The following is a 120,529-nucleotide window of genomic DNA, read 5'->3' on the forward strand; positions in this document are numbered from 1 at the left end:
CCAAAGTGCTGGGATTACAGGCCTGAGCCACCGTTCCCGGCCAGGGACCTGTGATTTCTACAACCGGCTGAAAGCTGCATCCAGTCTGCCCTGTGAGCCAGGTGAGCGGGCAGCCGTGGGTGAAGTAGAGAGAGCCAGAGCTCCCTTCCCACCGTGGATCCAGGCAGGATCTGAACTCCAGGCAGGGGAAGTGATGCTTTTGAGAGTAAAGAAAGGCCCCACAGCCCTGTTTGCGGTCATCCCCCTGGACTCGCAGGTCTAAGGACAGGGACAGCGGCCTCCAGGTCACCTCCATTCCTAAAATCCGTCCCCTTCCTCTTTCCCCATCATAGGGAAACTGAGGCACTTTGGGAGAACATCAGATCCTCAAAACACATCCAAGTCCAGAAATTGGGGCTTCCCTTTAGGAAGATGAGCAGCGACCTTCCAGAAGATGGAAGTGGTTACTGGGCAGTGACTTTCCAAAAGATGCCCCTTTGGTGTGTAACAATTATCTGCCCCCGAATGGTTAAGCCCACCAGGTGCCTTGAATTTACTAAGACCAGCACTTAGAGTGTAATGTGGAAACTAGAAAGGCCTCGTCCCTCGATCTTCCTCTCTGGTGGAAATTTTGGTCTTTGGAGAAAAGACAAAAACAAAAACAAAAAAACAGAAATGGGAGCCAGGAGGAGGCTCAGAAAAACCAAACTACAGCCAGGCACAGGGGCTCATGCCTGTTATCCCAGCACTTTGGGAGGCTGGGGCAGGCGGATTGCTTGAGGTCAGGAGTTCCAGACCAGCCTGACCAACATGGAGAAACCCCATCTCTACTAAAAATACAAAATTAGCCAGGTGTGGTGGCACATGCCTGTAATCCCAGCTACTCGGGAGGCTGAGGCAGGAGAATCGCTTGAACTGGGAGGTGGAGGTTGCGGTGAGCTGAGATCGTGCCATTGCACTCCAGCCTGGGCAACAGGAGCGAAACTCTGTCTCAAAAAATAAAAAGAAAGAGAGAGACTAACCTACTTCAAAATGGAACTGGCGGCTGGCTCTATATGGGTTTCAGGTCCTAGGGGACCACAGACCCAGGTCCAAGTTGCATCCTCAAGCTTCTGAATAAGACTGGGGCAACGACGTCCTCATCTATACAGTTCCAGAACAGTCTCCCAGACCTCACTTTACATGTCAGCTGACTTAAACCAATTAGAAGATTAAGGCATCATGTAATGTGCTAATTCTGATGTGCGCTGATGGCCTGGGAGGGACGGGGGTGGGGACAGGCAAAGGCGAAACCTTCTCACGAGCAGATGACAATTGCCAGCTCTAGCATTTGAGAGCAGATGCGTCCCTGGCCATTCCCGCAGGACCTCCCTCCAAGGACAAAACTTTGGTTTCCTCCCCACTGAGGACCAGGGGCTTGGAATGGGAGTTGTCACTTGGCAATCAGCAGGCAGGGTTTAATTCATACAGTCCTGGGAGGGAGACATTTCCTTGCTTTTACTGTTTTTCTGATAAAAATGTCCCCAATATAATGGCTGTCCAGAAGTGGATTTGTTCTTAGTCACTCTACTGCCTTACCTGGGAAGTAATTATGTTTGTCCCTTGAATTATTATGAAATCAGGAGGCGGCCGGGTGTGGTGGCTCATGCCTGTAATCTCAACACTTTCGGAGGCTGAGGTGGGCAAATCACGAGGTCAGGAGATTGAGACCATCCTGGCTAACATGGTGAAACCCCATCTCTACTAAAAATACAAAAAATTAGCTGGGCGTGGTGGCAGGCGCCTGTAGTTCCAGATACTCTGGAGGCTGAGGCAGGAGAATCGTTTGAATCCAGAAGGCAGAGGTTGCAGTGAGCCGAGATCGCACCATTGCGCTCCAGCCTGGGCGACAGAGCCAGACTCCATCTCAAAAAAAAAAAAAAATCAGGAGGTTTTTGTTTTTTTGAGACAGAGTTTCACTCTGTCACGCAGGCTGGAGTGCAGTGGTGTGATCTTGGCTCACTGCAGCCTCCGCCTCCCAGGTTCAAGCAATTCTCTCCTACCTCAGCCTCCCGAGTAGCTGGGATTACAGGTGTGCACTACCACAGTCGGCTAATTTTTGTATTTTCACTAGAGACGAGGTTTCACCATGTTGACCAGGCTGGTCTTGAGCTCCCGACCTCAAGTGATCTGCCCTCCTTGGCCTCCCAAAGTGCTGGGATTACAGGCGTGAGCCACCACGCCCGGCCAAGGAATCAGTTGTTTCAGAAACAAGAGCTTATTAGATACACTGAAGAGACCTACTTGAACTATATTTTGCTTTTTCAATCCAGACTACCGGGCTAACGAAGATTTTACTGGACAAGTTTAACTTCCCCTTCACCCTCTGAAGAATCACACTATCTGCCTTTTAGAAATGCACTGCCTGAGGCTGGGTTTGGTGGCTCACGCCTGTCATCCCAGCACTTTGGGAGGCCGACGCAGGTGGATCACTTGAGGTTGGGAGTTCGAGACCAGCTTGGCCGACATGGGGAAACCCCGTCTCTACTAAAAATACAGGCGTGGTGGCAGGTGGCCGTAATCACAGTTACTGGGGAGGCTGAGACAGGAGAATCTCGAACTCAGGAGGCGGAGGTTACAGTGAGACAAGATTGCGCCACTGCACTCCAGCCTGGACAACAGAGTGAGACTCCGTCTTCAAAAAAAAAAAAAAAAACAGAACAGAAATACACTGCCTGTTCATTAATTAATGCAGGCAGCTAAGGCATCTTCTTTTTTAAGAGACAGGGTCTCACTGTCACCCAGTCTGGAGTGCAGTGGTGTAATCACTGCAGTGGCTCAAGTGATCCTCCCACCTCAGCCTCCCTAGTAGCTGGGACTACAGTTGTACACCACAGCACCTGGCTTAAATCCTTTATGTGTGTGTGTGTGTGTGTGTGTGTGTGTGTAAAAATATGTGTATATACCTAAGGCCAGGAGTTTGAGACCAGCCTGGCCAACATGGTGAAACCCCGTCTCTACTAAAAATACAAAAATTAGTCAGGTGTGTTGGTGGGTGCCTGCAATCCCAGCTACTCGGGAGGCTGAGGCAGAATTGCTTGAACCTGGGAAGTGGAGGATGCAGTGAGCTGAGACTGCACCACTGCGCTCTAGCCTGGGCAACAGAGCAAGACTGTCTCAGGAAAAAAAAAAAAAGAAAGGAAAAAATGTGTTATGTACACACAGAATTGTTGTAATGGATTGAATCATGAATATCCTTGGCAAGTCTGTGACCTCACAAATGAGTGTGAAACCAGTAACTGAACGGAGATTCATGGCAGAGCTGGGCTTTTGCCAACGGCAGCCTTGCCATGGCCCTGATTCCCCAGGATGGGCGCTGGGAGGTGTGGCTGAGGGTGGTGCGGCAGGACACATTTTAAGAACATGTTAAAAGAACTGTGAGATGCTATCAGAGAAGCAGTCTCCTCCCAGGTTAGCAGGCAGGTGAATCGTGAGATCAGTTTCCCTTTCTGGCACACGCGGATAGGGCACGGCAGAGGCAGGGACCACGCTGAGAAAAGAAGAGCCTCAGAGTCAGTGTGTGGGCTCAGGCAGGAGGGACTGCTGCATGAGCTCTCGATGGCAGGGGCTTTTGGCACCCAATGTCGTATGTGAGCGGCTCTCCATCCACAGCTGGCATGGCCCAGATGGAAGGGTGGGGGCCCTGGCCCGCTCAGAGGAGATGGGCAGCAGTGGTCTGAGAAACACCGCAAGTGGCGCTGTCCCCGGGAGGCCCGGCGGGCTCTGCCCAGCGCCAGCCTCGGCCTCGGTCTGCGTCCCACCTACACCGAGCCACCCCCAGGCTTCCCCAGACAGAACCATGAAAACAGCCGAGAGAGCAATGACTTAGTGTGTGAAAGGCATGGATGGATTTTATTGATTACCCTATATCTACAATTTGAGGTAAAATAGAAGCAACACATAAAAGGGCCTATTTCTGCTACCATGTCATATAATTCTCCATTGTGAATATTGTGATAAAGCTACTGAAAACTATGCCGTCACAGAGCCTAGCTTCTTGTAGAGCTGGTATTTTACAACTCGCATTGCTTGTGAAATCTCAACACATGTAAGACTCTCCTAGGAAGGCGCAGAACGTCAGAGGTTGCATCCTTAGCCCCCTGACCCCTCCTCACTCCCCGCGCTGGCACCTCAGGGTTACAAGAAGAACTAGGAAATAATGCCGGCCACGGCGACCCCTGGAGAGGGGGCCGGCTAGAACAGCGTTCCTAAGAATCCGCGCCACAGCAGGTCCCGCGATGTTGGGGCCTTAGTGTCATCGAGCTAGCCCCAATCCTCAACCCGATCTTCAACTTCTGGTACACCATGCATTTTATTTGGACGAAAAGTAAAAGTGGAAGAGGTTCTCTCTGTATTTACTCTATAATTCACACGCTGAGATACTGACCTCTGACTGTTAGGTGATCCAGATGGTTTTGCTTTTAATTATGATAAAAAAACATAGGAACCATGAGAGATAGCTTAGGAAAAGGTTTAGTCAAATATACAGATAGGAACTGTTCACTCAGTCATTAAGGAGAGCCGTGAACAAAGGATCATTTAAATGATTTTTTTTTTTTTCAAATAGAAAAACTAAAGAACTGAACTATCACAGGAATTTTTCTTCACTGCAGAAGCTGAGACGTTCCAGTAGGAGAAGTAGGAGATATCTTCACTTGATTGGAAAATAAACACCGTAACTCAAGGCTCTGCTAAGTACATAAAAAATCTGGTGAGATTCATTCCTGTCATTTTCCCTGTCATTTCCCAGCATTGCTGTAAAATCCTGATAGTACATTCCCAAGTACACCAGCCATTCCAGACCCACAGTCACTCTGCTCTTTAATTCACAGAACTGCTGAAAAAGTAGACATTTCTATCTAAAAGTAGAAAAAAAGGTTTGTATAGAAGGTATTTCTGTTATACAAGTATATTACACAGCTTGGGGTAGTAACAGGTCCGAAAAGCTCTTCTCAACCACTGATACTTTAAGCTAAAATAGGAGAGAAAACAAACAAGCAAGCAAAGAGGTTAATCTAATTACAGGAATTTAACAGTCACGAATATCACAACTTAATCTGCAAATTCGGGTAACAATGACTTGGATTCAGAAGCACTCATAAAGCGGGATGAAACCTTAAGTCCATGAGCTGACAGGGTAAGGCAAATTCCAGTACAAGTCTCTGGATTAAAAAAAAAAATCCATTGTCAAAGTTTCCTGACTTCGGGTCTCAAGCTACTGCTCCTATTATAACTTGGCCAAATTTAAGAAATCTGGAATAATAGGATCAGACTTGTTAACTCAACTCTGCAAGATGAACAAAAGATCTGCAGCTCTGTGAGACTCTGCAAAATACTATTACTATGGAAAAAAAAAAAGTCAGTCTAATGATTCTGACTCATAGTGAATTCCAATGAGGAGGACAACGTTGACTCTATTTAGAAACAGAACATTCTTTTTAAGGCAAAAGTGCTTTTACATCTTTGACTGAGAGACATATATTGATCCAAGGAGAATCTCCCTGTAGAATCTTCTAGCTTAAATATCCGGGAAGGCTCCCACCTGGCTCCCACATTCCCTGAAGGCAGGGCCACCATCTTATGTGAAAGTGGGGAGATCACATTAGCTACGCGTATGCAGGGGGTTCAGATGGACACCACACAGCATCCCTGACACAGAAGCTGATTTACCCTAGGAGGGAAGAGGTCTACCACGTGGGGTCTGGTTCTTGCTTGATCTGAGAGCTTCCATCAGTCTCTTTTATTTCTATCAACAGAAACAAAACGGTACCGATTAATTATTTTGCAGACCTGCTCAGTGATAAATCCATTCGTACCAAACTATTTACTAAGATATGGTTTAATAAGAAGGACAAGACACCAAACATCAAAAGAGCTTCAGAGAGACATCTCTTTAGCAATACATTCAAAATTTTGTTACTTATGTTTTCAAAGTAACATACATCTTCTGGCTTACATGCATTTAAAGGACACACGTTAGGTTATCTAGGTTATGTAGCAGAGTCATTCACGGAGAATTTACCAAGTCATCTGGGGGAAATGGAGCAAAAGCAGCTATGCGTCATCACTCAACAGCATAACCTGCAAATCCAATTCACCCAGAAGAAAGAGAGCAAAACCACCACCCAGTTCTAGTGAAATAGTTTAAATCACAATCCTTTGTCCTGATAAAAAAGTCTTGGCTGGGCAAGGTGGCTCGCGCCTGTAATCAGAGCACTTTGGAGGCCAAGGCTGGCGGATCACTTGAGGTCAGAAGTCTGAGACTAGCCTGGCCAACATGGTGAAACCCCGTTTCTACTAAAAATACAAAAATTAGCCAAGCATGGTGGTGCAGGCCTGTAATCCCAGCTACTCGGGAGGCTGAGGCAGGAGAACTGCTTGAGCCCGGGAGGCGGAGGTTGCAGAGATCGCGCAACCTCACTCCACCCTGGGTGACAGAGCAAGTCTCTGTCTTTAAAAAAAAAAAAAGAAGAAGAAGAAAGAAGAAGTCTTAAGGACTTGCAGGACCACCCCACCCTTTTACCTTCTGTGGCTGGAACTTCCAACTGGCTTGGTTCAGCTGATTCTAAAGAGAAACACAGAGACTGATTTCCACATTGTTCCAACAGCTGCTTTATACTATGTAAAGAACCCAGGAGGAGGAAGAGGAGAAAAGCCCTCTAGACTCTATACAAACACAGGTGCATGATGAAACAATGCTCACGGTCTTGAGATGGAGCACACGATTATCCAAGTATACTTTCAAATTTCTGTTTTTCAAATGTGGTCCTAAGTTCACATATACAACTGAAGTTTGAAAGAGCAGAGTCTTAACATAGCTCTACCATGAAAACAAGCTCCTTAGTTATGCTTTCTCCCTTATCCTTCTGTTTACTCCCTTTAATAAAAGCTTTTCATTACTTTTTTTGTTTTTCTTCGTATGTTTGTTTTTTTGAGACAGAATCTCCTTTCTGTTGCCCAGGCTGGAGTGCAGTGGCATGATCTTGGCTCACTGCGTCCGGCCAATACAAAAACACGCCACCACGTCCGGCTAGTTTTTGTATTCTTAGTAGAGACGGGGTTTCACCATGTTGGCCAGGCTGGTCTCGAACTCCTGATCTCAAGTGATCTACCCTTCTCAGCCTTCCAAAGTGCTGGGATAACAGGCGTGAGCCACCGCGCCCAGTCTCATTACTTTCAATGACTCACATAGCACCAGGCCATTCCACTTGTTTTTTAAGGAATTTTTTAAAAGCACAATCTGTACATTTCTACTGAAGAACATTTTGCTCACTGACTTATGGCAGACATTAGAAACGGATGGCAGAGTCAGGTTAAAGTGACGGCCCTCTTGCTCTGCCATTTCATCCTACCCATTAATCCTGGGGTTCCTGATGTTAAGCCTGAGCTGGGATAGGGGGTGCAAATGGTCTGCAGCCCCCAGTTCTCAATCAGGACCCACAGCTTGAATTTATGTTTTGATCAGCTGTCAAACCCAGGAGTGAAAACCACAGAGAAGCATGTGTGTGCTGTGTAACTGAGTCCCCTCAGGGCAGGTGACTGAGAGCCGAAGCCACACGCAGGCACGCCATGTGTGCCACTGTGCAGGCAGGAGTAGCTCCGGGCCCTCCCCTGCCTCGCTCACCTTGTATCACGGGGCCTTCTGACTCACTCTGATCAACCAGCTCTGAAAATGAAGCAGATTGGTTTAAATAATGTAAGGATGTGTTGTTCCCTTGGAAAAGCATTTTAACATACATTTGCTGTTTCCCTCAAGATGAGAAGGAAACAAACCTCAGAGTTCTGATATGTCCCTCAGAATCACTAATTCATAGTAATTACCATAAAACTCTATTCCACACTACCGCACAAGAACAGGAACAAAAGAGAACATTTTATTTATTTATTTATTTATTTATTGAGACAGAGTTTTGCTCTTGTTGCCCAGGCTGGAGTGCAATGGCACGATCTCAGCTCACTGCAACCTCCGCCTCTAGGATTCAAGCAACTCTCCTGCCTCAGCCTCCTGAGTAGCTGGGATTACAGGCACGCGCCACCACACCCAGCTGATTTTTGTATTTTTAGTAGAGACAGGCTTTCACCATGTTGGACGGGCTGGTCTCCAACTCCCAACCTCAACTGATCCGCCTGCCTCAGCCTCCCAAACTGCTGGGATTACAGGCGTGAGCCACCGCGCCTGGCCTCACTTTTATACATTTTTAATAATAAAGTTAAGAAAACAAAACACACTTGCAAAATTAAGTTTGGCTCAAAATACTATTGAAAATGACATCAACGTTAAGGAATTGAAAGGACATTTGTTCACTCGCTCAGCAATATTTGAGAGCCCCATGTGTGCCAGGCACTGTGCTGAAATACTAACAGAAGCAGGCACATTGTGACTTACTTTGTCACGAAATCCAAGCACAGTAATTATAACAGTCATAAAAGCAGTAATAAATATAGATTGTATTCGCTGAGCACATACTGTAGGCTAAACACATACTAGAGGCTAGACGCTGTTCTAGGTTAGGGGGATGCAAACTCTTTTCTTGCAGAGCCAATTAGTAAATATTTTAGGTTTTGCAGGCACACACTTGCTGCTGCCATCTCTCAATTCTGCCATAAACAAATGGACACGATGGTGGTTTCAATAAAACTTTATGCATACACGTCGGCAGGAGCTTGCTGACACCTGTTCCAGATGCTTTCCATCTACTGGAACGACTCCCCCAAAATCGGTGCTATTATTACCATTTTATGATTAAGTGCATCGAGGATAGGAAGTTAAGAAGCTTGAATAATTTTACAACTAGGAAGTGCCTGGTGTTTTTACTGAGGGCTAAAACAAGTATTTGCCATGGTTACTGACATAGGTGAAGTAACGTGATATACGTTAAGCATGTATACACACTCACACGCACACACGTCAGACCCCAGGAAAAAACAAAAACAAAACACTTCACAAAATACTCACGGTTATTAATCACAAGTCCTGGAAATGGTCTAAAGAGAGAAACAAATTGTAAAGTATAACAATTTATTTTCACTCTGTAAGAATTTACAGGTATAATTGTTTATTCAACTCATATCTAGCCCACGTCATTTACGTACTACAATGAGAAGTATTATCCATGACCTTATAAGCTTATGGAAGAGATAGATATGTATCAATAATAAGAACACTGTTAGAAAGTGTTAAGCTACTAGTAAATGGAGGAAAAACAAAAAATAGAAACGTAGAGCAGGGAACAGAGTGATTCTAAGTTTAACATACGGAAGAACGGAAGGGGCTTTTTGCCTAACTCCTGGGAGTGATATGGAGAATGACCGTGGGTGAAGTGGAACCAAAATATGAGATTTTGAGGGAAAGAAGATTGGAAGAAGACGAGTGTATGAGAAGCCTCAAGAGGATTTATTATGAGATTTCTGAGTGCCAGTCCCAAGAGACCTGAACTGGAGACAGTGGCAATCTGATGATGAAATGATTGGGTAGGTTGAGTCGTAGCTGTTTCTGGGGGGCTGGAAGACAAAGGGGAAGATAACCTGGGGTTGGTGCTCAGGTGGGCATCTCTTACGGTGACAAGGACATGGGAAGGAATGTGGCACTCACAATGGTGTCAGAGGTGAGTACAATCATCATGCCTGCTCTATGGGAAGGAGCTGACACTCTCAGTGGGAACAACGATCAATCTCATTTACAGACAAAGAACAGAGTGACCTGGCTAACAAATGGCTGATGCGAGGTTGAATCCGTCTGACCCGAAGCCTGTGACAAGGCGCCCTAAGACAGAGGTTGACAAAGTTTTTTTCTGGTGATGGAGTCTCACTCTGTCGTCCAGGCTGGAGTGCAGTGGCATGATCTTGGCTCATTGCAACCTCCACCTCCTGGGTTCAAGCGACTATTCTGCCTCAGCCTCCCGAGTAGCTGGTATTACAGGCACCCGCCATCATGCCCAGCTAACTGTTGTATTTTTGTAGAGATGGGATTTCACCATGTTGGCCAGGCTGGTCTGGAACTCCTGACCTCAGGTGATCTGCCTGCCTTGGCCTCCCAAAATGCTGGGATTACAGGCGTTAGCCACTGTGCCTAGCTAAGGTTTTTCTACAAAGTGCTAGAGAGTAAATATTTTAGACTTTGGAGGCCATGCCATCTCAGTCCCAGCTACTTACTCACTGTGACAGGAAAGCAGCCATGGATAATACGGGTGTAGCTGTGTTTCAGGAAGACTCTAAAAATAGGAGGCAGGCTGAATTTGGCAAACAGTCCTAGTTTGCCAACCCTTTGCCAAAGAATTAAAAGAGTCAGCTTAGTTCGTAGAAGCACATCTGACATTCTAATGATGACACAAGTTATTTTGATTTGTTGATTGCACAGCATAGGAAGCCGGATTCGATGACTACCTGTGGCTGCATTTTAGAAGAGTCAGCCTCATGAGCTCCAGATTCGCTCCTGTGACTAAGCAGGAAACTCTCACTTACCTAATGACCGTGAATTTGATAAACTCGGCAGAGTCTAAGATCCTTCTCATGGAGCTGATTTCCAGGTAGCTGGGGGCTTTGAAGGACACCCCCGGGGGCATGCCATCAACCACCACACAGCCAGGGTTAATTGTGATTTTCCTGTAGGGAACTTTCACAGGAAAACCCATACCAATAGCTTCACCTACAGGGACAGTGAGACAAACAGCACAACAGCACAGATTAACCCACTGCCTTAAACAGCCTGTCAAAAGCACAAGATTAACATTTATTTTAAAGACTCTCTGCTGTTAACTAAGGTCTTTGTACACTTCAAACAAATTTAAATATGAACCTTAAATTTTTTTTTTTTTTGAGACAGAGTCTTGCTCTGTCACCCAGGTTGGAGTGTGGTGGCTTGATCTCAGCTCACTGCAATCTCTGCCTCCCAGGTTCAAGCAATTCTCGTGCCACAGCCTCCTGAGTAGCTGGGATTACAGGTGTGCACCACCATACCCGGCTAATTTTTTGAATTTTTTAGTAGAGACAGGGTTTCACTATGTTGGCCAGGCTGGTCTCGAACTCCTGGCCTCAACTGATCCACCTGCCTCGGGCTCCCAAAATGCTGGGATTACAAGTGTGAGCCACACTGCCAGATGGTGAACCTTAAATTCATTAACTTTCATACTGACAATCAATAGTGTAACACTAATGGTATCTTATTAAATAAATTTAGCACAAACAACTCACTTTTAAATTTTAATTCCTTTTATATAGGATTACAACCATCTAACCATCATCTGCTGAAAAGATCTTATTAAAACAAATCTCTTTGCTTATAGCAACTGTACTTTGCAAATGCAAAACTTACCAAATTTCCGACTAAAGAGGTCATTCACTTGTTCTCTTAGCTGTCTAGCTTTTTCAACTTTCGAGAGTCTTTCATTATCATCATCTGAAACAGTTCAGAGAAAACCCAAAACTTAAATACTGCTTTTTTTTTTTTATGGTAAAGAGATGGTATCTCACGATGTTGCCCAGACTGGCCTTGAACTCTTGGGCTCAAGCGATCCTCCTGCCTAAGCCTCCCAAGTAGCCGAGACTACAGGTACAAGCCGCTGCTCAATGATGCACTTTTAATCCCAATTTTTAGGACCTCTGTGTAATGTTTTCAAGCATTTTCCATTTTTTAATGATTTAAGTATTTGAGCACTTTGAGCTAATTAAATTTGAAATTGTTCAAAATAATGCCTAACTAAAAATGCTACAAATTTATTCTTGTTACAAAGACCTTTACCTGCTGTTTTATATAGATTTTTTTTTTTTCCCAGATGGAGTATGGCTCTGTCACCAAGGCTGGAGTGCAGTGGCCCCATCTCGGCTCACTGCGACCTCCACCTCCCGGGTTCAAGCAGTTCTCCTGCCTCAGCCTCCCAAGTAGCTGGGATTACAGCCACGCACAACCAGGCCTGGCTAATTTTTCTTGTATGTTTAGTAGAGTCAGGGTTTCACCATGTTGGCTAGGCTGGTTTTGAATTCCTGACCTCAAGCGATCCTCCTGTCTCAGCCTCCCAAAGTGCTGGGATTACAAGCGTGAGCCACCGTGCCCGGTCTCATATAGACTTTTTTTAAGGAACAGACTAGACATTTGGGTGGTTAACAGGATTTAGCTCATGCCAAGTGCCAAAACTTGCCGTTGCTGTTTGGAGAGCAACTGTATTTGGAAGGCAACTGCTGTAGGAGTCTGGGAGGAGCACCAGGCAATGTGTAATGTATCCGAGTCCCCGGATGAGCTGAGCAAACCTCTCTAGTTGGGAAAGTCCAAGAGGCCCTGAAGAGACCCCCCAAAACTCTGATGGAAGCAGAGAAATCATACCTGGAATTGTCACCTGAATGATGTTAAGGTCTTCAACACCTGATGCAGTAGTATTAACATTGGGTGATGAATTTATTTTTCCTGAAAATATACATTTAAAATCAGAATTTGTAGAAAACACGGTCAACATCTCTAATAATCACGCTGTCTAAGACTGTTTTATCTCAGTCCTGTTCAAGGTTCTTTCTTTCCATGGTAGATCATTTCAAGAAGACATGATGCCCCCTGAAGGGCTGCCTTTCACTGTTTTTCTCTTCCTGGGGGTGCTTAGGAGATCATCACAAACTCACAGAGCCACCCAATTATTAAAGAACTAAAAATTGTGAAATAGCCCGAACTACAACTTTGAATGGGTTTTCTTTTTTCTTTTTGAGATGAGTCTTGCTCTGTTGTCCAGGCTGGAGTGCAGTGGTGTGATCTCAGCTCACTGCAATTTCCGCCTCCCGGGTTCAAGTGATTCTGCTGTCTCAGCCTCCTGAGTAGCTGGGATTATAGGCGCCTGCCACCACGCCTGGCTAATTTTTTATATTTTTAATAGAGACAGGGTTTTGCCGTGTTGGCCAGGCTGGTCTCAAACTCCTGACCTCAGGTGATCCACCCACCTCAGCCTCCCAAAGTGCTGGGATTGCAGGCGTGAACCACCATGCCCGGCCTCAATGGCTATTCTTTAAACAATGTTTGTAAACCACAGCTGCACAATGCATGCCTAAGAGCATGTGTTCTATAGCAATGAAAATACAGAAAATACACTCACTGGGAGGGCTCTTAGAGGAGGTGCTCTCCTTAATCGCCGTCTCAAACATTTCGGGCCTATAGACAAAAGAGAAAAAAAATGTGCTGATCAAACAGTAAAACTCTAACATTAAAATTTAAACAACTCAAAGATTTACAAACCAGTAACTCTGTAAAGTCTAAATTCAATTCTTAGTCATGAAGAACAGAATTCATATGCTTATCTAAAGAACCACAGCCAAAAAGACAAACCACAATTGTAAATTTAACATCCATTGCTGCCTCTCATTGGCTGCCCTTCCCCTACGCTGGTTTTATTGGCATCTTCTTTCCAAGGTTAGAATGTATCCTGAAAAGAATCAGTGCCAGACTTGAGGATGGAAAGAGAAAACGCCCCACAAACGCAGCATGGAAACACAAGATGGGCTGTGAAAACAGGAGCACTTGAGGCTCTCACTCCGGAAGCAGAAGCAGAGGGCTTAGAGGCTGCCAAACCTCTGCAGACCTGGCCAAAAGCATAAAAGGTGGCCATTGGCCGGGCACGGTGGCTCACGCCTGTAATCCCAGCACTTTGGGAGGCCGAAGGCAGGCGGATCATGAGGTCAGGGGTTTGAGACTAGCCTGACCAACATGGTGAAACCCCTTCTCTACTAAAAATACAAAAATTAGCTGGGCATGGTGGCACATGCCTGTAATCCCAGCTACTTTGGAGGCTGAGGCAGGAGAATCACTTGAACCCAGGAGGCGGAATTTGCAATAAGCCGAGATCACACACCACTGCACTCCAGTCTTGGGTACAGAGCGAGATTCTGTCTCAAAAAAAAAAAAAAAAAAAAGTGGCCAGCTTTGCTTGAGAGCATCCCTGGGTGACTCAAAATTAAGCCTGACACCAAGTAAATGAAACCTAAAATTCATTTCAATTGATTTCAAATAATTCATGTGCATTAGCATGTACTATAAAATTCCAATTATTCTTATTTCTTTTTTTAATTTTTTTTGAGACAGAGTCTTACTCTGTCATCCAGGCTGGAGTGCAATGGCACGATCTCCTCCGCCTCCTGGGTTCAAGTGATTCTCCAGTCTCAGCCTCCCTGAGTAGCTGAGATTATAGGTGCCAGCTACCACCCCTGGCTAATTTTTTTTTTTTTTTTTTTGTATTTTAAGTAGAGATGGGGCTTCACCATGTTGGCCAGGCTGGTCTCGAACTCCTGACCTCAAGTGATCTGCCTGCCTTAGCCTCCCACAGTGCTGGGATTTATGGCCGCACCCGGCCCATTCCTATCTATTTCAATTATGTTAGCCTAATCCACAGATGTTCAAGCAAACAGGAGAAATTAAAAATATTCTATTAAGTTGGAGAAATAGAAGGACTTAAAAAACTAAACAGCTGCTCAGATTCCAGCAGCATCAAATAGTAACAACATAGCTGTGTAGATTTAGCAACCAAAAGTCGTTATCTCTCCAGTATGGTGGAGTCCTCCTTCCCTTCTACTAGCAGCATAAGGAAAATTTCTTCTGTTTTTTTGTTTGTTTGTTTGTTTGTTTGTTTTTGAGATGGAGTTTTGCTCTTGCTGCCCAGGCTGGAGTGCAGTGGCACGATCTTGGCTCATTGCAACCTCTGCCTGCTGGGTTCAAGTGATTCTCCTGCCTCAGTCTCCCAAGTAGCTGGGATTACAGGCACGTGCCACCACGCCCAGCTAATTTTTGTACTTTTAGTAGAGATGGGTTTCATCATGTTGGCCAGGTTGGTCTTGAACTTCTGACCTCAGGTAATCCACCTGCTTTGGCCTCCCAAAGTGCTGGGATTATAGGTGTGAGCCATCGCACCTGGCCAGAAGTTTTAAACATATACAAGAGTGCAGCTTAAAAAGGAGTTTTTCTGACTCCAGAGCTAATTCAGCCCTGCCACAAACACAAACCCACATACCCATCTTCCAGTGTCAAACACAATCAACTCATGCTAATTCCACTTCATCCAATTTCCTTACTTTTTAATGATGAACTTAATTTTGGCTTTGTTTCTGAGTATCTTCTCCAGCCTCGGAATGCCAAAAGTCGATGGTCTTCTGAATGGCACACCCTCAGGTAAGCCTTCCACATAAAAGTCTTCCGGGAAAGACTCAAATAACGCGAACGGCACCTTCACAGCTTGTTTAAGGCCAAGAGCTTCCCCTGCAAAACAGCCGCGTATACGAAACAGAACATGGGCGAAATGACGCCATTCAATCCCGAAAAACCCACACGTTGCCAATGACAGGGATACTCCAACGCTCAGTATCCGACTCTGCTCCCTCCTACTCCCATGAAGGCACCCTGCGTGGCAGTAAGAAGGTTTCAAAATAGACTTACCACATTTCTCATTGAAGAGATTTTCAACTTTCTGTTTTAGGTCCGTGATTTTGGCATTCCAGGCCTCTGCATATAAAACATGAGAGTTAAATTGCAATACTTATCACAGTACTTATCAATACACATTCACAGGCAGGAGTGTTTCATCTTATTTGTGCATCTTGTTTTTTTTTTTTGTTGAGACAGAGTTTCGCTCTTGTTACCCAGGCTGGAGTGCAATGGTGCGATCTCTGCTCACTGCAACCTCCACCTCCTGAGTTCAAGCAGTTCTCCTGCCTCAGCCTCCTGAGTAGCTGGGATTACAGGCATGCGCCACCATGCCTGGCTAATTTTGTATTTTTGGTAGACACGGGGTTTCTCCATGTTGGTCAGGCTGGTCTCGAACTCCCAACCTCAGGTGATCCGCCCACCTCGGCCTCCCAAAGTGCTGGGATTACAGGCGTGAGCCACTGCGCCTGGCCTTATTTGTGCATCTTTAAGAAGAAATAAAAAATGCATAATCTTTTACCACGATATGACTTGACAACTACTCCCATCCTGATACATAAGCAAACTGTTTTAGTACATTGCTTTTATGTTGACTACAAATAAGTGAACAAATGCTAAAATAAAGAAAAAACAAATGAAAACCCCCAAAATGCCCCCACAAATTATAGTGTCTACTACATGCGAGGTATGGTTCTAAGTACTTTAAATGACAGTATTTATAATCCTCATCATAACCTCATGAGAAAGAAAGTAATGTTATTACCATTTTGCACAAAGGGAAACTGAGGCAGGGTGTATTCGCCTGCCCAAGTGGCATCGGATTTGAACTCAGATCTGAACTCAGGCAGCCTGGCTCTACGGGCTATTCCTTTAACCTTTGATATATACTGACTCACCAATAAGAACAATTCACCTGGTAAAATGAAACATAATGAACGTATTCTATTTAAAACTATGAAAGAAAGAAAAATAAAACGCTTACTTACCAAAGGAAAACTCTCTCCCTCGTGGCTTGAAGGGAACGTTAGAACCATTAGTCTGGGTCGGGGTTCGAACAGCTGAGGTTTGAGGATTGTTGTTATTAGGGCCTAAAAGACGGAAAAAATAATGATAATCAACACACATTTAATGACGTAAGTGTCTCTAGGTTACAATCTTCAAGTCCAGCCTGTACCAGAAAACAAAGCTAGGTTCAAATTGAAATGGGTATTCTTGTCATTCCGGCGAGTTCCACAGAAACCATTTTTCTATTTCTACAGAAACCCATTTTTCTTCTCTTCTTCTTCTTCTTCTTCTTTTTTTTTTCTTTGAGACAAAGTTTCGCTCTTGTTGCCCAGGCTGGAGTGCAATGGCGCAATCTCGGCTCACCGCAACCTCTGCCTCCTGGTTTCAAGCAATTGCCTTGCCTCAGCCTCCCGAGTAGCTGGGATTACAGGCATGCGCCACCAGGCCCAGATAATTTTGTATTTTCAGTAGAGATGGGGTTTCTCCATGTTGGTCAGGCTGGTCTCGATCTCCCAACCTCAGGTGATCCGCCTGCCTCGGCCTCCCAAAGTGCTGGGATTACAGGCGTGAGCCTCCACGCCTGGCCCTAATTTTGTATTCTTAAAGCAGGCCTCCCAGGCCCTGTGAACTTGGCTCTGCCCTTTAGGAAAGGCTGGCATCTTGTATATAAGAGAGATCTTCCTCTGATCTCTTCCGGAAGGAGGAAAGTCAAGGGTTCAATATATTTTTAATTCTTGGCATTTTTGAACAGAAATAATTAATCAGGTGTAAGTTGTCTATGGATGCCTGTTGGCTATCTTATGAGAAAGCAGGCTCTCTGAAAGTGTGCCACATGACTAAATGGGGACTTCCGCGCCACTCAACACCAGTACGGCAAACTCTTATTTAAAAACTTGACACCTGGGATATAGAGAATGATCCTAATGCAGTGATTTCCTTCTGCATTTATGAAGAGATGGAAGAAATATCCATACTTGACAGTTGGTTGGAGATTGTCTTTAGTATTGTATGCAGTATTTTAACACTGTGAGCCTGAAAAGACAAGAACCAGCTGGGCGTGGTGGCTCACTTGAGGTCAGGGGTTCGAGACCAGCCTGGCCAACATGGTAAAACCCCGTCTCTACTAAAGATATAAAAATTAGCTGGAGTTGGTGGTGGACGCCTGTAATCCCAGCTACCTGGGAGGCTGAGGCAGGAGAATCACTTGAACCCAGGAGGCGGAGGCTGCAGTGAGCCGAGATTGTGCCACTGCACTCCACCCTGGGCAAGAGAGCGAGACTCTGTCTCGAAAAAGAAAAAGAAAATACTTTTATTCAAGGCACTGCTGTTTAAACCACCCTAAACTTTCTTTCCTTAGAAGAATAGAAAAAAATGAAGAGGAAAAAAAAGATAAAACATTCCACATGACTCTGCACCCTTATTTGTTATGATAAAGGAAAAGCATTTTAGGGCTTTCCTTGGGGGCAGTTTATGATGTGATCCATGTTATCTGTTTTCTATTAAGGATTTAAAAATTTTCAATTAGAAGCATTCAGAAATTTAGCTTTATCACAGGCAGCTGTTCACAGTTAAAGCTAGTTTGGTTAACGTCATCTGTATAAACCTGTATAAACACATAGCTAGTGAACTGACATAATTAGTAAACTAGAGAATGAACAGAAACATACTGAGGACTGGCCCTTACCTTCCACAGTGACCTCAATTTCAGGAACCTTTGAATTACTCCCAGGACTTCGTGGTCTTTTGGGGGACTGCAAAGCTGTAAAATAAGCAGAGTTCCTTTTGTACATTGTAGGGAAAAAAAAATACAGAAGGAGATGCTTTATAAGAGCAGAGTATTAAAATTCATACAGTTTGGTTCTTTTCAAAGAAACCTGCAGAATTAAACTTGTAGTGTAATCCTCCACAGGGGCTCAACAAAGCTGTGAAAACATGAATGACCTGGGATTGCAAATGTGACATTTCCAATGAAATATTTTTTTTTAAAAAAAGAAAAATAGTTCCATTAAATAAAATACCTTAGAAAGCAAAGTAAACAACTCCAAGCCCCACAAAGATATTGGCCGATTCCGTATGATTTAAGGAATGCGGATAAAGAGTGTCTTAATGCGCTCAAATAGGATACGGAGTACACGTCGTCTCTTACCTTTAGTGTTTATTTTACTAGCCATCCCAGGAGGCAAGTAGGAAATAACTAGTTCAGGTCTAGAAAGAAAACCAAGAAGTGTTACAGTAGCCAGTACAGTGGTGGCCTCACAGCTAGTAAAACGGTCGTGATGTGATCAGGGTTTTTTTTCTAAAGACGTTCACAGAATCATCCTGTAACACAATAATTCCTAGTGTTGTGGACAAAAGACCCTGACTTTTCCTTCCCATGACTGGTAAGCCATTTTAGGAAGAGTAAATAAGTGACTATTTTCATTAAAAAAGAAAAAAAAGAAAAAAAAAAACACTAGTGTACTTTCTTTAGCCACTAAAATTCTGCAGAAATGTAGATAAGAAAATCAATCATTAGGCCGTGCACGGTGGCTCATGCCTGTAATCCCAGCATTCTGGGAGGCTGAGGCGGGTGGATCACCTGAGGTCAGGAATTCCAGACCAGCCTAGCCAACACGGTGAAGCTCCATCTATTCTAAAAATACAAAAATTACCCAGGCGTGGCAGTGCAAGTCTGTAAGCCCAGCTACTCGGGAGGCTGAGGCACGAGAATTGCTGGAACCCAGGAGGCGGAGGTTGCAGTGAGCTGAGATTGCGCCACCGCACTCAAGCCTGGGCGACAGAGCAAGAGTCCGTCTCAAAAAAAAAGAAAGAAACTCAATCATCAATATTTAGTCGCTCTCAAGATTGACCAGGAATAACAGAGCAGATAAAAACCAGCAAATTAAACTTCCATTCAAGTACTCAGGCATACTGCGAGTCACCACGGGGCCTCACGGTGACTCCGCGGAGGCGATTGTCACTATTTTCCTTGCACGGATGAAGATGATTGAGTATGGGCAGGGGCAATGGACAGTACCCGGACTGCAGCTCACAGCCAGGCTTTGCCATCAAGGACTTACAGCCACGCCTGTCACCTCTAGCTTAAAAAAATCTTAACAGAAATGTCATTTTATTGTTTTGATTCCAGAAACGACTACAGTGGCAAAGAGAACTTACTTTTTAACAACGAACTTGATTTTATTACTCCCGCGGACGATCCTTTCAAGTCGTGGAATTCCAAACCAGGTAGGGCTTCGGAAGGGAATCCCCTCTGGCAAGCCTTCCACGTACAAGAACTCCGGGTTTGATTCAAACACAGGATATGGTACTTTTACCGCCTCGGTGAGTCCAAGAGCTTGAGCTGAAAGTGCAAGAGAACGTAAGTTGCGGAGGATAACATCTGACACAGACATTTCTTTCTTTGTGTCTACATTCTCGAGTACAGTATGGACAAGCTCCCTACGGTCAAGCAATATCCACTTCATATTGAAGGCATTTTGCTTAGGATATGGGGCAAATCTGAAGAACGAGCCTAAAAAATAAGTGCTTTTAGGAGGAACATTTTAACACTTTCAATCAAAAGGAGAGTTATGTTATTAGTGAAAATGACCTCTGTGCTCTGGGCAGAAATGACCGAAGGCCATTCCACACAGCAGTGGACCCTGCTGGCCTTTGTGTTATCATCAAGAAGCAGGGTGTCTGTTCACAAACAGGCGGTGTCTACGATACAGCTAAGCAGCACTCAGTTCGAGTGGTCAGAGGCAGGGTAGTCAGGACTCCTGATCTGAGACAGGAAATGTCAACCCCAGGTATTGAGATAATGGACAGAAGTGCCCCGGGAATTTTGCTAGCACTGCCCACTCCTTACTTCCTTCTCCATGACAGACACACCCAATCAACTGAAACACTCTTTCTTGCTGAGCCTCCTCAGAATCGTTCTCAAGACAGCACTCCAGGAAACCGCTGTCAACAAATCTAAGCTGAAACAAATGATGAAACCTATTTGCCACATGGGTGTTAGCCAGACGAGAAGTACAAACAGTGGAACTGAAACTTATCCCAACACCTCCCTTCCTCTCCCATTCTGACACGTGAGAAAGTGGAATCCAAGAGAAATGAAGTCATCTGCTTGGTTTCAGTAGCAAGTGTAGTGGTAGAAAGAAACAGAAACCCAGTTTCTGGGACCTTCCTTCTTTAGGTCCTGAACTTTTTTTCCTTCTTTTTTTTTTTTTTTTGAGACAGAGTCTCACTCTGTCGCCCAGGCGGGAGTGCAGTGGTGCGATTTCGGCTCACTGCAAGCTCCGCCTCCGGGGTTCAAGCCATTCCCCTGCCTCAGCCTCCCAAGTAGCTGGGACTACAGGCGCCCGCCACCACGCCCGGCTAATTTTCCTGTATTTTTAGTAGAGACGGGGTTTCATCGTGTTAGCCAGGATGGTCTCGATCTCCTGACCTCCTGATCCGCCCGCCTTGGCCTCCCAAAGTGCTGGGATTACAGGCGTGAGCCACCGCGCCCGGCTGGTCCCGAACTTCTATACTTCATTCAGACATGGCCCTTCGTTGATATGTTATTAAAGACATAAATACTGGCTTTTACTTACCAAATTTCAAATTAAAAATCTCTTCCACTTGCTTCCGTAGCTTGGTAATTCTGACATTCCAATCTTCTTTGACTGGAAAACAAAAAGAAACCCAATAACCATGTTATTTATCAGTGCTGTTGCAAATCAGAATGGATTTTGCTAGAAAGTACTCTTGTTTGCAGTGATTCTTTTTTGTTTGTTTTGTTTTATTTTTTTGAGACAGAGTCTTGCTCTGTCGCCCAGGCTGGAGCGCAGTGGCGCGATCTCGGCTCACTGCAAGCTTCGCCTCCCAGGTTCACGCCATTCTCCTGCCTCAGCCTCCCGAGTAGCTGGGACTACAGGCGCCCGCCACCACGCCCAGCTAATTTCTTTTTGTATTTTTAGTAGAGGTGGGGTTTCACGGTGTTAGCCAGGAAGGTCTTGATCTCCTGACCTCGTGCTCTGCCCGCCTCGGCCTCCCAAAGTGCTGGGATTACAGGCGTGAGCCACCATGCCCGGCCTGCAGTGATTCTCTTAATTCAGTTTCATTAAAAGCAAACATTTGGGGTATTTTTTTAAAATTAATTAATTTATTTATTTTTTATTATACTTTAAGTTCTAGGGTACATGTGCACAATGTGCAGGTTTGTTACATATGTATACATGTGCCAAGTTGGTGTGAAAATTTGGGGTCTTAAGGAAAATAATAATTTCCAGTACTTGCCAAATATCAGAAAAACTGCAGAAAGACAGAATTTATTTATTTATTTAGAGAAAGAGTCTTGCTATGACGCCCAGGCTGGAGTGCGGTGGCCTGATCTCAGCTCACAGCAACCTCTGCCTCCTGGGTTCAAGCGATTCTCCTGCCTCAGCCTCCAGAGTAGCTGGGATTACAGGTGGCCACCACCACGCCCGGCTAATTTTTATATTTTTAGTAGAGACAGGGTTTCACCATGTTGGCCAAGCTGGTCTTGAATGCCTGACCTCAAGTGATCTGCCCACCTCGGCCTCCCAAAGTGCTGGGATTACAGGCGTGAGCCACCGTGCCCAGCCTAGAAAGACAGAATTTAAATTTAAGTTTACATTGTAAATAAAGTGAAATTTGTCCACATGAAAGAGTGCTCAAAATCAGTGCTTCTCACACATTCCTCCTTGGAGAAGTCCCTCAGGGAACTCGGTCAGAGCAGGGAGGCCAGCTGCATGAGGTTCAAGGGCTCCCACACCAGTTTCAACAAGAGGGACTTTGCTTTTATTTGCTTTCTCTACAGGCAATCCTCGTTTTATCTAACAGATATGTGCCTAAAAATCTACATAAAGCAACACTTCACTAATCAAAGTGACTTTTCGCATCAGAAATCAATGATAAAGGGACGGAATTCATGTGGGGGGTTGGAGTGGACGCAGGCGTGAGTGGGTCCAGCAGATGGAAACACAGCTGCCAAGTCTGCCCTGTCCTTAGCTTCTGCAGGAGGTATGGGGAACTCTGCCTTCTACAATGTGATGCTGGAGAGAGAGCAGACTGTCTGTCATCTTCGACCAATTCCATGGCATTCAGGACACTGTGACAGGGGAAGGAACGCACTTTCTCATCCCATGGGAAAAGAAACCAATTATTTTTGACTGCTGCTCTTGACCACATTACGCACCAATCATCACTGTGAGCAAAGATTGTCACCATCACACTGGGCTTCCTCTTCCCGCCTTGTTGCTGGCCAGGTCCTTGCATCTTCCAATTACTGGAGAAGCCAATGAAGAATGTGCTGCCATCCATCACTGCGGAGCTCCTCAAGCTGGGGGCGGCTCAGGCTGACGCTGGAGAACTGATCACGCAGGGAGAGCTGGGCTCCAGACAGGTGAGCAATTAACTTCGGAGCAAGCAGCAACCTTTGGGTTCCTCCTGGATGCTGTGACCTTGGATCTGACCTTCGGGAAGGAATTTGCAGAAGCAGTGGAACCAAAGAGGTGGCTCAGCAGGAAGAAGAGAGGGCCAGATCCGTGGTGGCAAGGGCTGAGCAGCAGAAGACGGCGGCCATCATCTCTGCCGAGGGCAACTCCAAGGCCACGGAGTTCATCGCCAGCTCAGTGGCCACCGCAGGTGACGGCCTGATCAAGCCCACAAGCTGGAACCATGGAGGACACTGCGTACCGGCCCTCCAGCTCTCAGAACTCACCCACCTGCCCGCGGGGCCATCTGTGCTCCTCCAGCTGCCCCAGTGCAGGCCGCCCTGCCCTGCACCTCCTCCAGCCAACTGGGCCACAGCACCAATGACTTTTACTACCGCCTTCCTTCTGTCCCCACTCCAGAAATCACTGTGCAATTTCACAAATGGCTTAAAGCAATGGACATAAAAGGAAAAATCACTTCAGAAAAAAAAGAAAGCAATGGTAAAAGACCTAGAGATGTTATTCAGCTTCACTCACAGTGACAGTGGGGTGTGTTTTCCTATCCCTAAGACAACCATTGCCTTTTAAACATCAAAATTTAAAAAACAAACAAAAAAGCTATTATAAAGACATGTAGAATATCACTGATGTGGACAGAGTGTTCAGGTGTGGATGAGGTGCAGATGAGGATGGAGGTCAACTTGGAGACAATGCAGGATGACTGAAGTGTTTCTGGATGAGCAAAGGAGGGAAAGAGAGAAAGAAGAAAGGGGTCGGGGGGTGGAGGGTTCGCCTCGGTGTGGAGGTCATCTCTGATTGCTGACAAACGCAGTGGAAAATGTTGGAGAAGATCTGACAATATCGCTAAAGGTTGGTGGTTTCAGAAAATCTTATAACATTTCCTTTACTTTAAAAGAAAACTTAGCATCTCAAGCGTTGAATGTGAGTTGTTTTTTCCCTGTGGATTTCAGAGTAGGCCATTCAGCCACAGAAAATAACTCTGGATGAACCACATTTGAATACTACCAATAAAGACCTCGGACTCTCCTCCTCTAAGGTCGAGCGCCTCTATTAACTGCTCAGCCTCCTCTTCTGCCCCGCCCCCACCCCCTCCTCCCCCACCTTGCTCCTCCCATGCAGGACTTCACAGCCTCCTCACAGAGCCAGGTGCCACCTCCCACTGCATCACATGCCTGGCTCCGCTGCCTTCTCGCGTGTGACATCTCCCTTTCACCAAGCTGAGGACACTGTGCACCCATGGTGTGTTTAAGCAGACAATTCTGATGGCCACAAAATTCTTTTCTCTTGTGGTCTGTGACTCGAGTTGTCCTGTCCAAAGACTAACGCATGTTCCACGGGCAGGCCAAGTAAGGTGTTGTTGGAATGAGGAACCACCAAGCACCTTTAATTCCTTCCAAGATCTTTTATGAATGGGACAAAGTCAAGGGCTGTTAGTGACGACAAGAGTGGAGATTCTCCTTCTGGTGAATCTGCTGCACTCTGGTGACGATGGCAGGTCCAGCACTGCTTCAGCACCCAATCCTTGCAGTGACTTCTATGGCACTTGCACATTCTTTATAGAGGCTTCGCATTCTCAGTTTTTGCAGTCACTCACTGTCACAACTGCCCCTAACAAAAGTGGTGACTGCACTCCTCACAACCTTGAATTTGAGCTTTGTCTTGAGAAATGAAGGTTTCTACAGGTTTCATCATGTTCAGACTAATCCAAACTGAAGATCTACCTCCAGGAAGATTTTTCTTTCTCCATTACTTCCCTGAGCAAAAAATGTGTCACTTCCAATCTTCAATTCTTCACCAGTACTTTGATTGCTTGACCAAATCAAAAGCATGCTGAGGTTAACCTATGAGTTAAGCATTGACTTTTATCTTCTCCACTGCAGGACTCCTGGACCAAGATAATTTTGTTACCCTGCTACAGAATTTCTCAGCCACTTTCCATGCCATAATCCACACAAAATCTATTTGGCACACTGACTGACCTTCACTAATGTCCACAAGGTACTGTGAGAGCTGAAGGAGAAGTATTTTAGGGCACACCCAGGAACCCAACTTGAAACATTTGTTCACCTTAGTAGTCGTGAGCATGATTAACTGCACCAATCTGTATACACCTAATACACATACAAATTTCATACTTGATTCCTAACACTTATTTCCTAACAACAGAAAACTTCACACTACAGGGTATGGGCATTTACACACTACAGGGTATGGGCATTTATTGGTTCTTGTCAACAGAAGTTCCTAAGGTGGCTGATGATCTACAGAGTGTGGTCACTTCCTCTGACATTACACAATGGCAAACAAAAAGAAAGAGGTCAGGTGCAGTGGCTCATGCCTATAATCCCAACACTTTGGGAGGCCAGGGCAGGTGGATCACCTGAGGTCAGGAGTTCAAGACCAGCCAGACTGACATGGTGAAACCCCATCTCTACTAAAAATACAAAAATTAGCCCAGGTGTGGTGGCATGCAGCTGTAGTCCCATCTACTCGGGAGGCTGAGGCGGGAGAACTGCTTGAACCCGGGAGGCGGAGGCCCCAGTGAGCCAAGATTGCGCCACTGCACTCCAGCCTGGATGACAGAGTGAGGCTCCGTCTCAAAAAAAAAAAAAAAAAGATAGGAAAGAAATAAAGGCACACTTAGAGCTCTAATAAAGAAAATAACATCATTCATTGAACAGAGACTTCTTAGATCTTCCCTATTAGGCTGTGATATTTGTGTGCAGGTCAGAGTTACAGTCTTTGCCATTTTAGGAACACGATACATATGAATAAACATTAAGGTCTAAATGCATATAGCAGGTACTATCCCCGAGCAGTTGAAATGTTTGAAATGTGGCTACTTGGAACTGAAATATGCTGTGAGTATGAAAGACGCGCCAACTGTCAAATAAAGAACATGGGATAAAGACCGTGAAATACTTCCCTGTGTATTTCTTTATAATGATTACAGGCTGAACTAGAACGTGGACGATTACACATGTGGCTTGCATTTGTGGGGCACACTGCCTTTCTCGTGGATAGCAGTGGTCTACGGTCAAAGCTTGAGTTATCTGTGCACTGCAGGTGTTCACATTGATAAATCAAGGAGTGCCTGGATTGAGCTTCTGCAAATGATTTTTTGGGGAGGCAGGGGAAGGGGGACTTCCATAATTTTAAAAGATTAACTTTTAAAAGCTTAAAAAGTATTGATCTGTGCTTTTTTTTTTTTTTTTTTTCTGAGAGAGTCTTGCTCTGTTGCCCAGGCTGGAGTACAATGGCGTGATCTCGGCTCACTGCAAGCTCCGCCTCCTGGGTTCATGCCATTCTCCTGCCTCAGCCTCCCGAGTAGCTGGGACTACAGGTGCCCACCACCAGGCCCGGCTAATTTTTTTGTATTTTAGTAGACATGGGGTTTCACCATGTTAGCCAGGATGGTCTTGATCTCCTGACCTTGTGATCTGCCCGCCTCAGCCTCCTAAAGTGCTGGGATTACAGGTGTGAGCCACCGAGCCTGGCTGATCTGTGTTTTTAAAAAAGGATTTCACAACTAGTTTACCTGGTGTATTCGTTCTTGGCTGAGTAACTTCAGTGGTACTGTGAGTCAGAAGTTCTGGTCTGTAGAAACAGAGTTGATATTAGTAATAAAGCATTTAGAAGCAACTCACAGGCCTTTCTCACACAGCTGTGCATTGCCAATTAGTTATAAATATGGTTCATCCTGCCTTCATTTTATAGTGAAAAAAAAATCATTTTGGTGACGAGTTTATTTTGAATATGGCAATTTTCAGATATTCGGGTGAGACCTTCAAAGTCATCCTATATTTAAGATAAACAGGCGAAAGTCACTTTTCCCCCAAACCAGCTCAATTCTGTTTCTGAATCTTAGATGAACTGTCCCACAGCACAGCCAGAAGCAGCTCGCTGTAGCATCTTAAACGTTTCCTATCCCTTATAACTCAGTCCCAACAAACACACAGAGGCATGACCCCAATCAGTAAGCAAGGTTTACCCTTCCACATCCCGTCAATGAGTGGAGAGAGGCCTTCTGTTCCTAACCCTGCACCCAAACTAACCATTGTGTTATCCTTCAAAATCAAGCCAGAATTACCTTTCTAAAGGGCGGATCCACATTATTTTCAGAGGCATCTGCCTCGAGACCACTTCGTGACTGCCTCTGCGTTTGTAGGATCTCAGGCCTTCCTCCACTTGCCCACCCAAGTCGATCCATGCAACCCCACCACGCCCACGTAGCAGTCCTCACTCCACACACGGTGGGTGAGTTCTGTGGATACGCAGGCATATTTGCCACCTCCTCCCCCTACTCATATGATTTCCTTCACTTGAAACACCTTCCATCTCTTCTGGATGCACAAGTGACCAAGCTGGGTGTGCCATCCTTGCCTTCTCCCTTAAAAACGCTCAATAACACTTCACTGCATTTTTCTATTTTTTTTTTTCTTAATTATTTTGAGATGGAGTCTCACTCTGTTGCCCAGGCTGGAGTGCAGTGGCACGATCTCGGCTCACTGCAACCTCCGCCTCTAGGGTTCAAGTGATTCTCCAACCTCAGCCTCCCGAGTAGCTGGGACTACTGGCTCGCACCACCGCTTCCAGCTAATTTTTGTATTTTTACTAGAGATGGGGCTTCATCATGTTGGCCAGGCTAGTCTTGAACTCCTGACCTCAAGTGATCCACCTGCCTTGGCCTCCCAAAGTGCTGCGATTACAGGCGTGAGCTGCCGCGCCCGGCCTTCAGTGCATTTTTCTTTGTATGAAGGCCCCAAGGACAGTGTTCTTGTTAGACCCAATTTTGCACATCTGATGCTTATACTAATATTTGTTCACTAAGTGAATCTAAATATTAATGCCTTCATTGTCAATAGAAATAAGTCATAAGGTAAACAAAAGGCCCTTCTTCATCAAATTAACCTCTTCTCAGGGAAGACACTGAAACTATTTCTACAGATTATCATCTTACCTTTTAATAACAAATTTAATTCGATTGCCCACTTGAATGATTTTTTCCAGCCTTGGGATTCCATACCATGAGGGACTTCGGAAAGGAATGTTTTCTGGCAGTCCTTCCACGTACAGATCATTCGGGTGTGCCTCAAATTTTTGGTACGGTACAGCCTTGGCTTCAGTGCTCCCCAAGGCTTCCGCTGGACAAAAATCAAAGCAATTCGGGAGACTACATTTGTATTGAAATCAGATTTTAGTACAATCCAAAGAAAGGCACAGGTCAATTTTGTTTTACTTGAAAAAAACTCTTTCTAGAAACATATTTATTAACTATTGAATAGACTTAATACAGCAAAGACAAGTAGAGATGACCGATCATCAACAGCCAGATTTGGGCAGATTTAAGTGTCCTGGTCCTAAGACAATCTTAATAGCTCTGAGATCTTTAAAAGATTAAAGTTTGTTTTTCAATATCCTTAGGAAGAAAAGAGAGAAAGAAAATCATCATGGACAATAGAGGACGCAACCTAAATACTATCTGGAAGCAGCCTTTTGCTACTAACTGTTCAGGACCATAATTACCCTCCTCCATCGGCTATGGCAAACTGGTAACACATTTCCGACTACACTTTCATCTGCGTGGCAACCAGATCAATGTTCTTTACCCCTTCAACCTCATGAGCATGCCATTTTAAAGGAAATAACTTTCCACAGATAATTCATAGAATGGGGGCCAGGCGCGGTGGCTCACGCCTGTAATCCCAGCACTTTAGGAGGCTGAGGCGGGTGGATCACCTGAGTTCAGGAGTTTGAGACCAGCCTGGCCAACATGGCGAAACCCCATCTCTACTAAAAATACAAAAGTTAGCCAGGCGTGGTGGCGGGCACCTGTAATCCCAGCTACTTGGGAACCTGAGGCAGGAGAATTGCTTGAACCTGGGAGGAGGAGGTTGCAGTGAGCTGAGATCATACCACTGCACTCCAGCCTGGGCAACAGAGCAAGACTCCTTCTCAAGAAAAAAAAAAAACCCAAAAAAAAAACAGGGAAAACTAAAGCTGAGTCCTATTCACTGTATTTACTTTCCTAAAATAAAACAACATTTAAAAAAAATGTTACTCAGTAATACATTTTAGTTGAAGGGGTAATTAAAAAAAACAGACTTACCAAATTTTTTGCAGAAAAGCTGATCCACCATCTTTCTTAATTTAGTGATTCTGGCATACCATTCTTCCTTTACTGTCAAAATAACAGTAATACAAGTGTTCTCAATTTAATGGGTTTAATAACTTGATTATTAAATATTATTACTATAAAATAAGAGGTATAACCTTTCCTTTTCCTATGGCCAAAATTATTTCTAAGATTCGTGGCCAGGCGCAATGGCTCACACCTGTAATCCCAACACTTTGGGAAGCCGAGGCAGGCGGGTCACTTGAGGTCAGGAGTTTGAGACCAGCCTGGCCAACATGGTGAAACCCCATCTCTACTAAAAATACAAAAATTAGCCAGGCGTGATGGAGCACGCCTGTAGTCCCAGCTACTCATGAGGCTGAGGCAGGAGAATCGCTTGAACCCAGGAGGCAGAAGTTGCAGTGAGCTGAGATTGCGCCATTGCACTCCAGCCTGGGCAACAGAATGAGATTCCGTCTCAAAAAAAAAAAAAAAAAAGACAATAATAAAATTATTCCTAAGATTCTAGAATGTATTTATTTCTAAAACAATGCTGACACTGTACAAAAAGAGGAAGAACGAAACATTCATTAGAGCTAGGAAAAAGCAAAACTCAGTGTATTCAGGAACAGCTAGCAGGTAACACTTGCTACAGGAAGATTAGGGCTACGATCTTGCTGCAGTCCTTCTATCTTAGTAAATATCAACAGGGTGATTCCATTCTGTTTTATCCTCACTCCACTCCACTCCAGAGCAAAAGCAAGCAAGCAAATCAATTATATTTCTATTTATTTTAAAACACATCTAACAGGCTGGGCGCGGTGGCTCATGCCTGTAATCCTAGCACTCTGGGAGGCCGAGGTGGGCAGATCACCTGAGGTCAGCAGTTTGAGATCAGCCTGGCCAACATAGTGAAACCCTGTCTCTACGAAAAATACAAAAATTAGCTGGGCATGGTGGCAGGCACCTGTAATCCCAGCTACTTGGGAGGCTGAGGCAGGAGAATTGCTTGAACCCAGGAGGCGGGAGGTTGCAGTGAGTGGAGATCGCACCACTGCACTCCAGCCTGGGCAACAGAGCAAGACTCCCTCTCAAAAAACAAAACAAAACAAAATACATCTAACAATTAAGAGATGATATAAATGGCTCCATGCTCTAAAAGGAAACCTTCTTATGTCCTGCATATCATGGACATTCAATGAATGCTTGTTCCATTGACTCGTGTAGACGTCAATAATAAACTGTTCAATGCATTATGCCAGATAAATCTTGCATCAAAAGTAGAACAAATATTGTTCTTTTACTTCTGTCTACCCATAAATGCAATATTTACAAGTATTTACAATGGGTTAATAAAAAGAAGATGCGTTTATTCTAGAAATTATTAGAATTTTGACAACATGAATTCTCCTGTAATGGCACATAATTAATAGTTAGAGACATATTATTTCATGTGGAAGGTAACATAAAGAAGAAATCAACGTTAAGCGTGAAATAATTATTGCACATAATCTTCTGATCTGCCTCGAGATTGAAGACCTACCTCCTGAAGCTGGCTTATCAAGCTGTAAATCTTCACGTGTTGAATTCAGAAGCTCATGTCTGAAAGGTGAGAATAAATACTCAATAATCACTAGGTAATATTCAGCAAACTGATAACGACTAGTACATATTTAACATTTAGTCAGTAAGGCTGGTTTTGAAAAGAAAAGATAATCTGGATGCTTGAGCACAACTAAATCTTTTTTTTTTTTTTTTCCTGAGACGGAGTTTTGCTCTTGTTCCCAGGCTGGAGTGCAATGGCGCAGTCTCGACTCACTGCAACCTCCACCTCCCGGGTTCAAGCAATCCTCCTGCCTCAGCCTCCCAAGTAGCTGGGATTCCAGGCGCCCACCACCACACCTGGTCAATTTTTGTATTTTTAGTAGAGACAGTGTTTCACCATTGTTGGCCTGGCTGGTCTCGAACTCCTGACCTCAGGTGATCCAGCTGCCTTGGCCTCCCAAAGTGCTGGGATTACAGGTGTGAGCCACTACACCCAGCCCACAACTAAATCTTAATTTGAGGTTTCTACAGAGTAAAAAGCAAACTAATAATTGCAAGTTGTCTCATAAGGTGCTTCATGGAGCATGTATCCTCACAAGTAAAGAGGTAACTTTGCAACCCACAGGTCTTTGAAGCATATTACAAAAATCTTAAATGGGATCCTTTAATGTCATATTGCATTCAAGACTATCTTCCTCTGCACATCTATAAAAACCATCATATATTCCCACGCATGCTTTAAAAATCTCAGGCCTATGAGGGCGAGGTTGGTGGATCATCTGAGGTCAGGAGTTCAAGACCAGCCTGGCCAACATGGTGAATCACCGTCTCTATTAAAAATACAAAAATTAGCCAGGCATGGTGGCGCACGCCTGTAATCTCAGCTACTCGGGAGTCTGAGGCATGAGAATCGCTTGAACCTGGAAGGCAGAGGGTGCAGTGAGCTGAGATTGCGACACTGCACTCAAGCCTGGGTTCCAGTGTGAGACTCCATCTCGAAAAAATATATATATATATATCAGGCCTAAAAACAAGGCGTGGATTCTATGTTCTTTAGCAAAAGTAGCAGAAAATTGTGAAAGAAAATGTGAGTTGCATGCCAATCCAGTGCGGGCACTGTTCATGCTTTGAATGCCAACACTGCATGACTGATGCAATGCTGGACCCAGATAAATTAAAAAGTACAAGATAAAAATACATAAAATAACTCAAACTTCATCACATAGAACCCTAGTGGTGAATGAATATTGGTCAACAATAAAAAAGACGTATTACTCAGAAAAGAGACAAGAGTTCAACAGGAATCCAAGAGTCTTACTTCTTAATCACAAAACGAATCCTTTCCTTTGCAAGTAATATCCTCTCCAGGCGAGGAATTCCGTAAGTAGATGGCCTTCTAAAAGGAATTCCTTCAGGAAGTCCTTCTACATAAAGATCTTCAACATGAGACTGGAAAAGAGGGTATGGGATCGTCACCGGACCTTTGGCTTTTATGGCTTGAGCTATAAGGACAAAAAGAGAAAGAGATATCATTTAAACACAATTTGTAGAAAAGAATAATAAATCATTGAATCTGTAGTGCTCTTTAACTTTTTTTTATTTTTTTGAGATGGAGTCTTGCTGTGTCTCCCAGGCTGCAGTGCAGTGGCGTGATCTCGGTTCACTGCAAGCTCCGCCTCCCAGGCTCATGCCATTCTCCTGCCTCAGCCTCCCGAGTAGCTGGGACTACAGGTGCCCGCCACCACGCCCAGCTAATTTTTTGTATTTTTAGTAGAGACGGGGGTTTCACTGTGTTATATATATATGTATATGTGTATATGTATATATACATATATATGTATATGTGTGTATATATATACACACAGGAAGCATTTATTACATGTATGCCAGGTATTACGTGAAGCACTTTACTATCTTATCAATCTCCAGGATAGATCTTCAGTTCTCATGACCACAAAAGAGGATACTAAGACTCAGACAGGAGAAGAGACGTGGCAAGGCACTGTGTCCCCAGAGCCTATGATCTTAACCACTAGGTTACAGTGCTTCCAGGTAGCACATGCTATGAAGTTTTTGCTTCAGAATGAACCAATAGAAAACATGAGGCCGGGCGCAGCGGCTCACGCCTGTAATCCCAGCACTCTGGGAGGCCGAGGTGGGTGGATCACCTGAGGTTAGGAGTTCAAGACCAGCCTGGCCAACATGGTGAAACCTTGTCTCTACTAAAAATACAAAAATTAGCTGGGCATGGTGGCGGGCACCTGTAATCTTAACTACTCAAGAGGCTCAGACAGGAGAATTGCTTGAACCTGGGAGGCAGAGGTTGCAGTGAGCCGAGATCGTGCCACTCCAGACTAGGCAACAAGAGCGAAACTCTATCTCAAAAAAAAAAAAAAAAAAAAAAAACATGGGCAAAAAAGGTGTAAGCTATTAAAAACTGGGAGAAACACTAAGAGAACCTTAAGTAAACCACTAAAAATATGGAAAAGTTACTGAATTCATTAGCAAATTTACTCTAATTGTAGATTTTCATTGAGGGGTAGGTTATATTACTCATGATGAAGAAAAAATGCTCATTTTAAGTTTGTTAACACAAATACCATCAATATGGTTTATTGCATTTAAATTTTCACTTATAGCAATTCAGTTAAAACTGCATATCATACAATTTTACCGCTTGCTAGTTAATGGCAAAGTAAATAGTCATCCAAATAAAAATGATAACAGATGATAATAAATATGATAAAAATAAAATGATTTTTATTTTAAATCATTTTAAATATTTTATAAAAAATAAAAATGATAATAAATTGCTAATTTCTTTGATCATTATATAAAGGTGGCTATAGGACAGAATAGTAAAACGACAAAGAAGGAATTGAAATCTAGCATCAACTCAGTTATACATCAAGATAAAAGCAGTGGCCGGGAAGGGTGGCTCACGCCTGTAATGCCAGCACTTTGGGAGGCCAAGGCGGGAGGATCACTTGAGGTCAGGAGTTCGAGACAAGCCTGGCCAACATGGTGAAACCCTGTCTCTACTAAAAATACAAAAATTAGCGGGGCATGGTGGCGGGCACCTGTAGTCCCAGCTGCTTGGGAGACTGAGCCAGGAGAATTGCTTGAACCCGGGAGGCAGAGGTTGCAATGAGCCGAGATCGTACCACTGCAATGCAGAGACTCCGTCTCAAAAAAAAAAAAAAAAAAAAAAAAAGATAAAAGTAGAGACAATAGGGGGATCTCAGCGAATACTGGATTTAACAAAGTAGATTAACAGAAACTATCAGTTAAAAAAATAATTTTTAATGAAACCCCCAAGATTCAGAGCTTTGTAATAAATATGTAAATAAATTCCCAAATATCCATGCTGGAAGTTTAAAAGAAATGTTAGCTGATAACTACAGAAATACAACTTTTCCTTAGCTTTACTGTAATCTAGAAACAAAGACTGTTTCTAATATTTAGACAGACACTACTAAGGACCTTACAATGAGAGACGTGTAAGAAAGTGTGGCACGGTTCACTGGCAGCCCTGGGCTGGGCTTGTCCACATCACCCCCATGATGAACAGTAACGCCATTGTGTAAATGCTCATGAACAAAGTATTACAGGAATTTTCCTATTTAGACATACCATATTTCCTTTCAAACAATTCTTCGACTTGTTTACGTAGATCAGTGATGCGAGCATTCCATTTCTCTGAAAATTGAGCAAAAGTTAATTCTCATTAAGAAGTCCCTACCATCGGGGCAGCACTAGGGTCTTGGGATGACTGAACATACAATGACATATTTTCTACATTTTTACATCCCAACTGTCCATATCATTTTACTGCTTTCCAAGAACTTTCCCCTTTTTGGTGGTTCTTAGAATTAGTAGGTTGGTGCAAAAGTAACTGTGGCTTTTGTCATTACTTTTAATAGTCTCATGGGAGACTACACGAGAAGTTTTAACATTTAGCACCTCTTTTTAGCCTTTTAATTTCTGAAAAGCAGGAGGGCAGAAAAGATCAATCAAATGAAACACGACAAAAGGGAGGCCACGATAAAGGTCTCCAGGGGTCTTTTAGCAAACTTCTTAAAACATGTCTTAGTTGTGTGGAAATAAGACTTTACGGATATATAGTTGCAACTTAAAATGCTAAAGAACAGGCCAAGTGCAGTGGCTCATGCCTGTAATCCCAGCACTTTGGGAGGCTGAGGCATGCGGATCACCTGAGGTCAGGAGTTCGATTCCAGCCTGGCCAACATGGTGAAATCCCATCTCTACTAAAAATACAACAATTAGCTGGGCATGGTGGTGGGCGCCTGTAATCCCAGCTACTCAGGAGGCTGAGGCAGAAGAATCACTTGAACCCGGGAGGCGGAAGTTGCTGTGAGCTGAGATCGTGCCTCTGCACTCCAACCTGGGTGACAGAGCAAGACTCTGTCTCAAAAAAATAATAATAATAATTAAAAATAAAGAACAAAAACATTTAAAAAGTACAAAAATTCAATTCATATCCAATCATTGTGACTATGACACAGTAGAATATTAAAGTACTATTTTCAAGATGTATACAAGCTTAATATTCCATTTATTCAAAATATGAATCATCAACATAATTTGCCGCTAATATCTCATTCAGTCCCTTGCTAGGATACATCATCCATTGAGAGCTCACAGATTAGCAGCTGCAGTAACACAGAGCAAAAAAAAAAAAAGAAAACCAAGAGGTGAAATAGTTCTGAAATAAAGGTTTTAAAGCTAAGAGAAATAACTAAATTACTAAGTCTTTAGCACTAATCTTGAGCTGACTAATTAACATCAGACAAGACAATGTCCTATGCTTTGGTAAATCCAAACTATGTTTAAACAATGTCTGTAATGTAATTTTCAAAATGCTCCTGGCTTTCCAAAGATGAGATTATGATGCAGTAATAGACGCTAAAGCATTTTCCCCCTGCAGAGCATGTTGCAACATTTATCAGTCACACTGAGAATCCAGAAGATGAAGGAAAAGGTCACGTCGTTCGCTGAGAACTTACCGAAGTTGAACTCCCTCACTTTCCGCTTCCCAGCATTGGCGGGTTCCGGGACTGGTGGCTGCGGTAGCTCATTGGCCTTTGGTCTCTTAGACGGTGGAGAATAATCATCATCTTGAAAAAGAAAATGGTCATTACTGGAAGAACCGTCTTACAGTTACAGTCACCTCCTGGTCAATTCCCAACATTCAAAAGGTGAGCAGGGCTTTAAAGCTATTTTGAGTATCAATAGTTATTTCTGTATTGTGAGCTTTAGCAGGCTTTTTCCTTGTTACATTTGAAATTTTATTTGTTTGGGATGTGTTCAAGTGAATACTGCTTTTTCCTCTGTCTTTCTTCATTATTTTTTAGTTTGCTTCATTTGAATTGTCATTATAAATTTCCCCTTCTCAAATAACTTTCAAATTGCCAAGAACTATATTGTTTTAAGACTTTCAAGAAAAAACTTTTAATAAAGACAGCCACCTAAAGTTATAAAAGGGGATAAAGTACAGCTTAGATGGAAAAGATATTTAAGCTTATACAAAATTTAAGCATGCATAAGCAAGGGAAATTGGGTAAATAGTTTTTTTTTGTTTTTTTGTTTTTGTTTTTGAGACAGAGAATTGCTCTGTTGCCCAGGCTGGAGTTCAGTGATGCAATCTTGGCTCACTGCAACCTCCACCTCCTGGGCTCAAGCGATTCTCATGCCTCAGCCTCCGAAGTAGCTGGGATTACAGGCACCCGCCACCGCGCCCGGCTAATTTTTGTATTTTTTTGGTAGAGATGGGGTTTCGCCATGTTGGCCAGGCTGGTCTCAAACTCCTGGCCTCAAGTGATCCACCCACCTCGGCCACCCAGAGTGCTGGGATTACAGGTGTGAGCCACCGCGCCTGGGCTGTTCAAATACTTTTAACAAGTGCAAAATGTATGGGCTTAAAGAAATAGGGCTGCATTATGATGAAACAGATACTGTTGATTCAGTCAGCACAGAGGCTGTGTATAAAGGAGCAGTCAGCTATTCAAGCACAGCACACAGCACACACGCTGTTGTGAGAGTTCCGTGCTCATTTCCTTGTGGATACACCAGGAACTCACTCTGCTGTGACCCTTCAGTACACCTCATGTTAGGATTAGAGACATCTGGGTCATATCAGCTGCCACTGTCATCTTCTAGTCCCTCAAAGTGTCAGGTAACATGCTATTAATATTGCTGCTCAAACATCATCTATAAAATACTGAAAACATCATTTTAAGAAATTCTTATTTAAAAACAAATGTGGTATGGTGAAGAAAATAATTATTGTGTTAAAGACAGTATCATAGGAAAAAAAGATCACTCAAGTACAAGACACTATCTTTTTAGATGGGTATAATTGTTATTCTTATTTTACAGCTAAAGAAACAGGCTCAGAGGATGTTATCTGATTGGATTATGTTGTATCTCTGGAGAGCACAGCTGAGATCAGACTGTGTGTGTGTAACTCCACTAGACTACGAGGGTGCTTCTCATAAAGGTAAGAAATGCAAATTTGGCCTAATATACGATGTTGCCCGGGACAGCACTGGGTCGCTTCTATAGACACTTCTGTGTTAATCAAGGGAAATCTTAAGGGAAGGTGAAAATGCTTCTAGAAGGCGACTGGACACCAGCACCCTTGCTTGCTGCCTTTGGGCTCTTCCTCTAAGGCCAACAGTGACCTGAAATTATTGACTGGCTGGCCGTGCTAATCAACTGGAGAAAATGGTTCTGAGGTCACCAACATCAGACAAATTCATTTTAGGACCTATATATGTGCTTAGAAAGACAGAAGTGCTTTTGTAAAGGATACTATTTCAGAAAAACATAATCACAGTAACAACTAATGATGCTATAAAATGCTGATGTGTTGAATGCTACTTTAGAAAAACATGTTCAAATCTAGGAAAAAATTTGTGATAGAAAACTATCTATCTATCTATCGGCAGGGTCTCATTCTATCTATCTATCTATTTATCTATCTATCAGCAGGGTCTCATTCTATCTATCTATCTATCTATTGGCAGGGTCTCATTCTATCTATCTATCTATCTATTGGCAGGGTCTCATTCTATCTATCTATCTATCTATCTATCTATCTATCTATCTATCTATCGGCAGGGTCTCATTCTATCGCCCTGGCTGGAGGGCAGTGGCATGATTATAGCTCACTGCAACCTCGAGCTCCTGGCCTCAAATGATTCTCCTGCTTCAGCCTCCCAAATAGCTGGGACCAACACACCTGGCTATTTTTCTTTTAATTTTTTGTAGGGACAGGGTCTCATTATGTTGCCCAGGCTGGTCTGAAACTCCTGGCCTCAAGTGATCCTTCTGCCTCAGCCTCCCAAAGTGCGGAGATTATAGGCATGAGCCACGGGACCAGGACAGAAAACAATTTTAAAATGACAACCTCCCTGTGAAATAAAACTTGACTGGCACCTGGGTTTGTATGACTGTAACGATTAAAAATGGTCAAGACACCCTATAAATAGATTAAGGTTCCAACCTAAGTAGAAACAATCTGGAAAACAGAAGTGTGTAAGTTTGGACCTCAATTCTGAAAATATACTTTTTAAAAAACCCGATTTTCCAACTCCCAAACAGATTTTAGAAACCTTAAGAGTATTTTTATTCTGGCTTCCAAAGGTTAAAACAAAATACACTCATTTCACCTATGAATACTGTCAAAGCAATATAAATGCTTAATATTACTATATAGTTTTTTACAAACATTAAGCAGTAACTTCTAAAATAAAAGTATTTCCCCTATAGGTTAAGGTCTCCTAAGTATCCTTATAGATCATCATTTAAACTGACTATTCATTGAGTGACATAAACTGAAAGCTGCTAGAGTAGAATGACATGAGAAAGGAAACACAGCTGTAGATGGAATGGAAGGGACACCTGTGGAGCTCCATGCCATGGATCTCAGTACAAATCCAAACTTCACAGCTGAGGCCCAGGGGAAGGGAAGACAGGTTTTCCTTACTGAAAAGACTTCACTTTTTCAGTCACGCAAACATTTTAGACCACAAAAGATTTAATAGCATAAATATATTTTATGAAGGTAACCCAATCGATCATAAACCAAAAAAAAAAAGAAAGAGAAAAAGGCAAATCTACTAGAGTGCTTTTTTAATACAACAAAGACTGTAAAATATTGAAAATATCAGGGATATCACATTTTCCTCTTCACTGACAAATAATAAAGTTCAATCTGTTAAATGTGAACATATACAGAGATGAATGTAGTTACTTTATTTTTTGAGACAGGGTCTCCCTCCTTCACCCAGGCTGGAGCACCACTCACTGCAGCCTCGACTTCCCAGGCTCAGGTGATCCTCCCACCTCAGCCTCCCAAATAGCTGGGACTACAGGCCTGCACCACCACCCCCAGCTAATTTTTTTTTTTTTTTTTTTTTTTACTTTTGTAGAGATGGGGGGTCCCCCTATGTTGCCCAGGTTGGTCTTGAATTCCTGGTCTCAAGTGATCCTCCTGCCTTGGCCTCCTAAAGTGCTGGGATTATAGGTGTGAGCCACCTCACCCAGCTGGATGTAGTTATTGATAAAATATCACACCATATATTCTATTTTAAAAACCCTGTTTCATAAACTTATTAATTAATCTTTGGGTGTTTTAAGTCATATGGAACATGGCATTCAGGCATCAGAACAGCTATAAACTTCACCACATCCTCAATTTTTTCTGCAATGAACTCTTTGTTGCAATTAATTGGTTTTGAGAAAGTAAGAAAAAAATGGGTTTCTCGACCTAAAATCCTTTCCACAAAGGATCAAAATTACTTTTTACTCTGAAGCATAAAACATCAACTAAAGCTCTAGGGCCTGCCCTCACATACTGGGCATTGCTCTTCCAATTATCTGCCGTTTCCAAAGTATAAACAACCATTTTTGTTTAACAAGACACACGTTTCAGCATGCTTCAAATTCAAGCCCAAACTCTGTTTCCATAATCAAAATGTAAAGCTTTTAAAATACATTTTAAGATATTTTATTTTATTTTTTGAGATGGAGTCTTGCTCTGTCACCCAGGCTGGAAGTGCAGTGGCATGATCTTGGCTCACTGCAACCTCCACTTCCTGGGTTCAAGCAATTCTCCTGCCTCAGCTTCCGAAGTAGCTGGGATTACAGGCGCCCACCACCACGCCCAGCTAATTTTTATATTTTTAGTAGAGATGGAATTTCACCATGTTGGTCAGGCTGGTCTCAAACTCCTGACCTCAGGTGACCCACCCACCTCGGTCTTCCAAAGTGCTGGGATTACACCACCACACCTGGCCCATTTTAAGATATTTTAATATGCAAAAGGTGCTATTCATGAATTTACAATAGTTATGCTACCCACACTAACAAAAGCACTCCGCCAATACCTTCAAGTTGGCAACACCGTCCCTAACTCAAAATTTGTGTTTAGAAAACACCAACTTCCTTTTTGCAACATATTAACGAATACACCTAAAGATAATACAGGCTTCAGAGCTAAAGCTGTTTATCACTGCATTCTGGCCAGTGAATCAATAAATAGACTATGTTACAATATGTTCTGATACTCTTAGCTTCAACATAATCAGACTGGGAATGTGTTATCATACAATCTGACATCTATTCAAAGTTAAAAAAACAATCAACACCAGGTAATATATCTATTTCAAAACTGGAGCCATTAATTACCCTATATATTTCAAATAAATGGATTCATTCTTTCACCCATGGATACCACTTATAGCTCCTCTAAAACTCTTTACATAAACAATTGGGTATTTATTAAATGACTATTTGGCAGCAATAAAAAAAATTTAAAACAAAGTGTTCAAGTGCTAACCTAAGCAATTATGTCCATTTTAAAAGTGCTGCAGAGACATTTAAGAAAATACAAGAATTAAACAATAAACAGCAAAGCCTGGTGGCTTTGTCTTCAAAATCTCCCCAGAATCAACAACTTCTTATCTCCCCTGCCACCAAACTGCTCTAAAGCACTCTTCTCTGTGCCCTAGGTAGTTCCAAGAGGCTCCCAAGCTAGTTTTCTGTCAAAAAACTATTGACTGCTCTAGGTCTTCTCTTTTTTTTTTCCCCCTTTTCTCAACATAGTCACCACGTTTCCTAGAAGTGAAGGACAAAAAGTGTCACTCTTATTTTCAAAACACTCCCGAGGATTTGCCACTAAATTATTCCCTACTAAATTCTTAGCACCGTGGCCAGGCGAGGTGGTTCATGCCTGTAATCCTAGCACTTTGGGAGGCCGAGGCAGGTGGATCACCTGAGGTAAGGAGTTCAAGACCAGCCTGGCCAACATGGTGAAACCCCTGTCTGTACTAAAAGTAAAATATTAGCTGGACATGGTGGCGTGTGCCTGTAGTTCCAGCTACTCCAGAGGCTGAGGCAGGAGAATCACTTGAACCCAGGAGGCGGAGGCTGCGGAGAACCGAGATCAGGTCACTGTACTCCAGCCTGGGCAACAGAGCAAGACTCCGTCTTAAAAAAAAAAAAAAAAAAAAAAAAAAAGAAGAGGCCGGGAGCGGTGGCTTATGCCTGTAATCCCAGCTCTTTGGGAGGGTGAGGTGGGCGGATCACGAGGTCAGGAGTTCAAGATCACCCTGGCCAAGATGGTGAAACCCCGTCTCTACTAAAAATACAAAAAAAATTAGCCAGGCATGGTGGCGGGCGCCTATAATCCCAGCTATTCGGAGGAAGGCTGAGGCAGAGAATTGCTTAAACCTGGGAGGCAGGGGATGCAGTGAGCCGAGATTGCGCCACTGCACTCCAGCCTGGGCGACAGAGCGAAACTCCGTCTCAAAAAAAAAAAAAAACCTCTTAGCACCTGGTACATACAATGTGCTCAGTATTTGTGGAGGGATTAAATGAACATATGAATAGTATAGTCCCTAATTATATGCTGCAGTCAAGTATCTGGCACTATCTTAAACATAAATTCCACAAGAAAGGGATGGTAGGTAGTCCAACTGCCCATCATAAACCCTACTAAAATATTGAAACTCTAAAAACGTATTATTCAAATCTTAGTACATAATTCCTCTGAGACTCCTTTTTTTACATATATAATTGTGTATTCATTAAGTCTCTGATTGGCAGCTATAAAAATAAAAAACACAGAAGTTTTCCAACGCTAACCTCCTCAATTACAGAGATCCTAAAAAACCTACAGTACCAGCTGCAGTAAGTGTGCCACGTGTGGTCATGTGAGTCAATTATATTTGAAATTATTTACATATACCTTTCAAAATATGAGAAATAAAAAAAGCCAAAGAGTTTGACTTAGGAAGACGTAAAATTCATCACAAAATGAATTTACTTAAAATCAATTTAAGGGAAAAAAATCAGGTTAAGTAATGAACAGAGAGTTAGGCCACAGCAGAAGGAACACAGGTAACAGGTAAGTGACTCAGGTTTGGGAAGCTAGGCCCTAAGAGAGAACTGCGCAAGAAAGAAACCTCCTTTACACGGTTCTTAGCACTCCCATGACAGCTAGACCTGAAACAAGTCTGATAAGGTTTTCCCTGCACACATTAGAGATAACATACCTGACAGCAATTCACCTTAACCCAGAAATGTAGTCACGGTGTTTACGAAAACTGAGGCATGCGGTCCTATTAGTCCAAGGCCGATTTCCCAAACCTAAGTCACGTATGTTTTAAATGTTTACCACCGACTCCAAGTACAAATAAAACGCCACAAATGGAAGTGCACAGCTCAGAGCGCACCAGCAGTGGGGTAAGTAATGACCCTGTATCCACAAACACGTCCGCGTCGGTGTCAAATTAGCCACTTCAGAACTCCACATAATTGCAAATGAAGATATCGAGGTTAAAACACTGTGAAAAATCGGGCAGACTTATTTGATAACAAAGTTCTGTTTTTTTTTTCTACCAATGATTTGGGAAATGTGAAAAGATATAAAAGGAGAAAATTAAGTCGTCTCCAAGCAAGCAGGAATATCTCAGTTTATTTTTGTCCATCTTCCTACCAAGCACGAGTATTTTCCAAAACAAAACTAAGATTATTCTCTAGATACACTTTTGCTTTTCAAGTTGCCTTGTTCTCAAGGCAGGATTTTTTTTTTTTCCACTGAACATTTTATATTAGAGATCTTTTTTCAGATTATTGGAAAACATTACCAGGATTTCAATGGCTATATATTTTTCTGTTATGAAGATATACCAAAATTTTATTTCCTAACTACGGATATCTAAATAGCTCCTACCATTTGGAAGTAATCTTTCCAGAAAGAATATACGATACACATTATTAACCAGAGGTGTGCATGTAAGTTCTCACTTGACCTTCCTTGTTAATATTGAGACAGTTTTTTATCTTCTTTAAAAAATTAGGAATTTAATTGTTGATGTAATTTCTATATAATATACGTATTTTTTATATATAATACATAAAATGTGTGTGTGTATATGCACACATGACATGGAAAATGCTACCTTTTAAAAGGATTACTTTACTCAGACCTAGTATTTCACTGGTCTTCTGAAAAGAAAGAGGTCTACTAGCAAAATTCTACTACTTAATCACAAATGTGAACATTAAATCAGGCTTATGGCACAATGTCTTAGTTTAAAAGAAATGAATGGCCAGGTGCGGTGGCTCATGCCTGTAATCCCAGCACTTTGGGAAGCCGAGGTGGGCAGATCACCTGAGGTCAGGAGTTCGAGACCAGCCTGACCAAGATGGGAGAAACCCCGTCTCTATTAAAAATACAAAATTAGCCGAGCATGGCGGCGCATGCCTGTAATCCCAGCTACTCAGGAGGCTGAGGCAGGAGAATCGCTTGAACCTGCGAGGCGGAGGTTGCGGTGAGCCGAGATAGCGCCAATGCACTCCAGCCTAGGCAACAAGAGTGAAACTCCATCTCAAAAACAAATAAATAAATAAATAAACAAATAAATAAAAAGAAAAGAGATTTATTACTCCATCCAAAACAGTTAAAGTTCAAAAGGCTGACATAAGCTTCAGGTTCATGAGCCATTTATTTCTGGATTTTCGTAACCTCTCTTTAAAAGTCTTATACTATAAAAGCAAGTATTTACATTCTAAACCATTTTAATACAGCCTCTACAGGAGAATGGCGTGAACCAGGAAGGCAGAGCTTGCAGTGAGCCGAGATCGCACCACTGCACTCCAGCCTGGACGACAGAGCCAGACTCTGTCTCAAAAAAAAAAAAAAAAAATACAGCTTCTATCTGCTTTAAGATTTGACAAATCAAAATGGTTATTAGTCCTACCCTAAAAGCTTTATTTTTATAATTTTAATAACCTCCTATTAATATCTCCATAGAAAGGGCACAGCTGAGTAGTTGTAATATTTGTATGTTCTTAAATTTTTTTCCTGTTAATGAGGTTTCTCACTAAAAACGAATTAAATTTCAACCATTTAATGCTAGACTGTAAACAATGCAAAATGTTTTAGATTAGAAAAATTATATTTATGAAAAAAGAAATCTGTATATTAAGTTAACACATGAAGTATGAAAAGATTTATTGTATTAAGTGGAAGCTACTAATTGACTTATATTTTAGAAGCAATGAAGACAGACACGTTGAGTAGTTTGGAGTAGTCAAACACTAGAAATAACCAAGTGACATCAGTAGGCGACAGGTTATTAAGAGAAAAAGAGAGACAGACAGCAAACCAAGAAAGGTTACGCAGCAGCTAGAAAAAAAAACTAATAAAGTACCAAGATGTGCAGTTATGGGAGGGGGAGGCCTATGGAATATGTAATATTTTTAAATGTGCATTGTAATGTATGCTGAAAGCATCTGTGTGTTTTTGCATCAAGATATGTACTGCAATTATTTCTCTAAGTAGACACAATAAGCTGGCATATATCCCTCGGTATTGGGACTTGGGAGCAGAGTGAGGGTGAAGAAAACTTTCCACTGTACAATTTATTGTACCATTTTCACATTTTACCACAAGAAAGAAGTACTTTCAGGGGAAGAAACTTACACAAGTATTGTGACACATTAATTTTAATTTTAATTTTTTTTTTGAGATGGAGTTTCACTCTGTCGCCCAGGCTGTAGTGCAATGGCGTGAACTCAGCACACAACCTCTGCCTCCAGGGTTCAAGCGATTCTCCTGCCTCAGCCTCCCAAGTGGCTGGGATTACAGGCATGCACCACCACACCCAGCTAATTCTGTATTTTTAGTAGAGATGGGCATTTCACCATGTTGGTCAGGCTGGTCTTGAGCTCCCGACCTCAGGTGATCTGCCTACCTTGGCCTCCCAAAGCGCTGGGATTACAGGTGTGAGCCACCGTGCCCAGCTGTGAGACATTAATTTAAAAGGAAAAACGCAATGCTCATTTATTAACTATTAATAGGAAGTGATAGTTAATAATTCTATTAGCTGAATTTTCAAATAATTCAGGATAAACTGGCTCAGCTGAGTTCAAGCTTATCTTTGGAGAAAAAAAAACCAGGTTTGAAGCAATCTTAGCTATAGAGAGTATTGTAGAATATATTTGTAGCTATTGCTTCAAAACAGTTTTGAAAGATAAATTGTATGTCAGCCTCTAAGTAGTATTTGCGGGTGGTTGCAGGGGGCAGGGACTTGCTTTAAAAATTACTCACTAAACTATCAACACTTTCTCCTCCACTTTACTTAATTAGAAATTAGGGATTCCAGCTCCAAATAAGTCTTCTTCTATCACAACCCAATAGATTATAGAATCTGTTTTTGTGTGTATCAAGTCTGGTCATAATTTTCTTTTTCTCTTTTCAACTCCCACTGATAGCAAGGATAGCTTGGGCCACCCGTGGGCCAATGCTAATTCTCACGGCCTCATTCTGTCATCTAAAACTCCCAAAGCACTGGGGAGTGGGCTGCTTTGGCCACACAGACACATGTATTCGTCCCACAAGTCTCCTTTAAAAATGAATGAAATGCATATTTAGCAATGTGAATGTGACAAATATTTTTATGACCAGAAGTAAACTTTGGAATCAAGGCTTTTAGATAACTAACCTTCAATAGTCACCTCAACTTCAGGGTCCTCACTTGTTTCTGAAGGGACATGTTGAGTAGAATCTTGAAAAAAATAAAATTCTAAAATGACATTCATTATTAAGCATGTTTCCATATGTTCCAACATTTTACTGATTTGATACTCCAAAAGCAGCCTACTATAAAAATCCACTGGCATTTTCATTCATTTCATATTAATGAAATTAAAATTTGACCCTTGTCATTATAAATAGGGATAAAAGAAAACAAAAATTAGAAAAACTCTGGAAAAATTTAGATGATAACATGTTACCTGCAGAAATTGACTCAAAAAAATCCCATAGTCTTGGAGGAATGAGGATATGACAAAGTCACAATGAATTTCCTGCCACAGCTAGAAGATGCTCGGATAGAAACAAATGCTTTCTACTTTGGTTAGAATTTCTTCTCTCCTTTCAGAAATGTGAGGAGTGGTTTCTACTGTTCAATAAAACCACAACCCAGGATTTACAATGGAGACTTTCCTATCAAGAGACTGAGTGTCACAAGTGCACACAAGACTATATCCTCTGGCTTTGTATGCAACATATTTCAAAAATTACAAAGTTCATTCATATTTGTTCCTACACAAGACAAATGTACATCAGAATGTTAGTGCTAGAAGCTTAGAGAGTATTTTCATTAGTTCTCTTTCATTGTGCAAAGGTTGAGAGATTAATTGATTTGCCAAAGATTATGTTTACTTGTTAGTAAAGGAATAAAGGCCAGAACCCAGATTCGATTCAACTTTGTTAACACTGGAATATAACAGTAAAAATGTCCTAAAAACGCAGTCTTCAAGGTGCAGTACCTGCCGGCGGGGCTGCAAGGCGGTGAGCCATCGGTACTGCCCAATGAGCCCTCGTACTGCACATGATCTATTACCTAGGTCTTGTTGTTCTAAATCCCGCCTATTCAAAGCTGAAAACTCTGTCACACAGAAGATACCCACCTCCACACAGTAAAGCATACAACATTCACCCACACAATCTTCTATAAAAAGGGCTGACAGGGAAATGTAACCAACGGTTTACAATGAGCATATCAGTATTTTTGAGAGAAATGTATTCCAGGGAGAAACCCTAATTCTATAATTGAATTTGGAGAAACCAGCCTATACTGGGGAACTTTTCAGATTGCCTTTCCCTCAAAGAAGGTAAAAGATCAAACAAAAGTTTTTTTTTTAATTAAAATAAAAATGTAAATACAATGGAATATAAGCAGTTACACAACAGACTCCTCTTTTCATTCTAGAAAAATAAGGGATAACATGACCAATTTATGAGAGAAATAATTCTAAAACAAGATTCAGTTACCTTACCAGTCATTTTCCTTGGGAGAAATCTACAAAAATTTGTGTGGAACTGTTTAAACACCTTGGAAATAAGAAGCCACCCTACATGATAAGTTGAACTCAGGATTCTAAACAAAAAGAACTGTACCTCAGTCAGGCGTTCAATTCTAAAACCAAAGCTGTAGAGCTGGTAAACTGACAAAGTCATTTATGGAGTAGTTGTGAGTACAAAATAAAGGGAGAAACTCTCTCCTGTATAAATTTTATGTAGACTAAATTCCTACCCTACTAAGAGACTAGAAGTATTAAAAAATACATTTGAAAATAAAATATGAATGGAGCTAGTAATTTTAATTCTGAAACACTGAAGCTATTCTTCCTTAAAAGATTTTTAATATGGCACAAGAAAACCAGGACAAAAAAAAAGTAGCATTTTGCATCATGTAAGAGCTTTACTTACCACTTAGTTTCATTCCCATAGGCTTTATTAATCAGTATGGTCAAAGAAGCATATTACATCTTAGAATTAAAAAAATAATAATAACCTGTTGGCTAGGAAGGCATACCAAGGGAATCACCTTTTATTTCCAAATGAGGTGTTTTAAGGATAATAGAATCTATAAAATAGAATAAACATACAACAAATAGTGGAAAATATGCAATCTCTTTTTCTCCTAACCTTCTGCTGGTACTTCCATTTCTGTGCCTTCATTGCCCTCTGAAGAATGGTGGCTTCCTAAAAAGAAAATAAACAACATATAATAAACCAATAAAAACTGACATTGAAAGATGAAAGAGAATCTAGGTAACAATGCAAACAATCTAAGACATAATAAACATATGCAAAATGATTGTCTAACTCTTTAGCAGTTAAGTCGAACAATGTTTTCTAATTCAGAAAAGAATACAACGCTTCTATTTGGAAGCTAAAAAAATTATTTGAAAACACAAATACAGAGTAGACCTAAGTAGGTTTGGGGATTTAATATTAGTTACTATAACTACATGATAAAATTACTAGATATTGGAATCTGAGGAAGCAGAATTATGCTTCAAGTACCATGCTCATCTGTCAAAGACACACATACACAAACAGATCAGAGTAAATGCTTGCTGTGATCAGACACTTAATTAACTCCCTATAAATAAGTTCAGGGTTTGCTGTGGAATGTTTCATGCTTTCCATTTTCACTATGGTAAAAGCCATGGAAACTCAATCCCCTTAATTTCATCAAAGTTGTACTTAAAGGAAACTCGTAAGTTAAAATTTAAGACACTACCTTTAGTCTCAAAAGCATTTTAAGTCAGGTAATATAATCTGCCTGCTTCTAAAAACTGGAACATAAAGCAATGATCAGTTAGGCAGTCACAAGGTGAACAGGCTCATCCTACTAGAGCAGAAGTTTTACTCACAAAAAGGAAAGGAAGAATCTAAGACATCAGAGAGCCACTTAGGATTAAGAACGCAAGCTGCCCCCTAATTTGTATCCTCTGTCCTTAAAGATCTGAGCTACTAACATGGAAAAGATTGAAAAACACTGCCTTTAAGTACCAAAAAAAACATATTACCTATCAGTAAGAATACATCGCTTGAGGGGAAAGGAAGCAGATGTTCATCTCTTTTGTCTTATCTATTGAGAACTAAATTCAGAAGCTATACTAAAAGTAAGATATGTTATAAATGTATTTTATCTTGATTTTTAAAAAGCAATGCTTACAGTCTGAAAAACTGTCATTTGGTAGCTAATATCCTTGAATTAAAAGTCCCATACTGAGGGCACATCTTTTTGGTTCTCAGTATCTAGCTTTAGCATGTCACAATTATCTGGGGATTCTTTTCCACTTACTTTATATTGTGAAAACTCACCTGAACTCAAACTCTAGGTAAATCTACAAACCTATACCTATGAGTCACTCTTTAATTCATTTTTAAAATATGCTTTCTCTACACACTTCCTTTCTCTTTTTTTAATCTTAATATTTGAATTTATGGAGCATTAAGTTATTTGACTGTAAAAGTCAAAGAAAAAAGAGATGTGAGGTCAAAGGAATGAGAGTGAAATGATGAGGCCAGTAGGTAAAAAGTAAAATTTCAGCAAAGAATAACAGTTAAGATGATTGTTCGTGTAAGCAATAATTCTGTATGTCTTTTAAGATCTGAAATAAACAATTACATTTACATTATATGCTAAGCCTAAAGAAAATACATCTTATGCACTCAAAGCCAGAATAGATGGAATTAAATGCCATTACTAATAGCCTATGAGTATCAAGTTTGGGAACACTGCAAAAAATTGCCAAAAAGGCAATCAATTCGAAACTTACAGATTAACAAGTGCTATTTCAGAATTCTTCTAAATACTAAGTATCAACCTGACCTTATCAATATTTGCATCACTAACCAATAAAACAGTAACCTGGCTTCTGACTGTTCTGAGATAAGGTATAAATGTGTACTTTACCTTCAATAGGAAAGTGTGTCATGTACCCATTTCGAGATTCATTACTAGATTCACAAAAGGGAAAATTGATTTTGAAAAATTGTTGCTTGTGAAGTTCATTTATATGTTAAAAAAAGGCCAATACATTTTTTTCCTTTTCCATTTAGAAAAGTAATATTGTACTTATAAATATTAAAACACAGTCTGTGCAATATAAGGAAACATTAAACACGAGCAGTATGTGGGAGAATGGAAGTGAAAAGATTATACCTTGCAAAGGCTTCGATAGGGGCTGTTTTTCATCAACATCATCAGTTTCAGAAGGGCCTGCTTTGGGATACAAAGATAATACTTCAAAAGTAATCCCCCACCCCCAAAAAATGTGGGGTGACTTTAGTCAACAAATTTGGGTGAGATACATGGAATGGCCTTTTTATAAATAAAAAGAAAAAAAATTAAAAAAAAGACTGACAAGATGAGCAATGTCAATTTATGGTCTTGGTGAATGGAAAAATGTAATCAGGTGAATTCATATGTAAACAGTCAAAAGAAATTTTGAAGATGACTGGACATATAGATTGAATGGGAATGGTATGTCTAAAATGGAAGATGTGGGTTTTTTAAAACAGTACAATGTTCATAACAGTAAACTGTAACTTTTACTTCATACAGATTACAAATGCAGGTTTATCTCACAGGTTTATTTGTTTCTTCTTTGGCAAATATTTGCTTACTCTTTTGTCATACTGAAGAAAAATGCAGAACCAAATGTTATATACCTTCCTTAGAATCTCTAAAATAACGTAAACCATCTCCTTGAATCTCTACTGAAATAGAAATGTGACAAACTAACAGCTATTAATTCATTCTCCCTTTCTTCCAGCACAGCGGGCACTTTTTCTAATAAGGTTCTTTCCAAAACACAGAAAGTACTCTGAGTTAAATTCAACTTCACAAACTGCTATATTTTGACAACACATTTACATGTTATCATCAAACTTTTTAATGATTAAAATAATAATAGTTTTAAAATAGAAAACAAAACATTGTGTTTTCAATGGCTATTTAATATAAAACACATTTTGGCATTAATATGACCACAGTTCAGTTAACTATCTCTGAAGAGAATTGGGAAAACATCCGAAGTTGTTTGAAAGGCTTCATTCTCTAAAGCCTAAGAAATTTCACAAAGATGCACCACACTACACATTACAGGCAAAGGACACATCAGAGAAAAAAATCAATTGCATGAGAAATAAAGAAATAGTTTCTATTTGGAATCTCAAAGAAGAGCAAGTCTTGGAATGTAGACTCCTAAATTCAAATGCTAGATCCACTGCTTCCTAGTCTTCTGACTCTGAGTAAAATATACAGAGCTCAAGAAAAGGAAGATGTGCTATTTACAGGATTTAAAAATGCAACCTTAGTGAAGGCTACTAATTGACCTCTAAGTACTGCTTTAGTTGCTTTTCACAAGTTTAACTATGTGGCATTCTCAATATTCTGGTCTAAATATTTTTAATGAGGCCCTCATTAAGTCAATTACAAGCATGTTTCCTAGGATTCCCACTGTGTATGTTTTCTATTAATAATTTAATTTCAGTATGTTCAGAGAATTTATTAAGACTGTGAACAAGTATACAGTCAATTGTTATAAATGATTCATGCTTTGTAAATAAACTTATTTCTTGGGTACACAGTTTTCTATAGTTAGCTTACATATATTAACTGTAGTGAAAATATTCTACTTAGCATATAAATGTTAAAAGAGTATTCATCAGCTAGACGTATATCATTGGTTAAAATCTCCCACATGACTGTACATATCTATAGAGACTTATAATTTGTAAATAATTTTTACTTTTACTGTTTGAGGATACATTGTTAGGCACATACAAACTAATGGTTGTTTTATCAACTTAGTGACCAATTCCTTACAATATGACATAGTCTTATTCTACCCTGCTACTACAGTTTTTGGCTTCCAATATTGCTAAACTATATTTTTTTTAGTTGGTATTTACTCAGCATACCTTCATGTATCACTATACTTTCAAATTATTTTAATGTCCCATATTTGAATTTTATTCACCCTAAAAATGGTACTTGATTTTATTCACCCTAAAACATACTTAACCTCCACCTCTCAAATGCTTGAGGTGCCTACCACTCATTGAGAAAACCAACACATTCCCAACACTCACATTTGAATGCCACTATTTTACAGGAGCACTGAGGTGCACAGAGAAATATATCCAAGCCTATTTTGGAATACAAAAGTTTTAGAAGAAAACATCAATGTCTTTATGTAGAAGAACGAAAAAACGAACTGTATTATAATCACACAGTGTAACTACCACGATGACATGATTAAATCTACTTGTGACAAAACAGATAAATACCAGCTGAGGCAGAGAATTGCTTGAACCCGGCAAGCGGAGGTTGCAATGAGCCGAGATCGCACCACTGCACTCCAGCTTGGGCGACAGAGCAAAAATCCATCCCCACCCCCACGCCAAAAAAAAAAAAGATAAATCTTGAAAACTTAAATTGAGTGACAGACTATACTCAACAACACATACAGTGTACCACTGTGTAAGCTTCACTCAGGAAGTGGCATATATAAAACAATAAATATGACATGACACACACACACACACACACACTCCCGGGAGAATATTTACGTAGTAAAGCACATCACGATCAGGAAGGACAATTCTCAGTTTTCAAGATCATGGTTAACTTAAGAATAGAGAGAAAAGTGGGGATTTGGGGGAGCCCAAAGAAGGGCTTCAATGAAATAGTTACACGTTGTTTCTTGGAGGGAGGAGAGAAGAGACGAATACTATGGTTCACTAAACCTAAGCATAGACTGATACTATGCTTTTAGGTTTTAAATATTTCATTTTAAAAAAGCGTGTTAGCCCCTGTAATCCCAGTACTTTGGGAGGCCAAGGCGGGTGGATCACCTGAGGTCAGGAGCTCGAGACCAGCCTGGCCAACATGGTGAAACCCCGTGTCTACTAAAAAATACAAAAATTAGCCAGGTGTGTTGGCACACACCTGCAATCCCAGCTATTCGGGAGGCTGAGGCAGAAGAATCACCTCAACCTGGGAGGTGGAGGTTGCAGTGAGCCAAGATCGCGCCACTGCACTCCAGCCTGGGCAACAGAGTGAGACTCTGTCTCAAAAAAAAAAAAAAAAAAGAGAGAAATGAAGGCCTATGTCCACACAAAAGCCTCTACACAATGTTCATAGTACCTCTATTTGTAATGGCCCCAAACTGGAAGAACCCAAATGGCTATCAACAGACAAAGAGATGAATAAATTTTGACTCAGGCATACAATAGAATACAAATCAACAATCAAATGGAATCTACTACTGATACATGCAACGCTGTGGATCAATTTCAAAACAATCATTTGAAATGAAAGAAGCCACACTGCTCCCCGGCCCATGAAAATAGTCCACATTTTATTATTTCATTCATAAGACTTTATAGAAAATGCAAACTAACCTAAAACAGAAAACAGATCCGTGTTGCCTGAATACTGGGCAGGGCAATGAATAACAAGGGGACACAGGCAACTTTTGGGGTTATAGATATTTCATTATCTTGGATGCAATGAAGATGGTGTATTAGATATGTACATGGCAAAGCTAGCCAGATTTTTTACTTTAAGTGTTTAATATACTATAATTATGCAGTGAGAAAAAATTAAGCTGACAATATCTGCATTTGCCTAATAGGTTTTATTTTGCAACACTAGAACCTGGGATTGAATTCTAAATTGTGCCACAACTTTTGCTCATCCTTTTAAGAACACAAATGGCTATTTTACATATCCCCTCTGGATTGTCTGAGTTGATATTTTAGCCCCATTTTTAAATGTTTTATCCCTGGGACTGAATTACAAATATATATGTCAATCAAGAACTGATCAATAAAATATTATTTAAGAAATTAAAGCAATTGATGAGCAAATTTTAATTTTAACCACGAATAATTTTTAGAAAGAAAAATTGCATTAATTCAAATTACCTTGAATGTTATACTGATAATAATCAGGATCTTCTGATTCTTCCTTTACTGTCACAGCTGCCATTTCCAGGGAAATGCCTAGAAAAGCAAATGCAATGATATGATTGCATGTGAGAACTTTCAGCTAGATTGTGTAGGGAAATCCTCTCTGCCCTCCCTATAAATACAGCAATGCATATTTATTTTAAGTAAAGACTTTACGTCTTTGAAAAGACAAAAGTTTGCTAGGTAGCAGAAGGTAAAAAATCACCTATAATCCCAGCCAATGCAAAGTTTTAACCATTTATTAATATTCTGCAATTATGTGCTGCTCTTTTCTCCAGCAAATTCTTATCTTTAGAATCAAAGAAAATTTTACCACACTCCCTTTTCACTTAATATTAAAAATACTTTTATAAACCATTGAAACACACTTATAAACATCAGTTTTAATAACTCAGTATTCCAAAGGAGAGATAGCATAATGGTCAACAATTTCAATAATGAGATACATTGGTTTTTTTCCGCCTAATACATCCCTTTTATTACAGGGATTTGTGTAAGGGTACAAAGCACACCTTTCTGCATAAAGCTTTGCCCACAATTAGGACAGATGATTTGAAGCAGACCTTTGTGGCTAGATACAAAAGAGTACATGTTGTGTAATTCCACTCATATGAAGGTCAAAATAGGCAAAAGCAATCGATGTTATTAAAAAGTTGACTTTGGGAAGGGCCAAAATTGTGCCACTGCACTCCAGCCTGGGTGACACGGCGAGACTCCCTCTCAAAAAAAAAGAAAAAGAAATGAACAATGCATGGGTGCACATACACATTTCAGGCTGAGATATTCAACCACAGTCATACCAACCCTAACACAAACGAAATCGTGAGCTCTGACTTGGGCAACTTTGTAAAGAATATTTTCAACTCTAGAGAAAGAGCTCAAAGAGAGTTAAATTGATATACAAAGGGTATGCAAACCTGAAGCAACAAGCAAAAAAAGGAGTTACTCCATTGCCTTCAATCACCAAGGGGAAAGTGTTTTGCTGCTACACAGTGGTGGCAGAGAACACTGCATCTGAGACCTTTGCAACTCTCTGGGCTAGCTTAGCACTTTCATGTCCATCAGTAAAAGTTAATAGAAAATTACAGCTAACAGCCAGGTGCGGTGGCTCGTGCCTGTAATCCCAGCACTTTGGGAGGTCCAGGCGGGCGAATCACCTGAGGTCAGGAGTTCGAGACCAGCCTGGCCAACATGGTGAAACCTCGTCTCTACTAAAAATACAAAAATTAGCCGGGAGTGGTGGCACGCACCTGTAATCCCAGCTACCCGAGAGGCTGAGGCACAAAGATCACCTGAACCCAAGAGGTGGAAGTTGCAGTGAGCGGAGATGGTACCACTACACTCCAGCCTGGGCGACACAGCAAGACTACGTCTCAAAAAAAAAAAAAAAAAAGAAAGAAAGAAAATCACAGCATTACAGCTAACAAAAAAGGCTTATCCACTGGGGATTCAGACCCTTCAGGAATAAAAATTTGGGTCACTCCAATTGGCTAAAGAACCTTACACATACTGGCTGGGTGCAGAGGCTAATGCCTATAATCCCAGCACTTTGGGAGGCTGAGGCGGATGATTACCTGAGGTCAGGAGTTCAAGACCAGCCTGGTCAACATGGTTAAACCCCGTCTCTACTAAAATAAATAAATGAATAATACAAAAATGGGCTGGGTGGCACACGTCTGTAATCCCAGCTGCTCGGGAGGCTGAGGTGGGAGAATCGCTTGAATCTGAGACACGGAGGTTGTGGTGAGCCGAGATCGCACGACTGCACTCCAGTCTGGACGAGAGAGTGAGACCTTGTCTCAAAAAATATAAATAAATAAACATAAAAAGGTAAATCCAAAAAAAAGTCTGGTAAGCTGCAGAAACGTAGACTGTGGCGACTATGCCTATTCTCTTCCTTGTCTGTTACAAATGTGTTTGTGTGAAGATTATATGCTTGCATATACTAACTATTCTCTTCTGTGTGGTAGTATTTCACAATAGTTTGGCTGGAAGTTTCCTTTCCATTTGTCCATTAGACTAGAGATTACTCAAATAGGTTTGCACTGCATTTAAAGAGCAGGTAACATAGCTCGCGACTGGATTTTCAGTCAGTCTCCCAGCGATGGGTGTGACTGCTGGAACACTGTGTCTCCCCATTTTGAGGAGAGGGTAAAAATGGATTTCTTTGTAGGAAGTAAAGTTGCATCTCTTTAGATGGAACAGTTGTCTCGTTGTTGTACAGAAGGTCAAATGTGCAGGGAAGGGTGTGTATATATGCTGAGCAGCCAAAGAGAACAGCCTGGGCCACCCACAAAACTGATGTCTCTCAGTTGCAAACCCATCCTCTGGGTTTCTGCTGAAGTTTGAGCTCTGCATAGCAGCTGGCTCCATGTGAGTCTCTGCCACAAGGATACACTACAGAGAGAAAGGCTAGAGGAGGAGAAGAGATCTGGGCCTTCCTTTTGGCTTCTTGTCTGCATTCTCATCCCAAAAAGGTCACTCCTTGGTACCCTCGTTCAGCCTGGCCAAAGCAGGCCCTCCCATCACAACAGCTGTGCCCGGTTGGCAATGTCTCCAACACTACCAGAAGCAGCCTCACCATGCCCCTCAGCCACCAGCATCAGCCAAACACTACCCCACCTCAGAAGTCAGATGGAAAGCTGATGGGGTGGCAGCCACTGCCTAGAATTGTTCCTTAAAAAAAACCTTAGTATTCTCCTTAAGGTTACAAAGTTAACAACTTTATAACCAGTTAACAATCTTTTTTTGTTTGTTTTGTTTTGAGATGGAGTTTCACTCTTGTTGCCCAGGCTGGAGTGCAATGGCACGATCTTGACTCAATGCAACCTCTACTACCTCCTGAGTTCAAACGATTCTCCTCCCTCAGCCTCTTGAGTAGCTGGGATTACAGGCGCCCACCACCATGCCCAGCTAATTTTTTTTGTATTTTTAGTAGAGACTGGGTTTCACCATGTTGGCCAGGCTGGTCTCCAACTCCTGACCTCAGGTGATCCACTCGCCTCAGCCTCCCAAAGTGCTGGGATTACAGGTGTGAGCAACCGCACCCGGCCAACAATCTTTACATTAAATTTTCTCTGTTCCAATAACTGATATGGTTTCTGTCTCCTGGCTGCACCCTGGCTATAAATGTAAATCTTATTTGCAGGATAAATTAAGAATACAAAGATGCAAAGTGTAAAAGAGAAAAAAAAAAACCTATAATGATGCTGATGTGTACATAAAGACAGTTGAAAGAATTCGATTAAACACATGGGGTTTCTGAATTCAGCATGTTTCTTTTTAGAAGCAAACTAAATATTCAGGAGATGAATATATGAATTAAGGGGAAACATTTGCAAAATGATGATTTTTTTTGGCACAATCTACTGAAAACCACACAAAAATTTGAGATTTCCTATGGAGTGAAAATAAAGAAAAAAGAAAAACCTTCTGTAAAACCAGCAAACAGTGTAAAAGACTCAAATACCTTTTCCAAAAAAGGATAATTCAACACTTTCTTGCAGCTCTCCCAAAATACACTTACATACATAAAAGCTCTCATTCACATGCACGCACACACACGTTAACGCGGCCCTACCCTCCTCCCCAACAACTCATTCGAGATGCCCTTAGATGGGGTGAAGCGGGGCAGGTGGCTGCCCAGGAAGCATGGCAGAATGAGAAGGCTGACGAAGGGCCGGGGAAGGGGCTGGGGAAGCTGCCGAGGGCCTGGGCAGACAGAGGGAGATGAGGGGGCAGGCAGGGCGGTGACAGCCCACTAAGGAGTGTCCCGTGTGAATAAGGGGCACAGGGCCGAGCAGCGGGAGGCTTGACAGTGGCACTAGGACACAGGATAACACTGGGAAATGATGAAATAAATACATATGCTGAGAACATCTGGGTGCCACGGTTCTAGGACAGAACAGAATTATAAACGGGGGCCGGGCGCGGTGGCTTATGCCTGTAATCCTAGGACTTTGGAAGGCTGAGGCAGGAGGATCACTTGAGGTCAGGAGTTCAAGACCAGCCAGGCCAACCTGGCGAAACCCCGTCGCTACTAAAAATACAAAAATTAGTCGTGTATGATGGCGTATGCCTGTAATCCCAGCTACTTGGGAGGCTGAGGTGGGAGAATCGCTTGAACCCAGAGGCAGAGGTTGCAGTGAGCCGAGGTCGTGCCACTGCACTTCAGTCTGGGTGATAAAGCAAGACTCCATCTCAAAAAATAAATAAATAAATAAGGAATTAAATAGCAATTTTATTTGAGAATTGAAAATGGTCTCCTTGGAGAGTGGAAAACAGGAGTGCAGCGAGGGAAGGAGGAGATGAAGGGGGCATTCTATTGATTTTTGTAAAAAGCACTATAGAACAGCTGACCTCTTACATTATATGTCTGTACAACGGGAAAAAAAATACATTTTATCTACAAACATATGTAACTGGCAAAGAACTCTGCCTACCATTTACTGAGCAAATTACCTTTCTGGGTCTTAATGTGATAACATTAACAAATAGTGTCACAGTTGGAATACATTAGTAGTGACTGCCTCTTTCTTATCAAAACAAAACAATAATTGAGTCAAACTATAAACTTCTACACTAAGGAAAAGTCTTCCTTAATTTCACCATTGATTCTAAAAGTGCTAGTACATACCAGAATCTTCTGTGGGTTCAGTTTTCACTTTGATGGGGCCACAACTGCAAGGAGAAGAAAGCCCTGATCAAGCCACGTGCTGGTGACAGCCATTCCCACAGCATTCAAAGTCTCTGGGTCTCAAAGTGTTAAGATCCCTCCCAAGGGATCTTAAAAGACTCAAAGGTGGGTGCAAACCTGACTCAGCTTAAAACTGACATATTTATTTATTGCATAAATAAGAGTTATTGGGCCAGGCACAGTGGCTCACGCCTGTAATCCCAACACATTGGGAGGCCGAGGAGGGCAGATCACGAGGTCAGGAGTTCAAGACCAGCCTGGCCAATATGGTGAAACCTCATCTCTACTAAAAATACAAAAATTAGCCAGGCGTGGTGGTGCTCACCTGAATCACTTGAACCCGGGAGGCGGAGGTTGCAGTGAGCTGAGATCATGCCACTGAACTCCAGCCTGAGCCACAGAGGGAGACTCTGTCTCCACAAAAAAAAAAGAGTTATCAACTGAACTTAGTACTTTAATTTCTATCTATCTTTTGGGGAAAAAAGTACAATAAAATACTACAGAGTAGCATATTAAGACTTATCGGGCCAGGCGTGGTGGCTCATGCCTGTAATCCCAGTACTTTGGGAGGCCGAGGCAGGTGGATCACCCGAGGTCAGGAGTTCGAGACCAGCCTGGCCAACACGGTGAAACCCCGTCTCTACTAAAAATACAAAAAAATTAGCTGGGCATGGTGGCACATGCTTGTAGTCCCTGCTATTTGGGAGGCTGAGGCAGGAGAATCGCTTGAACCCGGCGGGGGGTCAGAGGTTGCAGTGAGCCGAGATCGCGCCACTTCACTCTAGCATGGGCAAAAAGAGCAAAACTCCATCTCAAAAATAAAAAAAAAAAAAAGAGTTACCAACTGAACTTAGTACTTTAATTTCTATCTATCTTTTGGGGAAAACAGTATAATAAAATACTACAGAATAGCATATTAACTTCCAAATACCACTCTAAAGCCAATTCACAGTGTGACCAATGCCCCTGGCTTTTCCCAGGAACTCTACTATTCAGAAATACCAAGTCAAAGAGGGCATGTTCACAAGATCCCCAAATGATATCCTTGCCTATTAAACTTTAAGATGTGTGACATGAGGCCTTTTTAATATTCTGATATCTCAATTATCTAACAACTAAAACTTTTTGAGGTGTGGGAGTTAAACAGCAGTAATGAAATTAGGTTTTACCTTCCACCTGGAGATAGTATTGACCTGTCAGCATCTGTTACCATCACACGACCACCTACATACAAAAAAAAAATTGGAGTTAGTTTTTCAACATTTCAAATATAATATGTCTAAAGGCTTTAAATATAGAATTAGTGGGGTAGAACTAGGCTTTGCAGCTCTGGATCACACCAGAATAAACACTGCTTTTCATCCCTTCACCCAACCACACCCTCCTTGAATGAAAAAGCTCTTATTTTCATCAGTGAGAGAAATGCAGAAACATACCATTTGTCTAGTAAGATGGAATATGGAGAATATGACTCTGCTGACGCATAAATGATGAAACAGATTTTTTTTTTTTTTTTTTTTAGAAACAGGGTTTTACTCTGTTGCCCAGGCTGGTGTGCAATGGCATGATCATAGCTCACTGCAGCCTCCAACTCTCGAGGATCAAGCAATCCTCCTACCTCAGCCTCCTGAGTAGCTGGGACTACAGAAGCATGCATTACCACTCCCAGCTAATTGTTTTCTATTTTTTGTAGAAATTTGATCTTGCTATGTTGCCCAGGCTTATCTCGAACTCCTGGCCTCAAGGGAGACTCCCACTCTGGTCTCCCAAAGTGCTGAGATGAGGCTGGGCGTGGAGGCTCACACCTGTAATCCCAGCACTTTGGGAGGCTGAGATGGGTAGATTGCTTGAGGTCAGGGGTTTGAGACCAGCCTGGCCAACATGGTGAAACCCCGTCTCTGCTAAAAAATACATAAAAATTAGCCAGGTGTGGTGGCGGGCGCCTGTAATCCCAGTTACTCAGAAGGCTGAGGCAGGAGATTTGCTTGAGCCTGGGAGGCAGAGGTTGTAGTGAGCCGAGATCATGCCACTGCACTCCAGCCTGGGCGACAGAGCAAGACTCCATCTCAAAATAAATAAATAAATAAATAAATAAATAAATAAATAAATATAATAATTAAGTTTAAAAAAAACTTTTAAGTCTGAAATTTAACATAAACATGATAAATAAATATTTCTCCATCTTAAAAGAGATTTACACAAAAATCCTACCACTAACATCATACTTCATGGTCAAAGACAGAATGCTTTCCTACTAATATCACAAGGTGATGTCTGCTATCACCAATGCTGTGTGACATTTATATTCTAGCCAGAGCAACAAGAAGAAGAAATAAGAGGCACTTAGATTGCAAAGAAAGTGGTAAATTGTCTTGATTCTCACACAACATGATCTCCTACATAGAAAGCCCAGAAATAAACAAAGAGTCAAATGACTTTCAACAAAGATGAAAAGGATATCTTGAGGGAAAGGACGGTCTTTTCTGCAAATTGTCCTGGAATCATTGGATATCCATGTGCAAAAAGATGAATTTATACCTTTACCTTGTATAATATACAAAAATGACCTCAAAATGAACCATAGATCTAAATGTGAGAGTTAAAGCTATAAGACTTGTGGAAGAAAACACAGAAGTCATATCTTCATGCCTTTGGGTTTACGCAATGGTTTCTTGAATATGAAGTCAAAAGCTTAAGTGAGGGCCAGGCGCAGTGGCTCACGCCTATAATCCCAGCACTTTGGGAGGCTGAGGCAGGTGGATCACCTGAGGTCTGGAGTTTGAGACCAGCCTGACCAATATGGTGAAACCCCGTCTCCACTAAAAATACTAAAGTTATCCGGGCATGGTGGCGGGCACCTGTAGTCCCAGCTACTCGGGAGGCTGAGACAGGAGAATTGCTTGAACCCGGGAGGCAGAGGTTGCAGTGAGCTGAGATCATGCCATTGCACTCCAGCCTGGGTGACACAGCGAGACTCTGTCTCAAAAAAAAAAGCACAAGTTAACAAAAGAATAAACTGATTTTTATCAAAATTTAAAACGTTTGTGCCTCAAAGGATACTACCAAGTAACGGAAAAAGACAAGTTATACAATAAGGATAATGTAGATTTATTAGAATTGGAGAAAATATTCCCAAATCCTGTACTCCAGCCTGGATAACAGAGTGACACCGTTGCAAAAAGAAAAAAAAAAATTTTTTTTTTAACAAATCATCAATTAGAGACTTATATCAAGACTATATAAAAACAAGACTCAATAATAAAAAGACAAACAAACCCAATTTTTAAATGGGAAAAGGACCTAAATAGATATTTCTCCAAAAAATATGTATGGATGACCAATAAGCACAATGGAAGATAACACAAGCCTGTAATCCCAGCACTTTGGGAGGCTGACACAGGCGGATCACTTAAGCTCAGGAGTTCCAGACCAGCCTGGCCAACACGGCAAGAGCTTGTCTCTACCAAAAAAGGTTCAGAAATGAGCTGGGTATGGTGGCACACGCCTGTAGTCCTAGCTACTGAGAAGCTGAGGCAGCAGGATTGCTTGAGCCTGGGAGGTTGAGGCTGCACTAAGCTGAGATGGTGCCACTACACTCCAGCCTGGGCGACAGAGTGAGACCCTGTCTCAAAAAAAAAAAAAAAGAAAGAAAGAAAGAAAAGTAAAAACACATCAACAATCACTAGAGAAATTTTTAAAAATAAAAAAAAAATTAGATACCACTTCACATCTATTACAATGGCTAAAATCAAGAAGTAAGTTGGCAGCAATGTGGGGGTAACCCTCCTATCCTACTGTGAGAATATAACATGGTATAGCCACCTTGGAAAACAGCTTGTCAGTTTCTTCAAATTTCAGTGTAGCAGGGCGCGATGGCTCACGCCTGTAATCTCAGCACTTTGAGAGGCCTCCCTTGATCATGAGGTCAAGAGATTGAGACCATCCTGGCCAACATGGTGAAACCTCGTCTCTACTAAAAATACAAAAATTAGCCGGGTGTGGTGGAGCATGCCTGTAATCCCAGCTACTCAGGAGGCTGAGGCAGGTGAATCTCTTGAATCCACGAGGCAGAGGTTGCAGTGAGCCGAGATCATGCCACTGCACTCCAACTTGGTGACAGAAAGAGACTCCGTCTCAATTAAAAAAAAAAAAAAAATTCAGTGTAAATTTACCCTATTCCTAGTAATTGCACTCCTATGTAAATATCCAAGAGATATCAAGGAATATGTCCAGACAAAACGTTGCTCAAGTATGTTCACTGTAACATTATTCCCAATACCCAAAGGTGGAAACAACCAAAATATCTATAAACTGATGACTGGATCAACAGACAGTATGTTCATGTCACAGAATAGTTAGTGCTCAGCAATAAAAAGAAGCTACGGATACACCTACCAAGCTCGATGAGCCTCGAGTGAGTGATGCCCAGTGAAAAAAGCTCATTTCAATAGGATACATACTACATATTCCATTTCTACAACATTCATGAAATAACAGAGACAGGGACGATGAAAGCATCCCAAAATTAGACTGTGATGATGGGTGAAAACCCCTTAAAACATTTTAAGATTGTAAATCTACTATTAGTGAATTATATACTTAAGACAGGTGAATTTGGCTGGGCACAGTGGCTCACGCCTGTAATCCCAGCACTTTGGGAGGCCGGGGCGGGTGGATCATTTGAGGTCAGGAGTTCGAGATCATCCTAACATGGTGAAACCCCATCTCTACTAAAAATACAAAAAATTAGCCGGGCGTAGTGGCATGTGCCTGTAATCCCAGCTACTCGGGAGGCTGAGGCAGAATCACTTGAACCTGGCAAGCAGAGGCTGCAGTGAGCCAAGATCGCGCCACTGCACTCCAGCCTTGGCAACAGAGAAAGACTCCGTCTCAAAAAATAATAATAAAAAAAAAAAGGCAGGTGAATTTTATGGTGTATCAATTATACCTCAATAAAGCTGCTAAAAAATTAATCTTTTCACCACAATGAGAATAAAACAAAGGTTAACAGAAAACACAATGTGTATGTTTATGTATATATAATTTTTTCCTTTCATAGTTACATGTTTAAAAGTATTCCAATGATACTGGTTATTTGCTTCCGAAAGTCTCAAATAAACCTGGCTCTAAAGGGTACTACTCTTTATCCTGTTTTCCCTTCAAATGAAATGGCTAGACTTCCCTAAAGGAAGCTGAAATCCGCATCATTCTTCAAGGGCCCATGGAAATGCTCTCTTCCTCATGAACTCTTTCCTGAACTATAAAGGAATCCAACCTCCAATAACATCCACAGCACTTTCTCAGAGCCATTCTTGCCATAGGGATGCAATGTTCTTGCCATGTTCATTTCACAGACTTTTCTCTCTTCCGTGAGACTCACAGCTCTCAAAAGTGGTAATGCTGATACACAGCTGCGTATCCCCTCCCCACCCAATGCTGTGCCCAACAACGTCTTGCCGAGTCGATGACATTAGGTCAATTAAATCCTACTCATAATTCTGGTAAGTGAGGGCAGATGTATGATCTTCTATAGAAAACAAGCAGCGGAGCTGAAAACAAAAAAACAAGTCTCCACTTTTTTAGCTCAATGAACCTTTCGTGGATTATATAAACATCTAAACAGCCCATCCGAAAATGTCTGACATCATATTCTCAAAGACAATAAAACAGAAACCATTAAAGTGTATGAAAATCTAGCAAAACGGAGGCCAGCCAGCTATCAAGGAAGCGAAGCACTTACTTACCTACATGCTTCTTTGGCTCTAAAAAAGGTCTGCATTAAAACAAAACAAAACAAAACTTCGTATGAATATGCAAAATTATTGTAGAGCATACATTTAAATGACTTCTGTGTTAAATATGAATTTTAAAAATACATTAACGTAAGCTAAATATTCAAATTTATACGAATCAACTGTTGATGGGTACAAAGGGAGAAAGCACTTCACCTCTTAATGATGAATGAAATCCCTGCTTTGTTCTCCAAAATCCATTTCAGGGTTGCAAGATCATAGTTCTCGGGGTGTTTAAAGGCAACACCTTCCGGAAGCCCCTGCACTACCACAGCCGACTGGTCTCGCAGCATCTTCTCATATGGTACAGGTACCACTGTGGATTTGCCTAAAGCTTTCCCTGGGGGAGATGAAAAGCGGATGAACATCATTCAATGAATGGTAAGATTACAAAATGAAATCATCGCTAGCTTATTGTGGCTTAATAAGGGCATCCACGATTTTTTATAATATATGATTTCAAAATTAATTAATACTACAGCATTCTATCTCCCCATGTCAGCAGAAGGTCTAAACCTGAAACTGATCCAAAGGGCCAAAATGAAAAGTAGATAAAATATTTTACTTTAAAAAACACACAGAGAGAGCAATGGTTGGTTTCTTGCACTATTGTCTTTCTTGAAGATGGTCCCATCCTGGCATATTCTCAGGTACAATTTGGCCTCAGAATACAGAAGCCCAGCACATCCAACTATTACCATAAAATACCAGGAATGTTTCAGCTAATATTCTCATTGAAAACTTATCAGGTAAATACAAACTTCCCATTTACAAATGAGTATATACTGTCAACCTATTGGGCAGCGAGCCTCACACATACTGAAAATCCCATTCCAGAGAACTGATTTTCACCTATGACCCTGCAGTAAAACCTCAATCTCCTCCTTTGACTGTTTTCTTGTAAGAGCTTTGTTTTATGATGTGACAAGAGTAAGAAAAGGTGGCTTTGCATGGAATTAGAGAGATGAGCATGCTTATTAGAAAGAAACAGCTAGGCCAGGCATGGTGGCTCACACCTGTAATCCCAGCACTTTGGGAGGCCAAGGTGGGTGGATCACCTGAGATCAGGAGTTCGAGACCAGCCTGGCGAATGTGGTGAAACCCCATCTCTACTAAAATTTAACACAAAAATTAGCTGGGCATGGTGGCGGACACCTGTAATCCTAGTTACTCAGGGGGCTGAGGCAGGAGAATCACTTGAAACTGGGAGGCGGAGATTGCAGTGAGCTGAGATCGTGCCACTGCACTCCAGCCTGGGCGACAGAGCGAGACTCCATCTCAAACAAAAAAAAACAGAAAGAAAGAAACAGCTCTACTGGCCACACTTCTTCCTGGGTTCCTTCAAAATGGAAGTGGAAGAAAGTAAGGTTATTGCTAATCCATTCAGTCACTGAAAATGTGTGTTATATGATTTTCGAATCAATTACATAAGCTCCCCTTTAGAAAACTCAATTATATAATGTATCTTTTAGAAAAATTAAGTCTATTGTTTTTACCATAGCAAAAGCAGAAATAGTCCTCAACTGTTTTTCTGAGTGTTTCAATTTCTACAGCATCTACACTCATCCGATTTGCCTGGGTTGTAGATTTCATTTTATGCATCTCTGCAGCTTTTTCTTCTTCTTCAACACCTGTAAAAAAAAAAATAAATAAAATAAAATAAAAAAATAATAAAAAGGTCCATATCCATTACCTTAATATTTGGTTTTTAGTAAAAATCGTTTTCCTGTATCCTAACAGGGAAAACTATTTTTATCATGTATTCTAACAGGAAAAAACTATTTCTTAACCGTTAACATTTATTAATCATTGTAACCAATGATTTGTTATTTTGTAACAAAATAGCAAGTCACTTGTGATTTGTTATAAAAGCAAAAAACAGGCCAAGCCCAAGGGCTCACGCCTGTAATTCCACCACCTTGTGAGGCTGAAGCAGGAGGACTGCTTGAGCCCAGGAGTTCAAGACCAGCTTTGGCAACATAACAAGGACACATCTCTGCAAAAAAATGAAAATAGCCAGGTATAGTGTTGTATGTCTGCAGTCCTAGCTGTCTGGGGGCTGAAGTGAGGGCTGCTTGAGTCTAGAAGTTTAAGGCTGCAGTGAGCTATGATGGGGCCGAGAACATACCACAGCACTCCAGCCTGGGTGATGGATAGAGACTGTGTCTCTTAAATTAAAAAAAAAAAAAAAAGGCCAGGTGCGGTGGCTCACACCTGTAATCCCAGCACTTTGGGAGGCTGAGGCTGGCAGATGACAAGGTCAAGAGATTGAGAGCATCCTGGTCAACATGATGAAATCACCGTCTCTACTAAAAATACAAAAATTAGGCCGGGCGCGGTGGCTCACGCCTGTAATCCCTGCACTTTGGGAGGCCGAGGCGGGTGGATCACGAGATCAGGAGATCGAGACCATCCTGGCTAACACAGTGAAACTCCGTCTCTACTAAAAATACAAAAAATTCTCCGGGCGTGGTGGCGGGCGCCTGTGGTCCCAGCTACTCGGGAGGCTGGGGCAAGAGAATGGCGTGAGCCCGGGAGGTGGAGCTTGCAGAGAGCGGAAATTGCGCCACTGCACTCCAGCCTGGGCGACAGAGTGAGACTCCGTCTCAAAAAAACAAACAAACAAAAAAATACAAAAATTAGCTGGGCATGGTGGCACACACCTGTAGTCTCAGCTACTTGGGAGGCTGAGGCAGGAGAATCGCTTGAACCCGGGAGGTGGAGGGTGCAGTGAGCCAAGATTGCACCACTGCACTCCAGCCTGGTGACAGAGCAAGATTCCGTCTCAAAAAAATAAAAAATAAAAGGCAGGGAGATGGAGATTTAAAAGGGAACTTTTCAAATAAAAATCTAAAATACTTAAATGAGATGAATGAAAGTAATATGAAATGGTGACCATCTCTGAAATAAGTGTAGCCATAGCTAAAAATACTACATACTAGTACCCTTGTACTACTTTAAAAAAGAAAATTTGTATTGGTTACAAATTTAAATATGAGAAGATTATCAACACAAAAAAATTCTAGGCTTGCAAAGTCTAGCACGATAACAAATAGATACATGTGGCACTTGCAACTTGGCTGGTCCAAATTCAGATGTTTCATGAGTGTACAATACACACTGGATTTTGAAGACTTGGTACAAAAAAAGTATGACAAATATCCCATTAATAATTTTTTTTTCTCTAGAGACGGAGTCTTGCTCTGTCACCAGGCTGGAGTGCAGTGGCACGATCTTGGCTCACTGCAATCTCCACCTCCCAGGTTCAAACGATTCTTCTGCCTCAGCCTCCCGAGTAGCTGGGATTACAGGTGCGCGCCACCACTCCCAGCTAATTTTTGTATTTTTCGTAGAGACAGGGTTTCACCATGTTGGCCAGATGGTCTCGATCTCCTGAACTCGTGATCCGCCTGCCTCTGCCTCCCAAAGTGCTGGGATTACAGGCATGAGCCACCACACCCGGACCATTAATAATTTTTAAATTGATTACATGTTGAAATATTTTAGATATAAAAAGTTAAAGTATTACCAGTAAAATGAATTTCACTTTTTTCTTTATTTTTCTTTAATGTTCTAACTAGAAAGTTTTAAATTATGTGAGAGACTCACATGATACTTTTTTCTGCTGAACAACGCTTTTCTAAATCCCAGAAAAGCGCTCAGAATTCTCCTGAAGAATTTCTATGATTGCCTCATAAACCTATTGATTACCTTCCAGAAGACCATTATTGCTCCTTATCTGCAAAGTACTTTACACAAACAAGTAAGAGGTACTTGAGAATTAGGCCGGGTGCAGTGGCTCATGCCTGTAATCCCAGCACTTTGGGAGGCCAAGGAGGGCAGATCGCCTGAGGTCAGGAGTTTAAGATCAGTCTGGCCAACATGGTGAAACCCCACCTCTACTAAAAAATACCAAAAATTAGCCAGGCATGGTGGCGGGCGCCTGTAGTCCCAGCTACTTGGGAGGCGGAGGCAGGAGAATGGCGTGAACCCGGGAGGCGAAGCTTGCAGTAAGCTGAGATCGTGCCACTGCACTCTAGCCTGGGCGACAGAGCGAGACTCCGTCTCGAAAAAAAAAAAAAAATTAGCCGGGTGTAGTGACACATGCCTGTAATCCCAGCTACTAGAAAGGCTGAGGCAGGAGACTTGCTTGAACCTGGGAGGCAGAAGTTGCAGTGAGCCAAGATCGCACCACTGCACTCCATGGGCGATAGTGAGACTCTGTCTCAAAAAAAAAGAGAAGAAGGAGAATTAGATACAAAAACCATTCTCCATGGATCAAATTATTAACAATGAGGCCAGTCACGGTGGCTCACACCGGTAATCCTAGCACTTTGGGAGGCCAAGGTGGGTGGATCACTTGAGGTAAGGAGTTCGAGACCAGCCAGGCCAACATGGCAAAACCCCATCTCTACTAAAAATACAAAAATTAGCCAGGTGTGCCTGTAATCCCAGCTACTCGGGAGGCTGAGACAGAAGAATCGCTTGAACCTGGGAGGCTGAGGTTGCAGTGAGCCAAGATCACGCCACTGCACTCCAGCCTGGGTGACAGGGCGAGACTCCTTAAAAAAAAAAAAAAAATATTAGCAATAAAAACAAAGTATGAATACTGATGGACAGTGACTACAGCTTGCAGCTGAGGACAACGCCCTTAATGCTTAGTTCTAACCAGTGGAGAACCACATAAGCCAGGCAGGACAGGGAAGGGGAGAATAAGTACAGCTGCAGGCAGGCTTATGGTGTTGGTGGGGCAGACAGCAGCTGATACACACACAATCAAAACAGCATTATTAGTATAAAGAAACAAAGAAACATAATCAATGCTTGAACATTTCTCAACATTATAATAATGACAACATTTTAAAGATAAGTTACTAACATAAAGCTTAGAAGATTACAGCATGGGGGTAAGGGACAGGGGGAGGAATACAGTGGCAGGGGATAGTTTTTAAAACAAACTAAAAATACAATTGGGAATTAAAATTCGTGAATTAACAAAACTTTTTGTTCACTAATAAGTTGCTGAATGTGTCACCAATTTAATCTAAACTGACATCAGAAGTTTAACTTTAGACCTTAGTGGCATACAAGCATCTGCAGGTTCACTTCCAAACCACCACAATAATACACGTATAAAGTAAAGTCACACAGATGTTTTGGTTTCCCAATGCATATAAAAGTTACATTGACTCTTGCTTTCATGAAAGGTCTCTCTGTAGTGTGAGGCTATTTGGTAGCATTTCACCCACAGTAGAACTTGTTTCAAAATTGGAGTCAATCCTCCAAAACCCTGCCATTGCTTTATGAACTAAGTTTATGTCATACTCTAAATCCTTTGTTATCATTTCAACAGGGTTCATGGAGGTTGCAGTGAGCTGAGATCGCGCCATTGCACTCCAGCATGGGCAACAAGAGCAAAACTCTGTCTCAAAAAAAACTAAATAAAAAATAAAAATAAATGGCAAGCATCTCCTTATACACCTCCATCAGGACTCTGTGAGTGACTGTGAGCAGTCATATTTTGAAAGCAATCTTTTTTTCTGAGCAGTAGGTCTCAAAGGTGGGCTTAAAATATTCGGTGAACAACGCTATCAAGAGATGTGCTGTCATCCAGGCTTTACTGTTCTATCAATAGAGCACAGGCAGAGCAGATTTAGTGTAACTCTTCAGGACCCCAGGATTTTCAGAATGGTAAATGAACATGGCTTCAAAGTAACCAGCGGCGTTAACCCCTCACAAGGAATTCAGCTTGTCCTTTGAAGCTTTGAAGCCAGGAATGAACTTCTCTCTAGCTAGCAAAGTCCTAGAGAGTATCTTCCAATATAAGGCTGTTTTGTCTACGTTGAAAATTGGGTTTTGTGAGTGTAGCCATCTTCATGAATTACCTCAGCTAGATCTTCTAAAGAACTTGCTGCAGTTTCTACATCAAACACTTGCTGCTTTACCTTGCACTTTTATGTTATAGAGACTCTGTCTTTCCTTTTTTTTTTTTCTTTTGAGACAGATCTCAAGAGTCCAGGCTGGAGTGCAATGGCGAGATCTCAGCTCACTGCAACCTCCGCCTCCTGGGCTCAAGCGATTCTCGTACCTCAGCCTCCAGAGCAGCTGGGACTACAGGTGCACGCCACCAGGCCTGGCTAATTTTTTGTATTTTAGAAGAGATGGGGTTTCACCAGGGTGCCTAGGGTGGTCTTGAACTCCTGAGCTCAGGCGATCTGCCCGCCTCAGCCTCCCAAAGTGCTGGGATTACAGGCGTGAGCCCCCGCCCCAGCTGACTGTGTCTTTCCTTAAACCTCATGAGCCAACCTCTGCTAGCTTCCAATTTTTCTTCTGCAGCTTCCTCACCCATCTCAGCCTTCACAGAATTGAAGAGAGTTAGGGCCTCACTCTGGATTACGCTGTGGCTTAAGGGAATGCTGTGGCTGGTTTGATCTTCTATCCACACCATTCAAACTTTCTTCCTATCAGCAATAAGCTGTTTTGCTTTATCATTTGCGTGTTCACTGGAGCAGCAGTTTTCATTTCCTTCGAGAACTTTTCCTACGCATTCTCCACCTGGCTACCTGTTCAGCCTAGCTTTCAGCCTACCTCAGCTGCTGACATGCCTTCCTCACTAAGCTTCATCATTTCTGCTTTTGATGTAAAGTGAGCAGCCTGCAACTCTTCCTTTCACTTAAACACTCAGAGGCCACTATAGGTCTATTAATTGGCCTAATTTCCTTTTTTTTTTCGTTGAGACGGAGTCTTGCTCTTTCGCCAGGCTGGAGTGCAGTGGCGTGATCTTGGCTCACTGCAACCTCCACCTCCCAGGTTCAAGCGATTCTCCTGCCTCCCAAATAGCTGGGACTACAAGCGTGCGCCACCACACCCAGCTAATTTTTTGTATTTTTAGTAGAGATGGGGTTTCACCATGTTGGCCAGGATGGTCTCGATCTCTTGACCTCGTGGTCCACACATCTCGGCCTCCCAAAGTGCTAGAATGACAGGCGTGAGCCACCGTGCCTGGCCGGCCTGATTTCAATATTGTGTCTCAGGGACCAGGGAGGCCTGAGGAAAGGGAATGATGGGGGACCAGGCGATTGGTGAAGCAGTCAGAACACATATTTACCTATTAGGTTTGCCATATTATATGTGTGCGTTCAAGGACTCCCAGTACAATTACAATAGTAACATCAAAGATCACTGATCTCAATACCTTGAACCAAGGAGGCAGAGGATGCAGTGAGCCGAGATCGCACCACTGCACTCCAGCCAGGGTGACGGAGCAAACCTCCATCTCAAAAAAAAAAAAAAAAAATTCCACTACAGCGGATACAATAATCATGAAAAAGTCTCAAATAATGCTATGCCAAGAGTTACCAAAATGCGACACAGAGAACCAAGTAAGCACATGCTGCAGGAAAAATGGCACCAATAGACTTGACACAAGGTTGCCACAAATCTTCAATGTGTGAAAACTGCAGTGTCTGCAAGGCACACAAAAAAAAATGAGGTATGCCTGGTCGGGCACAGTGGCTCACGCCTGTAATCCCAGCACTTTGGGAGGCCGAGGCGGGCAGATAACCTGAGGTCAGGAGTATGAGACCAGCCTGACCAACATGGAGAAACCCTGTCTCTACTAAAAATACAAAACTAGCTGGGTGTGGTGGTGCATGCCTGTTAATCCCAGCTACTCGGGAGGCTGAGGCAGGAGAATCACTTGAACCCTAGAGGCAGAGGTTGCGGTGAGCCGAGATCGCACCATTGCACTCCAGCCTGGGCAACAAGAGAAAACTCCGTCTCAAAAAAACAAAAATGACAACAACAAAAAATGAGGTATGCCCATATATAATATGTGCCTATAGATACCCTAGCTTTTTTTGTTCCCTTTCCATGTTTTTAAGAAAATGCTGTATCAATCAGTTAACATAAAACCTACAGTGTTAGGTTAAACACAGATATGAAAATGGTCATACTGTGAAAGGCTGTGGGTATTAAAACCCTATAGTAAATTTCAACACTGTTCCAATGTCAAATAAGCTCACCACTGCTCTAAATGCAGATTACAAAACTCACTGAAGACTGTGATAAGGTGATTCGTATCTGTGAGGGAGTGGAGGAGAACTGTTTAATTTTGCAATATGCTTAAACAAACTTGCACAGTGAATCACTGGTTTTCAACACACCAACTTTTTATCTAGAAAAGAACTCCTGGCCGGATGTGGTGGCTCACGCCTGTAATCCCAGCACTTTGGGAGGCCGAGGTGGGCTCCTCGGGTCAGCCTGGCCAACATGGAGAAACCCTGTCTGTACTAAAAATACAAAAAATTATCTGGGTATGGTGGTGTGCACCTGTAATCCCAGCTACTCCAGAGGCTGAGGTAGAAGAATTGCTTGAATACAGGAGGTGGAAGTTGCAGTGAGCGGAGATCGTGCCACTGCACTCCCTGGTGACGGAGCGAGACCCCATCTCTTAAAAAAAAAAAAAGCCGAGAGTGGTGGCTCATGCCTGAAATCCTAGCACTTTGGGAGGCCAAGGCAAGCAGATCACCTGAGGTCAGGAGTTCGAGACCAACTTGGCCAACATGGCAAAACCCTGTCTTTACTAAAATTACAAAAATTAGCCAGGCATGGTGGTGGGCACCTGTAATCCCAGCTACTCGGGAGGATGAGGTAGAAGAATTGCTTGAACATGGGAGGTGGAGGTTGCAATGAGCCAAGATCGTGCCATTGCACTCCAGCCCAGGGGGCCAAGAGTGAAACTCTGTCTCAAAACAAAAAAACAAAAAGAAAAAGAAAATAACTCCCTATCTGAGTAAAAGTTTTAACCTATTCAAAATTTCTCTACCTTCATTACCTTCTCTCTAATGTATCTCATTAACCCAGAGTAAAGCCAAGCAAGGAACACCGTACAACAAACACTACCATTTTTCTTAACTCTTCAGTATCTATCCTGACATATTTCAGTGATTCCTTTTGAGCATTTTGAAATGTCTCCATAAACATTTCAGAAAATCCTTTTTAGTTTAAATCTCATTCTGTTTTAGAAGAAAATATAACTTGGCCAGGCGCAGTGGCCCACGCCTATAATCCCTCTGCACTTTGGGAGGCCAAGGTGGGCAGATCACCTGAGGTCGGGAGTTTGAGACCAGCCTGACCAACATGGAGAAACCCCGTCTCTACTAAAAATACAAAATTAGCCAGGCGTGCTGGCGCGTGCCTGTAATCCCAGCTACTTGGGAGGCTGAGGCAGGAGAATCACTTGAACTCACGCGGCGGGGGTTGTGGTGAGCCAAGAGTGCGCCACTGCACTCCAGCCTAGGCAACATGAGCAAAACTCCATCTCAAAAAAAAAAAAAAGAAAGAAAGAAAGAAAATATAACTTGTCTTACCTATAAATATTTAGGCTTAAAATTAATGAAATGCAAAAGATAAAAATACAATGCTTACAATATTTTACAAAATCTTTTTGAAAATCCTTTCTGGTATTGACAAAAGCACGTCCTCTTTCAGTTCCGACGACAAACACGTCTGTTTCGTACACTGCAATGCAGGCCACTTCGGCTTTGGACTTGGCCAGTTCTTTACACTACAATACAAACAGCAAACATCATGTTACAGGCAGACGTTTAAGAGCATCATTTCTGCTCGATGAATTAAAAAAACTAACAACATTTTTTAAAGGTACTTCTCTTTCGAGATAGTTTTTGGCCTGATTTTAAACAAAAGACAACACAGAATTTATAAGGAAAAAAAAAACACAATTCCCTTGTAATCTCTTATAGGTCAGATTCTCCAAGTAGTAGACTCAGAGTTTACACAGGCTTGCTGGGGGGCACTGTCAATTACAGCACTTGGGAGGCGGGAGGCAGGCAGGGCTGGACAGACGAAGCACTGAACACTGATGTAGCTGCACCCAGAGCTGGGAGCTGGCATGGCCCTCCCCTGGGAAAGGGTGGACTCTTGTGCAAGGTGGCTCGAACAGCCATGGCACCAGGGGCAATTAGTGCCATCAGTACAAAAGGAGGGTGCGGGTCTGAAACCCACACTACAGCATTCATTACATAATCCCCACCTCCAGAAGTATTCCCCTGTGTACACACAGCCAGAATCACTTTTAGGTGGGCAGAGTATTTACTGACTTTTACTAAGCATATTTCTACGAGATTAAATATTCTTTTAAATTGTTACAGAGTATATAGTATTCCATTTAATGAATATACCTTGAATGATTTACTGATAACATTATTTAAAAGGTTGGTGATTCCAGTTTTCCCCCCTAAAAATAATACCACCATAACCACCTGGGAACAAAATATTTATGGGCATCTTTTTCTTTTTTTTTTTTAAGACAGAGTTCCACTCTGTCGCCCAGGCTGGAGTGCGGTGGCGCAATCTCGGCTCACTGCAACCTCCACCTCACGGGTTCAAGCAATTCTCCTGTCTCAGCCTCCCGGGTAACTGGGAATACAGGCACACGCTGCCACGCTGGCTAATTTTTTTGTATTTTTAGTAGAGATAGGGTTTCACAATGTTGGCCAGGCTAGTCTTGAACTCCTGACCTCAGCCTATAATCCCAGCACTTTGGGAGGCCAAGGTGGGTGAATCACCTGAGGTCGGGAGTTCGAGACCCGCGTGACCAACATGGTGAAACCCTGTCTCTACTAAAAATACAAAAAATTACCCGAGCGTGGTGGCGCACACCTGCAATCCCAGCTACTCGGGAGTCTGAGGCATGAGAATCACTTGAACCCAGGGGGCAGAGGTTGCAGGGAGCCTATATCATGCCATTGCACCCCAGCCTGGGCAACAAGAAGGAAACTCTGTCTCAAATGAATGAATGAATGAATGAATGAATGAATGTGATGTGAAAGGCTTAAACCCATAACTATTCAAGAAGAAAAACTACTCATTGGTTGGGGCAGTGGTTCATGCCTGTAATCCCAGCACTTTGGGCGGCTGAGGCAGGTGGATCAAGAGGTCAGGAGTTCGAGACCGGCCTGGCCAAGATGGTCAAACCCTGTCTTTACTAAAAATACAAAAAATTAGCCGGGTGTGGTGGCAGGCGCCTGTAATCCCAGCTACTCGGAAGGCTAAGGCAGGAGAATCGCTTGAACCCGGGAGGTAAAGGTTGCAGTGAGCCAAGATCTCGCCACTGCACTCTAGCCTGGGCAACAGAGCAAGCCTCCGTCTCAAAAAAAAAAAAAAAAAGTAAAGAAAAAGTACTCATTAAAACTAAAAACCATAAAATTCTATCTTCCACAAAAACAAATCAACCTTATCTACAGCGCAGGCCTACCCAACTATGGAATGATGGAACAGAAGGCCTCACCATGGACTCGAGAGCTGACATGAGGAATGTCACCACCATCCTGCTCTCCGAGGACTCCTCATCTTCAACGGGCAGGGTGGACATTGCAACTTGGGCCATGATCCCTGTGCAGGAGAAGTAAGAAGAAAGTGAGTGGTAGAAATCTGGTGTCCTGAACCCACAGCCAAAGCTGTGAGGGCCCCTCACGGGCTGCCTAATTTACAGTTTTCTTGCTCTAGAGACAAAATAAGGCTCAGAAACTAAGTATTTGACTTGCCCCAACCCTCATAAGATAAAGAATCTATCCCCTAATTTTCTATATATTGTCATTTCCAGAAAATTGGGTCAATATCACACCCCAAATAAATCCAGGTGGCACCCAGAATCAGTGAAATTTCTCCCAAGTAAGAACACGACGAGGCAAGGCACTTTACAGCCCAGTGATGGGCAACCACAACTCAACACAGGACAGAGATGCTAAGCCCTCTTCTCCCCTGAACATCCTGACACACAAAAGAGTGGGTGCAGTGGACTGAGGCTGAGTGGAGAGAAGTTTCTCTTCTTACTAAGAAAACAGATCACAGGCATCAAGTAACATGTAAGATTCTTTATAATACAGCATATTCTGGCCAGGCACGTTGGCTCACGCCTATCATCCCAGCACTTTGGGAGGCTGAGGCAGGAGAATTGCTTGAACCCAGGAGGCGGAGGCTGCAGTGAGCGGAGATCGCAGCACTGCACTCCAGTCTGGGTGACAAGAGCAAAACTCCGTCTCAAAAAAACAAAACAAAATGGTTAGAAGTGTAAATTTTATGTTAAGTATATTTTACTAAAATAAAATGAAAACAACACACCATATAAAAACATACTGGCCAGGCGTGGTGGCTCATGTCTCTAATCCCAGCTCTTTGCGAGGCTGAGGCAGGTGGATCACCTGAGGTCAGGAGTTCGAGATTAGCCTGGCCAACATGGCAAAACTCTGCCTCTACTAAAAATACAAAAATGAGCCAGGCAGGGTGGTGGGCACCTGTAATCCCGGCTACTCAGGAGTCTGAGACAGGGGAATCGCTTGAACCTGGGAGACGGAGGTTGCAGTGAGCTGAGATCACGCCACCTCACTGGAGCCTTGGTGACAGAGTGAGCCTATCACACACACAAAAAAAATGTATATTTTACCAAAATAAAACCAAAACAATACACCATATAAAGACATACTAAGATGGCAAAATCTAAAGCAAATTTCTAAAACTGAAATACTAAAAAGGTTTTCTGTAAATAGCATGCAAATTAGATGCCTATTAAAAATTGTCCCTTTTAATTTAGTTGAATTAATTCTACTTTTAGGGAGCTATTGAATAATTAAATAAACTTAATATGGAAAGATAACTGAAAAATTTGAAAATTGAACACTGGAAACAAGAATAGTAACTGTAAAAACAAATTAATTTACTGACAACACCCGAGTATTCCTTAACTAAAGCCCCAGGGTTCTGGAGAACGTGGACAAGCAGCTGAGGAGCTGTCAGCAGAAAACTGTTATGCCTAAAAATGCCAGTAAATCTTTTCCCTATTATTAAAGAGGATGCTCTATTTCCCTATTATTAAAGACTGTGATCTAGCTTTATCTGTTACCATGTGAATTAACTGCTAGCCCAGATTACCCATCAACAAGTAACGAAGCATACATACTTATGAAGTTGCGCTTTATAATAAAAACCATAATCCACTGGGCGTGGTGGCTCATGCCTGTAATCCCAGCCCTTTGGGAGGCCGAGGCGGGTGGATCTCTTGAGGTCAGGAGTTCGAGATCAGCATGGCCAACATGGTGAAACCCTGTCTCTATTAAAAATTCCAAATAGCCGGGCATGGTGGCACGCACCTGTAATCCCAGCTACTTGGGAGGCTGAGGCAGGAGAATCGCTTGAGCCCAGGAGGCGGAGGTTGCAGTGAGCCAAGATTGCGCTGCTGCACTCCAGCCTGGGCGACAGAGTGAGACTCCGCCTCAAAAAAATAAAATAAATAAATACAAACCATAATAAAAAATAATTGACACTTGGCTGGCACAGTGGCTCAAACCTGTAATCCCAGCATTTTGGGAGGCTGTGGCAGGTGACTCTCATGAGGCCAGGAGTTCAAGACCATCCTGGGCAATGTGGCGAAACACTGTCTCTACTAAAAATACAAAAGTTAGCCAGGCATGGTGGTGTACCATCTGTAATTCCAGTCACTCAGGAGGCTGAGGCACGAGAATCAACTGAATCCAGTAGGTGGAGGTTGCAGTGAGCCAAAATCACGCCACAGCACTCCAACCCAAACAACAAAGCAAGACTCTATCTCAAAAAAAAAAACCAAAACCAAAACAAACAAAACACTTATCCCCATATATTTGAACAAACAGAAGCAAATCTGATTCCCAACACAAGGGTCCCTGACTAGAGACGGAAGTAAAAGCCGTATCAAGCAAGTGAATAGGTAAATTATAGAAATTATTTGGCCTAACAGCCTAGGTCCCATTCTTTTTCTCTTGGATAAAACTAAGTGAATTTGTCTGGTTTTCTTTCCCTCTCCCTCTCCCCCAAGTCTAAGTAAGTTTGCATTAAAATGTGGCTTAGGTGAAATGGACAACAAAGGCATATATGTTTCTATAATTAGACATTCACTTAGCATACACTTTCATTATTTCTGAAAATTCACAGTATTTCTTCATAATCTCACTTTTCCTTTAATTCCCCAGCGAAAGAAAACAGAGATGTGTTCTCATTTTACAAATGCAGTGATTTGTCAAGGTCATATTGCCACTATCACAGAACATGAAACTAGGGCAATTTTCTGCCTACTGCTGTTACCACTTCTTCTCATCTTTAATCGCCATAAATCTGCTATCAAGTCATCATGAGGCTGGAGAATAGGGTCTGGAGGCAGGGAACCTAAGGCCAATTCATGCTGACTTCCTAGAACTAAATCAAAAGGAAAACCCCAACTTTCCACACCTAAGTAACAAAAGGATGGGAGGCTACTCAGTTTGCAAACCACCACCCCCACTTTTTAGGTGTTCCAGATGGAAAATTGAAATTATCTCTGATTGGTTGCTTTCTGCAACCAATCAGACGTTTGCACAGGAGTGTAACTTTGTAACTTCACTTCAGCCTCTGATTGGTTGCTTCCTGCCAGACTGACTGCGACCAAGTCTTTTTTCCTCTCCTTTTTCTTTAGTGCAGTGGCACGATCTCGGCTCACTGCAAGCTCCGCTCCCGGGTTCACGCCATTCTCCCACCTCAGCCTCCAGAGTAGCTGGGACTACAGGCGCCCGCCACCACGCCCAGCTAATTTTTTGTGTTTTTTAGTAGAGACGGGTTTTCACCATGTTAGCCAGGATGGTATCCATCTCCTGACCTCATGATCCGCCCGCCTCGGCCTCCCAAAGTGCTGGGATTACAGGCGTGAGCCATCGCCCCCGGACTTTTTTTTTCTTTTTTTAAGACGGAGTCTAGCTCTATCGCCCAGGCTGGAGTGCAGTGGCACGTTCTGGGTTCCCTGCAACCTCGGCCTTCCGGGTTCAAACGATTCTCCTGCTTCAGCCTCGCGAGTACCTGGGACTACAGGTGCCCGCCACCACGCCCAACTAATTTTTGTATTTTTAGTAGAGATGGAGTTTCGCCATGTTGGCCAGGCTGGTCTGGAACTTCTGACCTCAGGTTATCCACCCACCTCGGCCTCCCACCACGCCCGGCCTTTTGTTTTTGTTTTGAGACAGGGTCTTGCTTTGTTATCCAGGCTGAAGTGCAATGGCGCTATCTCAGCTCACTGCAACCTCTGCCTCCCGGGTTCAAGCGATTCTCCTGCCTCAGCCTCCCGAGTAGCTGAGATTACAGGCCACCACACCTGGCTAATTTCTTGTATTTTTAGTAGAGGGGGGTTTCACCATATTGGTCAGGCTGGTCTGGAACTCGTGACTTCAAGTAATCCACCCATCTTGGCCTCTCAAAGTACTGGGATTACTGGAGCCCGGCAGGGCAAGTCGTCATTTGCATACAAGTGTAACTTTGTAACTTCACTTTAGTCTCTGATTTGTTGCTTTCCACAGATGCTTGCATAGGGTGTAACCTTTGTAACTTCAAGTCAGCCTCTAATTGGTTGCTTTTCACAACCAATCAGACTGCTTGCAGGCCACTACTGTATTTACAAAGGATGTACACCAGGTAACCAATGGGAAACCTCTAGAAAATTAAACCCCAGAAAGTTAAACCCCATAAAGTTGAACCCCAGAAAGTAGTTAAACCCCAGAAAATTCTGTAAAGGGGCTCTTCAGCCCCCAGGCTCGGCCCGCCCCCTCTTTGTGGAATGTACCTTCCACTTTCAATAAATCTCGGCTTTTGGTGCTTCTTCCATTGGACACCCTCCACTGGTAACAATCACACTCAATGTGTGTAAGAAATGGGGGACAGACGCTACAGCAACAGCCCACGGGGCGCCCCTGGTGATGAAGGTCCTATGTCTTTATCAGAACTTTCAGGGCAGGCAGCGAGCCCTGCAGGATGGAAAGCACCCCAAGGGCGACCCACGGGCCTTCTCTGTGCTTCCTGCTCTCTGGAAGTGGGTGCATCCGGGTCACACCGGAAGTTCGCTGTTCTTTGCCCATCCCAAGAGTTTCCTTCCTGGGACAGCCCTTAGTTGAAACTATTCGTGGAGGCTTCCCTGCACCCTTCACTTGGGGACGGCTCTCTTTTCTCCTCTTCCCAGAAAGAAACTGCCATCAGGAGGTGGCATTAATTAACAATGACCACCAGAGGAGGCATCGGGCCAGGCAGGTGACGCCAGCTTAGGAAGTATCTGATGCACCGGTCCCCACAGGACCAAACGCCTAGAGAGCTGGTGTATGGGTTCAGCAGACAGCCATCTCGCTGCGTGCCCCTGGGGGCTGTACTCAGTTGCCTCGTCCATAAATGGAAATGCTCAATCCCTTTTATGAATACCCTCAACTTAAAATAAGAAGGGTTGGAAAAAGAAATGAACATTTATTGAATATATGTCATGCTTTATTGGCCATCTTGTATAATAAGCACAGCAACCCTGGGTGGGAGAGCAGGAAACATGGACTACACATGGACCCCAGGAAAAGCTCCTTGATGGAGGTGGTGCTCCAGAAGCCACCTGAGCCAGGCCCATGGAGTCTTTTCCTGGTTGACTTTACTTTCTGATGTCACCAGCAATGAACCACAAATCACAAGGATATGACCTCTCCTATCTGTCATGACACATCAAAACTCAGAGGTCTCCCAATAAAAGAGGCCGTGAAAGAAAAAAAAATTTAAACCAGGTAAAATGAGGACATTTTGCTCTGTGCTCGTAAGGAATGCCACTAGGTACGAATTTTTAAGTTTTTTTTTTCTTTGGTGGGGGGAAGGAGACTCGCTCTGTTGCCCTGGCTGGAGTGCAGTGGCACGATCCTGGCTCACTGAAATCTCCAGCTCCTGGGTGCCAGTATTTCTCCTGCCTCTGCCTCCCGAGTAGCTGGGATGACAGGCGCCCGCCACCACACCCGGGTAATTTTTGTATATTTAGTAGAGATGGGGTTTCACCACATTGGGCAGGCTGGTCTTGAGCTCCTGACCTCAGGTGATCTGCCCGCTTCAGCCTCCCAAAGTGCTGAGATTACAGGCGTGAGCCACCGCACCCGGCCTAATTCTGTATTTTTAGATCCAACACTATTTTTTGCTTAATTTAATTTTCCTTTAGATGTAACCACGTATTTATGACATAATTTGCTCATTCTTTTGTGTTCCTGCTGTCCTCTGGTGACAAACTGTTTTTGTTTGCTAAAAAATTTTTCTTGAAAGGTATTTTCACTGGAATAGAAACCTAGGTTGACAATTATATTCTTTCAGCACACTAAGGTTATTTCATTATCTGTTGGTGTCATTATATTTTGGCTTCCATTGTCGCTATTGAGAAGTTATCTACGGTCTCTTTTTAGGTGATTCCCATTCCTACTCCTGCTGTTATTAAGAGGTTTTCTTTGTCTAAGATGTTTTCTACAGTTTCACTGTGTATTCTAGGTGTAGATTTTATTTTTATTAAACATATGTCTGTCATTCATGGGCTTAACTATGAAATGGTATCCTTCAATGTGGAAAACTCTAAGCTATTGTCTCTTTAGATTCTGCCCCATTCTCTATCTCCTATCCTACTGGGACTCACATTAATGTATGTTAGTCTTCACTTTATCCTTTTAGCTTCTTACCTTTTTTACGTTTTCTTCTCCATACTAAACAATTATTTCTTCTGGCTTACCTTCCATTTCACTAATTCCTTCTTCATCTTTTTATTCTGTTGTTAAAACACCTATCCGGTTTTTAATTTTGTTTGTAATTTTCATTTCTATGATTTCTAGTTACTGCTAAGTCATATTTTCTAGTTTCCTACTCTATAAGGAATTTCAAGATTGTCATATTTCTTTGGTAATGGGGCAGTTATTTTATAGTCTCTGATAATTCCAAATCTCAAGTTTTTGCAGGACTATTTCTGTTGTTCCCGGTGGTTCTTACCCTTATGCATGGTTCTTATTCCCTTCTATGCCTAATTATCTTAGTGAGTTAGTTATTTTACGTGAAAAAATTACTTATAATCTTAAGCCTAGGGTGAAGGCAGCTTCCTCCAGGTGTCAAGAGACAACACCTGCCTAGAATCACTCTAATCCAAGTTCGAGACTTGGTTCCTTGGCCCACCCAGTAGACGTTAACCCAGGCCACAAGTAAGGATGCAGACTATTCTGAGTCTCTCACCCCACAAAGCTTTCAAAACTCAAGGTCAAGTGGTGAAATGTTTGCCTTCAGGACAAGAGTAATTCTCATTTCTGTCATCTGAGTTCCCATAACCCAGCCCTTCAAATTTTCTCTACTTTTCAACTTTCTGGTGTTTTCACAAAAGTTTTGTTTTATAATTTTATAACAGTGTTGGTTGTTTTCAGTAAGAATAACCTCACCAACTCTGGGAACCATACCTTCCATATCCTTTATTCTCAAGAACAATTTATGAATTAGCCAGAACTACTTTAGATTGCGAGGTTACCAATTCCCAATTCAAACAAGATCAAGTACAAAAGAGAACTTTTATTGCTTCATTTAATTAATTAAGTCTAAAGGTTATACTGGCTCCACATATAGCTAGATCCAAAACCACAAAATAAGTCATTAGAATTCTCTCAGCTTAAGCAGAAGGGTGTCCTCCCTAAGGCAGACCTGACAGCCACATGCGCCTTCATGCGTACCACATTCCTGTCCTGTGATCCCAGAGGCAGAGAACTATCACATCCTCCCATTACTTTTTTTTTTTTTTGAGACGGAGTCTCACTTATCACCCAGGTTGGAGTGCAATAACACAATCTCAACTCACTGCAACCTCCACCTCCTGGGTTCAAGTGATTCTCCTGCCTCAGCCTCCCGAGTAGCTGGGATTACAGGCGTGCACCACCACGTCTGACTAATTTTTGTATTTTTAGTAGAGACAGGATTTTGCCATGTTGGCCAGGCTGGTCTCGAACTTCTGATCTCAGTTGATCCGTCTGCTTTGGGCTCCCAAAATGCTAGGATTACAGGCGTGAGCCACTATGCCCAGTCTTCCCATTACATTTTGTGTAAAAGATCTGGGCATATGTGTCATGAGCCTACCCAAACCCAATTACTGTGGCTGGTCAGAACAAGATGACACGGGATATACTGTGATTAAACAGACACACAAAAAATAACAGCTATGTGAGCCTGGTATGCCTTCTTTCCCATTTTTTTTTCTTTTTTTCTTTTTATTTTTGAGACAGAGTCTTGCTCTATCGCCCAGGCTGGAGTGCAATGGCACGATCTCGGCTCATTGCAACCTCTGCCTCCCAGGTTCAAGCGATTCTCCTGCCTCAGCCTCCCAAGTAGTTCGGATTACAGGTGCCTGCCACCACACCCAGCTAATTTTTGTATTTTTTGTAGAGATGGGGTTTCGTCATGTTGGTCAGGCTGATTTTGAACTACTGATGACAGGTGATCCGCCTGCCTTGGCCTCCCCAAGTGCTGGGATTACAGGCGTAAGCCACTGCGCCCAGCCTCCCATTTTTTCAATCTCCTCAGTTCTTCTATTCTCAACGTTTTTTGACTTCACCTTTTGTTTCCCTGATTTGATTTTAATTCTCCTTCATGAGTTTCAAAATTGAACTCAATTGGCCTGTTGCTATTTCATTGTTTATCTCCGATTCTGGTTGGCTACTGTATGTGATGCCTTCTTTATCTCTGAAAACAGACTCTAGCCATTGTTTGAAATCCTCTTGAGTTTCCTGTTGGAGATCCATTTCAGGTATTAGATTTATCCGTGTCCTTGCTGTTCTGATCCATTCTTCCTCAAAATAAGCCAATAACTAATTCCATAAAATTTTCTTTTTGACTGTACTTCTGCTTTAATTATCTGATTCCTTGCTGTTAATACCAAACAGCACACAACATTTGGTTTTGGGTTTTATGAGACAAAGTCTCACTCTGTTGCCTGGACGAGTACAGTGGCACCATCATGGCTAACTGCAGCCTCCACCTCCTGTGTTCAAGCGATCTTCCTACCTCAGCATCCCTACTAGCTGGGACTACAGACTTGCAGCACCACACCCGGCTAATTTTTTGTATTTTTAGTAGAGATCGGGTCTCACTATGTTGCGCAGGCTGGTCTCGAACTCCTGAGATCAAATGATCCTCCCGCCTCAGTCTACCAAAGTGCTAGGATTAAAAGCATAAGCCACTGCACCCAGACAAAAAAAAATATTTTATAGTGAGTGAAAGGAAGAACGCGCTTGAAGATTTTTACAAACCTTATCATTACCCTAATAAAAACTGAGGTTAATATTTTTTATGATGCTGTTCTCTGAAATACTTCTGAACTTTCAATACATTTCTGCTTCAAAACAAGGTTCCAGTCAGACTGGTAAGTCGGCAGGTGCTAGAACACTCTTTTATTTAAATTACATTCATGCCCTATTTCTTTTTCATGTTATAATATATATACACAAATATATATAAATAAATATATAAAATTATATATATGTGTATATACATATATATATATATATATATATATATTTTTTTTTTTTTTTTTTTGCGATGGACTCTGGCTCTTGTTACCCAGGCTGGAGTACAATGGTGTGATCTCAGCTCATTGCAACCTCTGCCTCCCGGGTTCAAGCGATTCTCCTGCCTCAGACTCCTGAGTAGCTGGGATTACAGGTGTCCCCCACCACCCAGATAATTTTTCTATTTTTAGTAAAAATGGGGTTTCACCATGTTGGCCAGGCTGGTCTTGAACTCCTGACCTCAGGTAATCTGCCTGCCTCGGCCTCCCAAAGGGCTGAGATTACAGGCGAGAGCCACTGCGCACAGCCTAGAGTTAGTTCTTTAACAAGGGACTAGAATCCCTCTCTAAATTCCAAATTGCCTCTTTACAGCCAGGTGTGGTGGCTCACACCTGTAATCTTAGCATTTTGGGAGGCCAAGGTAGGAGGATTGCTTGAGGTCTAGAGTTCAAGACCAAACTGCCTTTTTAATGCATAATAACAATCAAAGAATGGCAGGTTTTAAAAACAGAATCAACACAAGGTAAATAATTAGACAGTGATTGCAACTATAATACTACACAGTCTTTCAGCAGAGAATTAACTGCCACTCACCATAAACGAACTGACTGAAGCAAAGTATAATATCCTTTTCATTAGAAAGCCAAGATGATAGTGGACACTGAACTTTCTGTATCAGCATCAGTCACATTCTAAGAAAATAAGGCATTTGGTTAAAAAAAAAAAAAAAGGAAAATATGGCAGCGGCTCACGCCTGTAATCCCAGCATTTTGGGAGGTCAAGTCAGGTGGATCACTTGAGGTCAGGAATTCGAGACCAGCCTGGCCAACATGGTGAAACCCCATCTCTACTAAAAATACAAAAATAAGCTGGGCGTGGTGGTGGGTGCCTGTAATCCTAGCTACTCAGGAGGCTGAGGCAGGAGAATCCCTTGAACCCGGGAGGCGGAGGTTGCAGTGATCCAAGTTCACGCCATTGCACTCCAGCCTGGGCAACAGAGTGAGACTCCATCTCAAAAAATTAAAAAAAATTTTTAAAATATAGCTGAGCGTGGTGGCTCATGCCTGTAATCCCAGCATTTTGGGAGGCTGAGGTGGGCAAATCACAAGGTCAGGAGTTCGAGACCAGCCTGGCCAACATGCTAAAACCCCATCTCTATTAAAAATACAAAAATTAGCCAGGCATGGTGGCGCACACCTGTAATCCCAGCTACTCAGGAGGCTGATGCAGGAGAATTGCTTGAATCCGGGAGGCGGAGGTTGCAGTGAGCCGAGATCGCGCCACTGCACTCCAGCCTGGGTGACAGAGCGAGACTCTGTCTCAAAAAATATATATATATGAGTAGGTTACAGACTGATTATCTAGGTGAACACATTACTTATGCCACAAAACACTGCTTCCAGGTACTGTCAGGCAAACTATCTCCTTTAACAATGAAAGACAGCCCTGAATTTAGACAATAGTTTAAATTAGTAAAACCTTGACTCGCCACCTAAAAGACTGAAGACTCAGTCTCAACGAAGGTGAAATGGATTTAAACTGATGAGAAACACCAGGCCCATTATTTTATTTTCTTCTGCACAAATTTCTACAGGCTACTATTTTTACTTGTAATAAGCAATGAAGATCTACACTGCACCTTTACTTAAGGAAGGCGAGATAAACTCAAGACTGCAAAAATCAGTATCTTTCCTAACTCAATGTTTTGCATTCAGACAATAATCACTAAACCCCTAGATGCTTAGATGAATAAAAACTGAGAAAAACCTTCAAAATTAGCTAAAATAATTGCCACTAGGATATTGTCCCTGGAAGACAGTATTTAAGACAGGTAATAGTATTCAATTCTGTAATTATTCAACAGGCTTGAGTTAAAAAAAAAAAAAAAAAAAAAGCCGGGCTCAGTAGCTCACACCTGTAATTCCAGCACTCTGGGAGGCCGAGACAGGAGGATGGCTTGAGCCCAGGAGGTGAAGGCTGCAGTGAGCCATGATGGCACCACTGCACTCCAGCCTGGGTGACGGAGTAAGCCCCTGTGTCCATTAAAGAGAGAGACAGAGAGAGACAGACAGAAAGAATACTTTTACCAGAGAAATTTTCCGTCCAAACCTAAGTTTTTGTCCCCCTATTCCAAAAAATGGACTACAGTGGTGAGTCTGCAGTACTGGTGGATGCACTTCTGCCTTGGCCAGTATTTCAGGGAAGTTCTCTCTTTCTTGGTTTTCCGGTGTCTTCCAGCTTTCCAGCTGTCGTCATTCTTTGAGATCTAGTCTCCAGTTATCTTTTGTATAAGAGGAAAAACTGTAAAAGCCAAATTTACTTTTTTTTTTTTTTTTTGAGACAGAGTCTCACTCTATCGCCCAGGCTGGAGTGCAGTGGCGTGATCTTGGCTCACTGCAACCTCCGCCTCCTGGGTTCAAGCAATTCTCCTGCCTCAGCCTCCCGAGTAGCTAGGATTACAGGTGTATGTCACCACGCCCGGCTAATTTTCTTTTTTTTAGTAGAGACGGGGTTTCACCATGTTGGCCAGGCTGGTCTTGGAACTCCTGACCTCAGGTGATCTGCCCGCCTCAGCCTCCCAAAGTGCCACACCTGGCCAACCAATTCATTTTATTAACAGCCACTAAAGCCAAGTTTCAACAAAATTAAATGACTAATGGCATCATCATATTCTTGAATGTATACACTAACAGAAACATCCTCAGTCAGAAGAATAAAATGAATTCATGTATCGCTTAATGCCAAGGGAAAAATCAGTGACATCTCAAACTTTTACAAAGTAATTTCTTCAAAACAATGAGTGGTAAGAAAAAGTTAAAATTCATCAAGTAAAATGTTAGATATTTTGTCCTAAAATGGTGCTTAAAATAAATCCAAAAGATCTAATACTAGTAGTTCAATCAGCTGACTTTAGTCTAAACCAGGATTCAGCTGCATTAAAACTAGTTTAGATTATCATGTAATACTACATTTTGGCAATCTTTTAGGCCGCCTAAATCTTTTCATCTCTGAAACTGTTGGGTTTTTTTCGGTTTTTTGTTTTGTTTTGGAGACGGAGTCTCACTCTGTCGCCCAGGCTGGAGTGCAGGGGCATAATCTCGGCTCACTGCAACCTCCACCTCTTGGGTTCAAGCAATTCTCCTGGCTCGATCTCCGGAGTAGCTGGGATTACAGGCACCTGCCACCACACCCAGCTAGTTTTTTTTGTATTTTTAGTAGAGACAGGGTTTCCCCATGTTGGCCAGGCTGGTCTTGAACTCCTGACCTCAAGTGATTTGCCCGCCTCAGCCTCCTAAAGTGCTGGGATTACAGGCGTGAGCCATCACGCCCAGCCAAATTGTTGGTATTTAATATTTCCATGTTCTCCCTATAATTATTAAGTACTAAAAGCCAAAACTAAAATCTGTTTTTCAGAAGGAAATTTATTCATCCCTAAAATGTCAGTATACATTTAATATAATCAGTTCAGATTGTAAACACAGACTTTGTAAATATCTTAATGTTTTCTATTTAATTTTTTTTCCTAGACATGTGGTTCACACTAAATGTCTTAATTTTTTCAACATACTACCATTTGTTTTAATTATGTCCACTGAGTAGCTTCTATACAAAATGTGCTTTGCTAGGGTTTTGGTTTGTTTTTTTTTTTTTTCAGATAAGGGTCTCACTATGTTGCCCAAGATGGCTGCAAACTCCTGGGCTCAAAGGATCCTCCTGCCTCAGTCTCCCAATTAGCTGGGACTACAGGCATCTGCCACCACGTCTGGCTATAGGAGCTGTGTTTTTAATTTTTGTTTTAATGAGAACATGTTTAAGGTAGTTTGCTGACCCTATCAGTTTGTCTTTCGAATGACAGCAAAGAAATTAACTTCATATCTTGATAAGTTTATTATAAATGGTCGACATCTGCTTGACACAATTTACAAAATGGATCTTTTTGTAACCTAAGAACAGCTGATAACTTAAAAGACAATGTAAATTGCCCAAGATCACAGAATTGCTAAGAATAGAATCCAAATCTATCCAACTGACTGGATGTCCTCAATTCCCCATTCTCTGTCTTTTTATTTGGTTTGTTTGTTTGTTTGTTTGTTTTAGATGGAGTCTTGCTCTGTCACCCAGGCTGCAGTGCAGTGGCATGATCTTGGCTCACTGCAACCTCTGCCTCCCGGGTTCAAGCGATTCTCCTGCCTCAGCCTCCTGCGTAGCTGGGACTATAGGCGCCCATCACCACGCCCAGCTAATTTTTGTATTTTTAGTAGAGACGGGGTTTTGCCATGTTGGCCAGGCTGGTCTCCAACTCCTGACCTCTAGTGATCTGCCCACCTCGGCCTCCCAAAGTGCTGGGATTACAGGTGTGAGCCACTGCGCCCAGCCCCCCATTCTCTTTCAAACCACACTATACACTGTAAAATTTAATCCGATTTTAAATATTTTTCAAATTCCATTATCTACAAATTTAAACTTTAGAAAAACATTAAGTTTTCAAGGGCTTAGACAACAACTATAATGGTATTTAAGTCTATGAACTGACCTTCTGCCCCCCCCAAAAAAACAGCCTCTCAAAGAAATAGGATTCCTCAATACTAAAAGGAGATATTTTCATTTTCCCAAAGTATTGTACCACAAAATACTAGTTCATAGCTACTTTTCTTCTTTTAAAAATATTCATTCTTTTAAAAAAAAGGAGAACATGGCACATCCCATCGTAACCAAGTCATCAAAGTTAACACTAGTCTCCAGACAGACAAACACCACGTCCCACCCAACAAAATGCAAGGAAAACATGGATATTCCTGCTCAAAATGCTTAACCTCAATATAAGCATGAGGAAGCACTGGACAAACCTGAGTTAAGAGACAGTCTATAAAAATGCCTCTAGTCTTCAAAAAGGTCAAGGGCATGAATGAAACTCAAAACACTGAAAAAGTGTTCTAAAATAAAGTATATTAGGCCGGGATGGATGGCTCACACCTGTAATCCCAGCACTTTGAGAGGCCGAGGTGGGTGGATCACCTGAGGTCAGGAGTTCAACACCAGCCTGGCCAACATGGCAAAACCCCATCTCTACTAAAAATACAAAAATTGGCTGGGTGTGGTGGCAGGTGCCTGTAATCCCAGCTACTTGGGAGACTGAAGCAGGAGAATCGCTTGAACCAGGGGGAAGAAGTTGCAGTGAGCTGAGATGGTGCCACTGCACTCCAGCCTGGGCGAAAGAGTGAAACTCCGTCTCAAAAAAAAAAAAGTATATTAGAGGGCTGGGCATAGTGGCTCATGCCCATCATCCCAGCACTTTGGGAGGCCGAGGTGGGCGGATCACCTGAGGTTGGGAGTTCAAGACCAGCCTGACCAACATGGAGAAACCCCGTCTCCACTAAAAAAAAAAAAATGCAAAATTAGTTGAGCATGGTGGCTCATGCCTGTAATCCCAGCTACCCGGGAGGCTGAGGCAGGAGGAAAATTGCTTGAACCCAGGAGGCAGAGGTTACAGTGAGCTGAGATTGCGCGACTGCACTCCAGTCTGAGCAACAAGAGCGAAACTCCATCTCAAAAAAGTATATTAGAGAGGCAAGGAAACTGGGTGGAAATGTGATCCTGGATTACAGTCTTGCAATAAAGGACATCCATCACCAAAACGATGGGCAGAACTTGAATGCAAGTTTGTGCGTGAAAGATATGTGAGCAAGTTTTGTTTATTTGCTGTTCTTGCAACTATTTTCTAAGTTTAAAAGTGACTCAGACTGGGCGCCGTGGCTCACCTCTGAAATCCCAATACTTTGGGACGCTGACGTGGGAGGGCTGCTTAAGACCAAGAGTTCGACACCAGCTTGGCAATAGAGTGAGATCCCTTCTCTACCAAAAATTTAAAAAGTATCCAGGTGTGGTGGTACACGCCTGTTGTCCCAGCTACTCAGGAGCCTGAGGCAAGAGGATCACTTGAGCCTAGGAGTTCGACGCTGCAGTGACCTATGACCACACCACTGCACTCCAGCTTGGGAGACAGAACAAGACCCTGTAAAAAAAAAAAAAAAAAGTCATAGATCACTAGCTGGTTTATATTAGTTGTACATTTTACCTGCTTTTTAAATTTTGTAGCTATTTTTCTTCTTTTAAAAATAGTTTTATGCCAGGCGCGGTGGCTCACGCTTGTAATCCCAGCACTTTGGGAGGCCGAGGTGGGCAGATCACGAGGTCAAGAGATCTAGACCATCCTGGCCAACATGGTGAAACCCTGTCTCTACTAAAACTACAAAAATTAGCTGGGTGTGGTGGTGGGTGCCTGTAATCCCAGCTACTCGGGAGGCTGAGGCGGGAGAATCGCTTGAACCTGGGAGGTGGAGGTTGCAGTGAGCTGAGATCACACCACTGCACTTTAGATTGGCGACAGAGCAAGACTGGTCTCAAAAAAAAAAAAAAAAAGAGGCCGGGCGTGGTGGCTCATGCCTGTAATCTCAACACTTTGGGAGGGCGAGGTGAGGCAATCACCTGAGGTCAGGAGTTCGAGACCAGCCTGACTAACAGAGAAACCTTGTCTCTACTAAAAATACAAAATTAGCCAGGCATGGCTGCGCATGCCTGTAATTCCAGCTACTCGGGAGGCTGAGACAGGAGAATTGCTTGAACCTGAGGGGCAGAGGTTGCAGTGAGCTGAGGTCAGATCACACCATTGCACTCTAGCCTGGGCAACAAGAGCGAAACTCCATCTCAGACAAAACAAAAACAAACAAACAAACAAATCCAAAAACCACATAGCAGTTAAGAGCAGGAGTTGTCTGGCTGCCTAGTTTTATATTAACACTGTCCCTTACTATATTTTTCAGATTAGTTAACCTCATTTTTCTCAACTTTAAAATGGGATCATAACAGTGCCTACCTCACATCTCAGGATTGCTGTGAGGATTAAAGATGTTAATGCAGGTAGCACTTAAAACAGTAAACTCAGCTCGGGGCAGTGGCTCAGGCCTGTAATCCCAGCACTTTGGGAGGCCAAGGCAGGCAGATCATGAGGTCAGGAAATGGAGACCATCCTGGCTAACACGGTGATACCCCATCTTTACTAAAAATACAAAAAATTAGCCGGGCGTGGTGGCACGCGCCTGTAGTCCCAGCTACTAGGGAGGCTGAGGCAGGAGAATCGCTTGAACCCAGGAGGCAGAGGTTGCAGTGAGCCGAGATCATGCCACTGCACTCCAGCCTGGGCAGCAGAATGAGACTCTGTCTCAAAAGAAAAAAAAAAAACAAAACAGTAAACTCATAAACTCTCAAAAAATGTCAGTCATTGTTGTCGATATTGTCTTCAGTATTCTAGTCCAATCTCCAGCTCTGACATATCCTCCAACAGAGAGCTTCCTGTTTACTGTACATAGTATCTTAGAAAAGATAAGTTCTCCAGAGACTACACTAGACCTGGAATAGGCAGGACTTCTGTATGCCTTGCTTATAATGAACAATACTTCAATTCTAAGAGTTTATCTCCATAGGCTTACTAGGTATTTTCCCAAGGAAAATAAATTAGGTCAGCAATTCACAGGCTCTGTTTTTTTTTTTTTTTTTTTTTGAGACAGAGTCTCACTCTGTTGCCCAGGCCGGAGTACAGTGGCGCGATCCTGGCTCACTGGAAACTGCTTTCCGGGTCCAAGTGATTCTGCTGCCTCAGCTCCCAAGTAGCTGGGATTACAGGGGTGCACCATCACTCCTGGCTAATTTTTGTAATTTTAGTGGAGACAGGGTTTCACCATGTTGCCCAGGCTGGTCTCAAACTCCTGAGCCCAGGCAATATCTGCACGCCTCAGCCTCCCAAAGTGCTGAGATTACTGGCGTGAGCCATCGTGCCCGGCCAGAGGTTCTGTTTTACAAATATTTAATAACAGGATATAAACTATCACAATTTATATTAATGTATATTAACATATGCACTTCAGCAGACAAGAAATAGAGCCATTCCTTTCTTCAAGACAGAGTCTCGCTCTGTCGCCTAGGCTGGAGTGCAGTGGTGCAATCTCTGCCCGCTGCAACCTCTGCCTCCCGCAATCAAGCGATTCTTGTGCATCATCCAGCATAGCTGGAATCACAGGCATGCGCTACTGTGCCTGGCTAATTTTTGTATTTTGAGTAGAGACAGGGTTTTGCCATGTTGGCCAGGCTGGTCTTGAACTCCTGCCCTCAAGTGATCTTCCTACCTCCCAAAGTGCTGGATTACAGTTGTGAACCACTGTGCCTGGCCTGGAATTATTTCCTCTTTAAATGTTTAGCAACATTTAGTGTCAGTGACACTGTATGGACCCAGAATTTTCTTTGCGGTTAATCTTTTAAAAATTACTGATTTGGGTAGATAGAGCTCCCTCTCCCCTCTCCCCTCTCCCCTCCCCCCTCTCCCCTCCCCCCTCTCCCCTCTCCCCTCTCCCCTCTTTCCACGGTCTCCCTCTGATGCCGAGCCGAAGCTGGACGGTACTGCTGCCATCTCAGCTCACTGCAACCTCCCTGCCTGATTCTCCTGCCTCAGCCTGCCGAGTGCTTGCGATTGCAGGCGCGCGCCGCCACGCCTGACTGGTTTTCGTATTTTTTTGGTGGAGACGGGGTTTCGATGTGTCGGCTGGGCTGGTCTCCAGCTCCTAACCGCGAGTGATCCGCCAGCCTCGGCCTCCCGAGGTGCCGGGATTGCAGACGGAGTCTCGTTAACTCAGTGCTCAATGGCGCCCAGGCTGGAGTGCAGTGGCGTTGATCTCGGCTCGCTACAACCACCTCCCAGCCGCCTGCCTTGGCCTCCCTAAGTGCCGAGATTGCAGCCTCTGCCTGGCAGCCACCCCGTCTGGGAAGTGAGGAGCGTCTCCGCCTGACCGCCCATCATCTGGGATGTGAGGAGCCCCTCTGCCTGGCTGCCCAGTCTGGAAAGTGAGGAGCGTCTCTGCCCGGCCGCCATCCCATCTAGGAAGTGAGGAGCGCCTCTTCCCGGCCGCCATCACATCTGGGAAGTGAGGAGCGTCTCTGCCCGGCCGCCCATCGTCTGAGATGTGGGGAGCACCTCTGCCCTGCCGCCCCGTCCGGGATGTGAGGAGCGTCTCTGCCCGGCCGCCCTGTCTGAGAAGTGAGGAGCCCCTCCGCCCGGCAGCCACCCCGTCTGAGAAGTGAGGAGCGTCCTCCCTCCTCGTCTGGGAGGGAGGTGGGGGGGTCAGCCCCCCGCCCGGCCAGCCGCCCCGTCCGGGAGGTGAGGGGCGCCTCTGCCCGGCCGCCCCTACCGGGAAGTGAGGAGCCCCTCTGCCCGGCCAGCCGCCTCATCCGGGAGGGAGGTGGGGGGGTCAGCCCCCCGCCTGGCCAGCCGCCCCGTCCGGGAGGCGAGGGGTGTCTCTGCCCGGCCGCCCCTACCAGGAAGTGAGGAGCCCCTCTGCCCGGCCAGCCGCCCCATCCGGGAGGGAGGTGGGGGGGGTCAGCCCCCCGCCTGGCCAGCCGCCCCATCCGGGAGGGAGGTGGGGGGGGATCAGCCCCCTGCCTGGCCAGCCGCCCCGTCCGGGAGGGAGGTGGGGGGATCAGCCCCCCGCCCGGCCAGCCGCCCTGTCCAGGAGGTGGGGGGCGCCTCTGCCCGGCCGTCCCTACTGGGAAGTGAGGAGCCCCTCTGCCCGGCCAGCCGCTCTGTCTGGGAGGGAGGTGGGGGGGTCAGCCCCCCGCCCGGCCAGCCGCCCCGTCCGGGAGGGAGGTGGGGGGGTTAGCCCCCCGCCTGGCCAGCCGCCCCGTCCGGGAGGTGAGGGGCGCCTCTGCCCGGCCGCCCCTACTGGGAAGTGAGGAGCCCCTCTGCCCGGCCAGCCGCTCTGTCTGGGAGGGAGGTGGGGGGGTCAGCCCCCCGCCCGGCCAGCCGCCCCGTCCGGGAGGGAGGTGGGGGGGTCAGCCCCCTGCCCGGCCAGCCGCCCCGTCCGGGAGGGAGGTGGGGGGGTCAGCCCACCGCCCGGCCAGCCGCCGCGTCCGGGAGGGAGGTGGGGGGGTCAGCCCCCCGCCCGGCCAGCCGCCCCGTCCGGGAGGGAGGTGGGGGGATCAGCCCCCCGCCCGGCCAGCCGCCCTGTCCGGGAGGTAAGGGGTGCCTCTGCCCGGCCGCCCCTACCGGGAAGTGAGGAGCCCCTCTGCCCGGCCAGCTGCCCCGTCCGGGAGGGAGGTGGGGGGGTCAGCCCCCCGCCGGGCCAGCCGCCCCGTCGGGAAAGTGAGGGGCGCCTCTGCCTGGCCGCCCCTACTGGGAAGTGAGGAGCCCCTCTGCCCGGCCAGCCGCCCTGTCCGGGAGGGAGGTGGGGGGTCAGCCCCCCGCCCGGCCAGCCGCCCCGTCCAGGAGGTGAGGGGCGCTTCTGCCCGGCCGCCCCTACTGGGAAGTGAGGAGCTCCTCTGCCCGGCCACCACCCCATCTGGGAGGTGTACTCAACAGCTCATTGAGAACGGGCCATGAAGACAATGGCGGTTTTGTGGAATAGAAAGGGGGGAAAGGTGGGGAAAAGATTGAGAAATCGGATGGTTGCCGTGTCTGTGTAGAAAGAGGTAGACATTGGAGACTTTTCATTTTGTTCTGTACTACGAAAAATTCTTCTGCCTTGGGATCCTGTTGATCTGTGACCTTACCCCCAACCCTGTGCTCTCTGAAACATGTGCTGTATCCACTCAGGGTTGAATGGATTAAGGGCGGTGCAAGATGTGCTTTGTTAAACAGATGCTTGAAGGCAGCATGTTGGTTAAGAGTCATCACCACTCCCTAATCTCAAGTACCCAGGGACACAAACACTGCGGAAGGCCGCAGGGTCCTCTGCCTAGGAAAACCAGAGAACTTTGTTCACTTGTTTATCTGCTGACCTTCCCTCCACTACTGTCCTGTGACCCTGCCAAATCCCCCTCTGCGAGAAACACCCAAGAATGATCAATAAAAAAGAAAAAAAATATATATATATATACACACACACACATATACATGTATATATATACACATATATATGTGTATATATATGTGTATATATATGTGTATATATATATAAAATTGTGGAGATATATACATATATGTATACCATATTACCCATTTCTAAGTATATCCTATTCATTGTTGAAGGCTCAATTTACATATTACTTCCCCAGAAAGCTTTCCTAGATCACCTTTTCTCCCTAACAGGACACATGAAGAACTTTATTCTCTGTGTTGACCGTTTATCACATTTCTGTTGTTCTTTTAATACATATCCTGTCTCCCCAATGGGCCATGAGGAATGGGATGTTTATTTCTGTTTATATACTAAAAGCTAAAAACACCAAAAAAAAAAAAAAAAAATTACTGATTTGATTTGTTTCATGGTTTTGGACTAACTGAATGCTATATTTTATCTTGAGTCATTTTTGGTAAGTTATAGCTTTCCAGGAATTTGTCCATTTCAGCTATATTTTAAAATTTGTTAGTGTAAAGTTCTTAACACCCAATTTTACTCCTTTGTTATCTGGATCCCATGTAGTAAAGTTCCCTTTTAAAAATTCCTGGAAAAAAAAAAAAAGAAATAGAGCCAAAGAACTCATTTTAGTTCATTTGACTTTAATTTTTAACTCATTTATATGAATATATATAACATACATATATATGAATGGCAAGTACTTCCAAATAAAATAAGAAATCCCTAGGCCAAATCTTTGATCAGGATTGATTTTTAAATCAAGGGTTTGAATTTTTTTTTTTTTTTTTTTTTTTGAGACAGGGTCTTGCTCTGTCACCCAGGCTGGAATGCAGTGGCAGGGACATGGCTCATTGTAGCCTCAACCTCCTGGGCTCAAGCAATCCTCCCACCTCATCCTTCTTAGTAGCTGAGACTACAGGAATGCACCACCACACCCGGCTAATTTTTTTGATTTTTTGGTAGAGACAGGGTCTCACTATGTTGCCCAGGCTGGTGTCAAACTCCCGTGCTCAAGCAGTCCTCCCACCGTGGCCTTTCAAAGTACTCAGATTACAGGCGTGAGACACCATGGCCAGCCGGCTGTGAAATTTTTCTAGGGGCGTATGCTGACATTTTAAGATACAAAATTGTTAATTTCTATCTGCTGAAATAAAGCTGGCACTTACATCAGTAAATAACAAATATCCCTCAAGAAAAAATAAAATAAATTTGAAGGGTTAAGATTTGAAACGATTTACAACTGTGTTGTATTCGTACTTAAAGCTTTATAGTATGGTGACCCCATTAAAGAAAAAAAAAAACGAAACACTTCAGACAGCTAATAGCTAAATTTAACTTTTTTAAAAAGCCAGGTGAAGGAAAGAATGACAAAATAATAAAGAAAGGATCTAGCCAGGTGCAGTGGCTCATGCCTATAATCCCAGCACTTTGGGAGGCCAGTGTGGGCAAATCACCTGAGGTCAGGAGTTCAAGACCAGCCTGGACATCATGGTGAAATTCTGTCTCTACCAAAAATACAAAAATTAGCCGGGTGTGGTGGTGCACGCCTGTAATCTCAGCTACTCGGGAGGCTGAGGCAGGAGAATCGCTTGAACCCAGGAGGCTGAAGTTGCAGTGAGCTGAGATCACGCCATTGCACTCCACCCTGGGCAACAGAGTGAGACTCTGTCTCAAAAAAAAAAAAAAAAAAAAAAAAAAAAGGATCTGCCCAATCAGTGGATCACAAGTTCAGCTCTGAGTTCTGAGTTTCACAGTAGCCAAAACAACATCCTTAAAAAACAAACAAGGAAAAATCTTACCAGCTATTCAGAAAGACCTATTTTCCTTGCACCACAGTTTAAGACACCATTTTTGCATATGTATTAATTATACTTTTAAATTGATAGTCCAGATTTTTAAACAGCAGCAGCTTACTCTGCCAATACACAAAGAATGTGTCCCTTTGACATGACTCCAAATTTAAAACTCAGTTGGATTTTGGAAAAACCATTTGGAAGAGAAAATGAAAATCAAGTAGCTATTATCTAAAGGTCCATCTTTACTTTGTTCTTGAGGTGGTTTTTTTCTTTTCTTTTCTTTTTTTTTTTTTTTTTTTGAGAAAGAGTCTGACTCTGTCGTCCAGGCTAGAATGCAGTGGCGTAGTCTCAGCTCACTGCAACCTCCGTCTCCCAGGTTCAAGCAAATCTCCTGCCTCAAGTAGCTGGGAGTACAGGTAGATGCCACCACACCCGGCTAATTTTTTGTATTTTTAGTAGAGACGGGGCTTTACCACGTTGGCCAGGATGGTCTCAAACTCCTGACCTCAGATGATCCACCCACCTCGGCCTCCCAAAGTGCTGGGATTACAGGCGTGAGCCACCCACACCCGACAATCTTTACTTTTTTAAAAGCACTGTTCACAGAAGGCAGGCAACAGAGCAAAGCTATTAGGAGGGTGAGCTTTGCAATCAGGCAAAAGTTCTGAATTCAAGTCCTGTCTCAAATCTTACAGGTGACCCTGGGATTCTTTAATCCCAAATTTACTAGTCTGGAAAATGACAACAGTCTGCATACTTACCTTACAAAGTTGTTATCAGAATGCATGTCAATTCTTAATAAAGTGCATCACAAAAGCATTGAGTGAATGAGCAAGCGTTTATAATTTAAACTTCACTAAAATAGTTATTTTAAAAATATATGTACATATATCTATTAATTTACATGAAAACTCACCAAATCCAAGCCTGGTAAATTGAAAATAGCTTATTTCCCAACAAACTGCATTAATTATCACTGCTAAATAAAATAACCTATTTTCTGAGAGAGCAGGAAAATTAATGAGACAAGTGTCAAAATAAATAACTGCTTTGAAATGAAGTATGTGTACCTTTTAAGGCATTTGTGCATGAACACCTGCTTATGTCAAATTTACTCCTCAAAGATCGTTTTAAAATTTAACTTTAAAAAGTCACCTTGGCCGGACACGGTGGCTCACACCTGTAATCCCCGCACTTTGGGAGGTCGAGGTGAGTGGATCACAAAGTCAGGAATTTGAGACCAGCCTGGCCAATATGGTGAAACCCCGTCTCTACTAATAATACAAAAATTGCTGGGCATGGTGGCGTGCACCTGTAGTCCCAGCTACTCAGGAAGCTGAGGCACGAGAAGAGCTTGAACAGGAGGCGGAGGTTTCAGTGAGCCGAGATCGTGCCACTGCACTCCAGCCTGGGCAACAGAGGGAGACTCTGTCTCAAAAAAAAAAAAAAAAAGTCACCTTCCAGCTGGGAGCGATGGTTCACGCCTGTAATCCCAACAGTTTGGGAGGCCTAGGCGGGCGGATCACTTCAGGTCAGGAGTTTGAGACCAGCCTGGCCAACATGATGAAACCTCATTCTCTACCAAAAAACACAAAGATTAGCCAGGCATTGTGGTGCACGCCTGTAATCCCAGCTACTCAGGAGGCTGAGGCACCAGAATCGCTTGAACCCAGGAAGTGGAGGTTGTACTGAGCTGAGATTGTGCCACTGCACTCCAGCCTGGGAGACAGAGCGAGACTGTCTCAAAACAAAACAAAACAAAACAAAACAAAAAACTAAACTAGTCTGGATATACAAACTAAACTAAAAGATTCTTTATCCTGAAGCTCTCAACAATGTCATTTGCCCATGCCAGTATTTTCCAAGAAACATGCTGTGTTCTGAGGCCTCATAGGATGAGCCCATCAGTATGTTGAATAAATGAATAGTTACTGTTCCCGACATGATAAAAGATCCCTTCTTTTGGGCCGGGCGTGGTGGCTTACACCTGAATCCCAGCACTTTGGGAGACTGAGGTGGGAGGATCACTTGAGCCCAGGAGTTTGAGACCAGCCTGGGCAACACAGCGAGATCCTGTCTCTATAAAAATAAATTAATGTATTTTTAAAAATTTTAAAGATCCCTTCTTAGCCAGGCACAGTGGCTCACATATGTAATCTCAGCACTCTGGGAGGCCAAGGCAGGTGGATCACGAGGTCAGGAGTTCAAGACCAGCCTGGCCAACATGGTGACAACCCATCTTTTCTAAAAATACAAAAATTAGCCAGGCATGGTGGCCGGCTCCTGTAATCCCAGCTACTCAGGGGGCTGAGGCAGGAGAATTGCTTGAACCCAGGAAGTGGAGGTTGCAGTGAGCCAAGATCATGCCACTGCACTCCAGCCTGGGTGACAGAGTGAGACTCCATCTCGATAAATAAATAAATAAATAAATAAATATGATCTTTAAGGACTGTGTATGGAAATGAGATCAAAACACAAGCAGGAATTCTCAAAAGCATAGAACCTATACAATCAGAAAACTTCCTAGGCTCTGTCTGCTAAACAGGGTTCTAGATAACCAGTTATATTATGGATCAAACTCTTCATCATGCTCCACTTCTCCAAGTATACCATAATATAATTATATATACTTCTTACATACACACACACACACACACACACACACACACACAATGAATGGGCTTTGCCATGCTACAAAACAAAGACTCCAAAAACCACAAAAAGGATTAAATAAGAAGGAGATTCTAACACACAGATGAACTTGATAATATCCTGCATTCCAGCCTGGGCAACAGAGCAAGACCCTGTCTCAAAAAAAAAAAAAAAAAAAAAAGTTCTGCACCACTGAACTATACATACACTTAAAAATGGTTAAGACTGGGCGCAGTGGCTCACGCCTGTAATCCCAGCACTTTGGGAGGCCGAGGCAAGTGGATCACGAGGTCAGGAGATTGAGACCATCCTGGCTAACATGGTGAAACCCCATCTCTACTAAAAATACAAAAATTAGCCGGGCGTGGTGGTGCGCACCTGTAGTCCCAGCTACTTGAGAGGCTGAGGCAGGAGAATCACCTGAACCCGGGAGATGGAGGTTGCCATGAGCCAAGATCATGCCCCTGTACTCCAGCCTGACAACAAAGCAAGACTCCGTCTCAAAAAAAAAAAAAAAAAAAAATTTTTTTTGGTAAAATCAGGCTGGGTGTGGTAGCTCATGTCTCTAATCCCAGCACTTTGGGAGGCAGATGCAGGCAGATTGTTTGAGCTCAGGAGTTGGAGACCAGCCTGGGCAACATAGTGAGACCCCCATCTCTACAAAAAATAAAAAAATCAAGCCAGACGTGGTGGCATGCACCTGTAGTCCCAGCTACTCGGGAGACTGAGGTGGGAGGATGTCTTGACCCTAGGACACGGAGGTTACAGTGAGCCAAAAGCATACCACTGCACTCCAGCCTGGGCAACAGAGTGACATCCCGTCCCTCCCCCCACAAAAAAAGGTTAAAATGGTAATTTTTGTGTTAAGTATATGTTACCACAATTTAACAACAACGACAACAACAAAAAACACTACAAGGAACCACTCCAAAGAAAGGCATTCACGGTGTAAATGGCAGACACAAATTTATTCTTCATAAAGGAACAAATTCATCTTACAGGATTTTCTCTTTTTTGAGATGGTGTCTTGCTCTGTCGCCTAGGCTGGAGAGCAGTGGCAAGATCTCGGTACACTGTAACCTCCACCTCCCGGGTTCAAATGATTCTCATGCCTCAGCCACCAAGCAGCTGGCATTACAGGCATCTGTCACCACTCCCAGCTAACTTCTGTATTTTCAGTAGAGATGTGTTTTTTTGTTTGTTTTCCTTGAGACATAGTCTTGTTCTATGGCCCAGGCTGGAGTGGAATGGTGTAATCTTGGCTCACTGCAACCTCCGCCTCCAGGGTTCAAGTGATTCTCCTGCCTCAGCCTCCCGAGTGTCTGGGATTACAGGAGCGCACCACCACGCCTAGCTAATTTGTTTTTGTTTTTTGAGACAGTGTCGCACTGTCACCCAGGCTGGAGTGCAGTGGTGCGATCTCAGCTCACTGCAAGTTCCGCCTCCCGGTTTCACACCATTCTCCTGCCTCAGCCTCCTGAGTAGCTGGGACTACAGGCGCCCGCCATCATGCCTGGCTAATTTTTTTTTTTTTTTTTTTTTTTTGTATTTTTAGTAGAGACAGGGTTTCACCATGTTAGCCATGATGGTCTCGATCTCCTGACCTCGTGATCCACCCGCCTTGGCCTCCCAAAGTGCTAGGATTACAGGTGTGAGCCACCGTGCCCGGCCAATTTTTTGTATTTTTAGTAGAGACGGGGTTTCACCATGTTGGCCAGGGTGGTCTCAAACTCCTGACCTCAAGTGAGTCATGGCCTCCCAAAGTGCTGGGAGTACAGGAGTGAGCCACCACACCCAGCCAAAAAAAATTTTTTTTAATGCTTACCATGGGGGAAAAACGAAGAAAGAAAACGAACAGGAGGAAGGAGTGACACTAATGAATCTTGCAGGGTCTATTTCTCTGCCCTTTCCTCATATGGACATAATACATGCCATCGTCCCCCTCTGTCAAATTATCTCACAGATGAGATCATGTAATTTAAGTGCATTAAAGTCTAATGCCAAAGCCAGTTACTAATTTTAGTTCACTTCCAATACCTTATTTATTTTCTTGAGACCAATTAAGGTCTGAAAACTCAATCTAGATAAAATTCTACTCACGTCATGTATGTGTTATAGTCAACAGTAAGAGCTAAATATCTAGATATAACAAATTATAATGAACAACATATAAAGCATACATTCTCAGGTTTCATCAATCCAACTGTCAAGCTCTGGCCAGGCGCGGTGGATCACGTCTGTAATCCCAGCACTTTGGGAGGCTGAGACAGGCAGATCACCTGAGGTCAGGGGTTCCAGACCAGCCTGGCCAACATATAGTAAAACCCCTTCTCTACTAAAAAATACAAAAATTAGCTGGGCATGGTGGCGCACGCCTGTAGTCCCAGCTACTTGGGAAGCTAAGACAAGAGAATCGCTTGAACCCGGGAGGCAGAGGTGGAGGTTGCAATGAGCTGGGATCCCGCCACTGCACTCCAGCCTGGGTAACAGAGGGAGACTCCATCTCAACAAAACAAAACATAAAAACAATGTAACAGTCACAGGGGAAAATCCCACAGAGGAATAAGTCCTTGCCCTTGCAATTCATATTCTCCAGAGTTCTTGGAGATTAACGTCGTAGTCAATATTACTAGTAAAATTTTCGCTTCCTCAATTTCCCAAAAGTCTTTATAATAGTACTTTTATGACTAATATTTCTTGAGTGTCTACTACATGACAGACAGCAACCTAAGCACTTAAACTCTATCCTTGCAACAGCTCTTAGAAGCGAAACATGTTCTATTATCAACTCCATTTTTTAAAATTGGGGCCAGGCGCAGTGGCTCAGGCCTGTAATCCCAGCCTTTGGGAGGCTGAGGTGGGCGGACCATCTGAGGTCAAGAGTTGGAGACCAGCCTGGCCAACATGGTGAAACCCTGTCTCTGCTAAAAATACAAAAATTAGCCAGGTGTGGTGGCGCACGCCTATAATTCCAGCTACTCGGGAGGCTGAGGCACGAGAATCACTCGAACCCGAGAGGCAGGGGTTGTAGTGAGCTGAGATCATGCCACTGCATTCCAGCCTGGGTAACAGAGCAAGACACTGTCTCAAAAAATAAAAATAAAAATAAAAAATAGGCCAGGCGCTGTTGGCTCACGCCTGTAATCCCAGCACTTTGGGAGGCCGAGGCGGGTGGATCACCTGAGGTCAGGAGTTCGAGACCAGCCTGACCAAAATGGAGAGACCCCCGTCTCTACTAAAAATACAAAATTAGCCAGGCGTGGTGGCACATGCCTGTAATCCCAGCTACTCAGGAGGCTGAGGCAGGAAAATCACTTGAACCTAGGAGGCGGAGATTGCGGTGAGCCAAGCGCACCACTACACTCCAGCCTGGGCAACAAGAGCAAAACTCTGTCTCAAAAAAAAAAACAAAAAATAGGGAAACATACAAAGATGAAGTGAAATGCCCAAGGTCGCACAGGCAGGAAACGGCAAGGGCCAGGATTGGAATCCAGGCAGTCAGACTTCAAACTTGTGTTGCTAGCCATAAGCTATAAACCCTCTCTCAATTTATAAATTTGTCTTCCCTCTCATGATATATTTTTTAAGTAACTAGTTCTTTAAAAATCCTATATAGAGTGTTGGCCGGGCGTGGTGGCTCATGCCTGTAATCCCAGCACTTTGGGAGGCTGAGGCAGGTGGATCATTTGAGGTCAGCAGTTTGAGACCAGCCTGGCCAACATGGTGAAACCCGTATCTACTAAAAATACAAAAATTAGCCGGGCATGGTGGCACACACCTGTAATCCCAGCTACTCAGGAGACTGAGGCAGGAGAATCGCTTGAACCTGGGAGGCGGGAGTTGCAGTGAGCCGAGATCGCGCCATTGCACTTTAGCCTGTGCGACAGAGGGAGAACTCCTCAAAAAAACAAAAACAGAAACAAGTTACAACCAAAGGAGAATGAGTCAATCCTCCAACAACTCTGACAGTTCCTGGCTATACTGAACTTTCTCTTACTTTCTCAGTAGGCCAAAGTGGTAAAAAGCAAATGAGTACTGCCAGAAACAGGCATGGAATACCAAAACAAGAATTTTACAAAGGAAAAAAAAGAAAGAGGAAAAAACAAACAGGAAGACAGCAGGGAGAGTTCCAGAACAAAAGGACAACAGTAAAGGATGACAGGGCAAGAATGGAGAATGAATTATCAAGACAATACCTTCACCTCTTCCGATGACGTATCCACACAATTTTTACAGGATACACACATCCTTGGCTGGGTGCGGTGGCCCAGCACTTTCGGAGGCCAAGGCGGGCAGATCACCTGAGGTCAGGAGTTTGAGACCAACCTGGCCAACACAGTGAAACCCCGTCTCTACTAAAAATACAAAATTAGCCGGGCATGGTGGCGGGTGCCTATAGTCCCAGCTACTTAGGGAGACTGAGGCAGGAGAATCGCTTGAACCCAGGAGGCGGAGGTTGCAGTGAGCCAAGATCGCGCCACTGCACTCCAGCCTGGGTGACAAAAGCGAGACTCTGTCTCAAAAATAAATAATAATAAAACAAAATGCTATAAAAAAACACACATCTTCTAAGACACTAAGGCGTTTCGCTCCCCCAGGTAGGTAGCCGCAATACACTTTAGTTAACCGAGTATGAGTCTTCATAGAGCTATGCAGCCAGCTTAAGCCTACTGATTCCCAGGTATCTCAACTCTACAATTAGAATAAGCAACTGATTAGGTGTATTTTCTACTTTCTTTCAGTTATTAACAATGAATAACCTTCACTCAATAAATGAACCAGGCGCAGTGGCTCACGCCTGTAATCTCAGCACTTGGGGAGGCCGAGGCGGGTGGATCACTTGAGGTCAGGAGTTGGAGACCACCAGCCTGGCTAACATGGTGAAACCCCATCTCTATGAAAAATACAAAAAAATTAGCTGGGCATGGTGGCACATGCCTGTAATCCCAGCTACTCGTGAGGCTAAGGCACAAGAATCGCTTGAGCCCGGGAATCGGAGGTTGCAGAGAGCTGAGATGGCACCACTGCACTCCAGCCTGGGCCACAGAGCGAGACTCCATCTCAAAAAAATAAATAAATACTTTCCCTTAGACTGACATAAAAATGATTTGACATCCATCTATTTAAGCCAGTGGTAAGACAATTTCGTGTTAATTATACCACCCCAGTTATGAAGCATATTGCAAAAACTCATGTTTATATAAAACATTCATGTCATCAACAAAGAATGAAACAATAGTAGAAATGAATTAGGTGAAATGCAATGCAAATAGCTGGTAACCAGTAATAACAGAAAAGGTTAAGTGTTTAGTAATTGTTCAGTGTTCAGCTCCTTTAGATGATAACAACCTGTCCACCTATGGGTCATCGAAAATGCCAGAACATAGCAGGACAGTGGCCATGGAAGTTGGGATCCCCTGAGGAGTGTGTACAACTCGCCTAAGGGTGTAGGTGGGGAAAGGAGGGGGGTCATCAACTGTAAACTAAAACCATTCCTCCCACCTATCTGCGGTTATTTTCCCCAGAAAGAAATCCATTATAATTTTAAAAACCTAAAAATCACCGGGCACCTGTAACCCCAACACTTTGGGAGGCCTAGGCGGGCAGATCACAAGGTCAGGAGTTGGAGACAAGCCTGGCCAGCATGATGAAACCCCGTGTCTACTAAAAATACAAAAAATTTGCCAGGCGTGGTGGTGCGTGCTTGTAATCCCAGCTACTCAGGAGGCTCAGTCAGGAGAATCACTTGAACCCAGGAGGCAGAGGTAGCAGTGAGCCGAGACTACGCACCTACACTCCCGCCTGGGCGATAGAGCAAGACTGTGTCTCAAAAAAAAAAAAAAAAAAAAGGGCCAGGTGCAGTGGCTCACGCCTGTAATCCCAACACTTTAGGAGGCCAAGGCAGGCGGATCACCCGATGTCAGGAGTTCGAGACCAGCCTGACCAACATGCAGAAACCCCATCTCTACTAAAAATACAAAGTTAGCCAGGCATGGTGGCGCATGCCTATGATCCCAGCTACTCCGGAGGCTGAGGCAGGAGAATCACTTGACCCTGGGGGGGGTGGAGGTTGCAGTGAGCTGATTGTGCCATTGCCCTCCAGCCTGGGCGACAGAGTGAAACTCCATCAAAAAAAAAAAGAAAGAAAGAAAAAGAAAAAACCTAAAAATCTTTCTCAGCAAGAATTGCCCCCAACCCCGTCCCGCAAAAAGAACCCCCAAAGCCTACATTTTAATGTCAGTCTCTGTAGTCATATTTGAGTAAGCTGAATCGCTGGAGGGGCATGTGGCAGAGGAGACTCAGCACACAATGCTCCCCAACCCCCCTACCTCCAAGGGCCAAAACTACAAGCTGTGGTCCTATCACTCAAACCTTCTGTGTGGTGGTGTGGCAGACTTTGGGCATCTGAAGAGGATAATGTAACAAATGCCCGTGCTGCGACTAAATTAATAAATAAATCAGAGTGGGAAAAAAGCCAAACTTCCAAAGATTTCCCATTTTATTCCACACTTAAATCCATGGCCCCTTTTTAAACTGGAGACTTATGAAACTTTTAACTTTTCTAATCATGGCTAACAGGAATTCTCAACTCTCAGCCAGTTTTCTGAGCAATCTACAGTCGTCCGAATTATTTTTCATTCTTTAACATCTAATTTTATTTTATTTTTTTTTTTTTTTGAGACACAGTCTCGCTCTGTCGCCCAGGCTGGAGTGCAGTGGTGAGATCTCATCTCACTGCAACCTCCGCCTCCTGGGTTCAAGAGATCCCCCTGCCTCAGCCTCCCCAAGTAGCTGAAACTACATATGCATGCCACCACACCCGGCTAATTTTTGTATTTTTAGTACAGACGGGGTTTCGCCATGTTGGCAGGCTGGTCTCCAACTCCTGACTTCAGGTGTTCCACCTCCCTCGGCCTCCCAAAGTGCTGGGATTACAGGTGTGAGCCACCGCACCCAGCCAAGATCTAATTTTAAAGTAAGAAAAAGCAAATATCTCCAATAAATTTCTCTCCCTTCATTTTGCACCATTGTGAATGGTTCTCAAAGGGCTGTCCGGGGAGCAGCCACCATCAACACCACCTGGGGAGCTAATCGAAATGCAAATTGTGGGGCAACTCCCCAGACCTGCAGAATCAGCCTGGGAGGTAGGGCCCAGCAAGCAGAGTCCGCACATGCCAGCTCTCCCGGGGACGCCCAGGCGCGGTGGTTTCAGAACCTCGGCTTAGGGGTTGAGTCACACTGGCCAGGTTCATGTGCTAGGCAAGCAAGAGTACAGAACTCTCCAACTTCTCTAGACTTGTTCCGCTCTATAGAATAGAATTACAGACTTGTCACAAAGATTAAATAAGAAAAATACTGTACATCCAAAGCGCTCAAGAGCCATGGAGGGGGCACGGAAGACACTCAAATGTAAGCAGCATTGCTACCACCGGCAAGGCACGAGGACGATGCCAAACTGGAGGGGGAAGTGGAGGGAGAAAGACAAAGGAGGAAAAGGCTTCTTGTCCCTGCCCCTACGAGCTCAACACCCAGTGACTAGGCTAGATGCAGAGGAAAATAAAAGTCCCCTTAGCCGGGCGTGGTGGAGCGCTCCTGTAATCCCAGCTACTCAGGAGTCTGAAGCAGGAGAATCGCTTGAACCCGGGAGGCGGAGGTTGCAGTGAGCCGAGATCGCGCCACTGCACTCCAGCCTGGGCAACGAGAGCGAAACTCCGCTTCCAAAAAAAAAAAGAAAAGAAAAGAAAAGAAAAAGGAAAAGGAAAAAAAAGAGAGAAAATAAAGGTGCCCTGCGAGGAAGGGCACACAAGTTGATTGGGAGACTAAGAAGGAACAAACTCTGACTATGCAATATAAGAGAAGACCACAGGCCGGGAGCGGTGGCTCACGCCTGTAATCCCAGCACTTTCGGAGACCGAGGCAGGCGGATCACCTGAAGTCAGGAGTTCAAGACCAGCCTGACAAACATGGCGAAACACCGTCTCTATTAAAACTACAAATATTAGCCGGGCTTGGGGGCAGGAGCCTGTAATCCCAGCTACTCGGAGGAGACTGAGGCAGGAAAATCGCTTGAACCCGGGAGGTGGAGGTTGCAGTGAGCGAAGATCGCGCCACTGCACTCCAGCCTGGGGGGATAGAACGAAACCCTCTCAACAACAGCAAAAAAAAAAAAAAAAAGAGAAGACCTTAAGGAAGTGGCTGCATATGAGCAAGAAAGATTTCCATAGCCTGAAAAATGTCATTCCAGCCAAAAGACAAAGATCTCAAGAAGGAGGAGAAACGAAAGCCAAGGTAGCAGCCACAGAAAAATCCTGCAGCAGGAAATAAAATCGGTCATCCCACACCACAGGCCTCAGCCTGGGGAGAAGACCCCGCCTCCGCAGGGCACTCTACCTGCACGTTCTCATTTGCAAACTAACTTCCCCTTTTGTTCCCTGAAGGACTGGAGACTTCTCCTCTGCACTGTTGGCTGATCAAGCCATTGTCTGCGGCAAAGTTGAATTTAAAAGAGATGAGGCCCAGCGTGGTGGCTCAAGCCTGTACTCCCACCACTTTGGGAGGCCTAAACGGGAGGATCACCAGAGTCCAGGAGTTCCCGACCAGCCTAGGCAACACAAGAAGACCCCATCTCTAAAAAAAAATTAAAAATTAGCCAGGCGTGACCCAGGGCGGTGGCTCACGCCTGTAATCCCAGCACTTTGGTGGCAGGCCGAGGCGGGCCGATTGCTTTGAGCTTGATTCAAGAGTTGGAGACCAGCCTGGCCAACATGGTGAAACGCCATCTCTACTAAAAATATAAAAATTAGCCGGGCGTGGTGGGCACGCCTGTAATCCCAGCTACTCAGGAGGCTGAGGCAGGAGAACGGCTTGAACCCGGGAGGCAGAGGTTGCAGTGAGCCGAGATCACGCCAGTGCACTTCAGCCTGGGCCACAGAGTGAGACTCCATCTCAAAAAAAAAAATTAGCAGGGCATGATGGCATGCGCCTGTAGTCCCAGCCACTGAGGAGGCTGAGGCAGGAGGATCGCTGGAGCCCAGGTGTTGGAGGCTGCAATGTGCTATGATTGTGCCACTCTGCGCTTCAGCCAGGGCAACATAGAGAGACCCTGTTTCTAAAAAAAAAAGAAAATTAAGCCGAAAGCGATGGCTCACACCTGTAATCCCAGCACTACGGGGGGCCAAGGTGGGAGGATCGGTTGAGCCTAGGAGTTCAAGACCAACCTGGGCAACAAAGTGAGAACGCATCTCCACAAATAATTTTTTTTTAAAAAAGGAGGTCAGTAGTCAGCAAGAGCTGCGCATCGGCAAGAGTGGACACTACTCCAACAGCACCCCACCTGTGAACATCCCCAGCCGCAAATCAGCGCAAATCCATAACCTGGGGAGGACAAAATTCGCTACACGAAAAAGCAAAAGCTGGATTAAGAAAAAGTGGAGAAGTCAGGGAGCGGGAAGGAGACAGCTTTTTCCATTTCATTTTCCTTCTTCCTCTGCACTCCCGTCGTCTGGGTGCAGGCCGAACCCAGACGGCTTAATTTTCATGGCCTAAAGCTGAAGTTTTCCTTCCGGTCATTGTGTTTATTTCCCCCAAAGAACAGGCCCCGCGGGGCAGGCGCGCCGGGCCGGCCCGGGACAAAGCCCACTGCGGACTCCACCTGGGAGCGGGGCGGGGCGGGGGACAGCGCTCCCGCTCCCCCGCCCGCCGCAGTTACCAGGCAACGCGCGGCCCCGCCCCCGCGCCGGTTGGCCAATCCCGCGCGTCTGCTGCCCCGGCGCAGGAGCCCCAGATACACCAGGCGAGCGCGACCCCACGACGGCTCGGGCCTGGCACCGCGCGCGCCCCCGCACCGCCTAGCCGGCCAATCAGCGCGGCGGGGCATGCGCAGCCCGCAGGGCCGCTCGCTCGCTCGCGCGCGGGATCGCACGCGCGAGGCGCCCCCCCACCGCACGCCGGTCGGCGCGCGCGCCCCTCCCCCACGCGCACTGAGGCGCGCGCGTGCCACTGTCGTCCCCCGCGACCGCGTCCGTGCCGCCCCACCCCCATCGCCTCGTTTCGGCCACTGCCAAGGCCGGCGGGGCTCGAGACCCGGCGAGGCGGTGGGGGTGGGGGTAGGGGGAGGCGGCACGGGCGCCCCCCAAGGCCCCACACCGCGCGCGGCGGGCCGCGGCTCCCAGGCCCCTGTCCCTGCAGGCCCCGGCGGGGCAAAGTCTCCAATAAAGGCCCCCGCTCGCAATGGCCCCCGAGGCGGGGGCGGGGGGCGCGGGGATGAGGCGAGAGGGACTCACCCGAGTGCGGCCGCCTCCAGGCAGCTCCGGGGCCGGGGGTGCCGAGGGGAGGCGAGTGTGGGCCGCGCGCGGGCTGCGGCCGCCGCGGAGCAGCCTCGGCTGAGGGGAGCTGGCGAGCGGACGGGAGGCGAGAGGGGGCGAGGGGCCCGTGCGTGTCGGTCGCGCTCCTGTCACCGCCGCATGGCCGCCCCGCAGGCAGGGCCTCGCTCAGCGCCTTGATCCGATCACTGGGGGACAGAGGCAGAGGCCGGGGTGACCGCGGCAGGCGGGCGGCCGCGGCTGGAGAGCGCGTGCGGGGAAGCGGGGGGGCGACCGGTGGCCCCTTTTCTCTGCTCTCCCAGCTTCTCTCTCACCCTCCTCCTCCTCCTCCTTTTTTTTTTCTTTTTTTTCTCTTTTTTTTTTTTTTTTTTTTTTGTTCCTCGAAGGCGCGTTGCGCCTGCGCATCCGCAGCGCCGCCCAGCGGGAGTTGTAGTTTCGGGTGCGTTCCCTGTCAACGCGGCGGCGGCGGCCGTGGACTACAACTCCCAGGAAGCACCGCGCCGGCTAGCCCCGAACCCGAGGACGAGGCAAGCGCGGCGCCCGGCCCTCTCCAGCAAGGGCTGTCAATGGAGGCGAGGGTGGTGGGAGCGAGAACATGGCTGCACCTGGGGCCTGCGCGGCCGCCCGGGTGGGGGAGGGGAGCCGGGGTGCAGAAACGGAAATCTGGACGGGTGGTGGCTCCGGCCTCGTCCCCACCAAGCGCCAGCCGCCGTCCAAGTCCCCCACTTGCTCTTGCACCCCACATTCCTTGCAAATTGCGAGGCAGGGACGCTGCAAAAGCCGGGGAGCCCCGGGCCGGCCCGTCGCCCTCCGTGCTCTGCAAAAGGGGAGTCCTTCCGCCTTGCACCACCCTCCAGGACACAAAGAACTCCTCTCTAGTGTTTTCCAAGCTGGCCTCCAAAGAGACCCTTGCCCCCAAGTTCGGACAGGCGAGAGGGGAGGAGACCTTGTGTTTTAATTCCTCCCCCAGACCCTCCGCCTCTGTCTCTCCCTCAGGATTTGGAAGGAAACTTGCAAGGGAGTGGGAGCAGAAATCCTGACTCGTAGCTCCTGTTTTGTTCTGTCAACCGCGATGCGATTTAACTCAAACTCCTCCCCGTACCACTATTTTTTGCTTCTCAACTTGAATTAGCCGGTGGGTTTTGAAAATGGAGAGACATTACTGTTCACCTAAGTTAAACTCCAAAACTTTACAACCCCGAGGCCGACGATTTTTAGATGTTTATGTAAAGCACGAGATTGAGTGGTTTTTTTATTCCCGCCCGCCCCCCCACCCAGTACCACCCACTGGGGATTCGGGCCACGACGGCCATCCTCCCCCCACCCGCCGCTTCTCGGTAGGTGGCGACCACGACGCTTTTTCCAGCCTCCAAGCCTTTGTCGCTAGCGAGAAAACTTTCCGAGCAGCCAGTCTTTTGATGTGGGTCCAAAAAACCTTTCCTTTCAATCTGGGTTCTCCGATTGGCATTCCCCATCGTCTCTCTTGCACAGACCGCACCCAATAAAGCCTCCTCTAGAATTTTCATGTTGGATTTTTTTGAAAAATACATGGAGAGCGTAAAGCTCACCGGAGAAGCAATCTGATTACAGAAGCCTGAATTTTTGCGATTTCCCGGACAATGTCTAGGATCCCTTCGGTCCTTGCCTAATAAGATTGTGACTCTCTTTTGTCGATTGTCTCGAAAGTCATTCATTAAGTTTGCACAAGAGCAACTTTCTTTTTGCACTTGTATTTCATTGACATTTAGTAATATTTAATTAAATTCTCTATTCCCAATACCACGTGCCACTGACATATATTTAGGAACAGATTTAACTCTTGAGAAGCCTATAACTCACTCTAGTAAGAGCAGCCAGTCTACGAGATGCAGATTTCAGCTGCTGTGGACTTCAGTGAGTATTTTTGTTGAGAGAGTGGTGTCTCCACCTGGAGGGGTCAGGGAAAGGATTTCCTGGGTATAGTGGAGTCGTGGAGTAGAATTTGGGGGGGTGTTACAAAGTGAGTTAGCAAGGCAGAAGTTTATTTAGCCAAGATGACCCTTATCATCGTGAAAACGTTTGGAAGGTAGTTCCTTTCTTCTATGAATTTGTTTAGTGGTTCACAGTGGAATTTTTTTTTGAGACCGAGCCTCGCTCCGTCGCCCACGCTGGAGTGCAGTGGCGCGATCTCGGCTCACGGCAACGTCTACCTCCCGGGTTCAAGTGATTCTCCTGCCTCAGCCTCCTGAGTAGCTAGGATTATAGGCGTGCACTACCACGCCCAGCTAATTTTTGTATTTTTAGTAGAGACGGGTTTCACCATGTTGCCCAGACTGTTCTCGAACTCCTGACCTCAAGTGATCTGCCTGCCTCAGCCTCCCAAAGTGCTGAGATTACAGGCGTGAGCACCGCACCGGGCCCACAGTGGAATTTTGCTGCCTCTTCATAAACAACTCCAACTTCTTTGAGACTGAAGCAATTCCTAAAACGGTTAGGTCAACATGAGCTGGTTTTGAATTACCTCTAGTCAGAAAGCTGTCTCTGTTGAGGCAATGTGTATGCAGACAAAGCGTTTTTCTGAGCATTTTGCCATTAAGGTTTGTAACCCTCAAATTCATGTGTTACAGTCATAAAGATCTTGCGTGTTCTGTCTTCATTAAGGTCTGGCTCACTGCGGCTTGTTGGAACACTTGTCACTATTCATTGACCAATTTCTCCTTCATCTTAGTGGTATAGATACTACATTAATTGTGGCCATTGTTATAAATCACTTTGGATACTATCTCTCTGCAAAGCTGGGGTTTTGTTTTCCTTTTTTTTTTTTTCCTGTTTTTGAGACAGGGTCTTACTGTATCACCCAGGCTGCACTGCAATGGTTCGATCACAGCTCACTGCAGCCCCCAACTCCAGATTCAAGCCATCCTCCCACCTTAGCCTCCCAAATGCCTGGGACAACATGTATGTGCCACCACACCCAGCTAATTTCGTTTTTTGTAGAGACGGGTCTCACTATGTTGCCCAGGCTGGTCTTGACTTCCTGGGCTCAAATGAGCCTCCTGCCGTGGCCTCCAAAGTGCTGGGATTACAGGCATGAGGCACTGCACTGGGCCCAGTACATTTTCAAATGTAGGATCAGATTACTGTTTTGGGGATTGGGCAACAGATGAAAAATAATAGTTGATTTGTGTCTAAAAATGATGTAGTAGGAAGTCCTCCTTTATTTTATTTATTGATTTTTTTGGGAGGGGACGGGGTCTCACTCTGGTGCCCAGGCTGGAGTGCAGTGGTGCGATCTTGGCTCACTGCAACCTCCAACTCCTGGGCTCAAGCGATTCTGCTGCCTCAGCCTCCCAAGTAGCTGGGATTACAGGTATGCACCACCATGCCCGGCTAATTTTGGGATTTTTAGTAGAGACAGGGTTTCACCATGTTGGTCTGTCTGGTCTCAAATTCCTGACCTCAAGTGATCCGCCTGCCTCAGCCCCCCAAGGTGCTGAGATTACAGGCGTAAACCACTGCACCCAGCCAGGAAATCCTCCTTTAAAGACTAGAATCGGGCTGGGCACAGTGGCTCATGCCTGTAATCCCAGCACTTTAGAAGGCCGAGGCAGGCAGATCACCTGAGGTTAGGAGTTCGAGACCAGCCTCAGCAACATGGAGAAACCGCATCTCTTCTAAAAATATAAAATTAGCCGGGCGTGGTGGCGCATGCCTGTAATCCCAGCTACTCAGGAGGCTGAGGCAGGAGAATCACTTGAACCTGGGAGGGAAAGGTTGTGGTGAGCCGAGATCATGCCATTGCACTCCAGCATGGACAACAAGAGCGAAACTCCGTCTCAAAAAAAAAAAAATACTAGAATCACAGGATGCATATACCAAGAGATGCAGACTGGACTGGGGCTTCAGCAAGAGCAGATTTGCGGCTCTCAGCTCATGGTCAGTCAGGACATAAGTACAGAGTCCAACAGCTGGCAGAACCATCCATGTTATTTCAATTATTTCCCCCTCTCTTTTTGTTAATGTTTAGCTTAGTCTTCAGATAAGCGTCCATATGATGTGACTTTTCCATTCTTCTGTTTGGTGGGAAACAAAGCCAAGTCAAATGGGCCTTGGCCAAGCTAGAGATGGATCTGGACCCCATGTGAGCACTTCCACCAACTTAGATGCATCTTCGCTTAGACTCTGGGCTTAGAGCTTCGTTGACTGCTTTGAAATAGCATGTGATTGGCGCCGTGGCTCATGCCTGTAATCCCAGCAGTTTGGGAGGCCGAAGTGGGAGGATCACGAGGTCAGGAGTTTGAGACCAGCCTGGCCAACATGGTGAAACCCCATCGCTACTAAAAATACAAAAAAAATTAGCTGAGCATGGTGGCATGTGCCTGTAATCCCAGCTACTCGGGAGGCTGAGGCAGCAGAATCGCTTGAACCGGGGAGGCAGAGGTTGCAGTGAGCTGAGATCGCGCCATTGCACTCCAGTCTGGGCAAAAGAGCGAGACTCCGTCTCAAGATGGTGAAACCTGTCTCTACTAAAAATACAAAAAATTAGCCGGGCGTGGTGGCAGGCGCCTGTAATGCCAGCTACTCGGGAGGCTGAGGCAGAGAACTGCTTGAACCCGGGAGGCGGAGGTTGTAGTGAGCCGATATCGCGCCACTGCACTCCAGCCTGGGAGACAGAGCGAGACTCCATCTCAAAAAAAAAAAAAGAAAAAGAAAAGAAAAGAAAAAAGAAATAGCACGTGATCATGGGACCCTGCATAGGAACCCCTGAAAGCCCACGGTGACAGAACGGTGGTTATGCCACTTTGTTGAGATCTCTGTTGTTGGGATCATATGCTCTTTTTAAAGATTTTTTTTTAATCCAAACTGAATACTCTTTTGGTGACTCTGTTATATCATTTTTTTTTTGGTAGAGATGGAGTCTTGCTATGTTGACCGGGCTGGTTCCAAACTCCTGGCTTCAAGCAATCCTCCTGCCTCAGCCTTCCAAAGTGCTATGATTATAGGCGAGAGCACCTGCACCCACCGTCTCTCATATATTATATTATATTTTATTTATTTATTATTATTTTTTTTTTTTGATGGAGTCTTACTCTGTCACACAGGTTGGAGTGCAGTGGCACAAGCTCAGCTCACTGCAATCTCCACCTCCCAGGTTCAAGTGATTCTCCTGCCCCAGGCCCTCGAGTAGCTGGGATTATAGGTGCACACCACCACACCCGGCTAATTTTTGGATTTTTAGTAAAGACGAGGTTTCACCATGTTGGTCATGTTGGCCAGGCTGGTCTCAAACTCCTAAGCCCAGGTGATCCTTCCACCTCGGACTCCCAAAGTGCTGCCACTGCACTTTCAGCCACTGCGCCCAGACCAGATTGCCCAAAACCATAATTCTGGTGAAAGTTCAGATACTCTGTTTTTTTGTTTTCTGCTTTTTGTTTTGAGACAAGGTCTCTCACTCCAGTTGCCCAGGCTGGAGTGCAATGGCGCGATTTCGGCTCCTGCAACCTCCGCCTCCCGGGTTCAAGCAATTCTCCTGTCTCAACCTCCTGAGTAGCTGGGATTACAGGTGCGTGCCACCAGGCCCAGCTAATTTTTGTATTTTTAGTAGAGACAGGGTTTCACCATGTTGGTCAGGCTGGTCTCAAACTCCTGACCTCATGATCCGCCCACCTCGGCCTCCCAAAGTGTTGGGATTACAGGCATGAGCCACCGTGCCCAGCCACTTTTTCTTTTGTTTGTTTTCTTTTAAGACAGAGTTTCACTCTGTATCCCATGCTGGAGAGCAGTGGCGTGATCTCGGCTCACTGCAACCTCCGCCTCCCATGTTCAAGTGATTCTCCTGCCTCAGCCTCCTGAGTAGCTGGGATTACAGGCAAGCACCACCACGCCCGGCTAATTTCTGTATTTTTGGTAGAGACGGGATTCTACCATGTTGGTCAGGCTGGTCTCAAACTCCTGACCTTGTAATCTGCCCGCCTCAGCCTCGCAAAGTGCTGGGATTACAGGCATGAGCCAACACATCCAACCACAATGATATTTTTTAATACTGATTATAAAACACTGTTTTTGAACGGTTTTTTGTTTGAATAATTTGAATATTTAGAATCCTGAGTAAATGACGACCTTTTCCAGTATGTATGGTTCTTAGAATTCATCCAAAGGTGGGAAAAAAAAACTAAATGCAAGTTATAATTTATTCATAACAATTAATAATGTAGGTGTGATCTAAATAGACCTTCCAGCTCCAGCTCTGCCTTTTGTGTGAGCATCTGGCTGACACAGTAAAACGAATATTCATGTAGCACCAGTTGAAATAAACAGTTTTCTTTGTTGGGGTAGCAGGATTTAGATGAATTTTATCTGCTATTTAGGATTAGGTTAACATTGTCGTTGTTTTTTGAAGTTTTAAAATTTAAGTTTTTAAATATAAAGCTCTAAATTTAAGTTGTTAAAAATAAAACCTCCATAGTATTTTCTCTGCCTCCTCCAGGGATTTGGGGAAATCAGATGATATGTAGATGAAAATACTTTATCAACTTGGGTACGTGTTATATAAATATTAGATGGTATTATTTAGCATTCAAAACTTTTTTTTAATATGAAAAAAATCCATGTTTCTTTTCTTTCTTTCTTTCTTTTTTTGAGACAGAGTTTCGCTCTTGTTGCCCAGGCTGGAGTGCAATGGCGTGATCTCGGCTCACCGCAACCTTTGCCTCCCGGGTTCAAGCGATTCTCCTGCCTCAGCGTACCGAGTAGCTGGGATTACAGGCATGCGCCACCATACCCGGCTAATTTTGTATTTTTAGTAGAGACGGGGTTTCTCTGTGTTGGTGAGGCTGATCTCGAACTCCCAACCTCAGGTGATCCGCCCGCCTCAGTGGGAGAAGGATGAGGAGCAGAAAAAAAATAACTATTAGATAGGCTTAGTACCCGGGTGGCAAAATAATCTGTACAACAAACGCTGGTGACACAAGTTTACCTATATAACAAACCTGCATATGTACCCATGAACCTAAAATAAAAGTTAAAAAAGAGAGAGAGAGAGAGCGAATACAGTAGTCCCCTCTTATCTGTGGGGGACACATTCCAAGATGGCTAGTGGATGCCTGAAACCTTGGATAATACCAAATCCAATTAGGCACAGGAAGAAATTAACAACAATGATAACAAAATAGAACAAGTATAGCAAGTACTAAGTTAGGCGAATGTGATCCATCTCTCTCTCTCTCTCTCCTCTTTCTCAAAATAACTTGTACTGTACTCACCCTTCTTCTTCTTCTTGTAATGATGTGAGAATCTATGCCTGAATCTGTGTAACCATCCCTTACTCGCAGTAAATGGCTTGGTGTCAGTTTCAGAGCATCCCTTGCTGAAGTCTTGGTATAGGCTCAAGGCTTTCTGGCGCAACATGTTGCTGTCAATGGGGACATGTTTTCTGTTCATCTCTTCCACCCACAAATGCAGTGCCTGTTCCATCTTAACTAAGCACTTATCGCGCACTGTGGCCGTCACTTTAGCAGTTGGAGGTGAGACAGCAAAACTAGCACGAATTTCTTTTTCCTTCTTCACAATTTCACGGATGGAAGATTCATTCTTCCCGTAGATCTTAGCAACCTCAGCATAGGATTTTTTGTCTTTCCTGATTAAGTCGAGAACTTTCACCTTTTCACTTAGAGGAAGCACTTTACGGCTTCTCTTTGGCCTATCCAAATTCCCAGCATCACTACTCTTGTGCTTTGGGGCCATTATGATGGAAAATAAGGGTGATTTGAACACAAACAATGCAATACTTGCAGACAGTCGATCTGATAACCCAGACGGCTCCCAAGTGACTAACGGGTGGGTGGCGTCTACCGTAGTTCCCCCTCTTATCTGCAGTTTCGCTTTCTGCAGTTTCAGTTACCCACGGTCAACCGCGGTCCAAAAATAGCTGAGTTCAGTACAAGAAGATATTTTTGAGACAGAGGCAGAGACAGACCACAGTCACATAACTTTTATTACGGTATATTGTTATAGATGTTAGAACAATTCCATATATATATATATATATATATATATAAAATATAGACAACCTATAGCTTTGCAACATAGTCATAAAATCAAGAGAAGAAAAATCTAGGTTAAATGCTGACAACAAATACCTGCATCCTTCCTTTTCTCTTTTTGTTTCCACCGTGGACCTAACTACCAGTTTCTTGATTCTTTAGCATTTCGTTTACCAAGCCTTTCCTCTTTTTCTGGTGAATCATAGCAACCTTTTTTAACCCCTTCAAGACCTGGTGTTTATTACACTTAAGGTAGATGACCCACTTGGGAAAGTTTTCATCAAATAATAAAGGGAATTTTTGAACAGTGGGTTGGAAGGAGGAGGAAAAGCCAATCAGAATGATGCTATTCAAAAGTGAAATTAACCCACCATCTGGCCAGGCACGGTGGTTCACACCTGTAATCCCAGCACTTTGGGAGGCCGAGGCGGACGGATCATCTGAGGTCAGGAGTTCAAGACCAGCCTGGCCAACATGGTGAAACCCTGTCTTTACTAAAAATACAATAATTCGCCGGGCATGGTGGCAGGTGCCTGTAATCCCAGTTACTTGGGAGGCTGAGGCAGGAGAATCGCCTAAACCCGGGAGGTGGAGGTTGCAGTGAGCTGAGATCACGCCACTGCACTCCAGCCTGGGGGACAGAGTGAAACTCTGTATGAAAAAAAGAAAAAAGAAAAAGAAATTAACCCACTATCAAGTACTTTTCATTGTTTTCCCAGCAGTGAGAAAGTGTTAATTATCCATTCCCTTCCCCCTAAACCTAGAGAGGGGGCTGACCACACTCTGGCTTGTACCTGGGGCTGTAGGCTGACTTCATTCATACCAGCCTGCTGTGTTTTCCAATCCCAGATGAGCTCAGACTGACCCGGAGATAATGGAAGAAAGCGAGGGGCACCAATGAGTATCAAGAAAGAATCTGAACACCTACTATATTCTGGAAAGCCTGCAAGACCATCTGTGCTCTCCAGAAACATGTGATTATGGCTGACATGTATTGAGCAGTCCTTGGAGCCACACACCAGGCTCGACACTTAATAGATTATCTCATTGCTTGCTGCCTTTGTGGCAAGTGCTCCGAATGCCCCTCCACCCTCATGCTAAAGAGGCTCAGAAAGGCTCAGTACTCAGCCTGGGATACACAGATGGCACAACCAGATTTTGATCTAAACCTGCTCGGATCCAAAGCCCGAATTCTTAAATACTGTTGTCTATTCACCAGCAATAACCATCTGATTCAAGCAGATATGATGAATGAATCAAATACAATATACACTCAGGTAAATGTGTCAAGATGGCACAAGAAAGCTAGACACAAAGCAGAAAATTTTTCATGGAGAAAGTAGCATTTGCAGCCAGGTGCGGTGGCTCACGACTGTAATCCCAGCACTTTGGGAGGCCAAGACGGGCAGATCACAAGGTCAGCAGATGGAGACCATCCTGGCTAACACGGTGAAAACCCGTCTCTACTAAAAATACAAAAAAATTAGCCAGGCATGGTGGCAGGCACCTGTAGTCCCAGCTACTTGGGAGGCTGAGGCAGGAGAATGGTGTGTACCTAGGAGACGGAGCTTGTAGTGAGCCGAGATAGCGCCACTGCACTCCAGCCTGGGCAACAGAGCAAGACTCTGTCTCGAAAAAAGAAAGTAGCATTTGCAATGAAAAGTAAAGGATGGGTGGATTTTTTAATTAATTAATTATTTATTTATTTTGAGACGAAGTCTCACTCTGTCACCCAAGCTGGAGTGCAGTTGCATGATCTCAGCTCATTGCAACATCCACCTCCCAGGATCAAGCAATTCTCCTGCCTCAACCCCCACCAAGTAGCGAGGACCACAGGTGTGCACCACCACACTGGGCTAATTTTTTTTTTAAAGACGGAGTCTCGCTCTTGTTGCCCAGGCTGGAGTGCAATGGCGCAATCTCGGCTCACCACAACCTCCACCTCTCGGGTTCAAGTGATTCTCCTGCCTCAGCCTCCCAAGTAGCTGGGATTACAGGCATGCACCACCATGCCCGGCTAATGTTGTATTTTTATTACAGACAGGGCTTCTCCATGTTGATCAGGCTGGTCTCGAACTCCTGACCTCAGGTGATCCTCCCACCTCGGCCTCCCAAAGTGCTGGGATTACAGGCGTGAGCCACTGCACCCATCCTAGGATGAATGAATTTTTAAAAAACAAAGTAAGATGAATATGATTTTAATTTTTCTATTTGTTATTATTATTATTTTTTGAGACAGTGTCTGGCTCTGTTACCCAGGCTAGAGTGCAGGGGTACAATCACTGCTCACTGTAGCCTCTATCTCTTGGTCCCAAGTGATCCTCCCACCTCAGCCTCCTAAGTAGCTGGGACTACAGGTGCACACCACCATGCCCAGCTAATTTTTGTATTTTTTTGTAGAGACAGGGTCTTGCCATGTTGCCCAGGCTGGTCTGGAACTCCTAGGCTCAAGTGATCTGCCCACCTCAGCCTCCCAAAGTGCTGGGATTACAGGGATGAGCCACCGTGCCTAGCTATGAATGTGATTTTTTTTTTTTTTTAAGCCAGAGTCTCACTCTGTCACCCAGGCTAGAGT

At 43.9% G+C, this 120,529-nt stretch overlaps 1 protein-coding gene and 1 long non-coding RNA gene across 20 annotated transcripts; one reads left to right on the forward strand and one right to left on the reverse strand.

Moving 5' to 3' along the window:
• Nucleotides 1–3,843: 3,843 nt before the first annotated feature.
• Nucleotides 3,844–117,758, reverse strand: GTF2I (general transcription factor IIi). Of its 19 annotated transcripts, XM_054655761.2 has the most exons (36): nucleotides 109,895–110,023; nucleotides 90,022–90,275; nucleotides 75,190–75,293; nucleotides 73,308–73,446; nucleotides 65,375–65,509; nucleotides 64,035–64,218; nucleotides 63,831–63,859; nucleotides 59,256–59,310; nucleotides 58,027–58,070; nucleotides 53,346–53,423; nucleotides 49,573–49,632; nucleotides 47,541–47,597; nucleotides 45,550–45,612; nucleotides 35,539–35,649; nucleotides 34,145–34,210; nucleotides 31,830–32,013; nucleotides 30,510–30,568; nucleotides 28,961–29,032; nucleotides 27,812–27,995; nucleotides 26,390–26,448; nucleotides 20,986–21,057; nucleotides 19,565–19,748; nucleotides 18,555–18,613; nucleotides 18,093–18,167; nucleotides 16,390–16,491; nucleotides 15,416–15,481; nucleotides 15,055–15,238; nucleotides 13,089–13,144; nucleotides 12,335–12,415; nucleotides 11,330–11,413; nucleotides 10,480–10,663; nucleotides 8,975–9,003; nucleotides 7,643–7,684; nucleotides 6,542–6,583; nucleotides 5,689–5,764; nucleotides 3,844–4,990 (listed from the first exon to the last, which is right to left on the reverse strand). In XM_054655761.2, exons 3-35 carry the CDS (start codon nucleotides 75,286–75,288, stop codon nucleotides 5,706–5,708), a joined length of 2,997 nt encoding a protein of 998 aa, XP_054511736.1. In that variant the 5' UTR covers nucleotides 75,289–75,293; nucleotides 90,022–90,275; nucleotides 109,895–110,023; the 3' UTR covers nucleotides 3,844–4,990; nucleotides 5,689–5,705. The 19 variants fall into 19 exon arrangements, with proteins under 19 accessions (XP_054511736.1, XP_063670552.1, XP_063670553.1 ...); XM_063814482.1 differs by lacking the exons at nucleotides 90,022–90,275; nucleotides 109,895–110,023 and adding an exon at nucleotides 117,175–117,758; XM_063814483.1 differs by lacking the exons at nucleotides 90,022–90,275; nucleotides 109,895–110,023 and adding an exon at nucleotides 117,175–117,737 and having other exon boundaries at nucleotides 49,573–49,629.
• Nucleotides 64,171–69,343, forward strand: LOC129135511 (uncharacterized). The gene is made up of 2 exons (XR_008536410.1): nucleotides 64,171–64,259; nucleotides 69,232–69,343. It is a non-coding gene; the product is annotated as an uncharacterized LOC129135511 (long non-coding RNA).
• Nucleotides 117,759–120,529: the final 2,771 nt, after the last annotated feature.

This window comes from Pan troglodytes, chromosome 6, assembly GCF_028858775.2.
Source record: "Pan troglodytes isolate AG18354 chromosome 6, NHGRI_mPanTro3-v2.0_pri, whole genome shotgun sequence".
Taxonomy (NCBI): Eukaryota; Metazoa; Chordata; class Mammalia; order Primates; family Hominidae; genus Pan; species Pan troglodytes.

Excerpts from the sequence above, each read along its gene's own strand:
- GTF2I (XM_063814482.1), bottom strand. The coding sequence starts at position 117,655 with ATGGCCCCAAAGCACAAGAGTAGTGATGCTGGGAATTTGGATAGGCCA. Across the intron at positions 65,510-73,307 it reads AAAAGATTTTGTAAAATATT|GTGTTGAAGAAGAAGAAAAA; the intron begins GTAAGCATTGTA and ends TTTTTTTTACAG. Across the intron at positions 29,033-30,509 it reads TGATAAGCCAGCTTCAGGAG|TAAAGGAAGAATGGTATGCC; the intron begins GTAGGTCTTCAA and ends TTATTTTGACAG.